Here is a 128387-nt window from a genome sequence, read left to right on the forward strand (position 1 = left end):
ATTCAGATTGGCTGACCTTGTCCAGCTCTATCAGTCCAGAATGGAACAGCTAGGAGTCCAGCTCGACACGAGAGTCCACTCCACACGACTGAAACAGAGACTGTTGGCTCAGTTTCCTGACATGCGGGCACACACCAAGGGGAGAGACATCCTGATGGCATTTGAAGAAGATGTCGGTGCTGCTCTTGCCAAAGCCTGCGAGCTGGACAGTGATAGTGATGCAGTCCATCTTGCCCATGCTGCACAGATTGTTCGCCGTCACATGTTTGGAGAAGCCAAGCCCTTCACAGGATTCCCTGAAGTATGTCAAGAAGAATCTGTGCCACCGTTGCTGCTTGCCCTAGTCAGTATGATCCTAGAGGGACCCAGCATCAAGGAACAGATGGCAGACACTAACCCTGCAGCAATTGCCACAGCTCAGATACTGAAGTTCAACAGCATCAAACACAAGCGAACACGTGGCACCAGGGGGAGGTAGGAGGACACCATGCAATACTCATCCGGACTGTAGACACCGATGTTGTGGTGCTGGCAGTGTCCCTGGCACAGGAGTTGCAACCAGAAGACAAACTGTGGCTGGCATTCGGAACAGGCCAGAGTTTCCGATACCTAGCAGCACACGAAATAGCAGCTGGATTGGGACGAGAGAAGGCTCGTGCACTGCCAATGTTCCACGCTCTAACTGGATGCGACACTGTGTATAGTTTTCATAGACATGGCAAGAACACTGCGTGGGCAGTCTGGACGGTACTGCCAGAACTCACTGAGGCGCTGCTGCTGCTGTCCTCTGCACCTCGTGACATACCAGACGATGCAATGCGCATCATCGAGAGGTTCGTGATCCTGTTGTATGATCGAACCAGCAAATGCACAGACATTGACAAGGCCAGGAGGAAACTCTTCGCAAGGAAGAACAATGTGCAGCTCATCCCTCCAACGAAGGCAGCTCTGGAGGAACATGTCAAGAGGGCAGTGTATCAAGGTGGACATGTGTGGGGTCAGATACTGCTGCCAGCACCAGAGCTCCCTCCACCAACCAACTGGGGTTGGTCAAGGACTGGAGAAGCACAGTACACACCTTACTGGACCAGGCTAACTGAGGCAGCTCACAGCTGCATTGAGCTGGTTTCTTGCAAGTGCAAGAAAGGGTGTGTGAGGCGCTGCAAGTGCAAAAAGGCTGCCCTTCAGTGCACAGCCCTCTGTGTGTGTGAAGGGGACTGCACATGACGATGAGTCAACAACATACATGTACTTGTGGCAATGCTGAACTTGTTAACATGACACTGTTTATGTACACGTATCTTCAGTACCGGTATATACCTAGCCTCAGATACCAGTACACCTAGCCTCAAATACTAGACCATGTAGCATGTCAGTATTATACCTAAGACATTTACAGAACTAAGACATTCTTTTCAAAGTATTGTGTTGAATCCAATATTTGCCTAGATAATTTCCAAATAAAATTATATAACAGACTGTGATAGATAATATTAAGTTGAAATTGGTACCATTGGATTCCTTGCCCCCAAAAACATACATTTAGATACCAGAATCAAGTCAATAGCTGCATTACGTCCAGAGATAATAGCAAATGTAGATTTCAAGTGGCGGCCATTTTGAAATCCAATATGGCGGACATAAAGAGAGAATTTCAAGTGGCCCAATATCTGAAAATGTTCGCAACATATTAATGTACATTTGTGCCAAATTTGGTGCTTGTATCACAAAATGCACAACAGGTTTGCTATGCTGCTACACTACTACGATGTCACCCGTTTCCACCCCTTCCACCTCAAGTTTCCGTGAGGTGAAGATCCGGATCCAGATACTAGAATTTATGTGATTCTTCACCATTGAGTGATGGGGCCAAAAACGATATATAATGTCAGCATAATTATCTCAAAAAGTTGTGGATGGATTATGACAAAACTAGGTGGATGAGTTGAGTAGGCTACAAGAACAAGCTGATACGATTTTGGTTCAAGTCTGATCCAGATCCAGCCTATCGGTGGGATACAAAACGTAAACTGTTCATCGTGGTGGAGGTATGCACTCTACCGAGGGCCTTTCTTGTTTCTTACGTTTTGCCAGCAGATAGCTAATGCAAAAAGATGCCTCTGTGCTAACCTTGACTTTAGCCACAGGTTTTGAAAAGAGTGACTGTTGAGCTTTCACAATTCCCTTTAATTCCTAAACTTTCTTCGTTCAAATCGCGCTGTTTAAAGAAACGTTTTCTTGAAATTTTGCATTCGTCGTCTTGTGATGTTGCTACAAATTTTCTCTTTTACTCATGACTACACTCTGGTGACAAATGAGACAGATGCTTTCGTCTTTGATATTCACAAAAAGAAATTCCCTTTCCCATTCCTGGTGGAAATTGTCGGTTTTTGCCTCCCTGCACGACCCTGGTTCCTCGCTCGTCATTTTGGCTTTAGGAAATTAATCTTGGAAAGAAGAAAAAATGAAAATGAAATTCACAGTTTATTCCATGCTTCGGCTTTTCGACAACAAGCAATGAGCAACTGACAACTGTATGGTGGCCGAGGAGGTACAGTGACTCAGTCATAGATGGATTATTGGTTCGTTTAAATGCAAAATAATTTCCGATTGGCTTGTGTGCCGATGTTTAGCTTTTTTAACTCTCGAGCAGCTTGCATTTGCGACCCACAGCTGCCACAGTTTTAAAAACAACCACTGTACAAAAGCTCGGCGTTTACCACTCTTCTGTTTTAAAAATAAAATATATATATATTAAAACTTAAATGCATTTTTTATTTTTTTTAAATCGACGTTTCAAGACTGGGATCGATCTGAAGATCAGGATCAACTGGTTGGAGACCACCGGTTTAGAGGATATATAGCATAGATGAATCCCATGGAGGGGAAGGGGTTGGGGGTAGGGAGTGGGTAGCTCCCAAAAAAAGACTTAAGCTTGTATGTTTAACAGACATACAAAAATAGACACCTTTAGTAAAAACTGCAGTAAATCACTTGGCGTACTTACTGCTCTTTGAGGTCAGAAAATTGTTTTTCCAGGTCGGACATCTCACTCAAACACTCAGTTCGACGTCTTTCGTAATCTTCATCATTCATGTCTGAAATAACCATGCATCATAATCAGTTTGGCGAGGTCCGTCATAGGTGTCGCGGGGGGGGGGTGGATGGCGGCATGCATGTCGGGTGGAGGGCGGCACGCGTGTCGGGGGGAGGGCGGCACGCGTGTCGGGGGGAGGGCGGAACGCGTGTCGGGGGGAGGGCGGAACGCGTGTCGGGGGGGAGGGCGGAACGCGTGTCGGGGGGGAGGGCGGAACGCGTGTCGGGGGGGAGGGCGGAACGCGTGTCGGGGGGGAGGGCGGAACGCGTGTCGGGGGGGAGGGCGGAACGCGTGTCGGGGGGGAGGGCGGAACGCGTGTCGGGGGGGAGGGCGGAACGCGTGTCGGGGGGAGGGCGGAACGCGTGTCGGGGGGAGGGCGGAACGCGTGTCGGGGAAAGGGCGGCACGTGTGTCGGGGGGAGGGCAGAACGCGTGTCGGGGGGAGGGCGGAACGCGTGTCGGGGGGAGGGCGGAACGCGTGTCGGGGAAAGGGCGGCACGTGTGTCGGGGGGAGGGCAGAACGCGTGTCGGGGGGAGGGCGGAACGCGTGTCGGGGGAGGGCGGCACGTGTGTCGGGGGGAGGGCGGCACACGTGTCGGGGGGAGGGCGGCACGCGTGTCGGGGGGGGGGGGGCGGAACGCGTGTCGGGGGGGAGGGCGGCACGCGCGTCGGGGGGAGGGCGGCACACGTGTCGGGGGAGGGCGGAACGTGTGTCGGGGGAGGGCGGCGCGCGTGTCGGGGGAAGGGCTGCACGCGTGTCGGGGGGGGCACGCGTGTCGGGGGGCACGCGTGTTGGGGGGGGGCACGCGTGTCGGGGGGGCACGCGTGTCGGGGGCGGCACGCGTGTCGGGGCGGCACGCGTGTCAGGGGGCGGCACGCGTGTCGGGGGGGGCGGCACGCGTGTCGGGGGAGGGCGGCACGCGTGTCGGGGGAGGGCGGCGCGCGTGTCGGGGGAGGGCGGCGCGCGTGTCGGGGGAGGGCGGCGCGCGTGTCGGGGGAGGGCGGCGCGCGTGTCGGGGGAGGGTGGCGCGCGTGTCGGGGGAGGGCGGCACGCGTGTCGGGGGAGGGCGGCACGCATGTCGGGGGAGGGCGGCACGCGTGTCGGGGGAGGGCGGCACGCGTGTCGGGGGAGGGCGGCACGCGTGTCGGGGGAGGACGGCACGCGTGTCGGGGGAGGACGGCACGCGTGTCGGGGGAGGGCGGCACGCGTGTCGGGGGAGGGCGGCACGCGTGTCGGGGGAGGGCGGCACGCGTGTCGGGGGGAGGGCGGCAAGCGTGTCGGGGGAGGGGGGAGGTGGTAAGCATGTTAGGGGCAACAGGGAAGCATGCCAGGTGGGGGCGGGGAAGTGTGGCCACGGGGGGAGTGTGTCCGGGGTGGAGAGGGGGGGGGGTTGAGAGGAAAGCGTGCAGGAGGCCGAGAAGTGTCAGTGAGGGGAGGGGTAGCATGTTTGGGGGGGGGGGTTCTGGGGGAGAGAGCATGTCCGGGGAGGGGCAGCGTGTTTGTGGGGGGCGAGCATGTCTAGTGGGAGGAAAGCATATCAAGGGAGTGGGGAAGCAGTTTAAGGAGGGGGGGGAGGGCGTGTTGCAGGAGCAAGTTGGCGGTTGGGGGGAAGGGGGCAAGGGGAAGCGTCTCGGGTGGAGAAGCGTGTCCGGGGGTGGGCGGGGGAGGGAGTTGGGGGTGGGGTTGTGGGGTTGGGGGCGTGGGGTGGGAGGGGTTGGGGGCGTGGGGTGGGAGGGGTTGGGGGCGTGTTGAGGTTGGGGTGTGGGGGGTTGGGCGGGGGGGGTTGGGGGTGTGGGGTGTTGGAGTGGGAGGGGGGTTGGGGGTTGGAGTGGGAGGGGGGTTGGGGGGAGGAGGTACACACGCAGGTAGCAGAAGCAGAACGCAACAGAAGGAAAATGTTTTTCTGAATCATACATAACAGCAACACAATGCAGGATCAAAGTTAAATAAATACAATATACAGCATTGCAATTCAACATGATATCTCTCATAGCACAACTGGGGAGTAAACAAATCATTGGAACTGCACAAGTATTGACTATTGTAGCTCGGTGGATTGCAGGGATGAGGTGATAACATGTGGGATTACCAGAACTTTCCTCCTCCTCCTCTTCCTCCTCCTCTTCGTCATCTTCCTCTGAAGCAGAGGTGCTTCCCGTCTCTTCGTCCGAACTCTCCTCGTTACCCGGAGACTCCTGATCCATCTCTCCCTCAACGTTGTTTGGCGCGTTGTTGTTGCTGCTTCCGCCGCCTCCTTCTCCTCCGCTGCTGATGTTATTGAGATGATCGTTATTACTGCTGTTGGCGCTCGAAACAACCACTCCACAACTATTGTTGTTGCTGTTACCGCTACTGTTGCTGCTGCTGCTGCTGTTGTTGTTGTTATTGTTGTTGTTGTTTAAGGCGCTTTCTCCATCTGTTTTGTCGAGATGCTGGGGCTGGCCCGGCATGCTGTTATTCACGCTTCCTCTTCTTTTTCTTCGCCACTTTCGTACTTCTTTCTTCTTGATCCACCGTTGTGTTTTTACTTCAATTAACCTATAACAATCTTCAAATTGCATTAATTGAGGATATTAAAAAAAAATTACATGTTGTACAGTAAGTTGCCAAGATAGAGAAGACGACGAGGGAAAACTGTTTCATGTTCATCACCGTGTGAAACATTGTCAGGGAATGCATCGATTCGGGACTCCGTATTGTTGCAGCAACATTGAAAAAAAAAATCTGTTTGTAAGTGACGTGACGTGAATGTAACAGGTTAAGGAAATATATACGATTTTTTCTATCCACGATTACTTCGCCATGGCTGTTTTGCACTGTACAAAAGGCTAGATCCTGTTGGACATCATATTGAATTACATAATAATGATTTCATTATAATGGATCCATTGTATCTCTTTCATAACATGGATAAATAATCTTGAAGTTAAGAATATTTAAGAAATACACTTTTTCATTCGAGTGCAGCACATGGTTGCGGGGTAGCTGTTATGTAATGTTGTTCCTGCTCCATGTCCACGGTACACAGAATTTCATGTCCGCGGTACAACACACAGCAACACAATAAATTTCGTCCTACCCTTCCTCCCTCCCATCCACTCTCTGCCGCTCCATATCTCAACCCTCAGATCGGCAGGCAGCAGACTCTGCACTCTCTGCAGACCTGGACAATATCACAAACTGGTCAAACAAGTGGAACATGTCTTTCAATCCTGACAAATCTCACACTCTCACTTTGTCTCTCCAAAAAAACCATTTGGACAACCCTCCCATCTTCTTTCTCAACAATTCTCCTGAAGAAGTTCTGTCACTCAAGCTTTTGGGCCTCACTATCAGCCATGATCCTTCCTGGGAAAACCACATTTCCAAGCTGGCCTCCAAAGTCAGTCACCGACTGGGCATCCTCCGTCGTGCAGAGTCCTTCCTTGGCACCTCTGAGCTCCTCACCTCACCATATACAAAGCTTTCATCCGCAGCTTGATTGAATACTGCTCTCCCCTCTGGGCTGGTGCTCCTGCCTCACACCTAGCTCGGCTTCACGCTGTGGAAACCAAAGCTTTCAGAATCATTGGAATCTCCCGCAATGAAGCTGATTCTGAGCGCCTTTCACTCGCTCACCGCAGGCAGGTTGGTGGTCTTTCTGTCTTCCACCGACTCCTCTCCGGCCTAGCTCCCCCAGCTCTGTCTGTGCTGTGTCCCCCAAATATTCCTGCAGGACGCACAATAATTGCTTTGGTTTCAACAGCGTGAAGACGAGCTCGGTGTGATGCAGGAGCACCAGCCCAGAGGGGGGAACAGTATTCCATTGAGCTGCGAATGAAAGCCTTGTATGTGGAGAGGAGCTCAGGTGTGCCAAGGAAGGACTTCGCACGACGGAGGATGCCCAGTCGGCGAATGGCTTTGGAGGCCAGCTTGGAAATGTGGTTTTCCCAAGAAAGATCATGGCAGATAGTGAGACCCAAAAGCTTGAGCGACAGAACTTCTTGGAGAGGATTGTTGAGAAAGTAGATGGGAGGGTTTTCCAGTCGGTCCTTTCGGAGAGACATAGTAAGAGTGTGAGATTTGTCAGGATTGAAAGACATGTTCCACTTGTTTGACCAGTCTGTGATTTTGTCCAGGTCTGCAGAGAGTGAGGAGGCTGCAGACTGCCGATCTGAGGGATGAGGAATGGAGTGGCAGAGAGTGGAGTCATCAGCAAAGAGACAGAGAGGATTTTCCAGAGAGTCGGAGAGATCTGTATATATATACTGTATATACATGTATATATATATATATATTGTTGCGGTTTTGAGAACCCACACAGGTAACATTGTTGTGGAAAACCATTCAGGTCCGCACAACTTTAGTCCAACGGTTTGGTTTAATTGCATTTAGATCATCACATCATTCCTGTAAGTAGAAATACACAATAAGCATACGATGCGACATCTCATAAAGCCATTCATATCAGTCAATGCAAGCAAGCTAGTTATTCTATAAAGGCGTACCATAAACGAGGCTACAGATGTAACATGTCACAAGGGAGAAGTCTCGGAGCACTGACACAGCAACGGGTCTTATAGTCACGCCCCTAGCGGTGACAACAATGACAGCGAGCAGCGAGCATCCCCACCCGGGTTCAGTACGGATACGATTTCACTACATTCACCCCCCCCCCCCCCCCCCCGTCAGAATTATACGGCCGCGTGGCTAAAAGCGAGTGAGCGTCAGCATGAATAGGGCGCGGAGTATCAGTCGGCCCAACCGTAGCGGGCCGGGCGGCGAATTTCTCTGCCAGCACGCGTTCGAAACTCCCCGGGTACGGCGTCTCGTAACCCTGTATCCCCGGTGTCAGAGGCGTCAACAGGGTCGGGTGATGAAGGGGGTAACGCCAAGTCGTCGGACCCGGGCAGTCTCGACGGGGGGAGGGTCGGTGGACTGTCGGCGATGGGAGCGTCGGGAGAGGCCATAGTCTCATAGATGGGTTCGACCGGTTCGTCCGATTCCCTACTAAGGTCGTCGACCCCGCAAGGGGCAAGATGACGAACGGAGACAGTAGTCTCACGACCATCAGACGTCATCACACGAGCATGCTCAGGATTAGCCTGGAGAATCTGCACTTTGTCCACAAGGGGGTCGTACTTGCTCGCGCGAACCGCCCGTTTAAGGTAGGCCGGCCCGGGCCCAGCGAGCCAACTGGGCAAAGACCGTATACACCCCGAGCTCCTGGGGTGGTGGAAAAGTCGCTCGTGGGGAGTTTGGTTAGTTGCCGTACTCAGGAGTGCCCGGATTGAGTTCAACGCCGCAGGTAGCGACCAAGCCCATTTATCGAGGCCCCGGCCGTGGGTCCGGAGATGGAGCATGACGGCCCTCCAGATAATCCCGTTGAAGCGTTCGATCTGCCCATTAGCCTGGGGTCTGTACGGCGTGGTGTAACTAGACGCAATGTTGTTTTGGAGCAGATAGCCGCGCACCTCCTGAGACAAGAAGACTGCACCCCGGTCGGTATGGACATAGGCCGGGTAACCGAACATTGAGAACAAGTTCTGTAAGCATCGCATCACCGTGGCAGCAGTCATGTCCGCGCACATATAAGCAAAGGGGAATCGTGAGTACTCATCAACGATAGTGAGCAGCTAGCGAGAGCCGCTCGACACCGGCAAAGGGCCCTTGAAATCCATCGCCAAGCGTTCCCACGGGCGTGTAGCCTTCACCAGAGTCCCCATAGGAGGGTTATAGAAACGCGGTTTGATTTCCGCGCAGATAGCGCAGTCGCGACAGATACGGCGGATATCGTCAATCGAGTAAGGGAGATTCCCACTCCGCACGAAATGAGCGAAACGCGTTACGCCGGGATGGCCCGCAGTAGCATGCAGCACCCGTAGGCCCTCCAACGAGGTGATACCAGCACATGTAGTCGGGCGTGATAAGGCATCGGCGGCCTGGTTATCCTTCCCTGGGCGATATTTGATGGTGTAACAGAAGTCGGCGAGTTCGATACGCCAGCAAGTGATTTTCTCGTTCTTAATGCGCTGGGCGTGTAAGGTGTCGTACATGAACGCAACGCTTTGCTGGTCCGTGATGATTTGGAAGCTCCGCCCGAGTAGGTACGGGCGCCATCGCCGAATAGACTCGACGATCGCATACGCTTCCTTTTCAACGGACGAGTGCCTCCGCTCAGCGGAGGTAAGAGTCCGTGAAAAGAAAGCCACGGGACGTCCCCCTTGGGAGAGGGTCGCCGCGATGGCCTGATCCGAGGCGTCACTTTCGAGGACGAACGAGCCGCTCTCGTCGATGGTCGCTACGGCGGCTCGGGCGATGTCGGTCTTAAGACCTTCAAAGGCCGTCAATGCGGCCGAACTCAGGGGGAAAATGTCGCAGGCCACAAGGGGGCGAAGTTTCGCGGAGAAATTTTGCACCCATTTGGAGTAATGGGCGAACAGCCCAAGGGCGCGTTTCAGGGACGCCCGATCGCAGGGAGGGGCCATGTCGAGCAAAGGTCGCAGACGTTCCTTATCCGGAGAGACAGAGCCATGGGTCACGGTGTACCCCAGAAGATCTATGGTGCGTAGGGAGTATCGGCACTTATCCTCGTTCATAGTTAAGTGATACCGTTGCGCGACCTCAAGGAAGCGCTTCAGATTAGCGTCATGGTGCCCTTGGTCATATCCACAAACCGTAAGGTTATCGAGGTAGACGAAAACATCGGTTAAGTGCTCCCGCGCAACGAGGTCATCCATGGCCCTCTGGAAACAAGAGACCCCGTTCGTCACCCCAAAGGGCAATCGTGTAAATTGGTACAACCGCTGCCCCGACTCGAAAGCGGTATAGATACGATCCGCCCTAGAGATAGGGATCTGGTGGTACGCACTACGGAGATCGAGAGTACTATAGACCGAATACTGGGATACCTGTTGCACTAGCGCGTCCATCCCCGGAAGGGGGTAGGCATCCAGCTGTGTAAAGCGGTTAATCGTTTGGGAATAGTCGATTACCATGCGTTTGCGATGGGCCTCGCTGCGCACCACTAAGACCTGAGCGCGCCACGGCGACCTGCTAGGTTCTATGATGCCGTCCTTCAAGAGCTGAGCCATTTCGTCCGCAATGAATTGCATGTCCGCGCGAGAGTAGCGTCGCGATTTTACCGCGACGGGGGTACAGTCGGAGGTTAGATTGGGGAACAGCGAAAGCGGCCGGACGTCCATTTGCGCTAGGGCGCACACCGTTAGCGCGTCGTCCGGCCCCACAACAAGAGTGTCAGGCCCACCGAACTCCATTACCAGACGTCCATGCAGCTTAAGAAAATCGTGTCCTAGCAGAATATCAGCACATAATGCGGGTAAAACCATAAGGTGTACATCAGGGAAAACCCGTCCCTTTAGCACGAGTTTCAATCGGCATTCCCCTTTCGTGCTGAGCCGCAGTCCCTGGGAAGCCATGAAGATCCGTCTCGTAGACCGCCCGATCCGCCATCCATGCCTGAGCACAAGTCGTTGGTCGATAAAACTATCCGTAGATCCGGTATCCACCAAGGCCTGAACACAATGGCCCTCAACCATAAGGGGAATAAGGGCTTGAGCCAGGCCAGACGAGGCAGCTGGGAGCGGGACTGAGCCCCCCGAATGGGTCGGTCCAGCCTCGCGGGTGGATCCTACACCAGCAGCAGTTTTGCGAGCGTGGCCGGAGGCTGTGTTGGCCATGGGGATCCCATTATCGTCATCAGAGGGCTTTCCCCAGCATTCCGGTGTTTCGCGATTCAAAATCCGACGAGAAAAGGCCTCCGTAGTATTTGACATTGCCTTTTGACACTCCTGGCAGATAAAGGCTTCCGTAGTATCCGAAATCGCCTTTTTACATTTATGGTCGCTTTGACAAGAGGCTTCCGTAGTATTCGAAATTGCCTTTTTACATTTTACAAAGGCTTCCGTAGTATTCGAAAGTTGCCTTAACTCTTTTGACGGGGCGGGGGCCGCCGTTAGCTCGTGGGCGACTCGAGGAGTACGAGGGGCTTGGTGAAGTGTGGCCCGTGGTTTGGCCAAGGACGCGGCCTTTGTCCCCGATGGAGAATGAGACGGTGGTGGCTGTCCGGTGGCGCCAATCAAGGTCGTCTGAGCGCCCAGCGGGCCGCAGAGAGCGGCCCTCCCCTTCGAAGTCGGGTAAGGTGCTGGGCTCGTGGGTTCTGCTACGAGCCCGTTCAAGGTTGCTGCGCCCGCGCGGCCGCGGCTGCGCGAGTCGAAGGGCCGCGAGCCGCGTGCCGATTTCTTGCACACTTTCGCGTAATGTCCCTTTAGCGAGCACAAATGGCAAATAGCGTCACGTGCCGGACACACGACTCGGGCATGACGAGGCCCTCCACAAAAAAAACATGCGGCCCCGCGCAAGGCCTTGGGTCTGCTGGTCGTAACGGCAGCTGTCAGGGTAGGGTCATCCTCCGGAGCATCCCGGAGTTCAGCAGGCGGATCCACGTCCTCGTCAGTGGTACTCTCCGGCCGGGCGTGTAGTGAGGTGCCCGCCAAAAGGCGCGTGCGATCATAGGCGTTCGATTGCATCCGCGCTTCGGTATACACCGTCGCTTGCTCAACCGCCGTAGCGAAGGTCAGGTCGGTCTTCTCCAAGAGTTTGAGACGTAGTTCCTGGGAGGAGACCCCAGCTATGAAGGCATCTAAAAGTCGATCATCTTTAGCTTGCTCGGGAGTCCGTGGCTCCTTGACGCTGTCCAGCATGAGCTGCCGGAGCTCCTGGGCGTAATGATCCATAGGCTCGTTGGGCTGCTGCCGTCGCGTCTGCAGCAAATAACGCGCATACACAGGGCTTTTTTCTTTTATGTAAAGCCGCTTGAGCTCCGCGATGGTAAGATCATACGTCGTGCATTGAGCGACCGCGTGGTAGACCCGGTAGTCGATTTTTGAGTGTAATATAGCCAGCTTCGCGGCAGGCGTCGGAGCGGTCTCAGGCTCGTCAAAGAGATGCTCCAGTTGTCGGAGCCAGTGCTTGAGTTGCAAGCCTCCGTCCGTGGCTTGTGGGTCGGCGCTGAAAACGGACACCGTCAACGTCTTGTTGCCAGCCATGTCAGCAGATCTTAAATGCAATTAAGTGTTGTGGAAAACCATTCAGGTCCGCACAACTTTAGTCCAACGGTTTGGTTTAATTGCATTTAGATCATCACATCATTCCTGTAAGTAGAAATACACAATAAGCATACGATGCGACATCTCATAAAGCCATTCATATCAGTCAATGCAAGCAAGCTAGTTATTCTATAAAGGCGTACCATAAACGAGGCTACAGATGTAACATGTCACAAGGGAGAAGTCTCGGAGCACTGACACAGCAACGGGTCTTATAGTCACGCCCCTAGCGGTGACAACAATGACAGCGAGCAGCGAGCATCCCCACCCGGGTTCAGTACGGATACGATTTCACTACAAACATCATTAAAGGTTAAAGGTTGCACCCCATAGTTAGACCACAAGCAACACGTGGGTCACCTTAGGACGTTAGTTATTTCATCGTATGTGTTTAGGATAAGGCCATTCCAAATAGTTGCATCTGCGTTGTGTAAAATAAATAAGAGTAGGCCCCGTCCGTCCATTTTGGCAGCCTCCCTCCAATCGACGCCATTAAGCTCTGTCCCGTCTGTACTCCATCGCCCCTTCCAGTTTGTTACACTTTGGCTGCCAGCAGCGTTTGCTGCTCTTGCTCGCCCAAACCAGCCCAAAGGCCACGAGGTAAGGCCCGAAAAGGGGGTGGAGCGCAAGGGGGGAGGTGTGGCCACGTCTAGCAGCCGTCAAAGGCGGAGCCAGTGAGCCCTCACCAGCTAATCAGGGCTGAGGCGACATCGCCTGACAGGGTGTGGCTGGACATTCGAGAGGGTTCGCTGGGCTTGGCAATATAACCCTTCGTGCGAGGCCCCCACCTCAGATGAGACGTGAGTTCGCGTGTGAAGTTCTGATGGGAGAGGCACTTGGTTCGTGTTCAGAGTTATGAGAGGGAGAGATGCGCGGGGACAAGCCTTGATTGATTGATTGTGCTTTACAAAGGGCTGGCGCGCGGCACGCATTGCAGAGAACTGCAGCATCGAGAAGGACTATTGTGGAAGGCGCCCGTAGTGAAGGGTTTACGTGGCATTGCGGAGGGCTTGGGGAAAGTGGCGTATTGTACCCCGGCCATACCGCGATACCGGGAGCGCGCATAAGGGCGCCATTACAAGTATTATAATCACAATATAATCGCCACCGACCGATCCCCCGATATAATTGTCCGCCTCGCGTCTACGCCACGCGGAGAGCTGCCTGCCGTCTTCCACCATCTGCACGGGACGAGTCGGGGACCGGACGAGCTGTGGACCCTCAACCCGACCATCTACGAACCCCGTGTGAGTGAGTGAGAGTGAGTCTGAGAGTGAACCGGCCCATGTCCAGGGATAAGTATAAGACTGTTTAAGGCTACCCTGTGTCTTTTCCTTCCTCTTCTTATTTGTACAAATTGTAATAAATCACGTGTTCTTCCTGGTTTCCTCTCAATTCGACCGTATCAGGCTTTTCCTCAATTGGGTAAGCGTGGCATGATTAAGAACCGCTCGAATCGGGTTTACTACCTGTTAACGGCCCGAATCGCGGCTCGCTTCACTCGGTGTGTCCACTAACGCCGTGATTCGGGCGGGAGTTATTTCCTCGTTTCCGGTCAGCGTTAGTACTTAGGTAATAGGACTAATTCGACCAACAACCCTATTTAACGCTGCCCGGGAAGGACGTTATAGCCCCCGGGATCGCGTCGGGCAGATAAAGGACAAGGGGATTAATCCCCCCTTGATAAGGGGAAGGCCGACGTTAGAGATCCGCAACAGTTGGTGTCAGGAGTGGGATTTGGAACCTGGGACTAAATTTTTTAGACCAAATTTTGGACACCAATTGTGCTATTGGCCGCAACAATTGGTGTCGGGGAGTGCGATTGGACCCGAAGTGCGCCTAACGCACTCGAAATTATGAGCGGCCGAAATTGTAGTAATATCTAAATTAAATCGTGCCATAGATAGCCAAGGTGGTCGGATGCCGGTGGGGGTAGATGAGGAGGAATTAGAGTCAACCCAGGACCCCCGGGAAGAATTGTGACAATTGGAAGAAATGGAGGATGCAGTTAATGAGGGTGCAGCAGTAGGGGTTGCAGGCGAACAAAATGGCGGCGCCTCGCACATGGCGACGAGGGCCGCGCCCGCTGCGGAATTGGGGGTGGTCGACATGCAAGCCTTTATGGCGCAATTCATGGCGCAAATACGGGCATCCATAGAACTGGAGGGGGACAGAGCCATGCGGGAAAGGAAATAAATGATCGACAAATCAAGGGAAGAAATGAAAGAAGGGTTAAATAATTTGGAGAACAGAATGGGGGAGCAATTGGGAAACTGAATAGAAAAAATGGGGGAGAACATTGATCGCATGTTGAGCGAGGAGGTCACATTTGTACGCGATGAGGTAACGCGATGTGAGAAGCGCGGGTTAAGCGAGGGGGAGCAAAGCACAGCCGGGTGGACCGGGGTAAAATCGTGACACGGGGTATGGAAAAGCCGACGACCGCCGAAGTAGAAGAGAAGATTTTATTAGTGCCGGGGGTCGTCGAGCAAAAATAAATTGAAATAATCATAGTTGAAATTGGGGTTCAGGAGACGGCAGGTATCGAGGAATTATCGAAGAAAGAAATGGAATGCATGCAAAGTCTGTGTTCGCATCATGATGCTGTGCTGCCTAACCCAAATGAAAGTTTGCAGCTGCGTGAGGAGAAAAGGATCCCGAAGGTAAGTAGGGCTGTATATGGCGTGAAGAGGTTTGGCGCGAAAATGTATGGCGCGAAAGTGTTTGGCGCGAGAGGATTTTTCGCGCGCTTGGGATCCCGACGTCAACTGGGCGCTTGTGGAAGGTCCGTGGTGCGCTGTGTGAGAGCGAATGGCATGCGTGTGCGAACGGCGCCGGAGCGCGAGTATGAAACAGAGTGTGAAAGGGAGAGTGAGTGCGACACAGAGTGTGAGATGGATGGAGAGAGTGTGCGAGGATGCACACCGGAGCGTGTTGTGGAGAGTGTGCGGGAGTGCACACCGGAGCGGGTGATTGGGTGTACAATAGAGTGCACACCCGTGAGTGTTACGGAGTACGTAACGGGAGAGTGTGCGCAAGAATGTGCATGAGATTGTGTAATAATGGAGTGTGTGAACGGCGTGAGTGCGCCTGAGTGGTGTGCACCTGAGTGTGTAAGAAAAGAGAGAGTGCGGTAATAGAGTGCAGGGAGTGTATGGGATGTATGAGTATGGGAAGGGTCACGTGTGGGTGTGAGAATGCGACTCGAGCATTGACGCAGACCGGGGCAGCGTTCAGAGCGACGTACAGCCGACGCGAGCTCTCGGGGCGTGGTATTCTTTGTGTGCTGCGGGCGCCGGCGGGGATCATTGCCGCGGCAGCATGCACGATTCGGGCCGGGTCCCGCCCTGTATGGTCGGTGCCGCGCCTTGACGGGAAAGGCGAACAGCACGATTCCGGGGGAGAAAGGCCAGGTCGGACCTTCGACCCCTGGCGGGGGCGGTGCTCCGGCCGGGGGAGGTTGTGTCATCGAGGCGGAAACTGGAAGACTCTGCGCCAGGATGGCGCCTGGAACCTTGGTCCGAGTATGCCTCCTCCCCAGAATCGAAAATGCCGGACGGACCCAACCAACAGGAGACTGACCATCCGCACGCATTGCTCGGCTTTGCGAAGCCGAGCTGTGAGAATGTATTTCCACCCCGAGAGGCTTGAGTATAGTGGACAAATGGTAGCAGTGATGATGACGAATGGTAGTTGTACCATTCACATTTAGGGCACATGAGCTTTAGTTTATGGGGTTTGGCAGTGAGAAGTAGCCAGGGCGGGCTAGGATAATGTTGGGGATCTAGAAAGATGACTTTAGGAGACTCGAGATTTAAGTAGTGACATTTGGACAGGTAGTGGGGACGTAGAGAGATTAGGTGGATGATAATGACATGGGATGTGCTTAGTATAAGGGATGACGGGGAGCACGAGTTTTAGAGGGAAATAGTTAGATTAAATGATGCTGTGTGTGTGTAGTAGTGTGAATGAGCTTCTTGGTGGTGAGCGTGCTGAAATGAGGCAATGGTCATGAATGATGTGTGTGTGTGTGTGTGTGTGTAAAAGTGTATGAATGGGGTATTGTGGACATGTGCAATGGTGTTGAGTGAATGACTTGCATGGGGTGCAAGTGAATAAGTGGTGTGGAGTGAGTAGTGTGGAATGAGTGGTGTGGAGTGCATGGTGCGAAGGCATGGATGGGGGAAGATGGACCCCTTCACAAATACCCGGGGAGGGTAGTTTAAAGTTAGGTAGAGGGAGTAGGTAAATTATTGGATATTGACATCTGTGGTGCGAGTAGGAGCAAGTTGGTGCTTAGAGGGGTGCATAAATAAGTGGAATGGCTGGGCGTGTGAGCCTGTTAGTGAGTATGGTTATTGGGGCACTCCGCCACTGGTAGTCTGTCGGCCAGGTGAGGCCGCAGGTAGGCTCTGGGAGCCAGGTAGAGTTCAGAAGTAGAGTTCAGCGGGGCCAGAGGATCCGAGGAGAGGACCCGGGTAGCCCAATGCCAGAGAGGGCATTAGTGGGGTGAGAGAGCCAGGAGGGCCTTCCCCAAGTAGGGTAGTCGCAGGAGCTAGGCAAGCTCGGGTGGCGACTTCAGTGGCGGAGGTGCGCAGGTAGGTAGACCTGCTGGTAGAGCCACACGACCCAGCCCCGAAATTGTGCGAGGGCACAGTTTTGAAAAAATGGGGGAGTGAGACCCCAAATTTGAGAGGCACCACAGGATGGTCAATGGGAATTGGTTTTTAGAACCGCATAGTTTAAAGATGCCAAGTAGCAGGGCAAGACCCCGGGTAGTTTAAAGCGTTAATGTCAATTAGAAGGATTTAAAAAAAAAAAAAAAACACCTTTAGAGGCCATTTTTCCCCGCAAGCGGGGGTTGGCCTTTTTCGGGAACCGTGGTTGTTGTTGTTTTTCGGTCCCCTTTTTGAAGCAATGTTTTATGGCCGGATGCCCTTCCTGGCGCCAACCCTTTTTGCCGCCTTTAACGACAAGCAGGGAATTACCAGTGAACTGGTACTCAATTTGCCGACCTCGGAAGGATGACAGGCTGAGTCAACCCCCCTGGCGTTAATTCAGCGATTGACCGGGATTCGAACCCAGGATCCTAGGATCCTAAGCCGGCACCCTAGCCGCTAGCCCAACACCAGGGCTTTAGAATTAGAAGGATAGTTAGGAGTAAATCTCTTCGCACCATCTTCATCCACTCACCGAGGTGATAGGACTCCACACCAGGTTTTGCAAATATTTGGAATGTAAGGCGCATCTCGACGTAAGTGTGACATCGTGTTTATTCCATCCCTTCCTTCTTGGGAGGGATTGGAGACGAATTTGGTTTAGGGGAGATATGGGAGACGAGACGGTAGAGACGAATTTGTAAATTGTGTAAATACGGGGAAGGGCAAGGGTAGAGTAGGTGACATGGGAGGTGACGTACGAGTAGGGACGAGCTTTCTCCGCTCGCTCTCCCGCGCCCCTCATATCGCATTGCCTTGTGATTACGTGTACCCTTGCGCCCTTTCCCCCGCTAACCTCTGCTTTGTCTTCCTCCCCACTCATTGACCCATGGTCTTTTGGTTGAGGGGAGTGTGCAGGTGCCCTGAGTTGTGCGGCTGCACTCTTGCGCTGCACCCTGCTGCCTGCTGCCTGCACCAGTACACCATATGGACCACACGTTCTGTGGCCTGGCACCTTTGCTGGAGCAGACCATTGCTGCCAGCAGCATCTTGCTTGCGGACCACTGTTTTTAAGTGGCGCACATGCCAAGCAGTCGGACCACCTACGCTGGCCCTGCTGGCCAAATAAAAAGCGGACACATTTTGTGCCCTTTTTTATTAATTAATCTTTGGTGTGCCTGGACAAAAAGATGGTAAACTTTAACGATGGCACACCGAAGATCCATGAAGCCAGAAGCAAGAAGATACATCGGCCCAGCAGTCAAGCACAAGGCATCATTTATTATTTCTGAAATGTTTTTTTGTGCATTGGTGATGGTGCTTTTTGTGCATTTTTTAAATTATGGTGCATTTATTGTGCATATGGGTGTATGGTGTATTAGTGCAGTGCAGTGCATTCGGTGTTTCCTCTTTTCAAACGTTCTTCTTTTTCCCACAAAAAAAAGGTCCTTGGTGTAGTGTTGTAAATAATTAGTGAGTGTCTTGTAAATAACATGCTCCCCACCGGCTTCATGTGTAGTTTGCGAATAATTCCATAATTCGGTTAATTGTGGGCGTGAGTCAGTTAGATAGTACACAACGCAGCAGGTGGGACATATCTAGTGTTTAAAACTGTCGCACTCAGGGTAGTAGGTTAAAAGTAGAGGGAAACTACACCTAAGTGTCACACTAATTTAAAAGGTAGTCCTGACCCAGGTATCGGAAACCGACCGTCCACACTGTTATGTGTTTCGGCTCGGGACGAGCCTGGCGAAAGGAGGGGTGCAGTGTTGCGGTTTTGAGAACCCACACAGGTAACATCATTAAAGGTTAAAGTTTGCACCCCATAGTTAGGCCACAAGCAACACGTAGGTCACCTTAGGACGTTAGTTATTTCATCATACAGTCACGTGAAAAAGTAAGTACACCCCATGTAAGGTTTTGACTTTTTCAACATATTTCAACATACTGCTATTTGACCTTCATTTCAACAATATTGATAGATAAAGGTGATATAATACAACAAATATCATGAAACATTTTCATTTTGTAGTCCATTGTATAATTTAAATAAACACAAATGCAAATTTCGCATGTGGAAAAAGTAAGTACACCCTTGGCTCTAATAGGTGGTATTGCCCCCTTTGGCAGAAACAACCTCAAGTAGGCGTGTCTTATAACTGTCTACCAGTCTCTGACATCGACTGGGAGAAATTTTTGCCCACTCCTCCATGCAGAATTATTTCAGCTGTGCGATGTTTGAGGGGTTTCTTGCATGCACAGCTCGTTTCAAATCCCCCCACAACATCTCGATGGGATTTAGATCCGGGCTTTGACTTGGCCATTCCAGAACCCTCCATTTCTTTCTTTTCAACCATTCCTTGGTGGATTTACTGGTATATTTAAGGTCATTGTCATGTTGCAAGGTCCACCTTTGGTTGAGCTTCAACTTTCCGACAGATGGCCTCACATTATCCTCAAGCACCCTCTGGAACAATGAAGAATTCATAGTGGATTATATGATGGTGAGCTGCCCAGGCCCTGATGCAGCAAAGCTGCCCCAAACCATAATATTTCCACCACCATGCTTTACAGCTGGTATCAGGTTCTTGTGGTCAAATGCTGTCTTTGGTTTTCGCCAAACATGTCTTCTGGTGCTGTGGCCAAATAGTTCCAACTTTGACTCATCTGTCCAGAGCACATTGTTCCAGAAGAGCTGGTCTTTGCCTCGGTGTTCATTGGCAAACTTTAGTCTTGCCCTGATGTTCTTTCTGGACAGCAAAGCATTGCTCCTGGCACACCTCCCATGTAGATCAAATTTGTGCAGCCTCTTTCTAATGGTAGACTCGTGCACTTTGACATCAACAGTGGCAAGAGCTACCTGTATGTCCTGTGATGACATTCTGGGGTTTTTGAGACTTCTTTCAGCATCTTGCTCTTGGGCTTAACTTGCTGGGGTGGCCTGGGCTGAACAAGTTGGCAGTTGTTTGGAATCTTCTCCACTTGTAGATGATCTTCCGGACAGTCGAATGATTGAATTCAAATTGTTTGGAGATCTTTTTAAATCCCTTCCCAGACTCGTAGGCATCTATAACCTTCTTTCTGAAGGCCTCAGAGAGCTCTTTTGATCTAGGCATGGTGATGCCGCACACTTCAACAACAAAGAGCAAACCAAACTAAATGTCTGAGGTTTAAATAAGACAGGTTTCTCCAAGATCCCCTCTAACGATGTTCTAATCATTTGCACCTGAGCTGGTGCACCTGATTCTAATTTTAGGTATTTGAAGTAGTGATAAATGTAGGGGTGTACTTACTTTTTCCACATGCGAAATTTGCATTTATGTTTATTTAAATTATACAATGGACTACAAAATGTAAATGTTTCATGATATTTGTTTCATTATATCACCTTTATCTATCAATATTGTTGAAATGAAGATCAAATAGCTGTATGTTGAAATATGTTGAAAAAGTCAAAACTTTACATGGGGTGTACTTACTTTTTCACATGACTGTATGTGTTTAGGATAAGGCCCTTCCTAAAAGTTGCATCTGCATTGTGTAAAATAAATAAGAGTCGGCCCCGTCCGTCCATTTTGGCAGCCTCCCTCCAATCGACGCCATTAAGCGCTATCCCGTCTGTACTCCATCGCCCCTTCCAGTTTGTTACACGTTGGCTGCCAACAGCGTTTGCTGCTCTTGCTCGCCCAAACCAGCCCAAAGGCCACTAGGTAAGGCCCAAAAAGGGGGCGGAGCGCAAGGGGGGAGGTGTGGCCACATCAAGCAGCCATCAAAGGCGGAGCCGGTAAGCCCTCACCAGCCAATCAGGGCTGAGGCGATATCGCCTGACAGGGTGTGGCTCGACATTCGAGAGGGTTCGCTGGGCGTGGCAATATAACCCTTCGCGCGAGGCCCCCACCTCAGATGAGACGTGAGTTCGCTTGTGAAGTTCTGATGGGAGAGGCGCTTGGTTCGTGTTCAGAGTTATGAGAGGGATAGACGCGCGGGGACAAGCCTTGATTGATTGATTGCGCTTTACAAAGGGCTGGCGCGCGGCACGCATTGCAGAGAACTGCAGCGTCGAGAAGGACTATTGTGGAAGGCGCCCATAGTGAAGGGTTTACGTGGCATTGCGGAGGGCTTGGGGAAAGTGGTGTATTGTACCCCGGCGATACCGCGATACCGGGAGTGCGCATAAGGGCGCCGGTACAAGTATTATAATCGCAATATAATCGCCACCTCCCGATCCACCGATATAATTGTCCGCCTCGCGTCTACGCCACGCAGAGAGCTGCCTGCCGTCTTTCACCATCTGCACGGGACGAGTCGGGGACCGGACGAGCTGTGGACCCTCAACCCGACCATCTACGAACCCCGTGTGAGTGAGTCTGAGAGTGAGTCTGAGAGTGAACGGGCCCGTGTCGAGGGATAAGTATAAGACTGTTTAAGGCTGCCCTGTGTACCTGCTTCTTCCTCTTCCCTGTACATTCTTTATTTTCCTTCCTCTTCTTATTTGTACAAATTGTAATAAATCACCTGTTCTTCCTGGTTTCCTCTCAATTCTACCGTATCAGTCTTTTCCTCAATTGGGTAAGCGTGGCACGATTAAGAACCGCTCGAATCGGGTTTAGTACCTGTTAACGGCCTGAATCGCGGCTCGCTTCGCTCGGCGTGTCCACTAACGCCGTGATTCGGGCGGGAGTTATTTCCTCGTTTCCAGTCGGCGTTAGTACTTAGGTAATAGGACTAATCCTATTATTACTATTACTTATTACTTATTACCTATTACTTAGGTAATAGGTCAGATAAAGGACAAGGGGATTAATCCCCCCTTGATAAGGGGAAGGCCGACGTTAGAGATCCGCAACAATATATATACACATATACTATGTATATACATGTGTGTATGTGTATGTGTGTGTGTGTGTGTGTGTGTGTGTGTGTGTGTGCATGTGTGTGTGTGGATATATATGTATATTTGTGTATATATGTGCATATATATGTGCATATATATATGTGTGGGTGTGTGTGTGTGTGTGTGTGTGTGTGTGTGTGTGTGTATGTGTATACATGTGTGTGTCTGTATGTGTGTGTGTGTGTGTGTGTGTGTGTGTGTGTGTGTGTGTATATATATGTGTATCCATGTGTGTCGTGTGTGTGTGTGTGTGTGTGTGTGTGTGTGTGTGTGTGTGTGTGTGTGTGTGTGTGTGTGTGTGTGTGTGTGTGTGTGTGTGTGTGTGACCCACTCTCCCCCATGTGTATGATGTGGGAGGGAGAGGATTTGAGATCTTCATGTCACATTTTCCATGTGATGTAATAACACATTTCAAACTGTATTTCCCATGTGCACGCACATGCATTCACATGTTATCAGAAGTAAATACATTGTGTAGATTACATTATTTGTGGATCTGATAAATTGCCAGTAACCATTTTGTAAAACTGAATGTGCAGGTGCAGCATCTATCTCAATATGTCCAAATGTCACACACGTCCATGCCCGTGGGATTCCCACGGGTGACCCCACTCGTAAAATTATAATGACGTCGTAGGTCACGTGGTTCGACCGCCATATTGTTTTGAGTGAACAGCCTGAAAACCACTAAAATCCAATTTTCTCCAAAACGACTGAAAAGATCGAGGCCAAAACTTTGCTGGCAGAATCGCATTCCCATGACGAACAAAAGCATGACATCATGCATCACATGTTTTCGGAGTTATGACGTTTTTAAGCATAAACTTTTAAAACCTAGCTCCTCCCTCATTTTTGATCCTATTGAGGGGAAACTTTACAGATGTGTTCAGCATATCACTATACTAAAACGACCTTTTGGAATTTGCGATAGGTGACGTGGTTTGACAGATATCGATAATTAAACGAAAATATTAAAAAATTTATAACTCTTGAACCGCTTCATTGATCGACGTGAAACTTCATTTTTATAGTAGATATAATGAAGTGTAACAAGTCTGTAAAATTTCAAGATGATTGGATGTACAGTCTGGAAGCTAGAAGTTGTTATTGCGTGAAGAAGAAGAGTCTTCTAGAGTGGGCATGGAATTAATTATCACACTTCATATGACGAGCAGGCAAAGTACGGAGCGACCTCACGGGGTCATTTGGGCCTCAAATAAAATTCTGATTTCAGATTTGTCAATCGCTGAGGTATATTAACACACGACCAAAACAGATTTGGCGACGAAACGATTTTTGACGAAAATATAACATTTGTGTCTGCATTTCAGTAGAGTAAAGTGTGTGCCGTGTCAGCATTTAAAAAATTGAAACGTGGCTCATTGTAAATAACTCCAAATGGGGGATAGGTGTTGTTAATAATGACATCATTGGTGCCATAATTACGACATCATAATTTGACAGGGACAATGCTTAGTCTGATCAGTTTGAAATTTATTGGGCATGATCTATGCAACAATTATTATTTAGAGAATATAAATTGATGATGTGATCGCTCACGTGGTCTGGCAGCCATATTGGATCAAAAAAAAAGAAACGTTCAAAAATAGAAGAGTTGGCTCACACCAGGTTGATTGTGCAGGGTAAATATTCTATGAATACCATCTAGTTGTGTTATGTGTCCGTTCATATATTTTGTGTTTTATGTGCTAATGTGTGTTTAATGTGCTTGCTCTTACATGAGCCTCGATCTTGTATACAAAAAAATAAAATAATAATAATTAAAAAAATACATTTGTGTGGTTTGGGTCTGTGTTTTGTGAAATACCGTTTGCTGTTGCAACTGGAGCGGCATCGTGTAAGATCTCACAAGAGCACGCCAAGCAGCTATGGTCTGATGAATGAAGCAGTTGGCCGTGCCGCTGATGCAGTGCCCTCTGCTGGTTGGGACAGAAATGTGAACTAGGTCATGGTGCCGGCGACAGCTCACCTACTCATCCCGAAGGACACCATGGGGTCTTTGATGCCCAATAACGAATGTTGATAGACGGGATGTCCGTTTAACGTCCATTCGTGGGTCCTGCCCAGGGGCGGATCCTGGAATTTAAAGACGGGGGGGGGGGGTGGGGGGGGGGGTGTGCATGAAACTATAGCGCTGGGAGGGGGAGGGTTGAGGGGGGTCTGGGGGTCTTCCCCCAATAATTTTTTCAAAATCGATCCTCAGAAACGGTATTTCGTGCGTTCTTGGAAGTTTCTGCAGTTCCTTGTGTTCTTTCCTGGTCCAACAGTTCAACAGATTCGCGATGACTAATGGTCAGATAGAGGAACTGGTGAAACGACTTGTCCAGCTGTTCCTTCCGCTATAAATTGATGAATTTTGTGTTTGTGTCGATATGATACCTCTGCAGACCGCATTTATCTGTTCCCTCAGCGCTCAGCAATGCATTATTGGATGGGCGAGTCCACTAACGTGCTCGGCGAGGGGTGTTGACAAGAGGATTGTACGATTGTGAACGTACCCCACGTCGAGCGATTTAATGAACTCGTCGACATAGCACATGAGTATCGATCCTGTACACACACGAATAATTGACACAAACATGAAGAGAAATTTGAATTCTGCGCAAACTGCACTGCAACCATTATAATTGTGCTCCGCTGTAAACGAGTTTTAATGTAATGATGTATATTTATGCCCCGCCCATGTTTTTCCTCATCACATATTCAATTTATGCTCCACCCATGTGTTGCGTCATCGCCACGTCGTCATTCCGCGTCATATCCGCTGAAGTGTCTGCTGCTGATTATTTCCTTTTGGACGGTGGATTTATGTGAAGAAAGCATGGTTTTTTTTTTACCGTCGCACTTGGAGTGTTTTATAATAAAGCAAAAGTGATTTATAACCTCTGAGTGTTGGTAAACCGCCTGAAATGTTCCTTGTTCGAAATAATCTGAACACGAGGGCTGTTCCAGGATATTCAGAGCTTATAAATATAATTTATCAAAAATCCAGAGGGGAGGGGAGGAGGAGTGCGCACCCCCTGCATCCTCATCTAGATCTAGGATCGAAGGGGGAGGTGCGCACCCCCTGCACCCCCCCCCCCCCCCCCCAGATCCGCCCCTGCGTGTGCCTGTGAAACACCGGGATGGCAGTTTATGGTTTGGTCGGGATTCGAACCCAGGCTGGGCAGCTTTGAGGCGAGTAAAATAAATAAAAGAGGTAAAATCAGGCGAATGGAAATCTATTTATTACATACACCAATTTGGCGGACTTTTGAGTCACCTGCCGCCACTGTGCACCACATTGCACTTGTTTGGAACCGCCATGCAGATGCCCATCTATGATCAAGTGAACGAGGCAAACTCTATTCTGGTACTAACGTGGAAAGGACTATCGTTTTATACCAAACTACCAATAAAGTATCACCATTCATAAATGTACCCGCTGACAGCAGCAGTATCAAAACCTTCATGACTTGCAGCCCGGTGGGTGTAGTGCGCCGCAGGAACAATGGTTCATCTCTTGAAACCACTGAATTGAAAATATATAGAACGCTCATACTCCATGAAAAGTGTAACCGCCGTGTCGCCATCTTGGTTAGCACGACAGGACCGACTCGCTTCGCGGATCTCGTTTGTTTTGAACGTGTCCCAGATTCTCCCGGCTGCTCACTCTGCCAACCATTTGGGCCTACTTAATAAACCTGATTGCATTTCATCACTTTAGTTTGCATTATTTTGATACGTAATAAAAGGACAGCTAAATTCATGTTTTCAATTTTGACCAAAAACAAATCATTGTGAAACAAGCATTCTGAGTATTGCGCTGCAATACATGTCCCCTACCGGCATTGGGTAGCACTGTCATAGAAGACTGCATTATGACTTTACCGCACTCCAAATTATAGTCCGAAAACTGTTGGGGAAATTCCCAAAGTTCAAAGTGCCATAACTTTGTCAAAAATGATCAAAACGTCGTGACGTTCGAACTTGATCTGTAACTTATCATGAGGAAACCATGTGCCAAGTTTGAAATCATTAGCTTTTTTTTTTGTATACTGAATCGAGGCTCGTGAAAGAGCTGACATTTACTTCACAAACAAATCAATCAGACAAACAAAATATATAAAAAGAGGGAGCGGAAGACAAGATGGGGAGAGAAGGGGAAGCACACAAACACAACATTTGAGAACAGGGAGATGTGTGGAAGGGAGAGGGCTTTGGGGGAGGAGGCGTGGGAAGGGGAGGGAAGGAGAAGTATAAAACACAAGGACACCAAGGACTTCCAGGACAGAAGTTGGTATTTCAAAAAAGTGGAATTGGGGTGAAATTAGCGGGGGTAGAAAAGATCAAGGTTTTGGATGGGGGAAGATAAGAGATGGTGGTGAACAGCTGTTTTAAAGACCTGGAGGGTGGAGTGGGATTGAAGAGAGTGAGGGAGTTTGTTCCAGAGGCGGGAGAAAAGAGGAATGAAGGAGTGAAGGTGAGCAGAGAGTCTTGATTTTGGCAGTTTAACCATAAGAGGGTTGCAGGCAAATCTTGTGCGACCTGCAGGAATATTTGCGGGACAGAGCCCAGAGAGAGCTGGGGGGGGGGGGGCAAGGCCAAAGAGGAGTCGGTAGAAGACGGAAAGACCACCAACCTGCCTGCGGTGAGTGAGTGAGAGGCCCTTGGAGTTAGCTTCATCGTGGGAGATTCCAATGATTCTGAAAGTTTAGGAAATTATTAAGCATTAAGCATTAAGCATTAAGAGTTTAGGGGGAAAAAAGTCCAGAAAGCTGTTCTTTGCGTGACGGACTGACGGATCGACAGACTGACAGACGGAGGGACAGGATGCAAACCTATAGTCCCCTATAGTACACCGGTAGGGGACTAATAATTTGGACAGACTCTTCGCAAGTTTCATGAAAATGTCCCGAGTTCTTCACGCTCCCAAATTAACAATATTTGTTCTCGAATTTTTTTTTGTGAAAAGGAAAGGATAAAGGAAAGTGTTGTAGTAACTGCGATAGGTTTCCTATTGAAAAACGATCGCACAAAAGGTGAAAAAACGCAATCGCTTTTCGCTCTGAATTACGTGCAAGCGCATGACGGAAATCACCATCGCCCAGCATCGAGTGCCAACCAAGATGGCGCCCGGTAGCTACATCTCCACCTGTGTGGTGTGAATGGCAATGGTCATTCTATATATTTTCAGTTCAGTGCTTGAAACGCCTTCAATGTTTTTCCTCCAGTTGGTGATCAACTCATGATCTGTTGGTTACTGCATTTTCTGGTCGTTTGTCACACTCGTCCACCATTTGTACAAGTATTTCCTGCATCCATCCAGACGAGGACTTTGCTTTTTACACACTTTTATTTAACTTCATCTGAATTTTGTTTGTTTGTCCCGTTTCAAATATTTGAGCCGTTCGTTTTCTAGGTTCCATACGTTCTAGAGAGCTGAAATTTGGCCCACGGTCCTCTTTTCTGGTACATTTTCATCTCTCAAAATTTAATTAAAAAAGAAAAAAGTGTGTAACCCTAAAACATGTTTTTTCGTTTACTTGTTTACTTTTAGTTTCAGTGACCCCTCGTACTCAGTAGAAGATGCGGTTAGTTTGGAATAAGGTAAAGCGTCCTCTTTTAGTTACCTCTGCCACCGTAGGTAGATGGAGGTTGTGTTTTCACCCTTGTTACTTGCAAAATCTAAGATGTCAACTCGAAGATTTTTCAAGTATATTGGTCGGTTGAGTTTGTTATTCTGTCTGTTTGTCTGTTTGTTTGTCACCCGCCTACAGGTCACAATTCTAAATCGATCGTCATGAAACTTCACCAAGTTGTAGAGGTCGTCACAATTGAGAAGCCTATTGATTTTGAGGTCAAAGGTCATCTGGAGGTCAAATTTCTTAAATCGCCATTTGAATCCGATTTATTTGAAAATTGAACAGCATTTGCATATCGAGTCATTCAATTGGAAAACCAACTATTTTTGAGGTCAAAAGTTCAAATCAAACTCAAACTTCCAAAATCATCAATTTTCATCTGAAAACCCGTCAATTTTCATCCAACGGACTTGAAAATTTAGCAGCATTTGCATAGTGCCTCACTAAATTGGTAAACCAACTATTTTTGTGGTGAAAAGGTCAAAGGTCAACTCAGGGTCAAACCTCCAAAATCATCAATGTTCATCGGAAAAATCATCAATTTTCATCTGATTTGATCTGAGCTTTGATTTAGATCATCAATTTCAATATTAATGAAATGGACAATTTGATGTATCTTTGGCAACGTTTTTGTGTGGGAGGGTGGATTTTGCAAATATCGTGCTCTGCATGACGTCTTGTTTGTCGGTCTGTTTGTTTGTCTGTTTATCCACACAGAATAAATATGATTTTCTCTGCAACCGATGGTCCTATTGATAGGAAATTTTCACCATAGGTGTGACTCCTCCTGTATAATTTTTTGTATGATAATTATGATGTCATAGGTCACGTGGTACGGGCGCCATCTTGAAAAAAAGCGAAAAATTTTGCACCTCTGTATCTCCGAAAGCGCTGCATATAAAATATTGAGACATGGTTCATTGTAACAACTCACGATGGGGAATAACATATGTTAATGATGATGTCATTGGTGCCTCCATTATGATGTCATAATTCGACAAGTACAAAACTTCATCGATCAAGATGAAATTTCTTGAGCGTCATCTAGGGATAAATTGGTTGAAAAAAAAACAATGATGAGGTAATCGGTCACGTGGTTCGGCCGCCATATTTGTTTTAACACAAAAGCCTTAAAACCACTAAAACACATCCTGGCGAGGGCCTGCATTCTCTGATTGCTTTTTCTTGTTAATAATAAATCTTTATTGTCCCATATTCAGGGAAATTATTTTTGGTGACACTAAGTTAACCATCATAAAAACATAAAACACAAAGGGAATATGAAAGCAAAATAAAAAATATATAAAATAGATATAAAATATAAAATATGGAAGATGGACTAAACAGCAAAATGGCTAGGAATTTGAATTTAGCATTTGAATTGCACATGGCACAAATGACTTTTTGAAAATGTTCTTCATCCACCTTACACAAAAGCGTCTCCCTGATGGCAGTTTTTCAAAAAGTCCGTTCAAGAAATGACTTTCATCGGTACACACCTGCACTGCCTTCCTTTGCAATGCTCGCAAGTATAGAGACTCCAGACTGGTTGAAGGCCCACCTACAGCTTTAAATGCCAGTGTAATGACCTTTCTCAATCGTGACTTATTCCGCACATTAAGATAACTGTACCAGGAAATCAAATTAAATGACAAAACACTGATCAGTAAGGAATTGGTCAACATCCGCATCACACGAGAGCAAACACCAAATGAATTCAACTTCCTGATAAGATACAATCTTTGCATTGATTTCTTGTACACAGCATCAGTATTTCCATCAAAAGTTAACTTGTTATCAAATAAAGGTGCCCAGGTTTTTAAATTTGCTAACAATTTCCACCTTATCACCATTTATGGTTACAGGCTCATGATTGTGACCTTTCCGAAAGTCCAAAATCATCTCTTTAGTTTTGTCCACATTCAGAGTAAGACAAAAGTCCCCACACCACTTATTCAATGTGTCAATCTCGTCGAGGTAAAGATACAAAGGATGATTGATCGGAAAGACAGCCAACAATGGCGATATCGTCTGCGTACTTAATAACGTTACAAACTTCTTTAAGAGCCACACATCCATTGGTGTACAAACTAAACAGTAGAGGTGACAATACACCGCCTTGTGAAGCACCAGTGTTCAAGATTGATAACTTTGATAAGCTACCATTCACCCTCACCTGCTGAGGACGGTCTCGTAAAAAACTTTCCACCCAGAGTATGATATGGGGGTTCAAGCACAGGTCACTCAACACTTTCAGAAGGGTAAATGGCTGCATAGTGTTAAAGGCTGACGAGAAATCAATAAATAACACACGGACATAGGTTCCATTCTTCGGAGGTCCAAGCTCTCGAAGACCTGGTGCCGTGCTTCCGTCATAGCCCTGCCGAAGCCGAACAAATCTGCGGAAGATCCCAAGTCCTACAGACCGATCTTGTTGCTCTGCGTCCCATTTAAGATTCTGGAGAGGATGATCCACAGCCGCATCGACCCAGTGGTGGACCCACAGCTCCCGCCGGAACAAGCCGGTTTCTGTCGTGGCAGGTCAACAGTGGACTAGGTAACATTACTCACACAAGATATCGAAGACAGCTTCCAGGATAATGAGAAGCTGGCGTAGTGTTCCTGGACCTGACAGCTGCATACGACACCGTTTGGCACCGTGGACTCCACCTGAAGTTGCTGAGGACAATCCCAGACCGGCATATGGTGAACTTCGTCATGGAGATGCTGTCAAACCGCAGCTTCGTCCTACAGACAAGCGACGGCCAGCGCAGCAGGCTCAGAAGACTGAGGAATGGTGTCCCGCAGGGTTCTGTTCTCTTGCCGATGCTGTTTAACATCGACATCTGCGACCTGCCGGATACAACATCCAGAAAGTACGGTTACGCGGACGACCTGGCCATCATGCTGCGACGACCAACATGGAAGGCAATGGAAAACGGTATCAACCAAGACATGGGCACCTTGGTAGCATACCTCCGGAGGTGGCGTTTGCAGCTCAGCATTGGCAAGACAGTGTCAGCGGCATACCATCTTAACAACAGAGAAGAAAAAGGGAACTGGACGTGTTCGTTGACAACAAACGCCTGGAGTTCCAGCAAGCCCCAAAGTACCTCGGTGTACGCCTAGATCGGATACTGTCCTTCAAGCAACACCTAGAAGAAGTTAAGGCCAAGGTGACATCAAGGGTCTCGCTTATCCGACGTCTCGCTGGTACGACCTGGGGAGCCTCCGCCAAGACCCTACGAATATCCACGCAAGCCCTGGTCTTCTCTGCAGCCGAATACTGCACCTTAGCCTGGAGCAGAAGCTCATACGTGAGAAAGGTTGATGTTGCCATTAACAACGCCCTCCGCATTGTAGCTGGTTGCTTGAAGCCCACCCCGGCATTCCACCTGCCAGTCCTAGCGGGAATCGTCCCGGCCGGCCTCCGACGGGAGGCTGCTACCCTCGCCCTGGCAAGGAATGCCCAGAAACATGAATGGCACATCCTGTACAACACCACAACGATAGTGGCGCCTCCAAGCAGACTCAAGTCCCGCCATCCCTACAACAAGGCGGCACAAGAGATGCTCAGTTCTATCCCTGAGGACCTGTCTAGAAGCGCATGGCTGGCGGCATCTTGGAAGCAGGTGTGGGAAACGGCCGGGCCCACCCACATCCACCGCTACATCTGGGACCCAGGAGGTGGCGTCGTAGGAGAAGACATACCACGCCTGCAATGGACCTTGCTGAACCATCTACGTATGGGGGTCGGCCGCTTCAAATCATCGCTGAAGATGTGGGGCCTAGCAGACAGCGCCGCGTGCGAGTGTGGCGAGCCTGAGCAGACTGCCGAACACATAATTACCACCTGCCCCCTATACAGACCACCTTCAGAAGCCGGCCTCTTCGACGTAGGACCAGAGACGAGGGCATGGCTGCACGACACTGAGCTGGCCATCTGATGATACACGAAAGAAGAAGGATCCATTCTGGTCAAGGTGACTTGTAATTAGATGAAGTAAACTGAGCCAGGTATCTTCAACACCTCGTCTTGCTTTGTATGCAAATTGTAAAGGATCCAGTTTCGGAGTTACATCTGATGTTATAAACTTCACCATCAATTTCTCCATACATTTACACAAGATGGAGGTCAGGGCAACAGGTCTATAATCATTGAGCTGTCTTGGGTGAACCTTTTTTGGCACGGGAATAATAATGGACTTTTTCCAACAAATAGGAACAGTATGAGTAGCCAAAAGTAACTGAAACAATCGAGTAAAAACATTACTAAGTTCTAAACAGAACTCTTTCAGAATAACAGACTTAATGCCATCTGGACCACAAGTCTTCCTTTTACTCAACGCCCTAAAACACCTCACGACATCAGGTTCACAAATTACAGGTATGGGACACGCTCGAGTATCCAGATCCTCACAGAGAGCTTCACATTCTACTCGGTTTCCTGGAACATCAAATCTCGCGTAAAAGTCACTCAATTCATCCACAAATTTGGAATCAGGAACATTAGTGGGCAATCTACCATCCTTGAGCCTCTCATTCATTCCCATCATATGCCTGAGTCCCCTCCAAGCGTTACGAGCATCACCATCGTGTAGATGTTCTTCAATCTTATCCTTGTACGCCCGTTTACACTTGCCGATGACAAAGCGCAGTTCTTTTTTCGCCTCCCTGAGGGCGGAGTCATCCTTCTTCAGGAAGCACGCTTCTTCTTCATCAAACAAGCCTTCACTTCAGCGGTAACCCAAGGTTTGTTATTGGGAAACATACGGATGGTTCTATCTGTTTGTCTGTTTGTCAATCGCCTACAGGTCACAATTTAAAACCGATCCTCACGAAACTTTCCCAAATGGTAGAGATAGTCATAAGCAAGAATCCTTTTGATTTTGAAGTCAAAATGGTCAACATAGGCCAAATGGTCAACATAGGCTAAATGTCAACAACTTAAGTGAGATTTCTTAAATCATAAATTTTCATCCGATTCACTTAAGATTTGAAGAGGATTTGCATATTTGGTCATTGAATTCAACCACCAAATATTTTTGATGTCAACATCGGCCACATTTCTAAAATTGTTAATATTCATCTGGTTGACTTGAAATTTGAAGAGGATTTGCATATTTGGTAATTGAATTCAACCACCAAATATTTTTCACCCCTCACCCCTTCTATACCTCCCCTCTCCCTCCTATTTCTCTCTCCCACTCCCACCCAGTGCCAGGTTTACAATGGCGCCAGGTCCACAACCCGAAGGGGCCCATAACTACCAAGATTTTAAAAATGTCTACACTGCAATTTTCCTCTTTAACAGCCACCATTTTCCCACTTTTATGCCTGACGTTCGACTAATTAAGACAGGAATATACAATTTGCCTATGTTGCCGGCGATAGATCGCTACAGCGATAACTGGTGATAGACTGGGATGAGAGTTGATAGCTGGCAATATACTCTTATGTTGGTGGGGTAGAGCAATATCTAGAGTCAGGTAGATCTGAATAGGTAACATGCTTCGTCTGTCGCGATAGGGAATCTACCTGAAATAAGTTCCATGTGTAGTCCGGTTTGTCGGGTAAGAGTATACCTGTGAACATACCAGGATGTTCGAGTGTTAGATAGTGTAGGGATTAAAGATAACAGCCCTTTTGTGTCACACCTGGTAATCAAACCTTTGTCCCTTATGGCGATGCATACCCATATAAACACTTAGATAGGCCCTTTATTGCACACAGTAATTAAATTCCCTTCCCTGACAAGGACTTCAGAAGAAAACGGGCAAAGGGCCAGTTCGGGGCACTGCCGCATGGGCCGCAGCCGGCTACACCTCCAGCTGGCCTGGAACGGCCTCGTGGCAAGGCCGGGGGCCACGCGTGAGAGGACGGTTGGCTGGGCAGGGAGGGGGGTGAGCAGTACCGGTGCGGGAAGCACTCGACCAATCAGAGGGCATGCCGAGACTGACGTAACAGGCCAGGCTATAAAAGGGCGTGCTGCACGACCATTTGAGCAGCTCTCCTGGGATTTCATACCGTGCAGTCGCAATTGCTCTCTGTTGGCCCTCTCTCCCCTTTTTGCCATTCTTCTTCGTTCTGAGTTCTGAGTTCGTGCTCGTGTTAGAGATCGCGTTCTTCGTGGTGCGTGGAGTGGTGCTCGGCCCTTCATGGAGTGTTGGTGCTGGGAGCGAGAGTTGGTGCAGGAGCGAGGCTCGGTGCTGTGAACGGGCGGGACCTCATGTGTGAATGGAGAGGGCGTTGGCTCGGGCCTGGCGAAGTGTGCGAGGCGGACGGAGGGTTGCTCCACGCCAGAGTTTGGAGCCAAGTGGGGACAAGACGACGGACAGTTAAGACGCACCACATTCACAATTACACGACGTGTTCTTTTATAAATTCATTCCTGTGTCCTGTTGTTGAGTCTGGTGTGTGGGATCCCAATTTAGGAATTAGATTTATCGTTGCGGTTCCCTGTCCCGATCCTTATTAAAATAAGCCCTTGCATTATTTTCCATTCCCTGCAAATCTTGTGCCCGTTTGAGTTCGTTCCCCTTCCACAGTTATGCGCTCCCGCTTCTTCCTCTTCCCTTCTTCTCTTCCCGCGTTTGATAGCACAATCCGTATTGATCATCGCCTCCGTTAAAGCGGTTCTGGTCTTCCGCGGTCCCTGGTATTAACCGGAGGGATTCGCGCGACAATACGTTTCAATTTAGAATTTAATGCTAGAATATGTATAGAGCTTAGTGGAGTCAGCAAATGGCAAGCTGTTTTATCCACGGTTTTATTACTTGGCCAAAAAAATTTTTTGGACAAGTATGTTGATCACTCCGGTTTGTGTGTTTGTGTGTGTTTGTTTGTGTGTGTTTGTTTGTCTGTCAGCTCACTTATACTTGCCTACAGGTCACAATTTCAAACCGATCTTCACAAAACTTCACTAAACAGTAGAATTGATGGTCCGACAGAATCCTATATATTTTTTAGGTCAAAAGGTCAACATAGGCCAAAGGTTAACCACTTCTCTTCAAATTTCTAAATCCTCAATTTTTATCCGATTGACTTGAAATTTCAATAGGATTTTCATATCAGCTGACTGAATTCAACCACCAATTATATTTGACGTCAACATAGGCCAAAAGGTCAACATAGGAGAAATTTCTAAAATTGTCAATTTTCTTCCAATTAACATATAATTTGAAGACGATTTGCATATCAGGTCACTGAATTCCACCACCAATTAATTTTTGAGGTCAAAAGGATGCTCTACTGAGGATGACATGACATTCGTCCGGGTCATTCGCCTAGCAGGCTGAGCTGAGTCGGCGTCCTGTGTATTTGATTGATTCTGTTGGATTTAGCGTGTGCTGTCGTGTTGTGCTTTGTGTGAATGATTGTGATGGATCCCTGTTTCGTTTCCTGGCTTATGGCGGTGTGTCTGCCCGTGAGATTTGCAGTACTTTGGTTTTTACTCGCCACCAAGTTGAAAATTTCGAACTGTAAGTACCCGCCACGTTTTTTCGTTGAGCCTCACGCAGCCCCGGTGTGCGCCTCTCAACAAGACGGTTCTTTTCCACGTCTCGCCCCATCGCTCGTCCCACCGCTCGCCCCATCGCTCGTCCCACCGCTCGCCCCATCGCTCGTCCCAACGCTCGTCCCACCGCCCGGCCCATCGCCCGCCCCACAGCTCGCCCCAACGCTCGTCCCACCGCTCGCCCCATCGCCCGCCCCACAGCTCGCCCCACCGCTCGTCCCACCGCCCGGCCCATCGCCCGCCCCACAGCTCGCCCCAACGCTCGTCCCACCGCTCGCCCCACCGCTCGCCCCACCGCTCGTCCCAACGCTCGTCCCACCGCTCGCCCCATCGCTCGCCCCATCGCTCGTCCCACCGCTCGTCCCATCGCCCACCCCATCGCCCGTCCCACAGCTCGCCCCACCGCTCGTCCCATCGCCCACCCCATCGCCCGTCCCACAGCTCGCCCCACCGCCCGCCCCACGGCTCGTCCCACGGCTCGCCCCACCGCTCGTCCCATCGCTCGTCCCACCGCACGTCCCATCGCCCGCCCCACCGCTCGCTCGTCCCATCGCCCGGCCCATCGCACGTCCCATCGCTCGTCCCACCGCTCGTCCCACCGCTCGTCCCATCGCACATCCCATCGCCCGTCCCACCGCTCGTCCCATGCCATCGCACGTCCCATCGCCCGTCCCACCGCTCGTCCCATGCCATCGCACGTCCCATCGCCCGTCCCACCGCTCGTCCCATGCCATCGCACGTCCCATCGCTCGTCCCATCGCCCGGCCCATCGCACGTCCCATCGCCCGCCATCATCGCTCGCCCCACCTCTGCACGCACCGCTGCATGTACCGAGCTCGACTATCCGCTCTAACTCCTCAATTCCGAGGCCTATTCGCTACACTCGGCAAAAACTTTTGTCTTTAAACAACACCACTCGATTGACTCCTGGACTCGTGTCAGGCCTCAGGGAACTTGAAATCGGCGTTGGTCTCGCGAGAAAACGCACAAAGCGAGGCGGGAGGAGAAAGCAGAGAAAAATACCGATTGTGATTTCTCTTCGCGACCAGCGACGGCCCGGCCCACATCTATCTATAATTCCAGTAATCTCTGTGTGTGTGTGTGTCTGTGTGTGTGTGTGTGTGTGTGTGTTTGTCTGTGACCGCTGTTTCTCGACAACTACCGGTCCGATATACTTGAAACTTGCCAGGTATATTGCTGGGGATCCGAGGATGTGCCTTTTCAAGGTTTCATATTAATCGGAGAAGTAGTTACCGAGCTATGGCGATTTCTTTACCAAACTCCGCAAGCCGTTCGCTTTGGACCAAACCATTTCATGTAAATAGAGGGGGGGGTTCTGTGGTCGTTGCGAATGGACCAAACCATTTCATGTAAATAGAGGGGGGGGTTCTGTGGTCGTTACTGCCACGTGGTTTCAAAGTTTTTTTTTGTTGTTGTTGTTTGCACGCATGCTTTTTTGCACGCACGTACGGGCACCCACGTACGGGCACGTCCTAGTTTTAATAATTCCTGCGAAAAAGTGTTTTTTCCTTTTTTCCTGCGTTTTTTCCTGCGATGTTAATAATTCCTGCGATGATAGCGAATTTCGTGATTGTATTTGCTCAAACCTTTTCTATTCGCAGTACAATTCAACTGTACTTTAAATAATACTTTATATGCAGAATATTAATTAATCCTCTCAATTGAACTAATTATTGTTCTTCATGTGATGGGGTGCGATAGGATTCATTCCACGAGATCCACAAATCATTTTCTTCATGTGGATGTGTGGTTTGTGGGTTTAAATTTATACTTGATTTTCAATTTTTGTTTTCTCAATTGCCATATCGAATTTTTTTGATCTTGTAAAAGAGAAACACCTGTTTTTGAGTGGTGTATAAATCGCTTCGCTTTTTTGAGTGGTGTATAAATAGTCTTGAATTTTTGAGTGGTGTTGACTATAAATGAACTCGCATTTTCGAGCGGTGTAGAAATCGCCTCGCGATTATGAACGATGTATAAAATACGCGGGGGGTGTATATAGCGCCTCGCATTTTTTGAGTGGTATATGATAGCTTCGCGTTTTCGAGCGGTGTATAAATATCCTCGTGCTTTAAAGTTAGTTTCCTCGTCCTTTTACATCCATTTCTTCATTTTGGCCAAGGGTTGTGGTTGACCCTCATTTTTCCTTACAGAAAATTTTGAAATGCTGTTGAACTTGTTGTTTACCAAACAAACCTTGCGGAAGTTAATTCAAGAATCCAAAAGAAGTCCGGTTAAATTCTTAACTGCAGCGATCAGATTAAAGGTTAATTAAAGGTTATTAATTGCCGTTTAACGAATGCATTTATTAATTATAATTGAAATGAAGTGCACACAGGGATCGTGACTTTCCAGAAAACGGAACACGAATGAATTTTCTATCTCCGAATTTGCTAAGACCAAGCGTCTCAGTCTCACGGTCCCAGTGAGTACATTTAACGGCTTATTCTTGACGTTAATAATAATACATATTCATGATGTTAATACAGCACAGCAGAGGAATGGAAATTAAAAATTATATATTGGGATAAAAGATGTATCATTTATCTTGTAGGTAAGAAAAGGAACAAAGAGGAGTGGGAGTATTGTATTAGTGATCCGATTCAGGAGAGCCGAGACTCTTAGTCTTAGAAAATGGAGGAGTGGGAAGATTAGTGATCCGATTCAGGAGAGCCGAGACTCTTAGTCTTAGAAAATGGAGGAGTGGGAGGATTAGTGATCCGATTCAGGAGAGCCGAGACTCTTAGTCTTAGAGAATGGAGGAGTGGGAGGATTAGTGATCCGATTCAGGAGAGCCGAGACTCTTAGTCTTAGAAAATGGAGGAGTGGGAGGATTAGTGATCCGATTCAGGAGAGCCGAGACTCTTAGTCTTAGAGAATGGAGGAGTGGGAGGATTAGTGATCCGATTCAGGAGAGCCGAGACTCTTAGTCTTAGAAAATGGAGGAGTGGGAGGATTAGTGATCCGATTCAGGAGAGCCGAGACTCTTAGTCTTAGAGAATGGAGGAGTGGGAGGATTAGTGATCCGATTCAGGAGAGCCGAGACTCTTAGTCTTAGAGAATGGAGGAGTGGGAGGATTAGTGATCCGATTCAGGAGAGCCGAGACTCTTAGTCTTAGAAAATGGAGGAGTGGGAAGATTAGTGATCCGATTCAGGAGAGCCGAGACTCTTAGTCTTAGAAAATGGAGGAGTGGGAGGATTAGTGATCCGATTCAGGAGAGCCGAGACTCTTAGTCTTAGAGAATGGAGGAGTGGGAGGATTAGTGATCCGATTCAGGAGAGCCGAGACTCTTAGTCTTAGAAAATGGAGGAGTGGGAGGATTAGTGATCCGATTCAGGAGAGCCGAGACTCTTAGTCTTAGAGAATGGAGGAGTGGGAGGATTAGTGATCCGATTCAGGAGAGCCGAGACTCTTAGTCTTAGAAAATGGAGGAGTGGGAGGATTAGTGATCCGATTCAGGAGAGCCGAGACTCTTAGTCTTAGAGAATGGAGGAGTGGGAGGATTAGTGATCCGATTCAGGAGAGCCGAGACTCTTAGTCTTAGAAAATGGAGGAGTGGGAGGATTAGTGATCCGATTCAGGAGAGCCGAGACTCTTAGTCTTAGAAAATGGAGGAGTGGGAGGATTAGTGATCCGATTCAGGAGAGCCGAGACTCTTAGTCTTAGAGAATGGAGGAGTGGGAGGATTAGTGATCCGATTCAGGAGAGCCGAGACTCTTAGTCTTAGAGAATGTAGGAGTGGGAAGATTAGTGATCCGATTCAGGAGAGCCGAGACTCTTAGTCTTAGAGAATGGAGGAGTGGGAGGATTAGTGATCCGATTCAGGAGAGCCGAGACTCTTAGAGAATGGAGGAGTGGGAGGATTAGTGATCCGATTCAGGAGAGCCGAGACTCTTAGAGAATGGAGGAGTGGGAGGATTAGTGATCCGATTCAGGAGAGCCGAGACTCTTATCTTAGAGAATGGAGGAGTGGGAGGATTAGTGATCCGATTCAGGAGAGCCGAGACTCTTAGTCTTAGAAAATGGAGGAGTGGGAGGATTAGTGATCCGATTCAGGAGAGCCGAGACTCTTAGAGAATGGAGGAGTGGGAGGATTAGTGATCCGATTCAGGAGAGCCGAGACTCTTATCTTAGAGAATGTAGGAGTGGGAGGATTAGTGATCCGATTCAGGAGAGCCGAGACTCTTAGTCTTAGAGAATGGCGGAGTGGGAGGATTAGTGATCCGATTCAGGAGAGCCGAGACTCTTAGAGAATGGAGGAGTGGGAGGATTAGTGATCCGATTCAGGAGAGCCGAGACTCTTAGAGAATGGCGGAGTGGGAGGATTAGTGATCCGATTCAGGAGAGCCGAGACTCTTATCTTAGAGAATGGAGGAGTGGGAGGATTAGTGATCCGATTCAGGAGAGCCGAGACTCTTAGAGAATGGCGGAGTGGGAGGATTAGTGATCCGATTCAGGAGAGCCGAGACTCTTAGAGAATGGCGGAGTGGAAGGATTAGTGATCCGATTCAGGAGAGCCGAGACTCTTAGAGAATGGCGGAGTGGGAGGATTAGTGATCCGATTCAGGAGAGCCGAGACTCTTAGAGAATGGAGGAGTGGGAGGATTAGTGATCCGATTCAGGAGAGCCGAGACTCTTAGAGAATGGAGGAGTGGGAGGATTAGTGATCCGATTCAGGAGAGCCGAGACTCTTATCTTAGAGAATGTAGGAGTGGGAGGATTAGTGATCCGATTCAGGAGAGCCGAGACTCTTAGTCTTAGAGAATGGCGGAGTGGGAGGATTAGTGATCCGATTCAGGAGAGCCGAGACTCTTAGAGAATGGAGGAGTGGAAGGATTAGTGATCCGATTCAGGAGAGCCGAGACTCTTAGAGAATGGCGGAGTGGGAGGATTAGTGATCCGATTCAGGAGAGCCGAGACTCTTATCTTAGAGAATGGCGGAGTGGGAGGATTAGTGATCCGATTCAGGAGAGCCGAGACTCTTATCTTAGAGAATGGAGGAGTGGGAGGATTAGTGATCCGATTCAGGAGAGCCGAGACTCTTAGTCTTAGAGAATGGCGGAGTGGGAGGATTAGTGATCCGATTCAGGAGAGCCGAGACTCTTAGAGAATGGAGGAGTGGAAGGATTAGTGATCCGATTCAGGAGAGCCGAGACTCTTAGAGAATGGAGGAGTGGGAGGATTAGTGATCCGATTCAGGAGAGCCGAGACTCTTAGAGAATGGCGGAGTGGGAGGATTAGTGATCCGATTCAGGAGAGCCGAGACTCTTAGAGAATGGAGGAGTGGGAGGATTAGTGATCCGATTCAGGAGAGCCGAGACTCTTATCTTAGAGAATGGAGGAGTGGGAGGATTAGTGATCCGATTCAGGAGAGCCGAGACTCTTAGTCTTAGAGAATGGCGGAGTGGGAGGATTAGTGATCCGATTCAGGAGAGCCGAGACTCTTAGAGAATGGAGGAGTGGAAGGATTAGTGATCCGATTCAGGAGAGCCGAGACTCTTAGAGAATGGCGGAGTGGGAGGATTAGTGATCCGATTCAGGAGAGCCGAGACTCTTAGAGAATGGAGGAGTGGGAGGATTAGTGATCCGATTCAGGAGAGCCGAGACTCTTAGAGAATGGCGGAGTGGGAGGATTAGTGATCCGATTCAGGAGAGCCGAGACTCTTATTTTAGAGAATGGAGGAGTGGGAGGATTAGTGATCCGATTCAGGAGAGCCGAGACTCTTAGAGAATGGCGGAGTGGGAGGATTAGTGATCCGATTCAGGAGAGCCGAGACTCTTAGAGAATGGCGGAGTGGAAGGATTAGTGATCCGATTCAGGAGAGCCGAGACTCTTAGAGAATGGCGGAGTGGGAGGATTAGTGATCCGATTCAGGAGAGCCGAGACTCTTATCTTAGAGAATGGAGGAGTGGGAGGATTAGTGATCCGATTCAGGAGAGCCGAGACTCTTAGAGAATGGAGGAGTGGGAGGATTAGTGATCCGATTCAGGAGAGCCGAGACTCTTAGAGAATGGAGGAGTGGAAGCTTCTGTTTTTGTAGACTGTCGAAGCTCGTCAAGGAGCGAGAAAACGGAGCAAATTATGATGTAATATCATGAAATGAACAGTAGAGAGAAATGGGGAGAGGAGGAGCACTGTACATCAATGCAGGGTTGAGGGACAAAAACACCAACAGCACGATTGAGGGACAAAAACAGCACGGTTGAGGGACAAAAACACCAACAGCACGGTTGAGGGACAAAAACACCAACAGCATGGTTGAGGGACAAAAACACCAACAGCACGATTGAGGGACAAAAACACCAACAGCACGGCTGAGGGACAAAAACGCCAACAGCATGGTTGAGGGACAAAACACCAACAGCACGGTCGAGGGACAAAAACACCAACAGCAGGGTTGAGGGACAAAAAAACCAACAGTACGGTTGAGGGACAAAAACAGGGGCATGGACAGGAATACTGTAAAAAGCTGCTGCAGGAATAATACAAGTAAATGGGGGTTGTATTGGAGTATGTCACAAAGGAGAAAGATCCAAGGTTGTACATACATGGCTTATCCAATCAGTGAAGTGCCAGACAGCAATGGGGGAAACTAATAGGATATTAGGTTGTATTCATAGGGGGCATCGTTTGTAGATCAAATGTGGTGTCAACCTTGCACAGGAATTTAGTGACATATCACCCAGATCGATGTGCACATTTTTACTCCCGCCAGGGAGTAACGCATTCGATCGTGTCCGTGTGTGTGTTCTTATGTTTGTGTGTGTGTGTGTGTGTGTGTGTGTGTGTGTGTTTGTGTGTTTGTGTACAAGATATCTGGAAAAGTTCTGAACGGATTTGGATGAAAGTTGGTGGGATGATTGCCCTTGGGATAAGGAAGAATTGATTAGTTTTTGGTGAAGCTCAGGATATTATTCCGGATCCAGGAATTTTTTTGGGAAAGATTTTTTTCTGTTTTACTGCATTAAAGCTTTTATTCTTATTCTTAAATGATGTTTTTCTCCTCTAATTCCGAGATATATCAAAATAAATTCTCTGACAGTTATGGCTTACTTTCTTTTTCATTTATTGTTTTGGGGAGAGGGGATGTTAAACAAAACGTATTATTCCAACTAAACCCACGGCGGGAGTATGCGCTCTACTGAGTGGCGTTCTAGTTAATTGTTACTTTTGAGGAAATACATCTATCTTTGAAAAGGTTAATTGTAGATTTTTGGACTATATCGATGAAGTTATGAGAAGTGGTTAAAAGAGACTGTCACTTTGGAAAGGAGGTGATTACCTCTGCCACCAAAGGTGGATGGAGGTTATGTTTTCACCACTGTCTGCTTGTTACTTGCAAAATCGAAGATTTTTCAAGTATATTGGTCGGTTGTGTTTGTGACTCTGTTAGTTTGTCACCGGCCTACAGGTCACAATTTTCAACCGATCTTCACCAAACTTCACCAAGTGGTAGAGTTGGTCAAATGCCAGAAGCCTATTGTTTTTGGGGTCAATAGGTCAAAAGGTCAACATAGGCCAAAGGTCACCAACTTTGCTAAATTTCTAAAATCCTCCATTTTCATCCGATTGACTTGAAATTTGAAGACCACTTGCATATCTGGTCATTGAATTCAACCACCAAGAATTTTTGAAGTCAACATAGGCCAAATGGTCAACATAGGCCAAATTTCTAAAATCCTCAATTTTTATCCAATTGACTTGAAATTTGAAGAGGACTTGCATATCTGGTCACTGAATTCAACCACCAAGTATTCTTGAAGTCAACTTAGGCCAAAAGGTCAACATAGGCCAAATTTCTAAAATCCTCTATTTTCATCGAATTCACTTGAAAATTGAACAGCATTTGCACATTGAGTCACTAAATAGGGAAACTAACTATTTTTGAGGTCAAAAGGTCAAAGGTCAACTCAAGGTCAACCTTCCAAAATCATCATTTTTCATCTGAAAAATCGTCACTGTTCATCCTGTTGACCCGAGCTTTGATCAAGATTGTAAATTTAAATCTTCATGAAATGGACAATTTGCTGTATCAATGGTAAACTTTTGGGGGACGGCGTATTTTGCAAGTATCGTGCTACGCATGACGTTTTCTTGTTTGTCTGTCTGTCCGTTTGTGAACAAAATATCTCAAAAAGTTGTGGACGGATTCGGACGAAATTTGGTGGAGAGGTAGCGTATGTGGCAAGGACGAAATGATTAGATTTTGGTGAAGATCCGGATTCGAATCCGGATACTAGAATTTTAAAAGTGATTCTTCACCATTGGGAGTTCGGGCCAAAAACGATATATAGCAGGATATCTCAAACAGTTGTGGACGGATTTGGACAAAACTTGGTGAACCGGTTGTGTGTCTGACACGGACAAATACATTCGATTTTGGTGAAGATCTAAATATGTATTCGGATATGAGAATTATTTAATTTTGAAGTGATTCTTCACCATTGGGAGTTCGGGCCAAAAACGATACATAGCAGGATATCTCAAAATGTTATAGACGGATTTGAACGAAACTTAGTGGAGAGGTTGTGTGTGTGACAAGGAAGAATCGATTTAATTTTGGTGAAGATCCGGATCCGGATCCATCTAGTATAATTTTAAAGTGATTCTTCACCATTGAGTGATATGGCCAACCAGGCGGAGGTACACTCTCTACTGAGTGCCGTTCTACTTGTGAGATGTGATTGTTTGAAAAAATGAAGGGTATTGATAAAATAGAAGCAGAAATAAGCAAAGGTGCATGTTTATGATGCTCATAGTCCCGCTGGATCATACCCACTTCTTTCTACCCCCATTTTTCCCTACCCTTTAATCCCTCAACCTGCACAATGATGCCTACACAATGGAGGGTGCTGCCTACTGTTCCCTGCTGGTTGTTCGGGCTCAACAGTGCCAATAGTGCATGGCAGAGATCCTATGGCAGTGACAGGGTAAGAGGTAGTACTCAGAGAAATGGCAGCAAAATGCAAGAAATGGTTGACCACAAATGCAGGTGTCACTATGAAGTTTTGGGTGTGTGGCCGGGTGTGCAAGCTGCACAGCTGAAGGAAGCGTTTCATCGTCTGTGTATGGCTACCCACCCTGACCGACACCCCATGGACCCCAATGCTGCAGCACGGTTTAAAAGGGTAAGGTGTACTTCTTTGATCTGGAAAAGAGTCACGACACGATGCACGAAACGTGTAATAATTGATGGCGTTGTCTAATGCAATGGTGTGGGCTGTGGCAGGTGTGTGAAGCATACGCCGTGCTAAAAGACCCTGTGCTGAGAAGTGTGTACAATCGTGAGAATGTTCACGCAAAGCGAGACCATGGACCTCAAATGAGGAACAGGTCAACGAGACGTGTGATGAACTACAAGGTACAGTAGATGTTTTTTGAGTCGTCATATAATTGAATGGAATTGTGTTGTGGAACAACATTTTGCCATATTTTATGTGTATCCCACAGGTACCTTTTGACTTTGATGCATTTTATCAGGGTCACTATGGTGACCCATCCTCCCAACGACCGCGCCGCAGCGCTCGCTCAACACCGGCACCATCATCCTCTAATTCTCCGAGCATCGCTGTATTATTGATGCTCTTCTTTGCTGTCACGGTAGCAATCGGTGGAATCAAACTGATGTGATGTGAACATGTCCTCGTATTTAATATGTCGATGAAAGTTCAAACTTCAAAACTCAAAAATGGAAATTCACTGGATTAATTTGGCAAATCAAATATCAAGAACCAGTCGAGGTACTAATGCTGTAAGTTTTCCTACAAATGTTTGCAATAATATGATTGTAAGGAAAGTTCATGATGTGTTAAATAAAAAGCTGCAGAAATGGATTAATGTTCCTTCATACAATAGATCTCAAATTTCTAACAGCTGTGTCCGCACAAGAAAAGAGTAGTTCAAAATTGAGGTGAAAATGTAATTCTCAGGGAACTTCGATCATACTATATTAATAAAATTATTGAGACAATTAAAAATATTCAGGGTTAACAATGAAAATCATTCATTTGATGTACAAAGCTGGCAAATGAGGTAATTTGTGCACATGAATCCTGGGCGATTCGCCCAAGAATAGCCCTACTACATTGAGTATGGCATGTTTTTACTCATTGAGTGAATTGCTTGTGATTTTGCGAAGCAAACGCTGTAACTTCTGTGTTTGTCACATGCGATTTCCACACATTTTACGCCTCCTCGAGTCAGGATGAGTTGGACTGTTTTGGTGGAGGAAAGTTATCCGTTCACAAAAGAAAGTCAATGCCGTATTCTTCATTTTATTACAAACTGGCAAAGGTACCCGGTAAGCTACAGTTTGCCACAATCCTTGTGGTGCTCTTCTGCTGCTGGAGGGAGACCTCCATATCATGGCAGGCGATGTGCCGCATTTGAACTGGTCAATGAGCAACAATTTCACAACTTTGTCCGTTCTCCTTGGTAGTCCGTGCATTTGTAACAGAAAGGGCTCCAACTCCATGGACTCCAGCAAAAAGAGCTGCTGTATGGGCAATCCATGGAGTTGTAGCAAAAAGGGCTGATTTATGGGCAATTCATGGAGTTGTAGCAAAAAGGGCTGATTTATGGGCAATTCATGGAGTTCTTTATTTTATATGGGCAGTCCCAATGCAATCCATGGAGTATGGGCAGTCCATGGAGTTGTAACAGAACGGGCTGCTGTATGGGCAATCCATGGAGTTGGAGCAAAAAGGGCTGCTGTATGGTCAATCCATGGAGTTACAGTCATGTGAAAAATAAGTACACCCCATGTAAAGTTTTGACTTTTCCAACATATTTCAACATACAGCTATTTGATCTTCATTTCAACAATATTGATAGATAAAGGTGATATTACATAACAAATATCATGAAACATTTACATTTTGTAGTCCATTGTATAATTTAAATAAACATAAATACAAATTTCGCATGTGGAAAAAGTAAGTACACCCCAACATTTATCACTACTTCAAATACCTAAAATTAGAATCAGGTGCAAATGATTAGGACATTGTCAGAGAGGATCTTGGAGGAACCTGTCTTATTTAAACCTCAGACATTTAGTTTGGTTTGCTCTTTGTTGTTGAAGTGTGCGGCGTCACCATGCCGAGATCAAAAGAGCTCTCTGAGGCCTTCAGAAAGAAGGTTATAGATGCCTGCGAGTCTGGGAAGGGATTTAAAAAGATCTCCAAACAATTTGAAATCAATCATTCGACTGTCCGGAAGATCATCTACAAGTGGAGAAGATTCCAAACAACTGCCAACTTGTTCAGGCCAGGCCGCCCCAGCAAGTTCAGCCCGAGAGCAGACCGCAAGATGCTGAAAGAAGTCTCGAAGAACCCCAGAATGTCATCACGGGACCTACAGGTAGCTCTTGCCACTGATGATGTCAAAGTGCACGAGTCTACCATTAGAAAGAGGCTGCACAAATTTGATCTACATGAGAGATGTGCCAGGAGGAAACCTTTGCTGTCCAGAAAGAACATCAGGGCAAGACTAAAGTTTGCCAATGAACACCTAGGCAAAGACCAGCACTTCTGGACCAATGTGCTCTGGACAGATGAGTCAAAGGTAGAGCTATTTGGCCACAGTACCAGAAGACATGTTTGGTGAAAACCAAAGACAGCATTTGACCACAAGAACCTGATACCAACTGTAAAGCATGGTGGTGGAAATATTATGGTTTGGGGCAGCTTTGCTGCATCAGGGCCTGGGCAACTCACCATCATATAATCCACTATGAATTCTTCATTGTACCAGATGGTGCTTGAGGATAATGTGAGGCCATCTGTCGGAAAGTTGAAGCTCAACCGAAGGTGGACCTTGCAACATGACAATGACCCTAAACATACCAGTAAATCCACCAAGGAATGGCTGAAAAGAAAGAAATGGAGGGTTCTGGAATGGCCAAGTCAAAGCCCAGATCTAAATCCCATCGAGATGTTGTGGGGGGATTTGAAACGAGCTGTGCATGCAAGAAACCCCTCAAACATCGCACAGATGAAAGAATTCTGCATGGAGGAGTGGGCAAAAATTTCTCCCAGTCGATGTCAGAGACTGGTAGACAGACATAAGAAACACCTACTTAAGGTTGTTTCTGCCAAAGGGGGCAATACCACCTATTAGAGCCAAGGGTGTACTTACTTTTTCCACATGCGAAATTTGTATTTATGTTTATTTAAATTATACAATGGACTACAAAATGTAAATGTTTCATGATATTTGTTATATTATATCACCTTTATCTATCAATATTGTTGAAATGAAGATCAAATAGCTGTATGTTGAAATGTGTTGAAAAAGTCAAAACTTTACATGGGGTGTACTTACTTTTTCACGTGACTGCATAGCAAAAAGGGCTGCTGTATGGGCAATCCATGGAGTTGAAGCAAAAAGGGCTGCTGTATGGTCAATCCATGGAGTTATAGCAAAAAGGGCTGCTGTATGGGCAGTCCATGGAGTTACAGCAAAAAGGGCTGCTGTATGGTCAATCCATGGAGTTGAAGCAAAAAGGGCTGCTGTATGGTCAATCCATGGAGTTATAGCAAAAAGGGCTGCTGTATGGTCAATCCATGGAGTTGTAGCAAAAAGGGCTGCTGTATGGGCAATCCATGGAGTTATAGTAAAAAGGGCTGATTTATGGGCAATCCATGAAGTTTTAGCAAAAAGGGCTGCTGTATGGGCAATCCTTGGAGTTATAACAAAAAAGGCTGATTTATTATGGGCAATCCATGGAGTTATAGCAAAAAGGGCTGATTTATGGGCAATCCATGGAGTTATAGCAAAAAGGGCTGCTGTATGGTCAATCCATGGAGTTATAGCAAAAAGGGCTGCTGTATGGGCAATCCATGGAGTTATAGCAAAAAGGGCTGATTTATGGGCAATCCATGGAGTTATAGCAAAAAGGGCTGCTGTATGGTCAATCCATGGAGTTATAGCAAAAAGGGCTGCTGTATGGGAAATCCATGGAGTTATAGCAAAAAGGGCTGATTTATTATGGGCAATCCATGGAGTTATAGCAAAAAGGGCTGATTTATGGGCAATCCATGGAGTTATAGCAAAAAGGGCTGCTGTATGGTCAATCCATGGAGTTATAGCAAAAAGGGCTGCTGTATGGGAAATCCACGGAGTTATAGCATAAAGGGCTGATTTATTATGGGCAATACATGGAGTTATAGCAAAAAGGGCTGCTGTATGGGAAATCCATGGAGTTATAGCAAAAAGGGCTGCTGTATGGGCAATCCATGGAGTTATAGCAAAAAGGGCTGATTTATTATGGGCAATCCATGGAGTTATAGCAAAAAGGGCTGCTGTATGAGCAATACATGGAGTTATAGCAAAAAGGGCTGATTTATTATGGGCAATCCATGGAGTTATAGCAAAAAGGGCTGCTGTATGGGCAATCCATGGAGTTGTAACTCCTGGTGCGGGCATGACAAGGTGGCAGGTAAGGCAAACAACACAGGCAAAGGCAAACTATTGTCACTAAACACTATGTCCAGGTGGGCCTTACGAACATTACCCATTTTCTAAGCGAATGCTCCTAACCTAAGGCTAAGCCCTCCACGTGGGGTTCTCTCCTCACCGTCATTTCTCCTGAGCTCCCCCTCCTCCGCCCCCTCCCCTCTGCGGAGGTGCTCGGCAGCAGATCCACCACCTATCAATTTATTTGAATACACCACGGGAAATCCCTCTTTGACTCGATGTCGTCACAGCCATTGATCGCGTTGCGAATCTCCGCAGACGTCACTCGCCTATGGGCCGCCCTTCGACTTTGGTCACTCCCACTCCTGCCACCGCGGGACTTCCGGTCGCAGGACGCGGCTCTCACACCACTTTTGCATACGGACTGTTCCGCTGTCTGCCGCACACCACGCACTCTCTCAAACCACCTCGCGACTTTTCATACTCCTTTCTCGTATACAGGACGCCTTTCGATCCCTCGCACACCCCACCAGGAGAAGCCGTGGCATGCACCTGCACGCTGGGACCTGTGGCGCCGGCGCAGTTTCCAAATCCACCACAATTTTCTCACACACGGGAGGCGAACCCCTCCCCTCAGTCACGCTAACCTCTGCCCTCAGTTACGCTAACCCCTCCCCTCAGTCACACTAACCCCTCCCCTCAGTCACGCTAACCCCTCCCCTCAGTCACGCGAACCCCTCCCCTCAGTCACGCTAACCCCTCCCCTCAGTCACGCTAACCCCTGCCCTCAGTCACGCTAACCCCTCCCCTCAGTCACGCTAACCCCTCCCCTCAGTCACGCTAACCCCTCCCCTCAGTCACGCTAACCGCTCCCCTCAGTCACGCCAACCGCTCCCCTCAGTCACGCCAACCGCTCCCCTCAGTCACGCTAAGCCCTCCCCTCAGTCACGCTAAGCCCTCCCCTCAGTCACGCTAATCCCTCTCCTCAGTCACGCTAATCCCTCCCCTCAGTCACGGTAACCCCTCCCCTCAGTCACGCTAATCGCTCCCCTCAGTCACGCTAACCCCTCCCCTCAGTCACGCTAATCCCTCCCCTCAGTCATGCTAACCCCTCCCCTCAGTCACGCTAACCCCTCCCCTCAGTCACGCGAACCCCTGCCCTCAGTCACGCTAACCCTTCCCCTCAGTCACGCTAACCCCTCCCCTCAGTCATGCTAACCCCTCCCCTCAGTCATGCTAAGCCCTCCCCTCAGTCACGCTAACTCCTCCCCTCAGTCACGCTAACCCCTCCCCTCAGTCACGCTAACCGCTCCCCTCAGTCACGCTAACCGCTCCCCTCAGTCACGGTAACCGCTCCCCTCAGTCACGCTAACCCCTCCCCTCAGTCACGCTAACCCCTCCCCTCAGTCACGCTAACCTCTCCCCTCAGTCACGCTAACCCCTCCCCTCAGTCACGCTAACCCCTCCCCTCAGTCACGCTAACCGCTCCCCTCAGTCACGCCAACCGCTCCCCTCAGTCACGCCAACCGCTCCCCTCAGTCACGCTAAGCCCTCCCCTCAGTCACGCTAAGCCCTCCCCTCAGGCACGCTAACCCCTCTCCTCAGTCACGCTAATCCCTCCCCTCAGTCACGGTAACCCCTCCCCTCAGTCACGCTAATCGCTCCCCTCAGTCACGCTAACCCCTCCCCTCAGTCACGCTAATCCCTCCCCTCAGTCATGCTAACCCCTCCCCTCAGTCACGCTAACCCCTCCCCTCAGTCACGCGAACCCCTGCCCTCAGTCACGCTAACCCCTCCCCTCAGTCACGCTAACCCCTCCCCTCAGTCACGCTAACCCCTCCCCTCAGTCATGCTAACCCCTCCCCTCAGTCATGCTAAGCCCTCCCCTCAGTCACGCTAACTCCTCCCCTCAGTCACGCTAACCCCTCCCCTCAGTCACGCTAACCGCTCCCCTCAGTCACGGTAACCCCTCCCCTCAGTCACGCTAACCCCTCCCCTCAGTCACGCTAACTCCTCCCCTCAGTCATGCTAACCGCTCCCCTCAGTCACACTAACCCCTCCCCTCAGTCACGCTAACCCCTCCCCTCAGTCACGCTAACTCCTCCCCTCAGTCACACTAACTCCTCTCCTCAGTCACACTAACCCTAGATGATACATAGCAGGATATCTCAAAAAGTTATGGATGGATTTGGACGAAACTTGGTGGAGAGGTTGTGTGTGTGACAAGGAATAATCGATTCGATGTTGGTGAAGATCTGAATATGGATTCGGATATGAGAATTATTTAATTTTTTAAGTGATGCTTCACCATTGAGTGGTATGTCAAACCAGGTGGAGGTACGCTCTCGACTGAGTGCCGTTCTAGTTAATGGCTGCAATGACAGATTCTGCCTGTTGATGCCAATGTTGGGCCAGCATTGTTTCGAAACAATTGTTTCAAATATCTCGAAGCGTTTCGAAGTTTCGAAATTGCCATATCTATAAAAAAGGTCACACGGCCCAATGAACACTTTATAGATTATTCATTTGCACAGGATGCTTCGCTGGAGCTTCAATGTCAATAGCTTAATTAAGCTTCGCCAATCCGAACTGACGTCACAGAACCCACGTGACCATAAGCTGAACGCACAAAAGTTATAAGGCCGAATTAAAAATCGTCAGCCGTCTTTTGTGACAATAAACCTGTGCAGGTGTAGTATTTTCAATCTCGATAGTAGAACAGTTTTCACATTTTTTTATTTTGAAAAATAAAATAAATAGCAAAAAGCATTGAGTATAAAAGCCGTTTGCACTGTGGGCGGTGTATTGGTTGCGTGATTTGTTTAGTTCTCTAATTTTGAGGTACATTTTCACAAAGTATTTTACAACAATTACCATGGTAGTAAAATTTTCCTCCAGAGATCGTACGGACGATTAAACAATAACAAGTAAGGAGATAATATTGCTGTTTGATCCACACGTGTGGGTTGAGCACGTGAAGGTGTGCGAGGTTGATTCGTTCGTTCGTTCGGTCATTCGTTCATTCGTTCGTTCGTTCGTTCATTCATTTGTTCCTTCCTTCGTGCCAATTGTCACGCAGCCGAAGAGTTGGAGATTTATTTACGGCTGAGGAAACGAAGCGGCCATGAAGCTCTTGACGCATAACATGCTAACGTCTCACGTTAAAGGTGTCGTGTCTGGTTATCCTCTTCGCATTAAGGTACGTACCGCACAGTACTACACCACACCGCGACATTAATCATTATTTTGTCCTATACACTGATACAGTTCGTACTGTACTCTATCACATGGCGTCGTTGCTTCCAAAGCGGTTTCTTGGCAAGGGTTATACTGGGTGGTTTGCCATTGCCTTTCTGGCATTACCACTCGAGCCCACTTTGAATTGGACACTGAACTGGAAATGCTGCTATTAGTATTACTATTAGCTGGAACATGACAATCTCTTACAGTCACCATGGAAACGACCAATGATTATATAATCGGGCAATTGGAGTACAGTTACAGTAGTCTCATGTTTACAATTCATGTAGAACTAGAAGGGCACTCGGTAGAGCACATACCTCCACCAGGCTGAATAGTTCATGGATTGTATCCCACTGATAAGTCGGATCTGGATTTGGACCTGAACCAAAATCGAAGCGGCTTGTTCTTGTCATCTAACCAACCTGTCCACCCAGTTTTGTCATAATCAGTCCACAACTTTTTGCGATATCGTGCTATATATCGTTTTTGGCCCAATCTTTCAATGGTTTATGGATCACTTAAACTCTCGGATTTGGGTCTTCACCAAAATCGAATCCATTCGTCCTCACACACCCAGCGTGTCCACCAAATTTCGGCCGAATCCGTCCATCACTTTTTGAGATATCCTGTTCACAGCCAAGCAAACAACGTAGCTTACGTCCACCTTTGGTGGTGGAGGTAATAAGCACTGGCGTATTGAGCTTTGTCTCTTCCACCACACACACACCTTCCATGAAACAAGCAAGTGGTGATTATGAATCACGTACAACATGGACAAATGGCTTTTCTTCCACCCCCATAGATGAACACATACCCTTTGAACCTGCAGTACTCAAGATGACTCTTTGGTGGTGGTGGTGGTGGTGGTGGTGGTGGTGGGGGGGGGGTGGCGGGGGGGGGGGTCTGCAGCGATTATAATGGAAACATCAACATCCTACAGTAATCAATGGCATAGAATCAAGTGCTGGAGTTTTTGAAGACTTCTCAATTATGATTATCAACTGTTGTGTTAATTGTGTAACCTTCTTACCTCTTTACCACTAGGCCAAGGAAGTGCAGCTCAACGCTGTTGATTTCAATGCAGAGTTCATCTCCAGAATGATCCCCAAGCTTGAATGGAAGGCACTCCGCGAGGCGGCAGAGAGTGTGAGCTCGCTTTCTGATTAGATACACTCATTTATTGCATTTCAACTACTGGACACATCCACTCTTTACGGGAGCGGCCAAAGGGAGGAGGGTTGGGGGCGGTTAGGTACATTAGTCTGTGGCCCACAGTGTGGGAGACACGATAAGCAGAGAATGCCTCAAAGATGTCGGGCTTCCTCCAAATATTTTTCTGTCTAATGTACCGATGTGTACCCCGGTTTAGAATAGGTACACCGTATCCCTGCGTGTCGTAAGAGGCGACTAAGGGTTGGCGTCAGGAAGGGCATCCGGCCATAAAAACATTGCCTCAAAAATAGAACCATGACAATTTGGAGAAGATTGTCATGGCGACCGCAAGGCTAACCCCTGCTCTTGCAGGGAAAATGGCCTTAAAATGCCTGTTGTTGTTGTTGTTGTTGTTGTTAAACAGTAGCGACTGTTTAAAACGGTAATCGTACGTTGGATGGAATTGATTGAACAGTTTGTGGTTATAATAATTTTAACTTCCAGTATGTATGCCCCATTAAATGCCACGATAAACTATTTATGCACCTAAACACGGATTTCGTCCAAGGCGGAAAACCCCTTGGGGAGGAGGGCAAATTAAGTCACGACAACCTCCGTCATGTGACCCTTCGTCTTCTTGTCAAGTTTGGTTGAGATTGGATAAGTAACGACCGAATGTATTGTGGTCAGACAGAATGTATTGTGGTTCCCTATGGGAGTGGCAGGAAGGGTCATGTTATTGTCCTCTCTGGGGGTATATATAGATTACAGTAGATCTTGTCTCAAAACGCCAGGATAAGCTATTTATACACGTCCAAGGAGGAAAAATCCCTTGGGGAGAGGGGATATTATTAGGGTACCTCTGCATGTAATGCAGAGGATACCCTATTATTACTGTTCAGATCTTTCGTTTTAGCTCACCTGGAACGAAGTTCAGGGGAGCTTATGCAATGGCGTGTTGTCCGTCCGTCGGTCTGTAAACATTTGAAACTTCTTTTCCGAAACCACCGATGGGATTGTGACCAAATTTGGCACAAATGATATTTGTTGTGTTGTGACTAAAGTTTGTTGAACTTTGAACAAGTGGAAGGAATGTATGGAGACAAAAGGTCTGAAGGTGAATATCGGAAAAACGAAGGTGATGGCAAGTGGTAAAGCATGTGGTGAGGTGGAAAGAACTGGGAAGTGGCCGTGTGCTGTGTGCAGGAAGGGTGTCGGAGTGAACTCCATTCAAAGTACAATGTGCGCTGAGTGGGTTCATCAAAAATATAGTGGTTTGAGAGGGTCATTAACCAGTGTGGCAGCTACATTCAAGTGTAAGGTGTGCACAGAGGGAGCTGCAGATGGAGGAAATGTTGAGTTGGATCTTGGAGATGTCATGAAGCTGGAAGGTGTGAAAACATTTTGTTACCTAGGAGACATGCTGAATGGAGAAGGTGGATCAGATTCGGCAACGGTTGCTGGAGTGAGATGTGCATGGAAGAAGTTTCGGGAACTGAGTGGCGTGCTTACGAGGAGGGGAGTGTCGTTGAAGCTGAAGGGAAAGGTGTATGCTGCATGTGTGAGAAGTGTTATGATTTATGGGAGCGAGACATGGGTAATGAACGTAGAGCATCAACGAAGGCTGGAAAGGGTGGAAATGCGAATGGTTCGGTGGATGTGTGGAGTATTGTTGAGAGAGAGGAAGACAAATGATGAATTGCGAAAGATGATGGGAATAGAGCCTGTGATGGATGCTATGAAGAGGAACAGGTTGAGATGGTTTGCTTATGTGTTGAGGAAGGATGAAAGTGACTGGTTGAGAAGAGTGATGGAAATGAATGGCAATGGAAGTAGAGGATGGGGAAGACCGAGAAAGACTTGGCTAAAGATGGTCGAAGAAGAAATGCGGGCAAGGGGGTTAACAAGGGGAGATGCAGAAAATAGGGCAAAATGGAGAAGATTGTCATGGGGACCGCAAGGCTAACCCCTGCTCTTGCAGGGAAAATGGCCGTAAAATGCCTGTTGTTGTTGTTGTTGTTGTTGTTGTTGTATATCATGAGGATACCAGGGTGTCCTGGAATAAGCGATATGTCACATGGTTTGGCAGCCATATAAATTGAAGGAAAATCTTGAAAACCCTCTATCTCTTGAACCGCTTTATTGATCGACGTGAAACTTTAAAGTAATGTAGCAGTCGCCAAGGGGAATAATTTTTTTAAAATTCAACATGATTAGTTGTACGGCCTGGCAGCCAGTAGTTATTATTACTTGAATGAGAAGAAACTCTGCAATTCCATCTTCTCAGGGCAAGTGACTGATTCTTCCACTGCAATTTTTCGGGTTTATTTCCTTTAAAAATCACTTTCTCTGCAATCGTTGATCTGATTGACAGGAAATTTTCACCATAGGAGTGCCTCCTCCTGTAGAATTTTTAATAATCATGACGTCATCGGTCATGTGGTACGGGCGACATCTTGGAAAAACTGAAAAACTTTGCACCTCTATATCTCCAAAAGCGTTGCGAAGAAAAAATGTGATACATGGCTCATTGTAAAGAACTCTCCACGCGGAACATATGTTAATGATGATGTCATAGTTACCTCCATTGTGACGTCTTAATTTGACAAGTACAAAACGTCATTCGATCAGAATGAAATTTGTTGAGCGTCATCTGGGGATAAATTGGTGAGGAAAAATAATGATGACGTCATCTGTCACGTGGTTCGGCCGCCATATATTTTTTAATTAAATTGATATATGTGGGTAAATTACAAAAAAGTGTGTGGCCGCAATGCATTCGGATCTTACTGCTTGCTTTTCCGTTCAGGTCGGTCACCTGAATGATCTTCCATTGGAGGTGCCTTCTGAGCACCAGGACAACGAGGAGTTCCTTCAGAAGGTGCACCACGTACTGATGGAGGTTTGACCAGCGCACCATAACATCGAATTTCATTCTGTTCTGAAGGAGTTGCGTGAGATTGCTCATTTGTGTCCTCATCTCCCTGTGCGCCTCGTTATACCACCCTTCCTTGAATAGGTGGAAGTGGAAGAGGGAGTTCTGCAGTGCCCCGAGTCGGGCCACGAGTTCCCCATCTCCAAGGGGATTCCCAACATGTTGCTCAATGAGGATGACGTGTGACTTTCTGCAGTTTGAAATCTTCACGAGTTGTTTCCTGTTCACCTGTTGTTTCTTGTTTGCCTGTGTTCCGGCTTCTCGTAGTGCGTCGGCGCTCTAATTCTCACGCTCAACGTCTTGTTGGTTGTATCATATGCACCTCAAGTATAACTGGCTGATATTTACAGTGCTGTTGACATTTTTGTATATACAATATATACAGTACATGCTAACTTGATTGGTGTTGTTTGATTTTTTGCAGACACTTTGCATTTTTTTAAATTGTTTGTTCCTATTATGTACGAAATAAAACGTTTCCAAATGTTTGATCCTCCTCGTTATTTTTTTTTTTAAATCGTTTTTTTGTCGTTATTTTTAAGCAAACACCGACAAACATTCAAATCCGCTTGTTTTTGGGTTATCTTGGCCAGGTAGGTCTACATGCACTACAGCAAATCCTTTAGTAAACTAGAAGGGTACTCGGGAGAGCGCAAACCTCCACCAGGCTGAACAGTTTATGTTTTGTATCCACTGATAGGCCGGATCTGGATTCGGACCTGAACCAAAATCTAATTGGCTTGTTCTTGTCACCAAACCAACTCATCCCCCCAAGTTTTTTTTTTGTCTGAACTCATCCATAACTTTTTTTTTTAAATATCATGTTATATATCGCTTTTCGCCTGCTCTCTCAATGGTGAAGAATCACTTGAAAATTTCTCGCATCCGAATCCATATTCAGATCTTCAACAAAATTGAATCTATTCTTCCTTGTCACAAACCCAACCTGTCCACCAGGTTTCCTCCAAATCCGTCCATAACTTCTTGAGATGTCCTGCCATATATCGGTTTTAGCCCTATCGCTCAATGGTGAAGAATCAATTAAAAACTCTGATCCGGATCTGGTTTAGCGACACCACCAAAATTGAATCGATTCGTCCTTGTCCCATGTGCTACCTGTCCGCCAAATTTCTTCCGAACCCGTCCACAACCTTTTGGGATACCTTGTTCACAGACAGACAGGTGAAAACATAGCCTGCATCCACCTTGGGTGACGGAGGTAATTATGCGAGGGAAGGAGGGAAGGGCCGCCTCCTGGCGAGTTTCGAGCAGACAGGGCCGACCTCTGATAGAGCAGACGCTGAAGGCCTGGCAGATCTCGCTCGAGGTCGGTCTTCTTCCAGGATCAGTACGGCCGCCAAACCCCCGGAGTTCAAAGGTCGTGCCTCCTTTCCGTTCCGTCGTCTTCGCCGCCCCATGGCGGAGCAGGTGATGACTGATGTTTAGTCGGCCGATCGGTGGCTTTCCCCCTGTCCGACCGAACGGCTCTTTTCCTCGCTGACTCTTCTCCCCGACCGCTTTAGATGCTTTCCGACATCACCGAGGGTTGCCGCCTGCCGGTGCTTCGCAGGAACCAGCAGAACGAGGAGGAATGGCGTAAGTTCCCTGCCAAGGCCTAGCTGCAGGGACGTACCGGCCTAGCTCGGATAGATCCGAAGCCGGGCCGGGAGGCACGCGTTCCGGCCGGCCGTCCTGCGCCCGAGCCCGGCTCCCGGAACGTTGTGCGTCCTTCGGATAGCGATTTATTTTGTGTCTTCAATGCAAACTGTTCAAACTGCCTCGTTGTGAAGCCGCAATCCCTCGAACGTCTTTTAGTTTTACTCTTTGTGCGAGTTTGGTGCTCGAAGTTCCAACTGTTGTTTTGCACTTATTTTTTGCCTTTTAAAGTTTTTCACCAAGTTCAATAGTTGAACTAATATACGTATAAAAAAAAAAAAAAAAAAAAAAAATCTATCGATCGAGCAGTGTCCATCCATCGGTAAGTGTGTGTGTGTGTGTGTGTGTGTGTGTGTGTGTGTGTGTGTGTGTGTGTGTGTGTGTGTGTGTGTGTGTGTGTGTGTGTGTGTGTGTGTGTGTGTGTGTGTGTGTGTGTGTATGTGTGTGTATAGTGGTGGTTTATATGGATATATTGGTGGTTTATATGGGCACAGTGGTGGTTTATATGGGTGTAGTGGTGGTTTATATAAATACAGCGGTGATGTCTATGGACACAGTGGTGGTTTATATGGACACAATGGTGGTTTATATGGGTGTAGTGGTGGTTTATATGGACACAATGGTGGTTTATATGGGTGTAGTGGTGAACTAATATACGTATAAGTAACTTTAATCGATCTCTTGCTTTTAGTTTAATTGTGTGAATCAAAGTTTGATTCTAACTTTATTTAAGACGAGTTAACTGTGGTTAACTCTTTCTCTTTTACCCTTTCCTTATTTTCCAGCTTTGGCTGAAATTTTGGGGATCAAGGAGCAAAATGGGCGCAAGCAATACTACGTACATTATGTGGATTGTGAGTGCAGCCAAGTTTACTATCCCCCTTTGAATTGGTGTGGTGCTTGCCCAGTCGTACTACTCTTAACGACCCCATCTATTCCCATCTTCTTGTGGGATCGTCCAGGGAAACTTTTATTGTCCCAAGTCTTTCACGAACTGGCTGGCCAGGCCTGACGTATGAATGAAGGTGGCTGGAATTTGACTGGAGTGCCGGTGTTGACTCGCCTACCTTTTTTTTCGCGAAAGACTTTTATCGTCCACCAATGAGAAGTCCCAGCAGACAGATCCTTGACGTCTTTCGGATGGACGGAGACATTTAATTGTCACCCAACATACGAAACACCAGGGTGACAGTTTGGAGCTGGGCTGAGATTTCATCCCAAGATATTCACTCTCGTCTCTGAGCTAGACAATCAGAGGTGTGTGTGAAGGCTATCCTGTCGGCCCAAATGTTCCTTTTTAAATATGATGAATAAATAGGAGTGATTGTGCTGCATTTACCACAATTGGGGGCCACCTATATACAGACTTGGCATTCAATATGGAATTTTTTTTTTTTTCTTGACTTGGGTTTACTTTCTGAACTCAGTATATCAATCTGGTGAGTTTCTTTTACCCTTCGGTGATGTCTTTGTTGAAAGAACCATGTCACTGATTGTCTTTCGCAGCAAGAAGTCAATAACAGGATTATATCACAGGTGACAAAATGTAAGGACAGGTACATTTGACGATTGGCTTCACAATCGGGTATATAAGGGTTGTTGCGTTCTGTATTAGTGGAAAACAACTGCTGCACGTCTACAAAAGTTATTGCCGCTTCCTCTGGAGATGGTCCGTCAACTTGACAATGCTGTTTGTCATGGACTGGTGGCTTTACGAAATTCTGGCATGAAACAACGTGCTATTGCTCGGCAGTATGGCATCACTCAAGGTCAGGTGTCAAAGATCCTGAAACAAAATGCTCAGACGGGTGTCCCTCCTCCAATACCGAGGCCAGGACGTCCACGCAGAACCACAAGGAGAGATGATCGCCAGCTGCACTGGTTAGTCTGCAATGACCGTACCAAGTCAGCTAATCGGCTTAGGGCTGAGTGGCAGCAACTGACAAATGTGCCTGTATCCAGAAGGCTAGTCAACCAACGACTGGTTCAAGCAGGCTATCGTTCCAGGTGTCCCCTGAGAAAGCCACGCCTGACCAGACAACACAGCCAGCGCCGATTGCAGTGGGCCAGAGAGCACCGCCAATGGCAGCCAGGACACTGGAATCATGTGACCTTCAGTGACGAGTCTAGATTTCTGGTCTATCGTCAAGATGGCCGCGTCCGAGTGTGCAGACAAGTGCATGAAGCCCACAATGAATATTGTATAGTGCCAAGAGTCCAAGCTGGAGGTGGTGGGGTGACCGTTTGGGCTGCTTTTCATGCAGGGGGCAAAACTGACCTGGTTGTTCTTAATGGAAATCTGAACCAGTTCAAGTACAGGGTCATTCTGGAAGAAACATTGCTTCCATTTGCTTGTGCAGCCTTTCGAGGAAACTTTGTCTTCCAAGATGACTATGCACGGCCTCATCGTGCTCGCATGATCCACCACTTTCTTGCTGACCGTGGTGTAGAGCATATGGAGTGGCCTGCCATGTCCCCGGATATGAATCCGATAGAGAACTTGTGGGCAGAATTAACGCGTCAAATCGACAACTTGGACCAGCAGCCAACCTCTGTGCGTGAATTGCAGCAGACTATTGTCACTGCATGGCAAGCGATTCCTGTCCAAACCTTGGCAAATCTCGTGAACAGCATGCCTCGACGTGTACGTGCTCTCCTGAATGCTCGTGGGGGTTACACGAAGTACTGAACTGTAATTTTACTGTCCGTAATCCCAGTCATAATTTAGCTTTTGTTTTTGTTGAAAAAAAATTTGGCTAATGTGCAAAATAAAGAGATACTTCTGGAAAACGTACAGAAGTTTAACACTACTGTCCGTGAATTGAGTTCGATATCAGTTTACATCACTTTCAAGGATCCATTTATTTGCTTCGAAATGTCAAATGTGGTTTTTGTTTCTTTTAAAGGTCACATTAACAAAATCTAGAATAATTTCAACATAATTCCAATGAACTTTTGGTTCTAAGTCATCTTGAAAAGTCAGTTCACCCCCACAAAAAAAATATCCCATATTAAATGCCAAGTCTGTATTATGTGTGCAAAAATGGCAGAATTCCTTAATCACTCTTCCCCTTTACCTCAAACCCATCCTGATTGCTCATATATGAAGCCTTATTAGGTAGGAAGCTTGTTCACTTTTTCTTTTTTCTTTTTGTGACTTCTGAAAGTTGGCTGTGTAAAGATGAGCACTCCTTGCAACTTCATTTTATATAGACAGACATTGACTGTGATTTGAGGACCAAGGAATCAAACGATTCTAAACTACACTTCAAGAAATACTGTCATGGATACGCTGAGATGGTAAAATCGGGGAGGTGTTTGGAGACACAAATTGCAGGAATAACAGAAAATAGCAAAAATGGAAAATGACTACGGAGAGCTGTAAGTGTGAGGGGTGTCATGTGGCATTCTTCAAATAAGTGCAATCTAAGTTTGTTGAAAATTCCCACATGGGGTTGTGTAATGGTTAGAGCTTCCGCTCCGAGTCTGAGGTGACGACGGTTCGAACCCAGGCTGAGTCTTACCAACGACTTAAAAAAATGGTGTGTGCTGCTTCCTTGCTTGATATTCAGCATTTAAAAGGATAAGAGCATGGACAATCCCCATAGGTTGGCATCCATGGAGAGAAGGAAATTCATCATGAGGAAATGCCCCACTGAGTGCGGTGAGATAAGTGGTACCATTGTTGTGATGTAGCTGGTACCCAGAGTACCCTGGGAAATGACGGCACTTCCCCGAAGTTCAGTTGTGGTGTTTGTCTGTCTTGTAACAGTCTTGTGTTGTGTCGCATATGTCCATGTGTGTGTGGAACTCCACTATGAGCCTTAGAGCAGGTAAAAAAATAATAAAAACAATAATAAAAACACGTTACTACGGGCAAAGTACCACAATCGCTATGTAAAACAAAGCACTGTGGTATCGCGGAGATTTGTTTGATTGAAGAGATTTCTTTCCTCCATGTAGTTAACAAGCGGCTGGATGAGTGGGTCATGTACGAACGGCTGAACGTTCGCAGGATGCAGATTCCCAGAAAAGATGCCAAGACGCCCACTAAGAACGGTTCTGGTTCCTGTTCACGCCCAGGCAGTCCTGACCGGGAGATGGTTGTCTGCCCACGGCCTTTTCTGCACGTATGTGTCATTTCTCACGTGATTATTTGATATTTTGGAACTTTCTTAAATATGTTTCGCTGTGTGTTGGTCTGTCCCCATCATATTTTGATATTATATAGGTGTTTGAATGAACTTGAAATTTGGCACATTCAAAACTTTTTTTTCCTTTAAGTTATTTTATGCATCAGGCTTGTTGATGGACAGAGACTATTTGCTTTGCATATCACGTTGTAAATTATGTCAACCAAAATCAAATTTTCATGACCCAAATTGGCCTGGTAAAAATTTGAGTTTTCCAGAAGAGAAGCACTGATGAGAGAAGAAGTGAGATCTATCTCTATCTCCACCTCCACAGGATACCATCATGGACCTTTATAATAAATAAAAAAGAAATTTGAGGGAGGAAATAAAGAACTTTGAGTGAAAGTGAGCGTGGCAGAATAGCAGAAGAAACTGTTAGGAAATGCTCTACCTGCAGGGATGATTAATTTTCAGAGACAGGAATGTAGGGTGATTGAGGAACTAGTACAGGAAGATCTACAGATGAAGCTGAGTCTATGGTTCTATCACTTCGCCACTGCAGACAAGTCGGTAGTCTCTCTTTCTTTTACTGCTTCCTTTCTTGTCTTGCACCATCTGCTCTTTCCATGCTTTGTCCTCCTCTCCCAACCCCTCTCTCCCCCCGGGTTTCTGCAGGGCTCACTCGGTCCACCATCAACTCCTTTCTGGTGAAATTACCCAAATCCAGGATCATTGCTCACCACTCATTTTTTTTTCTTTTCCTGCCGTTGAAATGAACTCCCACAACCTCTTCAATTTCATTCTTCCCTCCAGGTCTTCAAGACAGATGTTCACCATCATCTCAGATCATCCCCAACCCAAAACCTTTTCTTTCTACCCTCATCAACCCCTCGCCCCCAAACCATCCTCCTTCCAAATTTCCAGTTTTTCCTTCCTGAGAGTTTTCATCTGTGTCCATCCTGTTCACTTTGGTCAAAATCCCATCACTGGTTCACAAGTTATTGCCGTAACGGGATTTTTACCTAACATGACCTTTCACCTTTTAACCTTGTGCCACCAAAATCGAATCAGTTCATCTTTACCTCATTATACATATCTGCACCAAGTTTAACTTGGATCGCTTCAGCCGTTCTCCAGTTATTGCGGTAACGAAAACCTATCACAGACAGACAGACGGACGGACGGACAGACGGCCAACCAGAAAAAATAATGCTTCCGGCGACTTTGTCGGCGGAGGCATAATAAGGCATCACAGGGAAAGTGATGATGATGATGACTAATGTTGTGGATGAAGTGGTTGTACAGTGAAGGAATCGTTGCAGGAGGATGTGAAAGACCTGCACAGTTGAGTGAGTTTTAATCACCGTATTTTAGTGCGATTGAAATGTCAATAATATTAAATGGCCTTGTGCTATCATTTTGCAGCAAAAATGACAGACCTGTAAATTTGTCTTTCGGGACCGCTGCAGGATGAAGGATTACTCCCTCAGCTCGTCTTAGGCCAACTCGCCATGTTTGACAAGTGCAGGTTGGTGAGAGGGAGGAATCATAGATATCGAACCCACATCATCCGGTGGAGAAAGAAATGTCTTTAACAACTAGACCAAGGCGCCATTGACAGAATGTTCTTTCGTATTTAGTGGATTGAAAAGAAGACCTCTTCTATTTCATTTGGCATTACACTCACAAAAAGCATGAGACAATTGGCTAATCAGGAATGTTATTTGTCAACAATTACAAATAACTTTTATCCAATCCTGTATGAACCTTGCATTGTAACAACGCCATCTTTTTCGACCCCTACATTTCATCCGGTAACAAGTGCCTGGTGCAAATTAACGCGAGTGTAGACTTGAGGGCTCTAGTCAGCTGGTGATAGATATGCTTTGGACCCATGAGGGCTCAAAAAGGCCTGGTATATGTGGAAAAGCGACATAATACTGCACTTCAACTGGAATTAAGCAACGTAATATAATTATCTGTCAAATATTGTGCATTTTATTTCCTTCATTAGATGTCTTACCCATCGCTGTTTCCTTTAACCTATTAGGAAAAAGCTTAGTATCTACGATCTCAAATCAACCAATTGCACTCAACTGTGAGACATAGGCCTCACTCAAGTCGTTTTGAGGGTTGATGCTGTTTGGCACACTCGTCATAAGGCTGACAGGATGGCCTAGAGTTACGCACACTCGCCTCTATGCTGTCTCGACTGGGTTTTTATCCCGCCCCTGCTATAAACTGTCAGTTCGGTGTTTCACAGGCAGGATGATTCATCAATGTGTGTGCCGTCCCTCGGATGGACGTTAAACTGGGAGTCCCGTCTGCCAGCATTCACTTGGTGGATGTTAAAGATCCCACAGTGGCCTTTATCACCGTCAGCACCCTGACAAAATTCCAAATTTCTGCCTTAACTTACAGGGGACATTGCATCAGTGGTACAGCCACACCCTCAGCAAATGATGCTACCCTTCAGCCTTATGCTGCATATGTAAGAATAAGATCCCAACTCTCTCTTGTTTGTATGTGATGATTTCAACTGTCACCACACCAATGTCTGGGTGGTGTTGGTACCTCTCCAACCAGCCATGGCATTGCAGCAAAGGATCTCTGTCTCGGTGGGTAAACCAATCTCTGACTCAGTGGGTGAAGCTCACCCAATCGCTGAACTTTCCAACCTGAATTTGTCCTAGTGTCATGTCCTATATTCTGGACTTGGAAGTGATTAGTTTTGTGGTAGATGCCGTCTCATGTCAGGACTGGTCCTTCATTTCTACCTTTCCTGATATTAATACTGGGTGGGAATCCTTCCACACAAGCTTGCTTTACTTTACGTACAGATTTATGTCATCTTGTCTGCAGTTGTCCTCCCCTTCCTCTCACCCCTGGAATGCAGAATCCTGTGGTGAGGAATTTTCCTCTTCCTGGAAGGCAAAACTTACCGAAGCCTCAGATAATTCCACAAAGCCTGGAACAAGTGTGTGTCCACTCTCAGGAAAGTCAGAATACAACATCTATCCAGCTTCAAGGCTGAACTCAAACCTGTCTCCTTCAAGGACTTGGTGATGCCAGAGACCTGTCTTCTTCTTCAAAAGACAGGTCTGTCTCCGGTGTATGGTCCCCTCCATTTCCAACATTGCCTCCAAAGCCAGCTGCCGACTGGGCGCCCTTTGTCGTGCAAGGTCTTTTCTTGGCCAATCTGAACTTTTGACAATTGACAAGACCTTAATTTGCAGCATGACGGAGTACTGCTCTCCCCTTTGGGCTGGCACCCCGACCTCACACATTGTCGTTCTTGATGCCGTGAAAAGCAGGGCCCTAAAAATCATTTGGATCTTCCCGTGATTAAGCTGAGTGGCCAGACCTGTTATATTCACATCACAGACAGGTTGGTGACCTCTCTGTATTCTACCACCTCCTTTTTGTTCTTGCACCCTCTGCCCTGTCTTAGCTCTGTTCCTCCCAGGTTTCTGGAGGATGCACACGGTTTGCCAGTAATTCTCTTCTTGTTAAACTCCCGAAATCCAGGCTCGCTGCTCACCTCCACTTATTTTCCCTTCTTCTCTCTCATCTTAGCCTGGTGTTGGCTTAGTGGTTAGGGTGCCGGCTTGGGATCCTAGGATCCTGGGTTCGAATCCCAGTCGATCGCTGAATTAACGCCAGGGGGGTTGACTCAGCCTGTCATCCTTCCAAGGTCGGCAAATTGAGTACCAGCTTGCTGGGATGAATGATCCCGGTGTGTACCCCGGTTTAGAATAGGTACACCGTATCCCTGCGCATCGTAAGAGCGTGACCAAGGGTTGGCGTCAGGAAGGGCATCCGGCCATAAAAAAAAACATTGCCTCAAACAGGGAATCATGATTGTCATGGGGCCCGCAAGGCTAACCCCCGCTCTAGCGGGGAAAATGGCCTTAAAACGATAATTCATTCATTCATTCTCTCATCTGTGGAACCAACTTCCCATCTTTTCAGTCTCATTCGTGCCTCCAGGGCTTCAAGACTGCTGTCCATGACTGCCTCAGGTCATCCCCATTTATACTCATGATATTTTCCACTTAAAATGACCCCATTCCCAAGTACTCCCCTTTTATAGGTAATTGTGGTTTTTCTTTCTCTCCCTCGCCTCTTTTCCTTTTAGTTATTGGTTTGTTTGTTCCTTTTCTGTTTCATCCTTGCTCTAATTGCTGTGTTTCATTCCGCTTGTGTGCAGATGGTTCATCCCCATGTGTCCTTCGCCCCCTCCCCTTGATCTCACTCTTACTCTGACTGATGTTCTGCTGTTGGTGTTTCCCGCTTCCAATTTTGTTCCCTTCCAGTCTGTTGTTGCTCTTCCATGAGCCTTGACCATTTATACCAAAAACAAACATTACTGATTAAGGTCTGGTTAAGCCTTTGGAATTTGGTTTCATTTGATGATCATGATGAAAATCTTTCACGAAGATGTAACTCAGTGTTGAATAAAACTCACAGGAAAAAGTATGTATGGCTCGTCATTACACTGCATTTAATTATCACTTTTATATAGAAATGAAATTTGCTTAATTAGTTGGAAAAATATATTGTTAGCCATCAGAGTTTTGCTTCTGAGAATGTGAGGTGCTTGCAACTTTCTACGAATGATGGACAAAATGGCAGCTTGTACATATACAAGATATATGTTATTAATGCATTTTTTGAAGTTTATTTATTTATTTTTTATTTATGTTTTTCAATTTTAAAAAATCAATCAAAAAATCATTTGAAAAAACAAACAAACACTTCTTTCAGATGGTCCCTCAAGTGAATATGAAGTACACCCAACAGCGATCGACACAAATTTATCAATTGAGCAAAAAGTTGCCGTAAAACCCTGCCTTTAAATTTGTCAGCCTGCCATTCAGATCAATCATATGGTTAAAAGATTTTCAAAGAATATTCCTTGCTCAACGGCAATATATTTTGTGTCATAAAATAATTGCATGGAACAGCAAGTCGATTATGGACAAACGTTGGTGTGAATGACGTAGCTAGAATAGATTTTGGAATATCATGCTCCTGTCCATGCCTCACCAGTTTCCCTGTCAACCATGGAGGAACTGTCATTTCTTTGCTGATTCAGGCTTCCTCCCTTCCTGGATTTGCCACCAGCAGACCTTTATTGTGTCCCAAATCAAAAGGAAAGTTTCATGACCGTCCTTTTATCTTAATAGACAATTGAATAACTCGCTGATTGGAAACTTCAAATGCATGATTTCAAATGGCTTCTGTGGTGCAACTCTCCCTGAAGTATCAGCTCTTAAAGAGCTTGTTTAAAGGCTGAATATAATTTTTTGTACAAGTTATGTTTTTGGATGTATCCTTGTAGTCATTAACGTTTTCATTTGCTTGTATAATTGGATTATGTTGGCTTGGAGTTCCAGTTAATTGCATCCCAATAAGGCAATCATGGAATGGCATATGCCCTCTCTAAAAGACACACTCTTGTGGTGGGTTCTTCTTTGAAAGAGATATGATACTAAAGAAGAAGACTACTCATATTGTGATTTACTACTCATATCATACTACTCATATTTAATACATAAAGAAGAAGACTACTCATATTGCATCTTCAGGTGCATCGGGCTGCTGAAGCAGTTTCCTAGGCTATTGGGCATAATCCTGGACAGGTCGTCACTCCGACGCAGAATGATACGTGAAGTTGAATATGTTATCAGCCTAACCCATGGTTGTTTGTGTAGTTTTTGCAGAGAACAACAACCATGTTGTATTGATTAACCTAACTTGATCTTGAAGTTTGAAAACTTTGAAGCTTGATGCCTAAAAACCAAAAAAAAAAAAAAAAATCACTGAAACCTCAAAATGGTATAACGATTCTAAATGTTTTTAACATGGAATTACCGATATCTTCAGGGGGTCCAAATCCCCTGTGTCTGTAAAAGCAACGTTCTTGTCTCTCTCTCCATGCAGTTTCCTCACCGTGACAGGCCCACGAACTGCCAAGTGAACTGGCATGGCTGGGACCCCCCTACATCTGCGACACCCCCATCACTGTGTGAGGAGCCAGCTGGCTCGATCCCCAAATTGGTAACTTGCCATTTTGCAAAGATCTACATCACCAAAATCTCGAATTCTTCATTCCACAAAGAACTCAATCCCAAAATTCGTCATTGCCCTTTTACCTTTGCGAATCAGCTGTATTGGTAAATTTTTCTTTCCGCAATTATAACCATGTCTAAAAGTCTTGATTTTTGATTCACAAAGAATATGGTTCCCAAATCAATATCGTGCTTTTCCACAAATGTGTCAATTCACAAGTTTTCGGAATGTACGTCTCTCCAAACGCGTCTACTTCTGAATAGGTTATTGAATACCTCGTATTCGTTTCTGTCTGGTAATTAGTGCTTCTTCCTCGAGGTCTCCACCCCAAAATTGGAAACACACCAATTCCGACGATACTGTCCACAAGCTTCGCTCTATAATGAAAATATTTACTTAAATTATTTTGTATTTGCTCCTCTGACAAGTTGTATACTATTTTTCTGTCTCGGTATATAGTATATATACTGAAAGTTTGTAAACCCTACTTGACTTCCTTGGAATTGACATAAGTTGTAAAAGCCATGAAGTAGAGACTTGCATTCCAGATTTACATGTGTATGTCCAGGATAAAAGCTTACGACAAATCATTTCTTTTGTATTATCAAGGAAGTTTTCTGTCCTGTAAGGTTGAAGTAATTTCCATCCTTAGATGATAACCGTCGAGCCTTTCTTGAATGAAGTTGATGAAATACCTCTTCATAATCACTTAGACTACATCCACATTGTACACTCAACTGTTTATATGGTCTCTACTTTAGCAATTCTGCTCAGCATGATGTAAATTTTATGAAACATTTCTGGCTATTTAAATATAGACTTTTGTTTCGGTGTTTCTATGTATGATTACAATAATGCCTTTTAATGTTGAACATCAGTACCCAATGTTAAGCCTAGTGTTGGCTTAGCGGTTAGGGTGCCGGCTTGGGATCCTAGGATCCTGGGTTGGAATCCCGGTCGATCGTAAATTAACACCAGGGGGTTGACTCAGCCTGTCATCCTTCCGAGGTCGGCAAATTGAGTACCAGCTTGCTGGGATGAATGATCCCGGTGTGTACCCCGGTTTAGAATAGGTACACCGTATCCCTGCGCATCGTAAGAGGTGACTAAGGATTGGCGCCAGGAAGGGCATCCGGCCATAAAAACATTGCCTCAAACAGGGAACCATGATTGTCATGGGGCCCGCAAGGCTAACCCCTGCTCTAGCGGGGGAAAATGGCCTCAAAACGATCATTCGTTCATTTCATTATCAGTACCCAATGTTGTCCTCGGTACCCAATGTTGGACATAAGTGATGGAATAGTGATTATGGTTCCCGGAGGGAGGAATTAAGGGTCAGATGTATGAAAGGCGCTTAGCGAGCATCTTTTTAACACATATCTAACCCTTAAACGTTGACAAAAAACATCGCTGTACACACTGCTAATCGCCCGTCTAGATAGCAATTTACGAAGGGAGATAAACTGCTGATTTGTTGTGCGAGTCTAAACAGCTAATTAGCATGTGAAACACCGCACATATCTCCAACATCCAAATGAAATGTTGCACTTGTATAGAATCGCAGAGCCACGGACATGTGATAGAGTGGATTGAGCGCATTGCTCCTCATCATAGGTTGATCTATGTCATCTTGCTCTAGATTCAGCTGTCAACGAAACGATTCCTTCGAGAGTCTGTAACTCCAGACAAATTTGATATTGTCATAGTTCTCCAGAGGATTGCATCTATCCTCGAAGATTCTCAATACACATCGACAAACTGCCCGATTCATATCCTCTTCTTTCTCCTCTTGAGCTAATTCCAGCACTCCGAACACATCCATATTCATCATTTCATGTAAACTACCAATTATAAGCCGTGCAATGCTTGCTTCAAGGCCTTAACACACACTCTTAAACATGCCCTCGTGACGTTATTTAAACGCTTGTGATTAGGTTTTGATCCACATTAGATAATTATCTGGACTGCCATGATCGGGTGATCATTGAACGGGTGATCATTGCACTCATTGCACGATTAGTGGTTCTACAGATTAGTTGTTCTACATGCGTCTAACTCTTAAACGCCTTTCACAAATCGGTCCTAATAATTGTTTAGTCTTGGTGTCTGTGGTGTCTCGCTTTTTGAAGAATAATTATTCCATAATTTAATTTTTTAATCATTCAATTTTTCAATTACTTCTTTTTCTCAAATTTTATAATTACTGTATTTAATTTTCAATTATTTAATTTCCCCTAATTTCCAATTATTTATTTTTTCTAATTTTTTTGTTCCATTATTTAATTTATTTAATTATGGTTCCCGGAAGGAGGCATTAAGCGTTTCATCTTGGTGTCCATGGTGTCCCACTTTTGGAAGAACAAGGACAAAAATTTCATTGGGCTTGGCTGGGATTTGACCCGGGACCTCTCATACCTGAAGCAAGAATAATACATCCACATAAAAAATAAAAAATAAAAACCACCTTTAGAGGCCATTTTTCCCCGCAAGCAGGGGTTGGCCTTTTTCGGGGACCGTGGTTGTTGTTGTTTTTTGGTCCCCTTTTTTGAAGCAATGTTTTATGGCCGGATGCCCTTCCTGCCGCCAACCCTTTTTGTCACCTTTTTACGACAAACAGGGAATTACCAGTGAACTGGTACTCAATTTGCCGACCTCGGAAGGATGACAGGCTGAGTCAACCCCCCTGGCGTTAATTCAGCGATCGACCGGGATTCGAACCCAGGATCCTAGGATCCTAAGCTGGCACCCTAGCCGCTAGCCCAACACCAGGCATCCACATTGTACACTGTTATTTGTACATTGTACATTGTACACCACCAGGCCCTATTTGCACATTTTTGCGTGAACATAAATGTTCACTTTTTTATCACCCACATTTGTAATCTGTGGCAGATCTATTACAATGACCTTTACCATTCGATTATGACCTCCAGCAAAGAAAAAAAAAAAAGTTAATTTTTTACTTATTGATGCTGTTTCATTGGAAAATAATACACTATGTTTGTTTTCATTATGAGGCAGAATTTCAAGTGCTACCAATATTACAAGTTCCCTAATATTACAAGTTTGCTGCACCGGGAACCATCTTCCTCGAGGTCTCCTCTGATCGCAGCACTATAGTTTGTTATAAGGGAAGATAAATGAGGGTCGTTGTATGTGTCACGTCCCTTGTGTTGTTCCAACTTTGCTAGTAGATGTCTTGAACGTTTGGCAGCGGAAGCGTAGTCATGTTTGAATTGGTGCCGGACATTTGGCAGGAAACGATTTTGGCTTCGTTACTTAAGGAATCGTCAGTTGTTGGGTATGACCTGGAAAGGCAATTTTGCTTGTTTGAAATCTCCTCTGAGGAAACTGAAATAAGTGCTTTACAAACTTTAATGATTTATGACTAAAGACTGGTTACAGTTGTGTGACTCAACATCCCTCTTCTCCCATTTAACATTAATTTTGCTTCTATTTCCTGTATACTTTCATTTTTTTTTTATTCGCCTCCTAATCCGCCGCCTGTTCCAAACTCCCCTCGGCCGGCCCACCTTTTTGCTCTCCGCACCAGGTAGGCCCACCTTTGGCTGCCCGCACCCATTCATTCAGCTCTATCTTCTTTACAGAATCCCTCTTCACAGAATGGAGGCTCACGGCGACCACTTGTTTCTACGGTTGGAAGGAAAAGGAAAGCACTTTCGATGCCCATGGACGAGGTTTGTGCCACAAGCCACATGTGAGGGATGAGGTTTGTGCCACGAGCCATATGTGATTGTAACTACTCATGTGCTGTGATACATGAAAGTAGGATTGGTACATCTACGAGTATTTTTGTGGGTTAATAGTGTGCATCCAGTCTCATGGGTTAGAGATTTTGACACAGAATTTATAGCAAAGAAGTGTGGTATGTATGTATAACTAATGTTGTGTCCCGAGGATATGTAATTTCGATTTTGACCTGGCTTACTTGATCTTACTGTTAACGGAAATCAACAGATTGATGTGAAACTGAAGCATCTAAATCCTTCCACTCATCTGCACCACCAGGATTCTCAGGACAGCTCTGACAGTGTTCCAGCAGTTCCACTTCCCAGGCAGACGGGAAGTTTGGTGTGTGACAAGAGTCACGATGACATTGTGACACGCATGAAGAACATTGAGTGCATTGAGCTTGGCAGGCACCGCCTCAAGCCCTGGTACTTCTCACCATACCCCCAAGAACTAACCAGCCTACCTGTACTCTACCTTTGCGAATTCTGTCTCAAGTACTTCAAGAGTCTTAAGTGTTTGCAGCGGCACATGGTATGTGAACTTGTTTTATTTATTTGTTTATTTATTTATTTCAGCATAAATGGTTTTGCCCTCACCTCCAAATTGAGATCAACAATTTTTGTACAAAAAAGTGACAATATTGATCGAGGATAGCAAGATTATTTCTATTCTCTTGAGGTAATTAGTAGCAATATTGAGAGAGTGAGTGGAGAAGGTGTAACAATAAGTTGGCATTTTTAAGTGTATCTGTAATAGAGAATAAGACTAGAACGACACTCTTCGACGTCACGATGTCGACTGATATGCCTCCGTCCACATTATTACATCATTATAATACTTGTATACCTGGTGTTGGCCTAATGGTTAGGGCGGCGTGCTTGGGATCCGAAGGTCCTGAGTTCGAATCCCATTCAGCTGTTGAATTAATGCCAGGTGGGGTTGACTCAGCCTGTCATCCTTTCGAGGTCGGCGAAATGAGTACCAGGGTACTGGGCCCTCTCTCAAGGAGGTTGGTGGCAGGATTTGCACTCCAGCTGCCGTAAAAACACCTCATTTGGTAACACACACAATGGTGTGTGTCGGGTTGGTGCTGAGGAGTCGTCCAAGGATGCAGCGACGTGCTGATCCAGCGTACGCTCCTATATATATATATTGATAATAAACAGGAATTAAATTCATGCCTGGGACTCGTGTGAAAAATTCTGACTCAACCCGGGACTCGAACCAGGGACCTCCATGACTTTTGCAGTGACAGCCCACTGAGCCATTGAGTCTACGGAATCTCCTCAGAAATGACGTGCTGATCCAGCGTGCGCTCCTATACTTGTACCAAGTTTGATTTAAATCCATTCAGCTGTTCTCAAGTTATCACATTTTTACCTGACATGACCCAGAGGTCATGTAGTGATCTGACCTTTGACCTATTGACCCCAAAATGTAATCAGTTCATGATTACATCATTGTACATACCTGCACCAGGTTTTAATTTAAATTCCTTCAGCTGTTCACAAGATATCACATTTTTACTTGACATGACTTCTGACCTTTGACCTCTTGACCCCAAAATTCAATCAGTTAATTTTTACATCATTACACGTATGTGTACCAAGGTTGAATTAGATCACTTCAGCCATTCTCAAGTTATAGACCTATTGTAAACTTTGACCTTTGACGTCTTGACTCCAAATTCTACTCAGTTAATCTTTACATCATTATACATACCTGTACCAAGTTTGAATTAGATCACTTCAGCCGTTCTCAAGTAATAGACCTATTATGGACTGTGACCTTTGACACCAAAATCTAACACCATTATACTGTTACGGACACGGCTAGGATGTTGTTTGCCGAGCGGATGGCCGCCGCGCCCGAACAGTTACCCCGACTAACCCGATTCCTGAACGTTGGCCAAAATCGCGCCACAGATATTCAATAGGGAAAAGACAAAGGCGACACGGATGTGAAGAAGAAGAAGAAGGAGACAAAAAGGTTTGAAATGCTACTAAATTTATTCCTACTATTTACACAATCAAAGAAACCAAGGAGAAGGAAGGATAATAAAATAAAGCAGAAAGAGGGACGGACCAGAAAGACACAGTGAAAATACTAGCTTAACTAAACAGGCTTAACTTATTACCCAGGGACAAGACACACAGAACAAACTCACGTACACGAATGGGGAAATTGCAGGCAGGAATGACAGGAGGTGGGTGGCTGGAGGGGGAGGAAGGCACGGAGCTGGCTGGAGCTTGATCCCGCACGGGACGTCGGGCTGGACCTCGACGGCCGCCGATGCCACCGATCCTGTCGTGTGCGCGGGGTAACGGGTCGGAGCTGCTTGGTGGAGCCAACGCTGCTGGTGGGGGGTCTGGCGTGACGGGTTCTCTCTCCCTCTCTCACAAACTCCAGGACTCTCTCTCTCTCTCTTTGCTTCGCTTCGCCCCTTCTCTCCTCTCTCTTTCTTAGTCCAACCCAGTCCAACAACTTCCTCTCTTGCCTGGTCCAACTCTTAGTCCCACTCAGTCCAACTCTTAGTCCAACAACAACTTTCTCTCTTGCTTTCGTGCGCGCTCTATATAACGCCTCAGGCGATCAAGCCGCTGGTGTCCAGGACACGCCCATCGGTGAGCTCGCCTCGGCCCTGATTGGTCGGCACGGCCCTCTGGCTCCGCCCTTGATGACGATGGGCGGGCACGCCCAGGAGTCGGCAGCTCCTCCCCCTTCTTCTCCAAGCCGACCTCGTGGCGAATGGAGTCGCGGAGGGAACAGTTGGCAATTGTTGGAAGGGGAATGTGAATGAAAGGGGATCTACTCTTATTTCACTTGGTGCAATGGAGTATTTAAATTAATGGAAGACACAGCCTTACACTAATACACATAATAAGGATATAACTACTGAACAGGGATATATGGTGTCCTTCGTGTATGTTTTATGGAATTAACTACGGGAACGCCCTTTGACCTTTATACAACAGACTGGAGGCAGGAGGGTCCAGAATAAAACAATCAAAAAAACACAATCCTCATATCCACAACAATACATACTTGTACATTATACATCTTTACATCATTATACATACTAGACCAAGTTTGAATAAAATCACTTCAGCGATTCTCAAATTATAGACATAATACAGACTTTGACCTCTTGACCCCAAAATCTAATCAGTTAATCTTTACATCATTCTTCATAAGTGTACCAAATTTGGCCAGAATCCCATCACTGGTTCACAAGTTATCGTGGTATCAGGAGTTTTACCTAACATGACCTTTGGCCTTTGACCTTGTGACCCCAAAATCGAATCAGTTCATCTTTACCTCATTATACGTACCTGCACTGAGCCTGACTAAGATCCCTTCAGCCATTCTCAAGTTATCGCGGTAACGAAAAACCTATCATGGATGGACAGCCGGACGGACAACTTGAAAACATAATGCCTTTGGCGACTTCGTTCAACGGAGGCATAAAAACCAAATCGTTTAACTTTATCCTGTGCAGTTGGAGTTGCTAAAAATATTGGGCATTCATCATTAATATGGCAAAAATGACGTTTCTAATTGTATGTGATTTTGGGGTATATGAGGGGCTTAATCACCCTCTCACCCTCAGGAATTTGATACGTTGTCACCTATGATTACAACTTAGGCTCAAACACTGTTTTTTTTCTTTTCACCATGTATTCACATTGTTCTAACAGTATTGATATCTGGGCAACAGGCAGACACCACCAATTGTGTTCTCAGTTAATGGTGATTGCTGTATAATTGGCTAATAGGGATAACCAGCGTATTATAGTTGGTGATGTCATGCTCTTTGTGGGTTTCAGCACAAATGCAGCTTACGACATCCACCGGGCAATGAGATATATCGGAAAAACCACATCTCCTTTTTTGAAATTGACGGCAGGAAAAACAAGGTCTGGAAAGTTTTCCCACTCCTTTATTCTTGGTCACTTACATGGTTTTTGCTTTCTTTACACATTGTTCATTCATCAACAACACACAACAGGCATTTTAAGGCCATTTTCCCTGCCAGAGCGGGGGTTAGCCTTGTGGTCCCCATGACAATCTTCTCCATTTTGCCCTATTTTCTGCATCTCCTTTTGTTAACCCCCTTGCCCACATTTCTTCTTCCACCATCTTTAGCCAAGTCTTTCTCGGTCTTCCCCGTCCTCTACTTCCTTCTACATTCATTTCCATCACTTCTCAACCAGTCACTTTCATCCTTCCTCAACACATGACCATTGTTCATTCATCCTTTCAACCATTATTGGTGCATACACTTTTCAACTCCGGTGTAACGTGCTAATTGTACTCGTGAAACATGAGCAAGAGTTACCTTGTTATTTGAGACTCTTAGAGCAGCAGGACATGCTGACCTTTGCTTCATAAGCACTCTTGCTTTCTCTGCAGAATTACTCCCAAAACCTCTGCCTTCTTGCCAAGTGCTTTCTTGATCATAAAACGCTGTATTATGATACAGATCCTTTTCTCTTCTACATCATGACCACATATGACTGTAAAGGCTTCCACATCGTGGGCTACTTTTCAAAGGTGGGCGTGAAAAATGCACAATGTAGATTAATAAGACCATTTTGTATATCTTCCCCTGATCCCCAATCTTCCTTGTTTTCTGTAGAAGTTGATTTTTATTTTTATTTTATTTATTTATTTATTTTTAATACAGAATCGAGGCTCCTGTAAGAGCTAACACGTTGAACATGAAAACATGCAATGAAGGGAGCAGGAGACAAGAGGGGGAGAGAGAGGGAAGCACAACAACAGAAGAGAACAGGGACGTTGGTAGATCTGTGGAAGGAGGAGGGCTGGGGGAGGAGGGACGGGTACATGGTATAAAGCAAATGAACACTACTAGGAATTTCAGGAAAGAAGTTAGGGGTTGAAAGAGGTGGATTTGGGTTTTTTATTTGGGGTAGAAAAGATCAAGGTTTTGGATGGGGGAAGTTAAGAGATGGTGGTGAACAGCTGTTTTAAAGAATTGGAGGGAGAAGATGGATTGAAGAGAGTGACGGAGTTTGTTCCAGAGGCGGGAGAAAAGAGGAATGAAAGAGTGAAGGTGAGCAGAGAGTCTTGATTTTGGCAGTTTCACCAGAAGGGTTGCTGGCAGATCTTGTGCGTCCTGCAGGAATATTTGGGGGACAGAGCACAGACGGGGCAGGGGGAGCAAGGCCGGAGAGGAGCCGGTGGAAGACAGAAAGACCACCTAGCTGCCTGTGGTGAGGGAGAGAAAGGCCCTCAGAATCAGCTTCATCACGGGAGATACCAATGATTCTGAATGCTTTGGTTTCAATCACATGAAGCCGAGCGAGGTGTGAGGCAGGAGCACCAGCCCAGAGGGGAGAGCAGTATTCCATTGAGCTGCAGATGAAAGCTTTATATGTGGTGAGGAGCTCAGAAGTGCCCAGAAAGGACTTTGCACGACGGAGGATGCCCAGTCGGCGACTGGCTTTGTTTGCCACCTTGGAAATGTGGTTTTCCCAGGAAAGATCATGGCAGATAGTGAAACCCAGAAGCTTGAGTGACAGCACTTCTTCAAGAGGATTGTTGAGAAAGTAGATGGGAGGGTTGTCCAGATGGTCTTTTCGGAGAGACATAGTAAGAGTGTGAGATTTGTCAGGATTGAAAGACATGTTCCACTTGTTTGACCTGTTTGAGATATTGTCCAGGACTGCAGAGAGTGAAGAGGCTGCTGCCTGCCAATCTGGGGGATGAGATATGGAGCGGCAGAGAGTGGAGTCATCAGCAAAGAGACAGAGAGGATTTTCCAGAGAGTCGAAGAGATCATAATGAAGACCAGAAAAATCACACGGCCCAGAACACTACCTTGGGGAACTCCAGCCTGAACAGGAAGGGGAGATGAGAGAATTCCATTTCCTGTTTGGCATTGAGGACCTCCATCCGTTGATGAGACAGCAGAAGCAGCATGTCCAGCGTTGAGTGACCCGGTCTGAATCCAAATTGATGATCCGAGATCAAGACATTGGAGAAGAGGAAGGATTTGATGTCAGAAGCGATGCTGGATTCCATGACCTTGCTGATTATTGGGAGCAGGCTGATTGGTCTGAAGTTGTTTTGAAGTTGACCAACATACAGTGCTTTTAGAAAGTATTCACACCCCTTGACTTTTTTCACATTTTGTTGCGTTCCAGCCTAAATTTAAAATGGATAAAATTGAGATTTTTGTCACTGATCTACATACAACATGGCTAAAAACTCCTTCCGTATTTGTCTCTTCCTGCCGCTCCTGTACAGAGTGGGTGTACTAGTACAAAACAATTTGATGGTTTTAGGGGACCTTGTCCTTTTGAACTCAAAAGCAATAATCGTCAGTGACCCAATATGCAAATTCTTAAAATTCAACAGGTCAATTGGATGAAAATGGACGATTTTATATGATGTTGACCTTCAACCACACTCGCCTCTAAGCTGTCTAGCCTGGGTTTGAATCCAGACCCAGCTATATACTGTCAGTTTGGTGTTTCACAGGCAGGGTGATTCATCAATGTGTGTGCTGTCCCTCGGATGTGCGTTAAACTGGGAGTCTCGTCTGCCAACAAGGGTTGGTGGACGTTAAAGATCCCATGGTGTTCTTCACAAAGAGTAGGTGAGTATTGCCAGCACCATGGCCAAATTCCAAATTATTGCCCTAACTAAGAGAATGTTAGGCCTGGCCAGGCCGGTTCGTGAGGATCTTAGTGGCCATTAAAGAAGAAGGAAGAAGTAGAACTTTGACCAAATTATTTAATTTGTCTTCTCCAGATTCTCATAATAAAGCTTTGTTGAAAATTTGATGAGAAAAGCTCAAATGGCAAAACAGTTGTGGCCCAGATAGACACACGCACATACTGCCAGACAGACACACAGAAGCGTTGCTTGCAGGGCACGGGCTTGCTAGAACAGCACTCGGTAGAGCGCATATCTCCGCCACGGTGAATAGTTTACATTCTGTATCCCACTGATAGGTCGGATCTGCTGACATGAACCAAAATCGAATCAGCTTGTTCTTCTCATCTAACCAACTCATGCACCAAGTTTTTGTCATAATCCATCCACAATTTTTGAGATATCGTGCCATATTATAGTTTTTGGCCCCATCTCTTGATGGTGAATAATCACTTGTAAAATTTAAAAAACTCGGTTCAGATCTTCAGATCCAGATCCGGAGTATGCAGATCCGGATTCAGATCTTCACCAAAATCGAATCAACTCATCCGTGTCACACCCAACCTGGCTCAAAGTTTCTTCTGAGTTCGTCCATAACTTTTTGAGACATCCTGTTCACCGACAAACAAACAAATGAACAGACACAAGGATGAAAACCTAATCTTTGTCCACCTTCGGTGGTGGAGTTAAAGAGAAAAGTCATTTTGATTAACAAAAGTGATGAGGAAGAAGAATAAAAGAAGGCAAAGAGGGGAAAGATTATTTTAAAAGGAGGAAGAATTAAGAATGGTGCCGCATCCCTGCTGCAGAATTCCAGACGCTGGTGGATTCTATACCATGGCGCATACAGACCGTACTGGCCGCATGTGGTGGTACAACACCCTATTAAGTGACTTTCCATTGATGTTTCCAAATGTCCACTACCTGTACAAACATACATACATATGCACACATACATACATACATACATAGAACATACATACATACATACTCATGCACGCGTGCACACACACACATACATGTATACTTTCCTTCCTTCACTCATTTGCTCCAATGCAGCGCTAACACTGAAAAGTCAGCTTCATGTTGTTTGCCATGTCGGTCAACATGCTCTTCTCAACTTTCTGTTAATAGAGTGTGTTAGTGCCTGGACCAAATGCGTCAATATTTCATGTAGTTTTGAGATGTGTACATTTAGCTAGACATGTCCTGATGCACCATTGTGAGTGTTAGATGTAAAAACCCGTGGTTTTCTTTCTGCACACAGGAAAAGGAGTCAACAGAAGACTATAACGTGGCTTGCATTCTCACCCTCCCACCATATCAGAGGAAGGGCTATGGCACATTGCTGATCGAATTCAGTAAGTCTTTCTGGGATATGGGGTGATACTTTCTGGGATATTTTCAATTTCATTTTCACCATGAAGCTGCAAAAACGATGTTATCATATTGAAAACTACTCGCCAACATTTTCATGTTGCAGGAAATCATATTTGGTTTAAATAGATGTTATTTCCCCATTTTGGGCTGGAATGCCTGTCACTTGTTTTCTTTTTATACAATTATCAAGGTACATGGAGGAGCAGAGTATACTAACCGTGGGCAAAGGTTAAACACTTACATTTTGGAATTAAACTCATCTGTCAGTAATTTTTTTTCCTAAGTGACTTGTTACGGATTTGTCACTTCCGTTGTTGTGGTTTTCATCCACTGTAAACATTTTTGATTCCATGTACTATTATTGTTGTCGTTTAAGGGAGATAGAGGTTACTATTTGCAAAAGGTAAAAAGTCAATGTTTTAAATGAAACCGGAACCAGACGACGAAGAGGAAGAGGAGGAGAAGAAGGCGGAGCGAGTGAGTCGGGGAAGAAGCGTAGCTGCTTCGAGGTCTGGAGCGAACGTTGACGAACGAGAGTCATGAGTGAACTTTAGGGTTTCCCAGGAAAGGGATTCCTGCGACAGAGTTGTTATCGCTGTGACAGATCAACCTGCGTGTCAGGTTTTGGCGGTTGATTCCGAGGAGAATCATCGTCGTGCCGTTACGCCTCGAGAACGGGCCGTCGGCCATTTCGACCCGCGCGCTTTGCGCATCGCGCAAGGTTTTTCGCTTCGCTTCGACCATTTTCACCGCATTCAGACGTTGATCTGGTGTGTGTGTGTGTGTAACGTGGCTTTTGAGTGGAAAATCTGCGTGTCGCCGATTTGGAGCCGTGAAACGTCCATACCCGAGGGTGTGATTTCCCAGTCGCCTGGATGGCGCCTTTGCACAGCTTTGGCAGCAGGACTGTAACTGCCAACCCAGCGGGATTCTGGTCTCGATTGGACATTGTTCTGACGATCGCTGGCGCGGATCGACTTTGGCTTGAAGCCGGAAGCAACTTTGGCTTGAAGCCGGGATTGGAGACATTGGGAATCTTCTTCGTTTCGCTCACTTGGAGCACAATGAGTTATATTGTATGAACCTGATGGTACCATCATAGGAAATATATATTGGTTGTACAATTGATTACTATTGTTGTTGTACTGTTATTCTTGTGTGATCTTAATACAATATTTGTTTGTTGGTAACAATTGGTGTGGCTTCACCATTGATCTTTGACATACAGAATAACACATTTTTCTGCCGTGACTCCTCTCGGGGCTCGGAGGTACACCGTTACCGGGGGTTGGGGAGGAGCACGTAACACTATGAGAAGGATTTTTCAGCTGTTAGGGATGATAATTCCATGGAGTCTAAGAATGGAGATTTCCATGGAGCAAAAATCCAATGACATTTTTGTTTATTGCTCAGAATGACAACCCCCATTGCTTCATAGCTTGTTTTTCACCACTTTACTCACTCACGAATACCATCCTTTGTCAAGTTATCAATTCACATCCACTTCTCTTAGCATTGGAGTGCTGAGCTGTATGAAGCTAGGCAGAGAGGCATTGATTTGATCATTATAACTTAAGTGGAAAACTGATTGTTTGATGAAGTGAAGCACAACTGCAGATGGACAGCACTAAGCTGCAGGCGTTCTGTTTTAGTCCAGAAACATTTGTTTGTGCATTAAATGAAATGGTTGGTGCACTTATTGGTAATAGCTTTTAATGACTATCACTGAAGATGCACCAGCATGCCACTTGAATTTAAGAGTGCAGTTCATGAGCTTTGTAGTGGCACTTGCCAGTAAATATGAGATTGAGGTTTTGTTGCCATAGCAAGAAATAAGGAATATTATCGAAGCCTCTGCATAATATTCGGCAATGATTTAAATTTTCTCTACCCAAACCTTAATCCATGCAGGCTATGAACTCTCCAAGGTTGAGATAAAGACTGGTACACCAGAGAAACCCCTGTCCGATCTTGGCCTTTTGTCCTACCGAAGTTACTGGTCGCAGACAATCCTAGAGATCCTCATAGACTTAAAATCTGAGAATGGAGATCGACCACAGGTCACCATCAAGTGAGTAGGGCAGTAGTTTTGCAACAGCTTGTTGCAGCTGCTCTGTGACTGTGTTCTGCACCAAGTAACCTAACAGAGCCCCCGTATGTTTTCCTTTTGTCACAGTGAAATCAGCGAGATGACGAGCATCAAAAAGGAGGATGTAATTTCCACCCTACAGCATCTCAGCCTCATAAATTATTACAAGGTGAGCTCGAAACACTGGTTGAATGACTGACCGTATCAGACACACTGCCAAAAATAATTTTCTTAATAAGAAAATGAAAACAATGGGAAAACATTTCTCGATGCAAGAAACATTTTCTCATGGTTCTTTTGTTTCAAGAAAACTTTTACTTGACCTACCGACCAAGCCCGTTTCAAATTATCCCTCTGCCACCCAGAATTAACATTAATAAATAACATTAATGAATTAACATTAACATTAACAGAAATAACATTCACGTCCATACATTATATGCAATCGGTTGATGAAGCTTGTTGCGTCGCAAAACAAAGGACAAGACCAGAACTGAAAGACAAATAGATGCTTGTGCATGCGTATAATTTAATGACTGGTCGAATTTGGTAGCGCATATTGCAACGGATATCTCCTGATTCTACACGTCGCAGCTGGTTTTTTAAAAGATTTCCGTTCAATTATATTTATCGCTGCCAAACCATGTGACTTGTTGCAAATTCCAAAAGAGCATTTTAGCTTCTTGACATGGGGAACATGTGTGTGATGTTTCCACTCGATATCTTCAAAAATGAGGGAGGAAATAGGTTTTAAAGTTTATGCTTCAAAACATCATAGCTCCAAAACCATGTGACCTATGACGTCATGGTCACTGAAGTTTTTGTTACATCCACCACCAATGGTGGATGGAGTTTATGTTTTCACCTTTGTCTGTCTATTGTCTGTTTGTGAACAAGATATCTCAAAAAGTTGTGGACGGATTCGGACGAAATTGGCAGAGAGGTTGTGTATGTGACAAGTTCGAAATGATTTTGGTGAAGATCCGGATTCAGATCCGGCTCGTGGAATTTTTAAAGTGATTCTTCACCATTGGGAGATAGGGCTAAAACGGATACATAGCACGATATTTCAAAACGTTATGGACGAATTTGGACGAAACTTGGTGGATCAGTTGGGCGTGTGATAAGGAACGAATCTATTCGATTTTGGTGAAGATCTGAATATGGATAAGGATACGAGAATTATTTAAATTTTTCATGATTCTTCACCATTGAGTGATAAGACTAAAACCGATACATAGCACGATATCACAAAAAGTTATGGACGAATTTCGACAAAACGTGGTAGACAGGTTGGGTGTGTGACGAGGATGGATCAATTCAATTTTGGTGAAGATCTGAATATGGATTTTGTTACAGATCCAAATCCAGATCCGGCCTATCATTGGGATACAAAACAAACTGCCAGCCTGGCGGGGGTATGCGCTTTACTGAGTGCCTTTCTAGTTCGTCATGGGTATGCGGTCATGCACATAAAGTTTGACCTCGATCTGTTCAGCCGTTTTGGAGAAAAGGGGTTTTAGTGTTTTTCACGAAAAACAATATGGCGGCCGTACTACGTGACGTATGACGTCAACACTTTTTGTTTCTGATTTTTTTTTTTGATCAAGTACAAAAAATACCATATTTGTGGGATCAAGGGTTCGATTTGTCTAATTCTAACTTCATAGCGTTAGCACTTTTGATATCCAAGATGAACATATTTTGGTCCCAATGCAGAGTTCTTTAAAATGAGCCATCACTCAATTTTTTTCCATTGAGCCGTTTCGGAGATCGAGAGTGGCAAAATTGAAGGTTTTTTCCAAGGTGGCACCCATACCACGTGACCGATGACATCACACAACAATAACAACAACAACAGGCATTTTAAAGGCCATTTTCCCTGCAAGAGCGGGGGTTAGCCTTGTGGTCCCCATGACAATCTTCTCCATTTTGCCCTATTTTCTGCATCTCCTCTTGTTAACCCCCTTGCCTGCATTTCTTCTTCGACCATATTTAGCCAAGTCTTTCTCAGTCTTCCCCGTCCTCTACTTCCTTCTACATTCATTTCCATCACTCTTCTCAACCAGTCACTTTCATCCTTCCTCAACACATGACCAAACCATCTCAAACTGTTTCTCTTCACAGCATCCATCACAGGCTCTATTCCCATCATCTTTCGCAATTCATCATTTATCTTCCTCTCTCTCAACGATACTCCACACATCCACCGAACCATTCGCATTTCCACCCTTTCCAGCCTTCGTAGCTGCTCTACGTTCATTACCCATGTCTCGCTCCCATAAATCATAACACTTCTCACACATGCAGCACACACCTTTCCCTTCAGCTCCAACGACACTCCCCTCCTCGTCAGCACGCCACTCAGTTCCCGAAACTTCTTCCATGCACATCTCACTCCAGCAACCATTGCTGAGTCTGATCCACCTTCTCCATTCAGCATGTCTCCTAGGTAATAAAATGTTTTCACACCTTCCAGCTTCACGCCGTCTCCAAGATCAAACTCAACATTTCCTCCATCTGCAGCTCCCTCTGTGCACACCTTACACTTGAATGTCGCTGCCACACTGGTTGATGACCCTCTCAAACCACTACATTTTTGATGAACCCACTCAGCGCACATTGTACATTGAATGGAATTCACTCCGACACTCTTCCTGCACACAGCACACGGCCACTTCCCAGTTCTTTCCACCTCACCACATGCTTAACCACTTGCTATCACCTTCGTTTTTCCGATATTCACCTTCAGACCTTTTGTCTCCATACCTTCCTTCCACTTGTTCATCTTCTCCTTCAGTCCATCCATACTTTCTGCAATAAACACCAGATCGTCTGCATGCAACAACTCCCGCGGTAAACCCTCCGTTACGTTCCGAGCCAGCACCTCCATCACAGCTACAAATAGTAGTGGACTTAGTACCGACCCCTGATGCACTCCCACCTTCACCTCAAACTCACCACTGTTCCTGTCCTTCGTCCTTACAGCTGTGCGCGCTCTTTTGTACATTGCCATCATTACTCTGATCAACCATTCCTCCACTCATAACTTCCTCAATGCCCATGTCAGTACTTCACGTGGAACCCTATCGAATGCTTTCTCCAGATCAACAAATCCAAGAAACAACTTCTTACTCTTCTCCAAGTACTTCTCCTGCAACTGCCTCACAATAAAAAGCACGTCTGTCGTTCCTCTTCTTGGCATAAATCCAAACTGCATTTCGTCAATCTTCACTTTCTTCCTTATCCTCCTCTCCAACATCCTTTCCAATACCTTCATTCCATGCTCCAATAACTTTATCGCTCGATACGAGCCACAGTCCAGAGGGTCACCTTTCCCCTTGTATAGAGTGACAAGGGTACTCAGTTCCCAATCCACTGGAATGCGGCCTTCTTTCACCACCAGATTGCAGATCTCTGTCATTCTCTTCACACCCCAATTTCCCGCTGCCTTCAACATATCTCCCACAACTCCCGTCGGCCCTCCCGCTTTTCTACTCTTCATTGCTTTTATCGCTTCCTCAACTTCCTTCTCGGTTATCTTCTCTGCCGGTCCTAAAACTGGGTTACTCTCTATGTTGCCAACCCATTCATTCTCTGCATTCAACAGTATTTCCATATATCTCTTCCATCTTCCTTTAATTCCATCTGGGTCCACAACGATTTGTCCCACTTCATCCTTCAAGCAACTCACCCCCATCACATCACACCTCTCTTTCGCTATCTGCTTTGCAATCCTGAATACCACTCTCTGACCCTCTTCCGAATCCAAGCGTTCTCCAAACATTTTCCTACATGCCTCCTGCGCCTTTGCTACCTCTTTATTTGCAGCCTTCTTGGCTGCCTTATAACTTTCATGCTCTGCCTTTTCTGCCACCACACCCTTCGCCTTCTGCCACTCCTTGAACTTCTTCCTCTTCTCGTCAATCTTCTTTCCAACTTCATCATCCCACCACCATGTTTCCGAGTGCCTCGGTGGTCCTTTTGTCCATCCACATACCTCACCAACGGCTCCCAACAGACTATCTTTCATTGGCATCCAACCACTTTCAAGCTCAACCACATCATCCTCGACCATACTCAGCCTCTCTTTTAATGCATCCCTCACTGTCACCTCTTTCAACCTCCACACCTTCATTCTCGGTTGGTACTTCACCCGCCGAGCTCTCCTCGCACCTTTCACCCTTATGTCGCAGACAACCAAGTGGTGCTGTGAAACAGCCTCCTCCCCTGGGATCACCTTTGTGTCCCAGAGGTGCCCCCTATCTCGCCTACGCACCAGCAGGTAGTCAACGGTTGTCGTCGACCCACCTGACGTGTATGTAACAAGCTTATTATCCTCTTTCTGGAACTGAGTATTACAAATCAACTCCATCAGCAAACTCCAAAATCCTTTCACCTTCTCCATTTCTCACACCATATCCGTAACCCCCATGAACTCCCTCAAAACCATCCATACTCCTTCCCACATGTCCATTTAGGTCTCCTCCTACCACAACAACTTCCTCATCTTTCACGTTTTCCATCAGCTTCTCTATTGCACACCAGAACTTGTCCTTCTCTTCATCGCTCCGACCAACCTGCGGAGTGTATCCCGAGATGACGTTCACCAAGAGCTTTCCAATCATCATTTTCACCATCATCAACCTTTCACTCCCTCTCGTCACACTGTCTGCAAACTCCTCAGAAAACAGGACACCAACACCATTCACGCCCTCCAGGCACCCTTGCCACACAAACTTGTATTTCTGTCCCTGCCTACTCTTCACCATTCTCACACCACTTCCCTTCCATCTCGTCTCTTGCACACAACATATGTCCACTCTTCTTCTGACCAATACTTCCACCACTTCTCCTGATCTCCCTGTCATTGTCCCTACATTCCATGTCCCAAACCTCAGAAACCGACCTCCACGTGGGGCATCAGACGTTTCGTCATCATAAATGGAGTGATTTCCACCCTTGCTTCGATCGGGTTCCCCACCTTGAGTTTTGACGAGAGGGAGTGGGGTCCCCCACGGGGTACTTCGGGCTGTACCCTGCCCATATGTAGTTGTAATTGGCATGGTTCTCTTTTTGAGGCAATGTTTTTATGGCCGGATGCCCTTTCTGACGCCAACCCTTTGAGTCGCCTCTTACGACACGCAGGGATACGGTGTACCTATTCTAAACTGGGGGACACACCGGGATGACCATTAGAACACCTTTCATTATTTATCCTTGTCAGTAACTCGCCCATGGAGACCACTTTTGATAAGTGACCTTGTGACAGTCGATAAGTGCATTTGAACCCCTGTTGTCTGTGCCAGTTCTTTTGTAAGTTCAGCACTTGATTTTTCTTCTATTTCTTAAGGAACTTATCTTTCAGTATTGCTCATCTGTTTTGCTGAGTTTCTTTGGCCTTTCAATCCCTTTTTTATCTTTAACTTCTTCTGCCTCATTCTACTTCTCTATTGTTGCTTGAATGCCACAGCTGGAAATCCCTTTTTTGTGGTATATTTCTCACTGGACGTTGCCTTATTGGTGTTGGTTACCTTATTGGTTGCCCCCATCCAAAACCTTGATCTTTTCTTCCCCCGTTAATTCGCCCCAGATCCACTTTTTTTGACATATCAACTTCTTTCCTGGAAGTCCTAGCAGTGTCCATGTGTTTTATACCTCTCCCACTCCCCCACACCCCCTTTCCCATGGTCCCCCCCCCCCAAGCCCTCTCCCTCCCACTGATCTCCCGATGTCCCTCTTCTCTGCTGTTGTACTTGTGTGCTTCCCTCTCTCCCCCCATCTTGTCTCCCGCTCCCCTTATTATATGTTTTATTTGTCCGTTTTTTTGTGTGATTAATGTTAGCTCTTACACGAGCCTCGATCTTGTATACAAAAAAAATACAAAAAAAACAACATTTTGAGTCTGAGTTTGATATGTTGAGCATGATGTGGATTTTTATTCCCTGCTAGAGAGAAATTTTAAATTGGTGAACATAATGTGGTGGCCAAAGACTTTTGGGTTATTTGGACAGAAGGAAAAATGAAAAACAACCAAAATGAAAAGACGAATTCTGAGAAACATTGCAGAATGTGTGGAACAACCTCTCAATGTGATTTCTCCAGAAATTGCAGGAAAGCATTACAACATGGATATCTGCTGTTTTGCATGAAAAAGGTGGTCACACCTCTTCTTCTTTAATGGCCATTATGAACCCAACTTTCTTGTGGGGTTGGCTGGGCGAAGTTTGGCCCAAATCTTCACAAACCGGCTGCACAGGCCTGACGTTCGACTAGTTAGGGCAGGAATTTGTAATTTGGCCATGGCGCCGGCAATCGCTGGCCTACTCTTCGCAAAGGATACCATGGGATCTTTAACGTCCACCAATGAATGCTGGCAGATGGGAAGCCTGTTTAACGTCCATCCAAGGGACAGCACACAAATTAATGAGTCATCCTGGTGCCCGTGAAACACTGGGATGACGGTTTATAGCTGGGTCAGGAAACAAACCCAGGCTAGACGGCTTAGAGGCGAGTGGTTGTACCTCTCGGCCATCCTGCCAGCCCTCGCCCCAAATATTTAAATTTCATGCACTAATATTGTAAAATACAATTCATTTTTGGTTCTTTAATAAAACAATCATTAAAACATATTTTGTTGACAAAAAAAATATGCTAATGTGACAATAAAAATGTTTATTTTCAAGGTGGCATATGACTTTTGCACAGGACTCTATATCTAGTGGTAAATTCACTACATTCGTTCTGCTTTTATGTGTCACTCTCACATACTGAACATGTTGCTTCTTTTAACTGAACAATGGAGGAACAAGAAAGAACCACCTTTAGAGGCCATTTTCCATATTTGGCATATTTTGCTGCTTGACCAATCCTGGTGTCTAATTGTCATGTGACAAACTATTTTTCTTCAAAACACATAATAACAAAATGGTGAAATTCAACAGATGAGGACCTTCTTATTCATGTCTCAACGCAAGAGGAGGTCTATATGTCACGAATTGAGTATCCGAGAGTTAAGCAAATTACTCGAAGAAACTCAGCAGTGCTCACCTTGTCAAAAGTGTGTGCAGAAGGCTCGACGATAATACTAAATGAATAGAACCACCTTTAGAGGCCATTTCCCCCCGCAGAGCAGGGGTTGGCCTTTTTCGGGCACCTTCGGGCGAGGAGATCTCGCGAGATCACGGCGAGGTCACGTCTTTTCAAAGCTGTTCCATGCGCTCACGCTTTCGAAGCTAAGTAATCTTTCACAATTGTGTTTTTGTCGAGACTGTATCTATCTTTCGGTGTGTGTACCTATAGCGTATCTTTAGGAAAATTTTCGGTGCTAATTTTTCGTACATGTATACACAATCGTCAGTTAATGCGTATCGAGTATTCTGAGGCCTAGTACTCGTAGGCTTAGGCTACCGTACGTCTCCGACCTTGTGGTTTTGTTTTTCTCTCAGCGGTTCGTCAAATGCGCTGCAATTATTTTCGTTCTCTGTTTCGTCCCAGTCGTTCACCCCATACCTCCTTGTTTAATATCTCTACTCAAAAAAAAAAAAATCCAAATAAATATTTCCTCCTCAGGTCTTATTCTGTTATTTGTTGTTCTGATTTGTTCGTTCGTTCTTCGTTCACGTTGTTCACGATCACGCGATCACGTGGTTAGAAATGTATAATCTCTCCCCTGAACAACTATTTTCTCTCATATATTATAACACAAGGCTGAATGCCTCAACTCTGTGTTTGCCTCTAAATCTTGTGTCCCAAACCCATCCCTCTCTGTACCCACCGTACCCAGTCGTACCCAGCTGCTCCTGGACTCTGTGTCCTTTCCTCCTGACAAGGTGGAAAGGTTTCTGTCAACCCTCGACTCTGATTCTGCAACTGGTCCTGACGGCATCAGCCCACGGGTCCTAAAATCATGTTCTTCCGCTCTTTCACTCCCTCTTTCTGTTCTCTTCACCCTCTCTTTTGCTCAAGGTCATCTGCCATCTGCTTGGAAATCAGCCAACATCACCGCTTTGCACAAAAAAGGTGCAAAAACAGATCCTAGCAACTACAGACCAATCAGCCTTCTCCCAATTATCAGCAAAGTCATGGAATCCATCATTGCTTCAGATATGAAATCTTTCCTCTTCTCCAATGGCTTGATCTCTGATCATCAATTTGGTTTCAGACCTGGTCACTCTACTCTGGACATGCTGCTTCTGCTTTCTCAACAATGGATGGAGGTCCTCAACGCCAAACAGGAAATTAGAGCTGTCTCCCTTGACATTTCACGTGCCTTCGATACGGTCTGGCACCCTGCTCTGCTCACCAAACTCTCCTCCTTTGGTGTCCATGGAAATCTCCATGCTTGGCTGGCGGACTTCCTCTCTGGTCGTAGTCAACGTGTGGCTCTGAATGGGTTTCTCTCATCTCCTCTTCCTGTTCAGGCTGGAGTTCCCCAAGGTAGTGTTCTGGGCCCTGTGCTTTTTCTGGTCTTCATCAATGATCTCTCTGACTCTCTTGAAAATCCTCTCTATCTCTTTGCTGACGACTATACTCTCTGTCACTCCATTCCTCATCCCTCAGATCGGCAGTCTGCAGCCTCCTCACTCTCTGCAGACCTGGACAAAATCACAGACTGGGCAAACAAATGGAACATGTCTTTCAATCCTGATAAATCTCACACTCTTACGATGTCTCTCCGAAAAGACCAACTGGACAACCCTCCCATCCACTTTCTGAATAATCCTCTCCAAGAAGTTCTGTCACTCAAGCTTTTGGGTCTCACTATTTGCCATGAACTTTCCTGCGAAAACCACATTTCAAATCTGGCCTCCAAAGCCAGTCGCCGACTGGGCATCCTCAGTCGTGCGAAGTCCTTCCTTGGCACACCTGAGCTCCTCACCACATACAAGGCTTTCATCCGCAGCTCAATGGAATACTGCTCTCCCCTCTGGTCTGGTGCTCCTGCCTCACACCTAGCTCGTCTTCACGCTGTTGAAACCAAAGCGTTCAGAATCATTGGAATCTCCCGTGATGAAGCTAACTCCAAGGGCCTTTCACTCACTCGCCGCAGGCAGGTTGGTGGTCTTTCCGTCTTCTACCGACTCCTCTCTGGCCTTGCCCCCCCAGCTCTCTCTGGGCTCTGTCCCCCAAATATTCCTACAGGTCGCACAAGATCTGCCTGCAACCCTCTTATGGTTAAACTGCCAAAATCAAGACTTTCTGCTCACCTTCACTCCTTCATTCCTCTTTTCTCCCACCTCTGGAACAAACTCCCTCACTCTCTTCAATCCCACTCCACCCTCCAGGTCTTTAAAACAGCTGTTCACCACCATCTCTTATCCTCCCCCATCCAAAACCTCGATCTTCTCTTCCCCCGCTAATTTCGGTCCCCTTGTGTTTTATACCTCCCCCCCCCCCCCCCCATTCCCATGCCTCCTCCCCCCAAGCCCTCTCTCTCCCACACTTCTCCCTGCTCTCAAATGTTGTGGTTGTGTGCTTCCCCTTCTCTCCCCATCTTGTCTTCTGCTCCCTCTTTTTGTATATTTTGTTTGTCTGGTTGTTTTGTTTGTGAAATAAATGTTAGCTTTCACGAGCCTCGATTCAGTATACAAAAAATACAAACCTTGGTCCCCTTTTTGAAGCAATGTTTTATGACCGGATGCCATTCCTGCTGCTGACCCTGTTAGTCGCCTCTTGCGACACACAGGGAATTACCAGTGAACTGGTACTCAATTTCCCGACCTCGGAAGGATGACAGGCTGAGCCAACCCTCCTGGCGTTAATTCAGCAATCAACTGGGATTCGAACCCAGGATCCGAGGATGCCAAGCCGGCACCTTAACCGCTAAGCCAACACCAGGCTAACTGAACAATGGAGGATCTTAGAGAGATCAGGGCCCTCTCTCTGAGCAAATCTTGAGCTTTCAATACTTTCAAATCCATAGCAATGGCACATTTTTTCCAAGCTGATGTTTGCTAATGCTTTTCAGTTATCACATTTTTTCTGAGTGGAAACGAGTACTCGTGTTGGTAGTCTGTCTTGAAATCTCCTTCTGGAGGCTTGTGTCCCAAAAGGCAGTGTTTGAAGATCAACCTTATTCTTGGTTAACATCAATGACCTCTTTGCTTCCCTTCAAATTATTCGTGACTATTGTGCCCACCCTGTAGGGAATGGTACACCACACTTCTGAGAAGCTGACGAGCAGCATCCATCTCAGCAAATCTGGAAGAAAAAGAAAAAGTTATTGGTCAACAACCCTGAAAATGTCTTTCAACGTGGGAAAACCCCATGATGGTCTCACTATATTCCTCCACAAGGATTACATTTCCAAACCCCCAGTTTACTTCTCTGTCCAACACCTGGAAGTGATGGAGTCTCTGGAGCTCCTCGGCCTCACAATCTGTTATAACATGTCTTGGGTGATGCACATTTCCAAACTAGAATAAGCAATCAGAGATGGCAGACCCTTGCCAGGACGTGTTTTCAGTGGTTTTTAAGGCTTTGGTGTTGAAACAAATATTGCGGCCGAACCATGTGACCGATTACATCATCATTTTTTTCCTCCACCAATTTATCCCGAGATGATGTTCAATACATTTCATCTTGATCGGATAAAGTTTTGTACTTGTCGAATTATGCCGTCATAATGGAGGCACCTATGACATCATCATTAACATATGTTATTCCACATGATGAGTTCTTTACAATGAGCCATGTCTCAATTCGATGCAGCACTTTTGGAGATATAGAGGTGCAATTTTTTTTCGTTTTTTCCAAGATGGCGGTTTTTTGGTTCTGATATTTGCTTGCCTGCTGTTCTCTTAGCTTGGAGTATGCTGCTACCCCATGAAGCTCAACTATACAACTTTTGTAGTGACTATGTGTGTATATATATATATATATATATATATATATATATATATATATATATATATATATATGTATATATATATATATATATCTACCTTATACTTGTATAATAGGTTTACTCCACTGTTATTTATTCTGATTTTCCTGATGTTCATCCAACATCTAGTCCTTAATGAACTTGACTGCCATTTCAGGGCCAATACATCCTCAACTTGTCCCAGGAGATTATTGAGGGTCATCAGAAAGCCATGGCGAAACGAGAACTGCGTATTGACTCCAAGTGTCTGCACTTCTCGCCCAAGGACTGGAGCAAGAGAGGAAAATGGTGATGGAAGGCTGGACTTGTTGGGGAAAATTTTGGATTGAGATTTTGGAGCAGCCGAGTGAAAGCTGCAGCAAAGTCACGCACAATGACATAGAGGTGACGATCTACGGAGTGCAACACTTGGAGCCATAGCAATCGTCGACCTTTGGTCGCTGCACGATGTAACGTACATCGCTATACACCGCAACCTTGGTTGAGCAAGGCATAGCGGGACTGTACATTTGATTTTTTTATTCGGGGAGAAGATGGCATCTGTCTGTGTCTCCATGTATCTCCTTATTATTTTTTCCGCCTTATTTTTCTTTGTTTTCCTCCTGAAGAACGCTTGCCTCAACGGTGGATCCAAACCACTGTAGGTTTATCCTGCATCCCGAGGTGACGCCACCTGGAGAAAAGAAAAATGCATTTGAAAAATAAGGGCTTGAATGTGTAATTGTTACGAACTGTTCCAGTGTTGGAAATATTTTTGCAGAACTTTTTGCATTCATTACGTTTTTATTTTAAACTGTATATTTTTGTGTTTTGTAAGTTTTGTAAGTTTGGAAGGATTGATGTGTACAGTAAACACTTTGTGATATTTCACGAAGGTGCATGATGTGGCAGGGCCAACGTATGGCTGTGATGATATTCCTCTGTTTATTCGCAAACTTTTATCCGCCCGCCCCTCCGCGCCAATATAAGCCGTGAAGGTTCAGTTGCACTACCTTTAACGTTTCAGAGGATATGACTTCTAATGGAATTCGTAATGAGGGCATCACTTGATTATTGGCGTTTTACTGCGAGACATTCTTCTGGGTTTTTTTTCCCCCTTTTTGTCGGGCTCTGGAATTGAATTCCAGGTTTTGTTTGTCTACTTTAGTTATCCCTTTAAGTAAAGGTAATGGTGCTGCTTCAGAAACACAAAGCTTGCTCTTTTTAGCTGCGACGAGCAGCTCTATGAGAGGACCGCGTTGTTGTTCTTGTTGTTGGGGTGCCTTTTTGAATAGCGCATGCGCATACACTCGGACGTGCGTTGGTATGAGGTAAGAACATCGTGAACTAAAATCACGCATGCGTATAATTTAATGACTGGTCGAATTTGGTAGCACATATTACAACGGATATCCTCATGATTCTACACGTCGCAGCTGGTGACCACACTGTGGTAATTTTTCTCTTTTTCATGAGCATGCGGGTGCGTTACTGAACAATGTTTTGGCATTGTTAGGGACTCGAGTTAGAGGAGTCGGCGAGTCTTGTATTGAGCAAGTGAACACTCTTAATCTGCGGGGAATGTGGCGTTTGAAATGAATGCGGAAACTTATCGCATTCCACTGCTTAATCGCTTTGGCTGACAGTTGATCCTGAACAGTGAGACATGGATTCTTCATTGTTCAGTGATCACAAAACTTTTCCTTCTGACTTTTAGTTACTCCATGATTTATTTATTTTTTAAAGAAAAGTTTCTTCAGTATATGTATAAAAGCTATTCTAATCATTTTCAACCTAAACTGAGGGAGAGGGGGGGGGGGGGGGGAGAGAGTGGTGGTCTTTTTCTGGATTATGGCCAGTAAAGGGTGTAGGAGTAAGATTCAGGGCACGGTCTGGGGGATCTCTACTAGCTGTTTGAGTAATAGGAGGAGGAGGCTGAGCTCCACTTGTTTCCCCCTCCTAGATGCCTGTGGGGAGTGTACTAAGTGTTGCAAAACGATTGAGAAAGAAATGCGATCGCCAACTACATGGTCTTGAATGTGTGAAGCATGTGGCGGTGCAACGAAGTGGTGTTATCGTGCCTCGTGCTATGGGGGTCCGTTGTGTGTGCGAGGAAATCCAAAGCCCCTTCCTTCACCAATGGCACGGTGCTCGCCCAAAGGATGGCCACGGTACATGTCCTAGAGGTTCCACTGCAAGATGATGAGATGTTTGAGGGAGAGACGCATCCAAGTGAGTCCTCGCCTCAATGTGCTCTCGATCCGTGCCTGCATGGCCAACGGGCATGTCCGGAGTTGAGTCTCAGCACGGGCTGTACGTGCCCCCCGAATCCAAAGGGTTGCCCTGAACCTCCGAATGTGTGGCTCGCCAAAGGTTGGGGTCCGCACGATGCTGAGATCCGCTGGTGTGCTCCGGGTGTAGCTGTCGATGCGTTTTACATCAAGTACCAGGTACGGCCGTTATTCAGCTCGGGGTCGACACAGCACATTTTTTCAAACTTGAAAGAAATTAAAAGTAAGAAGATTGGTTTTTGTGGTCAGGTGTTAGTCCACTGAGTTTGTGGCCTGAATGATCACTCTCCAGAACTAGAACGGCACTCAGTAGAGAGCATACCTCTTCCTGGTTGGCCATATCACTTAATGGTGAAGAATCACTTTAAAAATTCTACCAGCTGCATCCATATTCAGATCTTCACCAAAATTGAATCGATTCTTCCTTGTCACACACACAACCTGTCCAGCAAGTTTCGTCCAAATCCATCCACAACATTTTTAGATATCCTGCTATGTATCGTTTTTGGCCCGATCTCCTGATGGTGAAGAATCACTTTAAAAATTTAATAATTCTCATATCCGAATCCATATTCAGATCTTCACACAAAATGGAATCGAATATTCCTTGTCACACACACATGTCCAACAAGTTTCGTCCAAATCCGTCTACAATATTTTGAGATATCCTGCTAAGTATCGTTTTTGAGCCAATCCCCCAATGGTGAAGAATCACTTAAAAAATTAATAACTCTCATATCCGAATCCATAGTAAGATCTTCACCAAAATTGACGATTCTTCCTTGTCACACACATGCCCAATAAGTTTCGTCCAAATCCATCCATAACATCTTGCGATATCCTGCTATGTATCGTTTTTGGCCCGATCTCCCAATGGTGAATAATCGCTTTAAAAAATTAATAATTCTCATATCCGAATCCATATTCAGATCTTCACCAAAATTGACGATTCTTCCTTGTCACACACATGCCCAATAAGTTTCGTCCAAATCCATCCATAACATCTTGCGATATCCTGCTATGTATCGTTTTTGGCCCGATCTCCCAATGGTGAATAATCACTTTAAAAAATTAATAATTCTCATATCCGAATCCATATTCAGATCTTCACCAAAATTGACGATTCTTCCTTGTCACACACATGCCCAATAAGTTTCGTCCAAATCCATCCATAACATCTTGCGATATCCTGCTATGTATCGTTTTTGGCCCGATCTCCCAATGGTGAAGAATTACTTAAAAAAATTAATAACTCTCATATCCGAATCCATATTCAGATCTTCACCAAAATCTATTCATTTTGTCCTTGTCCACCAAGTTTCGTCCAAAACTGCCCATAACTTTTTGAGATATCCTGCTTTGTATCGTTTTTGGCCCCACCTTCCAATGGTGAAGAATCACTTTAAAAATTCTAGTAGCCGGATCCGAATCCAGATCTTCACCAAAATCGAATCATTTCGTCCTTCTCACATACGCTACATCTCTGCCAAATTTCGTCCGAATCTGTTCGCAACTTTTTCAGAAATTTTGTTCACAGACAGAGGTGAAAACATAACCTCCATCAACCTTTGGTGGTGTCGATTGTAATTCCCCAGTGTGTTCAAACTTCTACACCAGGGTTCACATCAATATGTTGTTCGTGCACACTTTCATGAATCGTCTTTCTCTGATCTTACTGCAGCCATCTTAATTAACACTCAGGATATTTATGTACTGGAATAATGACAAATATTCACCTCGCAAGTCCGTGCATCTCGTTTCTCCATTCAGGGCCATTTCAACTGCGCCGTTTCCGACTTGTGCTGTGGAAAATATGACGATATCAATCAAACATCTTTTAATCAAATGTTGGATTTAATCATGACATTTTATTTATTAAAACAAGTCGGTGAGAGCTGTAACCTTTATAGATCTCGGATTGTGGTGGCACACTAGGCAGGTGGGTCACACACGGGGGGGGGGGGGGGGGTAGGGGGTACGTGGGTCACACACGGGGGAATTGGTCACACACAGGGGGAGGGGGGGTCACATACGGGGGGGGGGGTCACACGTGGGGGTGGGTCACACACGGGGTGGGTCACACACGTGGGGGTTGGTCACACACGTGGGGGTTGGTCACACACGTGGGGGTGGGTCACACACGTGGGGGTTGGTCACACGTGGGGGTGGGTCACACACGTGGGGGTGGGTCACACACGTGGGGGTTGGTCACACACGTGGGGATGGGTCACACGTGGGGGTTGGTCACATACGGGGGGGGGGGGGGTCACACGTGGGGGTGGGTCACACACGTCGGGGTGGGTCACACACGTCGGGGTGGGTCACACACGTGGGGGTTGGTCACACATGGGGGTGGGTCACACGTGGGGGTGGGTCACACGTGGGGGTTGGTCACACACGTGGGGGTGGGTCACACACGTGGAGGTGGGTCACACGTGGGGGTTGGTCACACACTTGGGGGTGGGTCACACACGGGGGAGGTAGGGGGGGGGTCCATACACGAAGAACCACCCTACGGTATAGTCCATACACTTCACAGAGCGCCAGTGCTTCCGAAGCAGCTTCTTCAGCAAGGATTATACTATGTTGTTTGCCATTGCCGTCCCAGCAGTAGTTAGGGCAGGAATTTGGAAATTGTTCACGGTGCCGGGGATAGCTCGCCTACTCTTCACGAAGGGAACCGTGGGATCTTTGACGTCCACCGACTAACGCCGGACACCCAGCTTAACGTCCATCCGAGGGACGGGCACACACATTGATGACCATTCATCGTGCTTGTGAAACACCAGGATTCGAACCCAGACTAGACCGCTTATAGTTCTAGGTGAGCGTGTGTTCACCTCCAGGTCGTTATTTCACTTTCAGCGCACATTACTGATTATTCACAACTCACAAGGAACGAGGATGCTGGTACTTGCTCTGCTGTTGGAGTACGTCCGAAATGAATAATTTACTTCACTCAACCCAAGGCATTTCGGCATCAGGAACCGCTCCACGCTCGACTTCCTGAGAAACTAGATGGTATTCATCGAATACTTACCTCGCGCAGTCGACTTAGTGCGAGCCATCAATTCACTTTATTAAGTTGTTTTTTTCTTTGATCCAATTCCAATATGGCGGCCAGACCACGTGACCGATTACGTCATCAATTTACATTCTCCAATATTGTTGCGTCGACCACACAAGAAATTTCAAACACTTATTCCCCTATGCGGAGTTATTTGCAATGAGCCACGTTTCAAGTTTTTCCATCAAGCGGTTTGGGATATCGAGGTCCAACGTTTTATGGTTTTTCAATATGTCGTCCGACCACGTGACTTATGACGTCATAATTATCACGAAGAAAATTATACATGAGTAGACGCATGCGACGGCGAAAATTTCGTGTCCATCGCACCAACAGTTGCCGAGGAAATTAATTAAGAAATGCAGACGCACGTGCATCATAGGTTTCGTACGCGCTGATCGCTTAACCCCACTTTTCGCTTCGCAAGCGCAGGGAAATGAACTGCAGATAACATTTTTATGCCTCTGCCCCGAAGGTGGCCGGAGGCATGTTTTCCGGTTGGCATTATGGGATTACGTTTTTTAATCACAATTGTGACGTCATATGTCACGTGGTATGGCAGACATCTTGGAAGAAACAAGTAATTAAGAAATTATTTCTCAGAAACTGCTGAATGGAAAAATTTGAAACTTGCCACATTGTCACGTACTCCCAATGGGGAACAAAAGCATGATAATGATGACATCATAGGTGATGTGGTATAGCAGCCAAAAATGTTATAATCGAATTCCTTATCCGAAAAATCTGAAATTGCATGCACATGATGAGCCATTTGTATTGAAATATTTAATTTATGACATCATAGGTCACATGGTTTGGCCGCCATATTGGATTTAACCTAAAACCTTTTTAAAAAAATGTTCCCCCAAACCACCAAATCGATTGACTCGAAACTTTACGTGTCATTGACTAGGCATGGCGATTAAAAGATTATCAAGAAAGCATCATTGGTCACATGGTGTGGCAGCCATATTGGATTAAAAAAAAAAAAAAACCTTTAGAGGCCATTTGTTCCCCGCAAGCGGGGGTTGGCCTTTTTCGGGAACTGTGGTTGTTGTTGTTTTTCGGTCCCCTTTTTGAAGCAATGTTTTACGGCCGGATGCCCTTCCTGACGCCAACCCTTTTTGCCGCCTTTAACGACAAGCAGGGAATTACCAGTGAACTGGTACTCAATTAGCCGACCTCGGAAGGTATGACAGGCTGAGTCAACCCCCCTGGCGTTAATTCAGCGATTGACCGGGATTCGAACCCAGGATCCTAGGATCCTAAGCCGGCACCCTAGCCGCTAGCCCAACACCAGGGATCCAGGGATCCTATATAGCCATATTGGATTGAAGGAAAATATTAAATAATTATATCTCTGAAACCGCTTACCCTATTGATGCGAAATTGTACAAATAGAATCTACAGCACTGTTGCATATAGTTTGAAAATTATGTCGTAGATCACGTGGTTTGGCGGCCATCTTGGATAGAAAAATTAACCTTATCCGATCAACACGAAACTTCACAAACGTGATCCCTACCCATACATATGCAGAGTGTACATATTTAAGGTCATATGTCATGTGGTATGGCAACCATATTAGCATGTTAGCCGATATTTAAAAAAAAAATCCCTTCTCTGAAACCGCTTCACCGATCGATGTGAAACCTGTCATCGCTGGTGAAAAGGTGATACTTGAAAACAGCTGAAGGGATTTAAATCAAACTTGTTTATTTTTAGGAAAGTGAGAGAACAACTACCCGTTGTGGCACTATGTGGAGGTATATTGGCGACACAATCGCATTGTTCTAGTTTTTCATGTTTTTTGTTGTGAATATAATCAAACCAGTTTCCTAAAAAATATTGCTGAATATTAATTACACTTTTACTCGTTTAAATGACAGATCATTGGTGACTTGAATATGATTTATATTTATCATAAGTTGTTTTTATTTTTTTTAGTTTCTAAGCAGTTCAATATGACGAGGTAATTGTAAAATGTTTTCCCTGCAAACAAAACTTCGAAAAAGCTCCAAGATAAGTCAAATGAACCCTAATACTGTATTTTTATAATGTTGGTGGAGCGAGGGATGTCGAGAGTCGTGTCTGTATATATAGAGCCCAGTCATGGCGTGTCTGGGAATTCTGGTCACGTGGGCCATGTACGCCATGTTGGGTCCATTTACCACAAATCAGCCGGTTCCATTCTAACAAAATGACGAGATGCGGTACCTTTGGTTGCAATAATCGGTCGGAAAAGGGATTGAAAATGCACAGATTCCCCACGAATGCCAAAAGAGGGAAACCGGTGCTAAATAATATTATTGTCGCGTTTCCGGAGTTAACACCCCTGGAGACGGATAGCCGATTGAGTTTTACACTCCGAGGCGTTCAATCCAATGGCAGTGGGAATACGTGTGGGGGATGAGGGCGGCGAAGCTCTTAACTGTACGGATCCCACCAGACATCTTCGACCCTGGTAATCAATTCAAACCGACACGGAATTATAATGCAAAAATACCTTATTTATTGAAATACTTTATTGAAATACTTTTTTGAAAAATACTTTATTGAAAGAAATGCCGGTAACAAAAGAATGCACGGTAAACTAAAATTCCTAATCGAGGGACCGTCTATACGGACTCGTATACAACACAAGGGGTAAAATAACTGGAAAATAATGCGTGTTTGTTTTTGTACTCTGCTTTGAGCGGCTCTTGAACCCCGTCGGGAATCGTCACAGCCGATTTTAATTAAGAAATGCAGACACGCACGTTAAGAAATTAAGAAAATTAAGAAACAGAAAAAGAGGTCCTTGTGTGGGAAAACACACCTTGGCGCGCAGTGTGTGTGCGGGAACCAGGCCTTAGCACGCCATTCGTACACTCCAGCCACGCTCGTCCTCGTCGTCCGCTTCACACAGTACCGACGTCTCTCAACGCACCCAGACGACGCACAGCCAGCACCGACGAGCCAAGGAAAGGACAATGTGGTCGCTCGAACCCATGAAAGCCAGGGACCACGAAGACAAAATGCGCAACTGTGTTCGCCTTCCACGAATACCAGGAAGCGAGAGGGATATACAACTGCTCATAATGGAGGCCAGCCCGGAGAGAGGGAAAATGTCGGGACCTAAGTCTTTTGTACCCAGGGCTCTTACGTCATCCGCCGACATCACGCCATGCTCCTATCAGCGAGTCCTATCTCATCTCTGCATTGTACCGGACCAATCACTGCTCTTGTGATTTTGACCATTACAGTTGACCTATGACCTTGCTATGTACTGCACATTTTGAAGTTGTTTTTAAGTTAATTGAATACAGTACAGCTGTACTCTGGTGTATGCAGTTGCTCTCATTGAAGAGTACAATCGTCTCCTAACAAGGGATGAACAGCAAACCTTAAACAGCTGAAGCGGTTTTTCCATCGAGCGGTTTGGGATATAGAGGTCACTCTTTGCATGCACAAGGTTTGCTGTTATCTTGATCGATGGACGCCATCTTGGAAAAACGTTACACCTCTATATCTCCCAAATCGCTCAATGGAAAAAGTTGAAACAAGGCTCATGTTCAAGTACTCCCCATGAGGAATAACATAAGTTGATGATGATGTCATCGGTGCCTTCATCATGACGTCATAATTCGACAAGTACATTGCTTGATCGGATCAATAATAAATTAGACAAAGTCTAACAGCAGCGTAGCCGGGCTTGTAAAATATTATAAACCACAAACACATATGATTAGCTTTTTAAACAGTCGCTAATGCTGCTCATAACATTAAACAAAGAAATTTGGAGGAATTCCGACATCCTTGAGGTAAGTTTTACTTACAGAACTGAGTGAAGAGCTACTGTGCTCTATATACCCCACAAAGGTTGGAGGTGTGCTCATTTACCAAGCTGCTAGCTAACGCTTGCCAAGCCAGCCGTTCCTTAAGGGTTTTGAATGGAGTGCTTGCTCGAATGCTTAAACCACTTGACCATCTCGCCACAAGAAACTTGGGAAATGAACACACACCCAATGTTCTTCAGACCCGACTATAGATCGACTGTAATCGATATACCCCAAAGAGGAATGACCGACCCTTCCTACAGCTCCCGTAGTAAGCGGGTGTACTTGTAAATTAAAATGTTGGTCGGTGGACTCAGCCGTAGTAATGACATCATAGACGTAATGATGAAACGGACACAAAAGTGATATATTTTAACTTCCAGTAAGTTTGCAGTCACTACGAAGGGATTAGTGTTACGATTAGATTTACTAGAATATTAACGTTACGTTATCATTATTTCGAAAATGATATTACTATTAAAAAACCGAGGCGAATTTCCCACTTCCTTGGTTATTATCTACTAGGGAGATACCCGTGCTAGTGCTACGCACGGGTGGGAGGCCAGAAGCAAACAGGCAATGCAGAAACGGCGAATGCTAAAGCATGAAACCAATAAATTCCACATTCCTGTAGCACCCTCAGTCGCACGTCAGACATGGACAGCAAGTTCGTGAAGGACTTCCATGATAAACGTACCGTTCGCAAACAAATGGGTACGTTCACGTATAGAAACATCGATCGTGGGTCCGTGGCGAATCTGCATATGGCGATCCGCGATGTTCACGTTTAGGAAGTAGAAACCATCACGGCATGTTGTCATTTACTTGAACTCAATATGTCTTTTTTCATTCCAAACAACATAACTCCAATCACAAATTAACCACAAAATAAACTTTTAAAAACATTGTTAATGTTTCCTTCATTGTAAAAACTACCAAGTCAACAGTTAAAAGGATTTTGAGCCAATAGGATTTACGGCCTCGGCAAGATCGATGGAGACAGCGATCTGTTAGCGTATACACCGCCCAAATAGCTATGTGGAATTCTCTCATGTGGAGATGAAACCCACGTCGTTTGAACTTTGGCCGAGGTCATTATTTACTTTTAATGATGTTTATATACAAATAAAAAAGAAGATAATTGGTTTTGGTTCGTCCTTTCCGCATATCTCGTGGGATTGTGAGTTGGAGAGACGACCGTGATGGCGGGGAGGGGGTTGGCATTCTCTCAAGTAGGGATTCAACCCATGTCCTTATAAAAGGTCTTTGTCCGAGGTCACCGAGTCCGATCGGTGGAGCCGATTGGTGCAGCTGTGCAGCGATCGGTGGAGCCGATCGGTGCAGCTGTGCAGTGATCAGTGGAGCCGATCGGTGCAGCTGTGCAGCGATCGGTGCAGCCTAGGGTGTTTCATATTATAGGTTTAAAATTAAAATATGATATTTTTGTTGACTTTGCTCATGCCCTCTTTCCTATTGATATGGAAAGGATGTCTGCCAATTTTGAGAAAGATCAGGTAATATTTAGAGGTTGCACAGTCTGCACACTTTTGAAATTTTACTCCAGTTCATATAAGAAGAAGATTATTTGCAAAATAAAAATTAATAAGACATCGAAAGAATTGTAAAACATTGAACATAACACAATGAAATGAATATAAGCATATTAATGTCAACTCCAGTTGTTCATTGAATAGGACAATCTTAAGTGCATTTATGGCCTTTGCCATCCACCTTGCTTGATGGAGGGCTCCTGGAGCCCTGAATTTGACTTCACTTTCAGTCCAACCTCCAAGAAAGAGGAGAGACAGACGTAAAAACTCTTTGTACTCTTCTCGTGGATGGCTTGCATCTTTCAAGACTTTTTGAAGGTAGTCAACCATTTTCAGATGTTGGTCTTCAAGAAACCGTTGGACAGGCTCTTCTTTGTCCAGTATGGTCGTATATGACTTCTTATCGACTAAATCCCAACGTTTTCAGAACTTTCAAAAGATCTGGCTCTCAGGACCACTTGATGGCATGCGGAAACACTCTTCAAAGATGCCCTTCAAGATCAGCTCAAGGGTGTGATGGCGGCAAGGCAGCCACAACAGAGTTCGCCCAACTTCCTTCTCAATCCTCAGACATGCTCCTTGAATCAGTCCTGTATTTGATGCTGTAGTGTCAAACGAGAGACCAATGATACGGTCACGTATACCGAATCGGTTCAACTCCTGAATGACGACTCGTCCCATTTGCTCGCCAGTTCCATCCTGCGCAACAGGCACTCCAAGCAGATGTTCAAAATATTTTCCGGTTACGAGAACATCAACTCGGTCTTCCAGAGTTCTGACAAACCCGGTGACAACTGTCGGCAACAATTTGCTGTCCCAATGTAAGATCAAGTGAGGAGTGACCCGTATGACGCAACACTGACGCAATCTGAACACAGCGTGCGCAGTGCTGAAGCCATACAAAAGTGACAGAAGTGTGCAACCTCTAAATATTATTCAATTTATCTAAAATTTGGCATACGAGTCACTTAGATGAATAGAACCAAGGGGATGAGAAAAGTGTCACGAAAATAGCAACTTCGGAAAATTGAAACACCCTAGTGCAGCCGTTTGTGCGGCACCCGGGAAAATAACGTTATGCGGGAGTCCAAACCTGAAAATGCTGGAGGCCAAAGGTGAAATTGGAAAAACAATATACCCTATTTTACTCCAAGAGATCCCAGGATTATCCACCCAAAATATCGTTGCGATCGGTTCAGCCGTTTTTGCGGTACCTTCAAACGGACGGACAGACAGACGGATGGACATTTGGTGAATTATAGTAAGATACATCGTGGAAGCCAGAACGAGTAGCGCCATTTCTGTCGACGAGGAGCTACTTGCGCCAGATGTTTACGACTTCATTGTTATTGACGGTGGAGTACTGATACACTCACTTCCTGGTACAGCTGTCCAAGGAAACACCTTTGATTCATATTTCGACAAGGTATTCTGCCTAAGAGTTCGCCATGACTAGAAAAGATCGACAAGAGCAGACATTGTCTGGGATCAGTATCGTGCACTGACAATCAAAGGAGGCACAAGGGAAAAACGAGGAACAGGCACCCAACAACGCGTATCTGGTACTGCCAAGATCCTAGGAAATTGGCAGAAGTTTCTGGCGAACGTTGATAATAAGAAGGAACTGTTCTCATTCCTGTCAAAAAAGATAACAGAAGGATAGTTCCCAGATGACAAGGATGTCTGCATCACTGCAGGTGATCAAGTCCACCATGTTGGAAACAGTCCACCAATGGATCAATGCAACCATGAGGAAGCTGGCACTCGTGTCCTATTACATCTCCTCCACGCCCTCCAAATATCGTCACTTGGGATGGTTCATACTGGAGACACAGATGTTGTCGTAATCCTTCTGAGTAATTTCCACTACATCAAGGCTCTGAATCCGGCCGTAGAAATCTGCATCTCCTTCAAAGCGGGAAAGACAACCAGAATGATCTCCCTGAACACTATCGCCACAAACCTGGGCACGACAACGTGCAAAGCTATGTCCCTCTTCCACGCAAAGCCATGGCCCTCTTCCACGCATTCACTGGATCAGACAGCACGTCTTCCTTCAAGTTTAAGGGTAAGCGATACTGCTGCAAGTTGATGCACGAAGTGCCATCCCTAATGGAGGAATTTGCAACTATCGTCGACACTCTTTCCAAACATCGCCACGGCTGAAAGAAGTGGCAACGAACTTTGTCTGGAGGCTGTACTCCAACGAGTCAAACGAGGACAATGACGTTGACCTTGTCCGATTGAGGGTGTTCTCACAGAAGACTAGGGACATGGAGAGAATTCCCCCAACCAGTGATGCTTTGGATCAACATCTCAAAAGGAGTGTCTTCCAAGCGAGCATCTGGACAACAGCCCAAAGGTCCATGATGCCTGTCAACAACCCCACTAATCATGGGTGGAAGGAAGAGGACGGCAAGCTGCTTCCCATTTGGACCTCGCTGCCCCTCACCAAGGATGTATTCCACCTGGATGTGAAGTGCACTTGCACAAGTACCTGCGCTCTGTGCATGTGCATGAGGGCAAAGTTGAAGTGCACACGTCTGTGCAACTGCAAATGCGAGAAGTAGCTGGACCAGAACAATTTACAATACTGAGATGTATATATGGTCGATTTGTTAGCCACTTTCTTATTAAAACTATTGTTCAAGGAGTTATTCAAGCAATTGTCTAAGCAGTTACTCACCACCATATTGTAGCACAGTTAAAAGATAAATAAAAATGTCACTATATCATTGGGTCCGAGTATAATTGTCCAGTTTATTTTTAAAAAACATGTTTCAGCTTAACGGGCCTATGCCCCTTGGTCTTTTTTTGTGGATATGCACCGATACCGGTAAAAATTATTGCTTCTATGGGCAATGTGCTTGAAATACAAGTTGCTACTCCTGATCCTGAATCCATACATACCTCATATGTTCAGATCGGATCATCCAATCAAAAGTTATAACAGTTTCCATATTTCGCATTGGCCGGTGGGGGGGTCGGGAACCCCCCACGTCCCCAGAAGCCCCATTTTTTATCTGAGTCCTTGACACTCGAAACAAAATTGTTCTATAGGCCCTTACCTTCAAATTGGTACTGAAAACGAAACTTTTGCATCAATTTGAAATGAAAAGAAAAAATTACCCGTGCATGGCTCCCCACCCCCAGCCAGTGAGAACACAGGCTACAACAAAACCGCCTCCACCCCCAGAATCCACAGCCGTTCATCCACTCACTCACACACCAAAAAGAAAACCAACCGACCACCTACCCTTAAAACATGCACCACTCAAACAAAAACACATTCATGCAAAACCACACCAACTCCTGCAACAAACACACACACACACACACACACACACACACACACACACACACACACACACACACACACACACACACACACACACAGACACACTGACACACACACACACACATACACACCATTCACACATCTCCATTTCTCTTCCATGCTTAGTCACCACCATATAAACAGTATATATATAATGAGAAAGAAAAAAAGATTCATTTAAAATAATAATTGGTGTTTATTGAACTATGATTTAGTCATTACAAAAAACGGTTGAACACCATCTTACCTACAAAATGCAATCCTTACACTGTATTATCATTATATTTGTCCTTTGTTTTTCAGCAATTGATTTTTGAAATTTAGAAATTCTAACTCTATGTTTTTCTTTCTTCGTTTTACTCATAATTATATATTTTTAATATTACAAATATTTTATAAATACAGTATTGTTGTGTGACGACCCTGTAGTGAACACCACAGAGTGCCACAGATGACCAAACGAGATTAACACTCCGAGGCGTTCGGTCAAAATATAGCGGAGAATACGCGTGGGGGGGGGGGGGGAAGGGAGAGAATGAAGAGCGCTTACCTTCACGGATCCACCCGACGTCCTCGACCCTGCAACAAATCAACTCAAACCGACACGGAAGTAAAATGTACATAAATGAACAGGAAGGACTTCGCAAGGACGTGAGATGTGAGATGGTGAAATCTTTGCCCATTCTTTACATGAAAATTGCTCTAGTTCTTCCATGTTTGATGGGGATCGTCGATGGACTGCAATCTTCACGTCTCACCATAAATGTTCAATTGGGTTCTAGTCATGACTTTGATTGGGCCACTGAAGAACATTAATTTTCTTCTTCTTCAGCCATTCGTTGGTTGTTATCTCGATGTGCGGGTTTAGAAGGGGGAACAGAGTTCTCCCGGGTCTCAAAATTACAAAGTATCCACGTGTGTGTGTGTGTGTGTGTGTGTACATGTGTGTGCCCGTATGTGCATGTATGTGTGTGTACGTTGTTATTGTTGGCTGCTATCTCCACCAGTGGATGGGTTTCAGGAGATGGAACGGAGACCAACTAGGCCTCAAAGTATTGTTACGGACTCGGCCTTAATGATTGTTGTTATGAGTAGTGTTGCTGGTTCGAAGTATCCTAGATAGTATGCTTATTGTGACTTAAGGGAAAGGGTTGTTGTGAGTAAAAGATTTAAAAGCGCTCCTGGTAAAATGTGGCCGGAAATCCGGATCGAGACCGGAAGAGGTGGAGCGAAGGAAAAGGAGAGGTGGTGGTTGAAGCTCCGGGCCGAGCGTTCGACGTATTGGGCGAGGGAACTTTGCGTCCTTGAAGGGAAGTTCGGTCAATAAGAAATATCGCTGGAGTGCATGGAGCCGGTGTCGTTGGGTATTCTCCTTGAGGTTCCGGAGGATTCAGGCCTTGAGAATTCGGGTGGGAGCGAAAGCCGTCCGTCATCTTGGCCACGCGAGCACCCGGCTGTGAACCGGCTTTCGTCGTGTCGGCTGGACATTATTCCCTGGTGGATTTCCGGGAACGGCTGTGCCAGAAAGGGACACGTGAGAATTATACGGAGGCCCACGGGTTGAACCGCAACGTGTACGTCGGAGCGCATCTTTGTGAGGTTCCTCACCACCACTGTGTTGCTGGGGGCTGAGCACGTGACCTCGGGGTCATCTCGCTCGTCTACGCCTCAATTGACCACCGGGCCTTGACTCCCCGATCGCGGGAGGGAGCGCACCTTTGTGAGGTTCCTCGCCACCGCTGTGCTGCTGGGGGCTGAGCACGTGACCTCGGGGTCATCTCGCTCATCCACGCCTCAATTGACCACCGGGCCTTGACTCCCTGATCGCGGGAGCGCACAGAGACATTGGGACTTCGCCTTGGAGGAGAGCAGAGACATTGGGGGAGGGGCCGTGTGGGGTTAAGAGGCTTGACGAGGATATTATCGTAAGATTTGAAAGTAGGGGTGATTGCCCCATTGCTGTATAGTGTATGGCTCTTTGTGTGTGATTTATAATATAGTATGGTTTGCTTATAACTTGGTGTGGTTGCATCATTGGTTCGGCTGTTTCATTTGCTGGTTCCATTGAGGGACGTTATCTGCTGGGTTTCAACCAGGGATAACACATCTTTCTGCCGGGGACCCTCTCGGGGTTCGGAGGTCCACCGAGACCAGAGGAAAGGGGTGGGGGGGCCCGTAACAGAAATTGGGGGCTCGTCCAATTGATATTCGTGGACTCACAATTGGGTCTGCGTCCGGGATCGAAAAAAATTCCTAAATTTAGTCTGGGAAAGAATTCCCAAGTTTGGAACTTTTTCCAACATTCCCAATTTTTTTCCAAAAACAAACAACAACAAAAAAAATAAATAATAATACTTTTGTTTTTGTTTGTTAGAAATTTCTTGTGTGAAGGTTAACAGGTGTTACCAGTAGTCACTATGGCGTTTGACACAGAGAAGTTTACGGTGACCCCAAGTGAAGCACAGTTCAGAGCGTTAGTAAAATCGGACCTCTGGAAATTGGCCAAACATTTTAGCTTGGAGGTCCGAACTAATATGAAGAAGGCAGAGTTGCAGACAGTGGTGATACAATCTATGGTGAGATTAAAAGCATGGGAAGAGGTAGCCTGGGATTGGTTACCAGAAGAACAAGAAAATGTGGAGCTCCGGAAACTGGAGATGCAATTACGGAGCCAGGAAAGAGAAAAAGCACTGGAAAGAGAACTCCAGGAAAGGTTAGAAGACAAAAAAACAGAGGAAAGGAGAGTGGAAAGAGAACTCTAGGAAAGGTTAGAAGACAAAAAAACAGAGGAAAGGAGAGTGGAAAGAGAACTCCAGGAAAGGTTAGAAGACAAAAAAACAGAGGAAAGGAGAGTGGAAAGAGAGGAAAGGAGAGTGGAAAGAGACCTCGAAGCAGAGGAGAGAAGAGCCAAAAGGGAGTTAAAGGACCGTGAATTGGCACGTCAGCAGGAAATTAAAGTCAAGGAGCTGGAGTTAATGAGAGAACGGGGAGAGGCACCATCCCTGCTGACTGGTACGACACCTAGTCAGAACACCTGGGATGTTGGCAGACATGTGAGGCTGGTCCCACCCTTCAATGAGAAGGAGGTAGCCAAGTTCTTTCCACACTTTGAGAAAGTGGCTCGACAGTTAAACTGGCCTGAGGAGTACTGGTCCATACTAGTGCAAAGTGTTCTGGTGGGTAAAGCTCAAGAGATTTATTCGGCTTTACCGATTGACCAGTGTGCAGATTATGAGGTATTGAAGAAACACATTCTCAAAGCCTATGAATTGGTCCCGGAAGCTTACCGGCAGAAATTCCGGAATGCCAGGAGGAGGGAGAGTGAGACCCACGTGGAGTTTGCCAGATTGAAAGAAACCATGTTTGATAGGTGTTGCGATTCGAAAGGAGTTGGGAAAGACTTCGAACTATTGCGACAATTGATCCTGGTGGAGGAATTCCAACAGTGTGTCCACGAGGACATTAAAATACACCTGGAGGAAAGGAAAGTACCAAAGTTGTATGAGGCAGCGACCATGGCAGATGACTATGCCTTAACCCACAGGATGGGGTTCCGCAACCCCAACTTCTTGTCTAGACTTAGCCAGGGGAGCTATGGTACGGCAGGGGCGGAGAACGAAAATTCATGGGGGCGGCCTCGAGAGGAGGACCACTCTGATATCACGACTTCTAGAGGTCAGAAGTCAACGGTTTCAAGGCAGACGTATCCTCCGTGGGCCTCGAGGCAGACCACGAGGTTCTCCTCCGGGCCTACTTGCGCTTTTTGCCATAAACCAGGACACTTGATGTCCCACTGTCATGCTTTGGGAAAGGAAAATCAGGACCGGAGTCTGACTAGTACAACTCCGAATGCGATGGCAAACGTGAGAAATCACCCGCAGAAGAGTTACCAACCATTTATTTATGAGGGGTTTGTCTCACTGGAGGGAGACTCGACTAACCCAAGACCTGTTAGGGTATTGAGGGACACAGGAGCACGTCAATCCTTAATGCTTGAAGGCATTTTGCCATTGTCGGAGAGTACAGCAACTGGTGATAGTGTTCGGTTACAAGGGATCGGTGGCTGGGTTAGCGCTCCCCTTCATGTCATCAATCTAGAGTCTGATTTGGTGTCAGGACCGGTCACCGTGGGGTTGCAAGCCACTCTTCCTGGAGAGGGAGTATCAGTTGTGGTTGGGAATGATTTGGCCGGGGGTCAAGTTTCTAGTAACCTGATGGTTGTGAAAAAGTCCGATATGGGAAATAACACCACACCAGTCAGGGATGGAGGCAAAGGTGGCAAGCTTTTTGTATGTGGACTGAACTTCAAAACAAAGGAAGAGGTTCTGGAGTTTACCTTCAACAAATATGGACCGCTTTTGGAAGTGCTGCTGATAAAAGACAGGCAGAGCCAAAAGTCAAGAGGGTTTGGCTTTGTCACATTTGAAAACTCAAAGGACGCCCGGAATGCAGAAAAGGATCTGAATAACCAGGAGTTGGAGGGTCGGACCATAACAGTAGAGAAGGCATTTCGTTGGCGTCGAGGGGGCTACAGAAGAGGACAACTTGGCGGTAGTGTTGGTGGTGGCCGCAGCCGATATTGCTGTGGAGGCTCTCAGAGTTACGGCAGCTCCCGAAAGGACGACTATCAGGGTAGCGGCCGAGAAGGAGACCGTTATTCACGTGACTACAGTGACAGGTGGTCCAACCGTGAATCTTAGGGAAGTTAGAAAGAGTGGAAGCACTGAATGCTGCGGAGCAGCCGAGCCAAAATTCCTACACGGATTAATCGTGAACGCCACGTTCCTAAAGGCTTCCAGGTAGTGAATATTCCTGCACGGATTAACCGTGAACGCCACGTTCCTAAAGGCGTCCATGTAGTAAACCTTCCTGCACGGACTAACCATGAACTTCACGTTCCTAAAGGCGTCCATGTAGAGAATACTCAGCTCGGCCTCCCGGGAAAACGTGCTATCAGGAGGCAATAGGTGGTTTGTTTACAAGTTGGCCTGCAAATAAAGTTTTCACTGTGGTCAAACTTTCTTTCCTGAAGGGGGGAAGTGTTATGGACTCGGCCTTAATGATTGTTGTTATGAGTAGTGTTGCTGGTTCGAAGTATCCTAGATAGTATGCTTATTGTGACTTAAGGGAAAGGGTTGTTGTGAGTAAAAGATTTAAAAGCGCTCCTGGTAAAATGTGGCCGGAAATCCGGATCGAGACCGGAAGAGGTGGAGCAAAGGAAAAGGAGAGGTGGTGGTTGAAGCTCCGGGCCGAGCGTTCGACGTACTGGGCGAGGGAACTTTGCGTCCTTGAAGGGAAGTTCGGTCGATAAGAAATATCGCCGGAGTGCGTGGAGCCGGTGTCGTCGGGTATTTTCCTTGAGGTTCCGGAGGATCCAGGCCTTGAGAATCCGGGTGGGAGCGAAAGCCGTCCGTCATCTTGGCCACGCGAGCACCCGGCCATGAACCGGCTTTCGTCGTGTCGGCTGGACATTATTCCCTGGTGGATTGCCGGGAACGGCTGTGCCAGAAAGGGACACGTGAGAATTATACGGAGGCCCGCGGGTTGAATCGCAACGTGTACGTCGGAGCGCATCTTTGTGAGGTTCCTCGCCACCGCTGTGTTGCTGGGGGCTGAGCACGTGACCTCGGGGTCGTCTCGCTCGTCTACGCCTCAATTGACCACCGGGCCTTGACTCCCCGATCGCGGGAGGGAGCACACCTTTGTGAGGTTCCTCGCCACCGCTGTGCTGCTGGGGGCTGAGCACGTGACCTCGGGGTCGTCTCGCTCATCCACGCCTCAATTGACCACCGGGCCTTGACTCCCCGATCGCCGGAGCACACAGAGACATTGGGACTTCGCCTTGGAGGAGAGCAGAGACATTGGGGGAGGGGCCATGAGTGAGGTTAAGGGGCTTGACAAGGATATTATCGTAATATTTGAAAGTAGGGGTGATTGCCCCATTGCTGTATAGTGTATGGCTCTTTGTGTGTGATTTATAATATACAGACTTGGCATTTAATATGGAATATTTTTTTTGTGGGTGTGAACTTACTTTTCAAGATGTCTTAGAACCAAAAGTTCATTGGAATTATGTTGAAATTATTCTAGATTTTGTTAATGTGACCTTTAAAAGAAACAAAAACCACATTTGACATTTCGAAACAAATAAATTGATCCTTGAAAGTGATGTCAACTGATATCGAACTCAATTCATGGACAGTACTGTGTTAAACTTCTGTACGTTTTCCAGAAGTATCTCTTTATTTTGCACATTAGCCAAAATTATTTTTAACAAAAACAAAAGTTAAATTACGACTGGGATTACGGACAGTAAAATTACAGTTCAGTACTTCGTGTAACCCGCACGAGCATTCAGGAGAGCACGTACACGTTGAGGCATGCTGTTCACGAGATTTGCCAAGGTTTGGACAGGAATCGCTTGCCATGCAGTGACAATAGCCTGCTGCAATTCACGCACAGAGGTCGGCTGCTGGTCCAAGTGGTCGATTTGACGCGTTAATTCTGCCCACAAGTTCTCTAACGGATTCATATCCGGGGACATGGCAGGCCACTCCATATGCTCTACACCACGGTCAGCAAGAAAGTGTTGGATCATGCGAGCACGATGAGGCCATGCATTGTCATCTTGGAAGACAAAGTTTCCTCGAAAGGCTGCACGAGCAAATGGAAGCGATGTTTCTTCCAGAATGGCCCTGTACTTGAACTGGTTCAGGTTTCCATTCAGAACAACCAGGTCAGTTTTGCCCCCTGCATGAAAAGCAGCCCAAACGGTCACCCCACCACCTCCAGCTTGGACTCTTGGCACTATACAATCTTTGTTGTAGGCTTCATGCACTTGTCTGCGCACCCGGACGTGGCCATCTTGACGATAGACCAGAAATCTAGACTCGTCACTGAAGATCACGTGATTCCAGTGCCCTGGCTGCCATTGACGGTGCTCTCTGGCCCACTGCAATCGGCGCTGGCGGTGTTGTCTTGTCAGGCGTGGCTTTCTCAGTGGACGCCTGGCACGATAGCCTGCTTGAACCAGTCGTTGGTTGACTAGCCTTCTGGATACAGGCACATTTGTCAGTTGCTGCCACTCAGCCCTAAGCCAATTAGCTGACTTGGTACGGCCATTGCGGACTAACCGGTGCAGCTGGCGATCATCCCTCCTTGTGGTTCTGCGGGGACGTCCTGGCCTTGGTATTGGAGTAGGGACACCCCTCTGAGCATTTCGTTTCAGGATCTTTGACACCTGACCTTGAGTGATGCCATACTGCCGAGCAATAGCACGCTGTTTCATGCCGTAATTTCGTAAAGCCACCACTCCATGACAAACAGCATTGTCGAGTTGACGGACCATCTCCAGAGGAAGCTGCAATAACTTTTGGAGAAGGGCAGCAGTTGTTTTCCACTAATACAGAACGCAACAACCCTTGTATACCCGACTGTGAAGCCAATCATCAAATGCACCTGTCCGTACATTTTGCCACGCCACCTTTGATATAATCCTATTGTTGACTTCTTGCTGCGACAGACAATCAGTGACATGGTTCTTTTAACAAATAAATCACCAAAGTGTAAAAGAAACTCACCAGATTGATATAGGCTCCGGGCCAGGTATGGTCCATCTGCACCCCCCCCCCCACAACTCTCCGACCCTGGGTTTTTCTGAACCATTGGGGTGTCCTGGGGTGGAAATCAACTGGTAACAGTAAATAAACTTGGACTCACTACCCATTTGGTACCTATATTGGATGGTACCCTCAAAACAGCATATTTTTAAATCCGCGTTGCGCCATATTCGACACACGTGTTCTTTTGGTATTTGTGCCTGCTAATATTAACTCAGAATAAAAAGTTATATACCAAAAGAAAGCTGTTCATCTACTGATCATCATAGAATATTGACACATTACTTATAATGGTACCTTAATGGTCATAACTAGTGCTGAATAGCAGTACCCCACTTTAACGTAACATAATTCGGTATCGACCGTACTATTTCATCTTACACACATAATATGAACACATTACACCTGATATGCTTACATATATATTTTATTGGCTTTCTCCTGTATATCAGCTTTAATTTGATACCAGATACATCCCCATAGCTTCAATTCTCTTTTTTATACAGCGTGTCAAAGATACTACCTGTTTCGCGGGAACCATGAATCATATAATCTCGGTAACAGTCTTTGTCTATATTCAAAAGAACTGCCTATTACACTTATAAATGTCATTCATAATCGAATATCATAATCATACTGCCATCTTATTAACATATTAAACAAGAAAAACTTGTTTATTAATCACAGTAGTTTTTAATATCATCATATTAATATTCATACACTGGGTCAAACACCTTCCACAGAACAGTAACAATGTAATGCTCGAATATTTACTGTAAAAGTAAAAATATTTCTTATTTGAAACTAAATTTTAACATCCCATTGAAAAAATTTTTAGTATCGAATATTTTGATGATAAACCAAACATTATTGCTCAACAACAGATATCATAATAATATTAACAGTCAGTTTTATCCCTACAATTACATATGTATGTCGTACACTCAGTTAACCACATTATATCATATAATACAAGTATCCACTCTCAAAAGAACACAAACAAACAATTGCATTTTGTTAATTATCAACAAAAGTCAAACACTGCATGAGTGCAGTCAAGTTGGCTTGCTTGCACGAATGGCATATGTCCATCATGATCAGTCATCGTCACTGTCACTTTCATCGGTATCACTGTACAAAACACGATCCATATCATCAGGTGTTTCATCACCTGATTCATCATCACTCTCATCGTCGTCTGACATGACCTGAGCTATATCAGCCAGCTCACGCGGAAGCATGTCTCCATCATACCAGAGAGGATCCAGGCAGCCTTTCTCCTCTTCCCAGCCATGGCCTGGACTTGCTTTGGGAATCCTTGGTCGAGGAACGTGAGCTCTCTTCCAAATTCCCACTTGGTGGTTGACCCTTCGGATGTGCTGTGTGAGGCTCCTCATACATGGTGGAATATTGGCCATGTCTACATTGCCTGAGGGTAGGTGACGATTCTCCTTGGCACATAGCTCATTTATTCTCAGGAGTCGCAGATCATCAACGTGTGATACCTTTCCTCTTCCATACATGGCACATGTGAAGCTGTCTAGTTGATTGTTCAGCTCTTCTGGCACATCCCACGTATCTCCAAGCTTGTTGAGAATAGGGATGTATTGCGGCAGACGAAGCAGCGTTTTAACAGGTTTGATTTTTCCAATCCCTCGGAAAGCGCTAGTGCTGTCACAACCGCTGTAGGCGTGAAGTGCCATAAGAGCAGTACTCTTCTCTTGGCCGAAGTCTGCTGCGAGTTTACTGACGTTTATTAGCCTCTGCTTGTTTCCTGTGCCTGTGTCAAACAGTATCTTTATGTCGTTTATCGATGCGGCGTAGTGCAGTAAGATGAAGAATACATCCGAGTCTGGGCTCTTCACTCGAACAAACTCATATTTCTGGCTCCTGGCGTAGTTTAGGTATAATATCACGCGCGAGTCTGTTTCTTCTTGAGACGATTCCAGCTGAGGCAACTCTTTGGCATTTGTTGTCTGACCATCTGTGGATGTGAGTTGGTATGCCTTCCCTTCACATATCAAGATCACTTTTCGACCATGGCACCGAGAAGCATACTGGTCACTGTTCCAGAGCCTGAGTAGCAGTCGGATGAACTGGATTTTATTCTCGTCGTTCGAGAGAAACATTTTCCAATCTTGCGGTTTCTTTGTAGCTTCTCCTTTTAGAATCAACTTTTCTCCACAGCCGCGACGTCGCCTCTCCATCGACTTCACTGATCCAGGTAGGTATTGATCTGTGCTGAACACCACATCTCCTGTCTTACTGATGATGTCAAAGACCTTGGAACAGATCTGGCTGAAGTTGTTAGGAATGTCTTTTAGATAGTAGAAGGTGGCATTTCCGTCATACACTGTCAGGGTGACCCTTGCCTGTGGTACAGTGATGTCAGTACAGTCCTTGGTCAGGAGCTGGAATGCCTTTGCCTTGTCTGTCTTTGCTAGGTACCCATCTCCGGTCGCCAAGCTGTATGGTACTGGAGTTAATGGGTATGACATCAGTTCCTTTAGGTCAAGTTGTAGCCCTTGATTTTGCGATTTCAGCAAAAGCTGAAATGCAACGTTTCCCTGGTGCTTGAACTGGGTGACTTTGTTCTTTGAGGTCTTGGTCTTGGAACTTTTGTTCATGTTGTTCAGAGTTTTGAGATTGAGTCGTTTTACTGGTTCAAAAAAGGTGTTTAACTTAACTAATTGACTCGTTCTGTCGCTGTAAGAGACACTTAAATAACATAATTGTACAATCTGATGATCTCAATTTACGCAGGATACAAACATGGAAGGATCTGCATGCCATTTTCGTCAAAATTCCTCCAATAAACTACAGTGATACATCAATACAACAATATATTAAGTAACACATATTAACAATACATAGATTTTGTCATGTGTCCAACATATATGTACATGATATACGTGGCAGCATTTGTAAATTGACAAATGCAGCATCGCCTACAATATCACCCCATACCGGTAGTATCTTTGACACGCTGTATAAAAAAGAGAATTGAAGCTATGGGGATGTATCTGGTATCAAATTAAAGCTGATATACAGGAGAAAGCCAATAAAATATATATGTAAGCATATCAGGTGTAATGTGTTCATATTATGTGTGTAAGATGAAATAGTACGGTCGATACCGAATTATGTTACGTTAAAGTGGGGTACTGCTATTCAGCACTAGTTATGACCATTAAGGTACCATTATAAGTAATGTGTCAATATTCTATGATGATCAGTAGATGAACAGCTTTCTTTTGGTATATAACTTTTTATTCTGAGTTAATATTAGCAGGCACAAATACCAAAAGAACACGTGTGTCGAATATGGCGCAACGCGGATTTAAAAATATGCTGTTTTGAGGGTACCATCCAATATAGGTACCAAATGGGTAGTGAGTCCAAGTTTATTTACTGTTACCAGTTGATTTCCACCCCAGGACACCCCAATGGTTCAGAAAAACCCAGGGTCGGAGAGTTGTGGGGGGGGGGGGGGGGGGGTGCAGATGGACCATACCTGGCCCGGAGCCTAATATACTGAGTTAAGAAAGTAAACCCAAGTCAAGAAAAAAAATATATTCCATATTAAATGCCAAGTCTGTCGTATGGTTTGCTTTTAACTTGGTGTGGTTGCATCATTGGTTCGGCTGTTTCGTTTGCTGGTTCCATTGAGGGACGTTATCTGCTGGGTTTCAACCAGGGATAACACATCTTTCTGCCAGGGACCCTCTCGGGGTTCAGAGGTCCACCGAGACCAGAGGAAAGGGGGGGGGGAAGGCCCGTAACAGTATCCACCTCCAGTGTGTGTGTGTGTGTGTGTGTGTGTGTGTGTGTGTGTGTGTGTAGGTATGTCTGTGTTTCTGTGTGTGTGTTTGATATTTGTGTATCTAATATGTATAAATAAATAAATACTAACCCTATCCCCCTCTTTTGAGGTTAATGTTATCCCCCCTTTCTAAACTTCTGCTTCATCCAATGGCAAATGCTAAAGTGCAATCCAGTGTGGCTTTAGATTTGTGCTTCAGATCATTGTCCTGCTGAAACATGAATCCCAGTTAAAACCTACCCTATTTCAGATTCATGGCTGACTCAAGCAGGTTTATATCAAGGATTCTTCTGTACTTTGCACGTCCTTTGTCCCTTATATTCTGACAAGCTTGCCAGTCCTTGCTGATGAAAAACAGCCCCATAACATGATGCTGCCACATCCATGCTTGACAGTAGGGATGGTGTTGACTGAGCGATGTGCAATGTTAAGCTTGTCCCAGATGTAACACTTTGAATTTAGAACAAAAAAGTTCAATTTTTGCTTCGTTTGACCACGAAATGTTTCTCCACATGCCTGCAGTATCATTAGGATGCCTTTTCGCAAATTGTATGAGCTTTTAGATGAGTCTTTTTCAGTAATAGTTTCTTTCTTGCCACCTTCTCATAGAGGCCAGTTTTGTGAAGGAAACAGGATATTGTTGATTGATGAACACTGACCCCAATCTCAGACATAGAGCCTTACAGATATTTAAATATCATTGTTGGATTTACAGTGACATCCCGAACAAGTTTCCTGCTTGTTCGTCTGATGAGTTTGGATGGGCGACCTGATCTGGGCAGAGTCTGGGTGGTATGATGCATCTTCCACCTTTTAATGATGGATTTCACAGTAATCAAAGTAACTAAGACTTGTTACTTTGAGTAAAGATAATGAGTGACTTGGAAATCTTCTTATAACCCTCTCCTGAACGGTGCTTCTCCACCATTTTATGTCTGACTTCTTTGGGTATCTCCTTGGTCTTCATGTTTGCCTTGTTGGTTGACCAAGTGAGTTGCACCTTAAAACTCCTTAGATAAGTGGGGGGGGGGGGGGGGGCCTTAATTTTTTAGCTCACCTGGAACGAAGTCCAGGGGAGCTTATGCGATGGCACGTAGTCCGTCAGTCTGTCTGTCCGTAAACACTTGAAACCTCTTCTCCGAAACCGCTGATGGGATTGTGACCAAACTTGCCACAAATGTTATTTGTTGTGTTGTGACTAAAGTTTGTTCACGGCATTTAAAAAAATCTAGGTCTACCAGCGGTCAAAGTGGGTCCAGGTCAAGGTTTTGTCCCTGCTCTCAAATGTTGTGTTTGTTTCCTTCCCCCTCTCTCCCCATCTTGTCTACCACTCCCCATGTTATATGTTTTATGTGTCGGTTTGACTTTTTGTGATTAATGTTAGCTCTTTCACGAGCCTCGATGTTGTATACAAAAAAAAAAAAAGTGACTTTGGGTTTGAATACACCGAAAGAGTGAGGGAAAGGGTTTGAATACTTATGTTCGGTTTGATTTGAAAGCATCATGAAATAAGCTCAGGTGGCATCAAAATGTGAAAACCTTGGAGGTGGGTGAATACTTTTTGCAGTCCATTGTATCTACTAATTGCCTTCAACCTATGGTTAAATCATGAGGCAATTTGTCTTTCTTTCTGATGCTCTGCCTGAAGGCAGGTTCAGTCCTGTCAAAGCAAACAAGATTATAAAATACCTTATGGTAATTGATCCGCTGTGAATAAAAGTGAAGCTGATGTTTCGGGCCTTACCCTTCTTTGGAACAAAAAATAAAAAGCACCAGAAGCATCCCCATAGCAATAAATAGCAGTAATTTACACCATTGGTTTCTCGGTGGTTGCAAAGGTAGCTGAGCAGAAGATTTTAATTTGTGCGGGATGTCGGCGATAGCTTGCCTACTCTTAGCTTTAAGGACACCTTGGTAACTCTAACTTCCACCAACTAATGCTGCATGCTGGCGTATGCCTGGCATACAGTATGCCAGGTTTAACGTCCATCCGAGGTAGGGATGAAGACGAGACAACAGGATGAAGTTTATAGCTGGCTCGAGATTAGAACCCAGGCTAATGTTATCTTTTAAATAATTTATGTTTATCTTACTATAATTCACCAAATGTCTGTCCGTCCGTCCGTTCCAAGGTACCGCAAAAACGGCTGAACCGATCGCAACGAAATTTTGGGTGGGTAATCCTGGGACTCCCTGGAGTAAAATAGGCTAGATTGTTTTTCAAATTATTTCCCAATTTTTCCAATTTTCCAGTTTTTCCAAACACGATGGAATAATATTTACCGACATGAACAGTGATGTGGCTTTTATTGAAATTATATAAATACTGTTTAGATTTTGATGATTTGCGTGTGATATGATTTAACGGATGTTTATATAAATCGTTTAAAATAAAAAAAAGCCTTCAATTTCTGATATTTTGCCTTTTCATTTGGGCCTCCCAATTGAAGCCCCGCCCGTAGGGCGGGTACCGTTGCTCGTGGCAACAATGTGAATATCTATGACCTCATTATGCTTTCTATTGTGCTTTTGCTCTTTAGTCAATGACGAGTAATTATATTACCTCTGCACCTACAGGTGGCTGCAGGTGGGGAACAACTGCAAACACCACTTCTGCATCACACGTGGCGTCACTACCGCTTGGAGGGCCTGAGGTCTTGGCAGCGCTATGTTGCTTGTGTTGTGGCTGTGAACGATGCTGGAGAGAGTCCTTGTGTTAAAGAGACATGGGAAGGCAGTCCTTTAGCATCGCTTCAGACCGATCCACCAGTCCAACTGCTGTTGCATGTGGGGTTGTTGGTGGGTTGTGGCATTCTCATGGTAATATCAATCGGACTTATTTGGTCGTTGAGACGTTGGAGGGCACTGTGGAGTCCAGATCATGCTACCAAGAAAACCAATTTGGTCTGTGTGGGCCTGTATAACACAGCGTTTGAGAAATGAAGAGCTGTGAGTGGATTTTGCTGGATGGACTTTGTGTGAAGCTTCCACTGATGAGGTCCTAAATGTGGTGGGTACAGTCAAAGTAATAAATTTTACAGGTGGGGAAAAGATTACAGAAAAGAAAATGACGTGTAAAAGAGGAAGATAATGGGAGAGGGGGAAGAAAGGAAGAGGCTTTGGACAATGCGAGTAGGGGTCATCAAATGATTCAAATCCTCTCATTTTGTACTTTCTAATATGATATACTAGCCGAAAGCACCTGGCGTTGCCCGGGTTCTTTTTGAATGAATTTACTCCTATAATTCAGCTTTTACTCGCGGCCGTAGAAGATTGACTACTATAATTCAGCTCAGCTTTTAATTGCAAAATGGGCCCAGCCCGGCTGAAGCAGCCTCGACCGGCCTTGCCACCTAGCCTATAACCTTCCCGGGGCCCGTCCCGACATTTTTTGTTTTAGAGGTTTCCTTCTATCTTTCACCGTTCAGGAGATTAGTGCGTGCAGACAAACAAACAAACAAACAAACAAAAACTTTCTTTTATATATATAGATGATATATATTTATATGAGTGATGATATATATATATATATATATATATATATATATATATATATATATGAGTCATGTCTTTGCACCTATATAATATAAATGGTACCATTGCCAAACTTAATTTGTTATATTATAGTCTCCATAATGTCCATCCCCTTCCATGCATTTTGTTCACTAGCAACGGTACCCGCCCTACGAGTGGGGCTTAAATTGGGAAGCCGAATTGAAAAGGCAGAATATCAGAAATTGAAGGCAGAAATTTTATATTTTAAACGATTCATATAAACATCCGTCAAATCATATCACACGTAAATCATCAAAATCAAAACAGTATCTTTAGAATTTCAATAAAAGCCACATCACTGTTCATATCACTGTGAATTGTGATTGTGTTTCATTGTGATGTTTGTGCGGCGACGGGTGGTGTGTACAAAGGGCAGGGACTTAATCAACGCGAGCCAATGACTGACGCTTACTGGGAATTCCTCGTTCGTGGGACACTGTCTCAAGCCCCAGTCCCCATCACGGATGGGGCTCAGCGGTTTACCCGAGCCTGACGGCGAAGGGCAAGGTACACGCTGGCCCGTCCAGTGTAGCGCGCGTGCGGCCCCCGACATCGAAGGGCATTAAACGTTCGTTCATTAAACATTAAACGTTCATTAAAGGATTACGAAACGAAAAACATTACGAAATTACGTTCACACCGTCACGTCAAACCCTACTGTGAACACATATATCGTCACAACATCGTCACAATGAGAAAATCGTCACAATGAACGTTATGCGAACGCGAATGTTATGCGGGAGTCCAAACCTGAGAATACTGGAGACCAAAGCTGAAATTGGGAAAACTAAATCGCCTATTTTACTCCTGGAGATCCCAGGATTACCCACCCAAAATATCTTTGCGATCGGTTCAGCAGTTTTTACGGTACCTACGAACAGACAGATTAGACGGACATTTCATGAATTATAGTAAGATTGGTGAACAAACCTTTTGATCCGGGCACACAGGCCTTTTTTCTGATGTGTCCTTAACATAGTGGAAATGGCTGTGATAACCTCTTCTGCTGATGCAAAAAGTCTTCCTCTAAACTTGGTGGATTTTTAATGCTTCCCTCCAAAACCTCTTGGTGGCTTTTTTTGTGCATTTCTCTCTGCTTCACCCTTTTTTACGCCGCGCACAAGAGGCAAAAAGCAGGGTTAAACAATTGGCTCACTTCTGTCTGCCTGTCCTTCTGTCTACAACCGTCAGTTTATGATCGAGGAAAACAACTTAATTTAAATTGAACATTATATTTTGAATACGAATCGGAACTTGATTCGGAAAACGAACCTGCAGCTCAGAAGTACTTTTGCCTCCAAATTCGGCCCAATCGCACGTTGCCAGAGGAGTGAGATAATTTTTACTGTCTGCTTGTCTGGTAGTGAAACAAAATTGAAAATCATTCCAAACAGGAAACTTACTGATTTTAAGGATGTTATAAAGGACACAAACACCAGGCACGAATAAATAACTAATGTAATGTCATCCGCAGCTCAATGGAATACTGCTCTCCCACTTGGGCCAGTGCTCCTGCCTCACACCTAGCTCGGATTCACGCTGTTGAAACCAAAGCTTTCAGAATCATTGGAATCTCCCGCGATGAAGCTGATTCTGAGGGCCTTTCACTTACTCACCGCAGGCAGGTTGGTGGTCTTTCTGTCTTTTACCAACTCCTATCCGGCCTTGCTCCCCCAAGTTCTATCCGTGCTCTGTGCCCGAAATATTCCTGCAGGTTGCACAAGATCTGCCAGTAACACTCTTCTGGTGAAATTGCCAAAATCTAGACTCTCTGCTCACCTTCACTCTTTCATTCCTCTTTTCCCCCGCCTCTGGAACAAACTCCCCTTACCCTCTTCATTCCCACGCCTCCCTCCAGGTCTTTAATTCAGCTGTTCACCACCATCTCTTATCTTCCCCCATTCAAAACCTTGATCTTTTCTACCCCCGTTAATTCACCCCAGATACACTTTTTTGAAATACCGACTTCTTTCCTGGAAGTCCTTGCAGTGTCCATGTGTTTTATACCTCTCCCACCCCTCCCCCTTTTCCCATGCCTCCTCCCCCCAAGCCCTCTCCCTCCCACAGATCTTCCATTGTCCCTGTTCTCCGCTGTTGTACTCGTGTGCTTCCCGCTCTCTCCCCATCTTGTCTCCTGCTCCCTTTATTGTATGTTTTGTGTGTCCGTTTTTTTTTGTGATTGATGTTAGCTCTTACACGAGCCTCGATCTTGTATACAAAAAAAAAAAAATTCTCAAATAAGGTGCTATAAAATACGCTGCAAAAATGGCGTTAAAATTCCAGAATTTTTCTACTACAACCTTTAAAATCTTTATGTTATTTCAATCAAAATACATATTTGAACAGTGTACAACACAAATCACCTTTTTTGACATTTTCAAAACCCTTTCGTTTAGCAGTACTTGGACAAAATATTACAGCATTTTACATCATCATGACCAATCAAATGTGCCGCTTGTAGACCCTGCCCATGTGTTCGCTGGGTAATGTTTGGGTAATGGGTAATGTTTCAACAATACTGTCAGATGTATTTTTAACTGAAACTTTTGAGTCTGACAATATGGTGCATAGGTAGTGCCCACACCTGAGTTATCTAGACTGAGTTTGATTCCCCAACCGGTTATGCACTGTCACCCTGGTGTTTCACCGGTAGGGGGTTTGTTGCATAACAAAGTGTACGGTCCCTTGGATGGACCTTAAGTTGGGTGTCCTGTCTGCTTGCATTAGTTGGTGGATGTTAAAGATACAATTACGTCTTTCGACAAGGAAGATGTGAGTTTTCATACTTCGGAACAAATTACAAAATATTGCCAAATCTCATTCGTTATACTGTATTAGTCTCCAAATCAGATCAGAGGCACAGCCACACGACCATTGCAATACAACCAGTGGAACAAAATTGTTATCGAATCCCCGTCCAATGTGTTTTCGGTAACTTTCGGCCATTACCATGTCCTTGGTGCATTCGACACCATTGCCTTAAGTCTTGAAACACAACAAGTAGCATATGAGAAAGTTGATATTTACCAGACATATCAGTAAATAATGAGACGTTTACCTCTAATTTTGCAATCACCTTGACCCTTTACTTAAGTTACAAGCAGGATGACAACTTTTGGGATAACCCCCAAAGATAACCCCTATTCTAAATAATAATAATAATAATAATAATAATAATAATACATGTATTTTATATAGCGCTTTTCAAGAAGCCCAAAGACGCTTTGACAGAGTAAAAAAAACAAGTGCAAAAAGACAAAAATCAATAGGTAAATAATCAAAGCAAAAGGAAGGAGAAGAGATAGTCAGGGGTTAAATGCTGTGGGTTAAATGTTGAATGCAGTGTTGAACAGGTGGGTCTAGTTTGTGTCTGGATATATAATGTGTGAAATGGAATTTTCCGATTTAAGGAATCATATTTAGACAAGTCTATTTGGTACTTTTTTCCCAAACAAATACTCTAAATCACAAATACATAATTTAGACTAGTCAATATTTGTACTTGTGTTTGTACAAATACAGTACAAATATATTTGGACTGTTCTCTACTGTTGTACTTGTGTGCTTCCCTCTCCCTCCCCATCTTGTTTCCCGCTCCCTTTATTTCATGTTTTTTTATGTGTCCGTTTTTTTTTGTGATTAATGTTAGCTCTTACACGAGCCTCGATCTTGTATACAAAAAAAATATGTCCTTGTACTGGAAGTAGTTTTCAGACCATATACTGAACCGTCCTGGTCTTACGGGTTTACTTTTAATGGTTACTTCTGAATAGAGTGCGTTGCCTCCAGTTTTTATGCAATCCAACTTGGCTCTTTCCTAATCCGACTTTCTCACAAAGACGACAGGGCAAGAAGGCAGACTCACGAACTGGGCAATAATTTAGTAACAATAATAGTGTTGATAATAAAAAAATGCCTGTCGGAATCTTTATGTGAGACAATCACAAAACAAGTACACTAAAAACTTCAAGACCCCACTACAGCCATGGATTTGTGGAACGTCCAGGGGCAAAGTTTTTTGGAAATCTGGGAGCATAACAATATGGCAGGGGTTGAGATTAAATAATAAGGGAAAACCCTGTGGGTGTAAAATATGGCGCGGCATCATGCGTGTTGTGTTTGTGTGTTTGGGACGTCTTAGGGGCAGTTTTGAGGCACCTCGGTTATGCCAAAACCTCAACTGACTCCATCGTCTAGAATGAAGCGTAGATCCCTCCACTCGCCAACTACCATTCCCTGGACCCGCTTCCTGACCCTGCTTCCCACTCTCTTTCTTTAAGAACTAGTGGGACAGCATTTTTAATGAACTAGCAGGCCTGAAAATTTTCATTGGCCTTGACAGCCTTGTAGCCTACCTGCCTGCTGTACTGCTTGAGCATTAGCTTACTTTACACCAAGCCCAGATGTGCTTGGGCCAGGGTGGAGGTTGGGGGGACTATACGTTCATTATGATTGCCAAATGATGTTACCTATTATTGTTGTTAATATTATTAGTATTAATTAATACACAAACAGAGAACGTCAGGAAGATACCTGTGACTACCAGGAAAGGACTGGTTGGCTGGTGGAGAAGAGTACCACTTGACTGCTGGAAAGACAGTTGACGGCTGGGAAAGACCGCTGGCGCCGGGGAAATATCCGGGTGATCTTGTGACAGGTTGGCTACCTATAGATCTACTGAACTAATTGCTTGAAGTCCTGAAAAGAATCATACCCATGGGTCCATGCGAGAGCGGGGGTGGAAGATTGGCCCAAATGGACTGACAAAATGTCACGTTACATCAGACAAAATCTAAGTGTGGAATGGGCATATCACAGCCATGTCCTCCTCATGGAGGCAGATGTAAGACGAACCAGTCGACATGCCCACCTCAAGAGGCAAGAGGCCAGGATAAACCCCACAGTACTTCCAAGTTGACAGGCAATAGCTTTCACCACCAAAGAAAGACCAAAGAAGAAGCCCACCACAGTCGCAGTAATCTCGCTGTTAAGGAATATATTAATCTACCTAAACCATCTGAAGATAAAATTTGGCAAACTGTTGGTAAACAACTATAGGATGAATTACCATTAGAAATAGGAAACATTCCTGATGAGCAACTAGAAAATTTGGAAAATAATGTTTACAAAAGTCTTTTGGACAGATTCAGTGTGAAATCAGTAACAACAAAGAAGACTAACAAAAGCAGCAATCTACGAGACAACGAAGGAAATTAAGATGCCTTAAGAAAGATGTCAAGCATCAATTTAAACAAGCCCTAAAATATAGAAATGAAGCACTAGTAGCAAACCTCAGGAAAGACTACCTCAAATTAGTAAGACCATAACAAATTGAGGAAATTAGGATTGAAATCACAAGAACGAATATCTGCCAATAAAGCTCAGCAACAATTTAGAGGAAATCCGTACCAGTATTCAAAATGGATGCTGAATGAGAAGCAAAATAGATCCCCATCCTTCAGCAAAGTAGTTGCTTGAAAGGTATTTAAGGAGGTCAATAACGATAAAAAACGGAGCTACAAATATCAAATACTGAAGGGTATGAAAAGACCACTAAAACCCAAGACCGCATTCAAAACTAAACCACCAAGTTTGTCAGAACTGAATGCCTATCTCTGGAAGAGAAGAAATACAAGTGCTCCTGGAACTAATTGTATTCCATACTTTGTATGGAAGAAATGTCCAAGAGCAACCAAGGCGCTACACAAGTTTATATGTAATATATGGAGAACTGTCTCCATACCCAGTTGTTGGAGAGTAGACGATGCTGATATCCAAAGAGGCGAATACGAGTAATCCTTCTTGCTTCAGACCCATAACACTGAAGAATTCCAGTAGTAACCTTGGAAGGGTATTCTTGCACAAAGAACAATTGAGTATCTGACAGAAAATAAATATATTGACAAATCCATTCAGAATTATTTCATGGAAAAAATATCAGGCCATGTAGAACATATGGAGGCATTAACCGAAATGCTCCGCGACGCTAAAAAGAATGGAAAACCGATAGTGACAACCTGGCATGACCTACAAAATGCATATGGCACTGTGCCACATAACCTCATTCAGTTTTCACTTGAGTGGTACCATATTCCAGCTCATATCAGGAAAATCGTGTTCAAGTACTATATGATGAGCTGCTTATGTGTTTGAAAACCAAGGACTAGACAACGGATTGGATACGGCGCTATATTGGTGTTTCCCATGGTTGCCCACTATCCTGTATCCTGTTTCTGTCTGTTTTCAATCTTTGCCTGGATCTGCTGGACCAGTCCAACCACCTCGGATACTGTATGACTAGATTAGACATCACAACGTCTGCCAAAGCATACACAGATGACCTGACTCTGGTCGCAAAAAGTTCAGAAGAATGTCAACAACTCATCATCAAAGTTCAAACGTTCCTTCAGTGGACACGAACCATGAAAGCTAAGCCATCCAAATGTAAATCCCACGCTATGAAGAAAGTTGTCCCAAATGCAGAGCAGAGACATGGAGGGAATAAGATAATATATAACCGACGATCCCCAACTTGAAATTGATGGGAAGCAGACCACGTATATCCACAGTCAACCCATAAGATTCCTCGGAAAGCCGATCTAGGAGGATTTGAAAGATGATAACATCAGAGAAATGGTCAAGATGAAGCTGGTAGCAATGTTACAAACAACTGAGGAAAGCAATCTGTCTGGAATCATGAAGATGTGGATATACAACAATGCAATTGTGCCGAAAATTACCTGGGAGTTCACCATCTATAACCTCCCAATATCTTGCATTGAGAGTCAAGAGCCAACCTGCACCAAGTACCTGAAAAGCTGGGCACGGGTAAGCAGATTTACTTCCAACAGTGCCGTGTACAGAACCAGAAAAAGGTACAGTCTACAACTGAAAAGGCTTACCACCTCCGTGAAATGTATGCAGGTCACCAAGTACCACCTTAACAAACACTCCGGGGATGGAAAGACTCAAACACTGCACAGAGAGTGCTTAGAAACAA

At 45.6% G+C, this 128387-nt stretch overlaps 4 protein-coding genes and 1 long non-coding RNA gene across 13 annotated transcripts in view; 4 read left to right on the forward strand and 1 right to left on the reverse strand.

Annotated features, from left to right (window-relative positions):
* Positions 1-5678, reverse strand: part of LOC137431637 (breast cancer metastasis-suppressor 1-like protein) — a 110056-nt gene extending 104378 nt beyond the window's left edge. The window contains exons 1-2 of the mRNA XM_068123185.2: positions 5187-5678; positions 3008-3098 (exon numbers count right to left, since the gene is read on the reverse strand). Coding sequence (XP_067979286.2) covers positions 3008-3098; positions 5187-5658 — 563 coding nt within the window. The 5' untranslated portion in view covers positions 5659-5678. The remainder of the gene's footprint in view (positions 1-3007; positions 3099-5186) is intronic.
* Positions 5679-37079: 31401 nt separating this feature from the next.
* On the forward strand, positions 37080-44774 carry LOC137431643 (dnaJ homolog subfamily C member 30, mitochondrial). 2 transcript variants are annotated; one of them, XM_068123209.2, is made up of 4 exons: positions 37080-37204; positions 43790-44069; positions 44171-44302; positions 44392-44774. In XM_068123209.2, exons 2-4 carry the CDS (start codon positions 43905-43907, stop codon positions 44569-44571), a joined length of 477 nt encoding a protein of 158 aa, XP_067979310.2. In that variant the 5' UTR covers positions 37080-37204; positions 43790-43904; the 3' UTR covers positions 44572-44774. The 2 variants fall into 2 exon arrangements, with proteins under 2 accessions (XP_067979310.2, XP_067979300.2); XM_068123199.2 differs by having other exon boundaries at positions 37133-37363.
* A 6536-nt stretch (positions 44775-51310) lies between these two features.
* On the forward strand, positions 51311-56178 carry TRMT112 (tRNA methyltransferase activator subunit 11-2). Its single transcript, XM_068123221.2, has 4 exons — positions 51311-51559; positions 52648-52749; positions 55565-55657; positions 55775-56178. The coding sequence occupies exons 1-4, from the start codon at positions 51485-51487 to the stop codon at positions 55874-55876; spliced, it is 372 nt and encodes a 123-aa protein (XP_067979322.1). The 5' UTR covers positions 51311-51484; the 3' UTR covers positions 55877-56178.
* A 721-nt stretch (positions 56179-56899) lies between these two features.
* On the forward strand, positions 56900-93218 carry KAT5 (lysine acetyltransferase 5). Of its 8 annotated transcripts, none has more exons than XM_068123235.2 (13): positions 56900-57118; positions 57214-57286; positions 58132-58200; positions 61310-61476; positions 67426-67542; positions 71163-71252; positions 71584-71838; positions 75135-75224; positions 75721-75861; positions 79259-79352; positions 81283-81442; positions 81548-81629; positions 92614-93218. In XM_068123235.2, exons 1-13 carry the CDS (start codon positions 57107-57109, stop codon positions 92638-92640), a joined length of 1377 nt encoding a protein of 458 aa, XP_067979336.1. In that variant the 5' UTR covers positions 56900-57106; the 3' UTR covers positions 92641-93218. The 8 variants fall into 8 exon arrangements, with proteins under 8 accessions (XP_067979336.1, XP_067979371.1, XP_067979355.1 ...); XM_068123270.2 differs by having other exon boundaries at positions 56920-57118; positions 61362-61476; positions 92506-93218; XM_068123289.2 differs by having other exon boundaries at positions 56932-57118; positions 92506-93218.
* Positions 93219-94186: 968 nt separating this feature from the next.
* On the forward strand, positions 94187-121690 carry LOC137419312 (uncharacterized). The gene is made up of 2 exons (XR_010982825.2): positions 94187-94777; positions 120410-121690. It is a non-coding gene; the product is annotated as an uncharacterized LOC137419312 (long non-coding RNA).
* Positions 121691-128387: the final 6697 nt, after the last annotated feature.

This window comes from Myxine glutinosa, chromosome 1 (assembly GCF_964187855.1).
Source record: "Myxine glutinosa chromosome 1, kmMyxGlut1.1, whole genome shotgun sequence".
Lineage (NCBI taxonomy): Eukaryota > Metazoa > Chordata > Myxini > Myxiniformes > Myxinidae > Myxine > Myxine glutinosa.

Coding starts and splice junctions, on each gene's coding strand:
- LOC137431643 (XM_068123199.2), top strand. CDS start 37,308: ATGAATTTTCTATCTCCGAATTTGCTAAGACCAAGCGTCTCAGTCTCA. Junction 44,070..44,170: donor CTGCAGCACGGTTTAAAAGG/GTAAGGTGTACT, acceptor GGGCTGTGGCAG/GTGTGTGAAGCATACGCCGT. Junction 44,303..44,391: donor GACGTGTGATGAACTACAAG/GTACAGTAGATG, acceptor TGTATCCCACAG/GTACCTTTTGACTTTGATGC.
- TRMT112 (XM_068123221.2), top strand. CDS start 51,485: ATGAAGCTCTTGACGCATAACATGCTAACGTCTCACGTTAAAGGTGTC. Junction 51,560..52,647: donor GTTATCCTCTTCGCATTAAG/GTACGTACCGCA, acceptor CTTTACCACTAG/GCCAAGGAAGTGCAGCTCAA. Junction 55,658..55,774: donor TGCACCACGTACTGATGGAG/GTTTGACCAGCG, acceptor TTCCTTGAATAG/GTGGAAGTGGAAGAGGGAGT.
- KAT5 (XM_068123289.2), top strand. Junction 57,287..58,131: donor GCAGAACGAGGAGGAATGGC/GTAAGTTCCCTG, acceptor CTTATTTTCCAG/CTTTGGCTGAAATTTTGGGG. Junction 75,225..75,720: donor TTGACGGCAGGAAAAACAAG/GTCTGGAAAGTT, acceptor CTTTCTCTGCAG/AATTACTCCCAAAACCTCTG.